At 41.9% G+C, this 144179-nt stretch overlaps 1 protein-coding gene across 1 annotated transcript; it reads right to left on the bottom strand.

Annotated features, from left to right (window-relative positions):
* Positions 1 to 23244: 23244 nt before the first annotated feature.
* On the bottom strand, positions 23245 to 101983 carry GRIN2C (glutamate ionotropic receptor NMDA type subunit 2C). Its single transcript, XM_087709989.1, has 12 exons — positions 101573 to 101983; positions 92822 to 93417; positions 87973 to 88087; positions 76704 to 76915; positions 63408 to 63576; positions 61030 to 61183; positions 43698 to 43823; positions 40125 to 40354; positions 37920 to 38080; positions 35802 to 35989; positions 30303 to 30535; positions 23245 to 25481 (listed from the first exon to the last, which is right to left on the bottom strand). Exons 1-12 carry the CDS (start codon positions 101978 to 101980, stop codon positions 23937 to 23939), a joined length of 4137 nt encoding a protein of 1378 aa, XP_087566115.1. The 5' UTR covers positions 101981 to 101983; the 3' UTR covers positions 23245 to 23936.
* Positions 101984 to 144179: the final 42196 nt, after the last annotated feature.

Below are 144179 nucleotides of genomic sequence, written 5' to 3'. Positions count from 1 at the left end.
TCATCACATTTTACCCAATCCATGACATCTCATGGTGAGTGACATCAAGTTGGCCACACTCACCCAGTCACATGACCACCAAGCCACACCCACAAAACAGCCCACACCCACATAATAGGTAGTAAAAAAATTTGAAACCCACCCCTGGTGTATTGTGGTTGAAGCTGAGGTATTAATTGACAGGTCGGACATTGTAGCAAATAATTTTATGTACTACGCTTAGGTTGGATCGAAGACGGTGAAGTTCTAAATTGTCTAAACCCAAAATTTCAAGTTTGGTGGCATAAGGCATTCTGTTGCGAGCAGAGGAGTAGAGGACCTTTCTCGTGAAATATCTCTGGACTCATGATAGATGAAACAATGGAATACCAAAGCCTGTGAATGGGGTCCAAACTTTAGGTTTGAAAAAAAAACAGTATATGTACACGTCTGTCTCTTATCAGATGCTTTGCCTCTTGTTAGCTCCCGCTTGGCAGCATTTGAATAGAAGCGACATAGCTATCCCACAAGAAGCTCACTATATTGAAACGAGATGCTAATAAGATTAGAGATGGGGAGATGGTCACAGGAAAGTGAGCAGTAACCCCCCCATGGAGAAGAGGCTCTTTTCATCAAGGAATTTACAGTGGCAATTAGCTGTCTTTGCATTTTGATGCTTCCTCTTTCAAGTGAGCCAAATTGGTGGCTGCTTCGACAAGCTGTTTGCTTCCAGCCTCTCATCTCTTTAATTTCATTGTGACAAATGCCTCCGGCCTGATTCCATGTTTAAGCTACTGCTTTCTCCTCCCCAACCCCCTCCACCCTCCTCTTTCTGACTGGGCCATTTATAATAATCGAGATTATCACACATTCTCCCACCACCTTCCCCAGCTGCAGGGATGGACGTCCCAGCCCTGAGAACAGTTGGCAATCTGTTGGCTGGACCGAGAAACTCTCCCTCTCCCCATCTCCATTTCACCCACATGCTTAAAGTGAAGATTGACTCTATCCTGTCTCTCCAAATATACTAACGAGGAGGCTACTTGTCTTGTGTCTTTGCAGGGCTCTCTAAGGAAAATAAGCTGGCTGTGGAGCCCAGCAGCAGCACAGTGGGTCATTAGCCTAGTTCAAAAGAACATTTATAAAACCTTTCTGGTTCGGTAACATAAGCCTTATCAAAATTACATATATTGTAGAAGGTTTTCTCTATATTCTGGCTGTTTCTAGCTGGGACTGAAAGGACATGAGCAAACTTCAGTGGATTTTTAAAAAAATCATTTTTAAAAAATCCATTATATTAAACACAAGACGAATGGCTCACGTCCCTACAACCACAACAACCCTATAACCAACAATCGACAACCACAGCACCCCAACATCCCAACAATCAACAACCACAACACCCCAACATCCAAGACTAGGCATGCACGCCTCCCCCAGGATCATCCAGGTTCACTGCTACAGACCTTAAATGAAAACTATCCTAGCTCTATAGGCAAAAGGGGAAATGCACATCCTAGGTCAGTGATGGCGAACCTTTTTTGCCTTGGGTGCCAAAAACACACGCATGTGTGCTATTGCCTGCACTCACGTGCCCACCCCCATAATTTAATGCTGTCCCTGTGCCGTGCCCCCTGCGCATGTGTGTGTGATCCCCCCCTCTGTCCCACGCATGCACGCATGGCTTTCTTGGAGCTTGGGGAGGGTGAAAATGGCCTCCACTGCCCCCTGGAGGCCAGAAACGGCCCATTTTCCAACTTCCAGTGGGCTTGGTAGATTTGCTTTTTGCCCTCCCTAGGCTCCAGAGGCTCTCTAGGAGTCTGGGGAGGACAAAAAACTTCCAGGTTGCCCGTTGTACTGTTTTTCTCCCTCCAGATGCTTCAGGAGGCTTCCCTAAAGCCTCCAGAGGGCGAAAAATGGCTGAAAATCAAGGCCAAAAATCAGCTGGCTAGCACATGCATGCGTGCATGTGTGCAGGAGCTGATAGGGCAACGCCTCGTGTGCCTTCAGAAATGGCTCTGCGTGCCATAGGTTCACCATTACAGCTCTAGGTGTTTGTCTGTGCTAATTTTGTCAACCTTTTGTTTGTTGCTTATCTGAGTTTCTGTCTTGACCCAGACTTTCTGAATGGATTGCCAAATCAGCATTTCTAAAAGCTGGCCTCCTCAGTTTCTGCTTGGGGCAGGGAAATTGGGGCTGGTTTCTGCCTCACTTAAGATTTTTTTCCCCCATTTCTCCTTTATGGAAATATTATATCCTGCCTTGGTTAGTATCCCCTGAAATATTTCATTCTTCTGGCTTTCTACAACTGGATAACTGCAACAAGGAACATTAAGCTCCCCAAACCAGAATATCTTGTGCAATAAAAATAAAAAGCAAGAGCGGGTTTTGATATAGTAGCTATCAGACAAGTGTAGTTGGATAGTGATGATGGTAATAACTGCCATAATAACTAACCTGAGCAAACATGGTGATGATGATGATGATGACGACAACGACATCCAGCCAATTGAGTCTGACTCTTGTTGATTCTATGGGCCAAGTCTCTCCACATCTTCTCATCTTGTACTACTTATGTTTTTTATGTTTTGGCATAGCTTTGATGGTGTCCAGCCACCATGTTCTTTGGAGGCCTGTGTTCCCTTTACTGCTAGCCCTTTCGAACACAATTGCTTTCTCTAGTGAACTCTCCTGCAAGACATGGCCAAAGTAAGTGAGAGGGAGTTTCGTGATTTTGCCCTCTAGTGACATGTCTGATGTGAGCAAACAACAGCAAGTTGCAACTGGTTTTATTATAGGGTTGCAATTCAAACAGAGGCAGGTAGAACTTTTGTTTGAACGGTTCCACACAAAGTTCAAGAGGAATTCTGGGAAGGGAAGGTCTGCCTGGTAATCAGGGCACAGCCAACCTGACACTTCAGTATCTAGATCTGGAATCAGCAGTAAGAGGCAGATCTAGAAGGTGGAGGGCCCAAAGCATAAAAATAGAAAGAAGCAACAGCAGAGAACAGCTTGAGACTTTCTAGAAGAGATTGGACTGCCATTTTTCAGAAATGGTGTAGGGTCTCCTGCTTGACCTATAACGCCCCTTCCAACTCTGTTAATCTGTTAGAAACCAGAGTGGTCTGTCTCCCTAGTATTCAGACACCAGAGACTTCTATAAGCTATTCTGATTTATAAACCTAGAGTCTCAGAGCAAAGAGTAAGGATACAGGCATGCAGATCTGATGGCGCAAGGTTGTTTTCAACAAAGAGCAAGACTTGGTAGCCACTTCAAAGTAACCTCCGCTGTGGGCACAACTCAGGTAGGCAGGATAGCCTTTGTTATGTCCTTCAAAATTGGGAATGTGTCTTGGAGCTGGATGTCATGTTTGAACCTGGCCCCTTGAGATCTGAGTCTACCCCTCCCCTGCTCTGCCAACAGTCTCTCTGATCTACCTCAGGTGATTGATTGCTTGTCAGTTCCCAAGCTGACAACATGTCAGATTAGGCCCTTCAGCCTTTGACTTGGATGAAACAGAAGAGAACATAACTGTGATAATCAAGAAAAGGAATAGGAGCATCACCAGTCTATCGTCACCTGTGTCTGCATTCCGAACATGCAGAAAAGTGTACCCTTTTTAGGCATTTTATCCAGAACTGTCTGCTCAGATTTGCTGAGATGTGAGCTGTGGTTTTCTGAATAATTAATCTACTCATTTGAAGGGATGATAGCAAGTTCCAAGTGGTAGGATAGCATGATAGCATTCCTAAAGGCAAATTATATTAAGTTATGGATTCTTCAATGTATTTCAAGGTCCAGGAGAATTGTGCCAAAAGGTGGGAAATAGGCAGACTGTTGATGTCTAAGAGAGATGACCTCAGGGGTGAAATTCAACAGGTTCTGGAGAACTGGTAGCGGAAATTTTGAGTAGTTCAGAGAACTGGCAAATGGCACCACTGGCTGACCCCACCCCATCTATTCTCTGCCTCCCGAGTCCCAGCTGATCAGGAGGGAATGGGGGATTTTGCAGTAACCTTCCCCTAGAGTGGGCAGGGGATGGAGATTATGCAGTATCCTTCCCCTGGCACGCTCGCCAAGCCACGCCCACAGAACCAGTAGTAAAAAAAAATGAATTTCACCACTGGATGAGCTCCTGAGCATGGGGGCTTTATGTGGAAGAGACAAAGTCTGTGGGAAAAGAGAGTCTCATTACGGGCATGGTCTGGGCTACCATCATAGCTTGATAATAACCAATGTTATTAAAGTGAAAGCTGAATGAAAAAGCCTAAGCTTTCACTGTATTGCCTGGTATCTAAGCCAATGGACACATTTTCATAATCCAGTTTTTTAGCACTTTACTTATTTAAAGCAACTTACACTGGTCCTTTGCAAACTGGCTTTAATTTCTTCTTGCAGAATGTTTCTGGGGGAGAAAGAATCAAGTTTCAACTCAACATAATTTTGACTTGCCTGAATCAGGTAATCAAGCCTCACTCTAGGCTGCAGCTTATGGATTAGGTTCCTTTCTTGGGGCTGTATTTATTAATTGCTGATTTGCAGCATTGTCCAACCCTGAGCACAACCACTCTTTTGGAGGTTGAACTAGCAAAATGCTTGAGGAAATGGGAGTTTTCACATCTGAGTTCAGAAGCAGAATCAATGTTTTTTTTTAAACCGTACAATGATATATCACACTTAGACTTATATACCACTACGCAGTGCTTTACAGCCCTCTCTCTAAGTGGTTTACAGAGTCAGCAACATTTCTCCCCACAATCTAGGTCCTCATTTTACCCACCTTGGAAGGATGGCAGGCTGAGTCAACCTTGCGCCAGTCAGAATCAAAGTCCTGGCTGTGGGCAGAGTCACCCTGCAAACTGCATTCTAACCACTGGACCATCAGGGCGCTTATTTAAGTATGTATATATGCTGTGTAGCAACAGGATCATCAAGAAGGTGGCTCAGTGGCTAAGATGCTGAGCTTGTTGATCAGAAAGGTCGGCAGTTCGGCGGTTCAAATCCCTAGCGTAATGGAGTGAGTTCCCGTTACTTGTCCAGCTTCTGCCAACCTAGCAGTTCGAAAGCATGTAAAAATGCAAGTAGAAAAATAGGGACCATTTTTGGTGGGAAGGTAACAGCATTCCGTGCGCCTTTGGCACTTAGTCATGCCGGCCACATGACCACAGAAACATCTTTGGACAGCACTGGCTCTTTGGCTTTGAAACAGAGATAAGCATCACCCCCTAAAGTCAGGAACGACTAGCACATATGTGCAAGGGGAACCTTTACCTTTACCTATGCTGTGTAGTTTGTGTGTGTGTGCATGCATATGTATATGCATTATGGATAAAATGAAATTAATCTCTGTTATTAATTAATGGGTCCTTAATCTGACAAATCAATAATCCTGCCAATTATCTCTTGCACATGTTCTGGTGCAGGAGATAAGTCTGATATCCAGTCTATCTTGGGGTTACATCACTAAGAGTGCAGGTTGGCCAATCGTTCTACATCTCTATCACTGACTTTTGCACACATGTGAACTTTCCTTTTTCAAATAGCTCCACAACACCTTTCACTTAGGTCTACCTACAATCAGGTATTATCTCTATTTAAAATACTCCAGAGAAGGGGATAAATCTGCCTAGTTTTGCAGTGCTGGAAAATAGATGGAGATGTCAAGCTCTCAACTTGCCTGCTTAGGATAAGGTCTTTGATGGAAGATGCCATAGGAGACCTTTCAGTCAAGCAAGTACTTTATTTGAAGTATCCAGTTGGGTTTCTTGTAATCAACAGAATATAAGCAAGAGATTAAATGTTTTACAGTCCCAAAGGAAGACGGTCCTGTGCTTTCAGCGGGCATCTGTGAACTAAATCTGGAATAAGGGCTCTGCCTTTAATTTGATGGTGTCTACCATCAACCCTGACTGCTCTTTAGAAGGCCAGATCCTGAAGGTGAAATTCAAATATTTTGGCTACCCAATGAGAAGGAAGGACTCACTGGAGAAGAGCCTAGTGCTGGGAAAGATTGAGGGCAAAAGAAAAAGGGGATGACAGAGAATGAGGTGGCTAGATGGAGTCACCAAAGCAGTAGGTGTGAGCTTAAATGGACTTCAGAGGATGGTAGAGGACAGGAAGGCCTGGAGGAATGTTGTCCATGGGGTCGTGATGGGTCAGAAGTGACTTCGCGACTAATGGCAATAACAACCATCCTCGATGCCACCTCTTTGTGGAGGCTCGGTCTTCCTGGCCTCGAAAATAATAACTACCTATGACTTTTTTAAATCAGAAAGAGGGCATCCTTTATTATTCATCTCTTTCATGAACCAAAATCCCTTTTGCTCTACCTTTTCCACGATGTTCTGAAAGGTAGCTTTCAACTGATTAAAACAAAAATTGTGGTGATTAACAAAGAATGCTTAATGTCATCAGGCAGGCTATAAAGCAAAATATCACCCTGATAGCACCCATGCCCTTTCAGCTGAACAGGGTAAAGGGGAAACGGAAGGTAGAGGAGAGGGCGATGTATTTGTAGAGACTGTCCTAATCATAAGTGAAAGGACTTCCATTTTTTTCACCTAATATTGACCCAGAGAAGAGTCAATAAATTTATTTCAGCCTTGTACAGAGAACATCTTGCTGGGTCCATGGCCATTTTAGCCCTGTATTTTTTTAAAAAAGTACATCAAACAAAATGTCCTTTATATGCTGTTCCTAACATCTTGGAATATTTGAGATCTTCATCTAAATATAAAAACAATGTGGAACATGCAGTTGAGGGAGGAGAGCAGTAAAAAATTGCAGGAAGTTTTCATTCCACCACCTGCCCTGCTGTGAGGATAGCCAAATATTTTCTTTCCCCTATCCCTAAAGCCACTCATGTATCATGGATAATTCCCCATAGAAACAACCTGGACAAATACACTATACCTGTGTTTCTCAAACTTGGCACCTTTAAAGTATGCAGACTTCAATGTCCAGAATTCCCCAGCCAGCCCGGTTTGAAAAACATCAGACCAGATCCTAGAAATGGGGTGATATGATAGTAGGGTTCAAATATTTGAGAGGGCTGCCACAAAAAAGAGGGGGGTTAACCTATTTTCCAAAGCACCTGAGGGCAGGACAAGAAGCAATGGGTGGAAACTAATCAAGGAGAGATGCAACTTAGAACTAAAGAGAAACTTCCTGACAGTAAGAACAATTAATCAGTGGGACAAATTGCCTCCAGAGGTTGTAAATGCTCCAACACTGGAGGTTTTAACAAATGTTTGGACAAGCCATTTGTCCAGAATGGTATAGGGCAGGGGTGCCAAATTCGCATTCTCACGATGGCGTCATGTGACATATTGGGACTCCCTCCCCCTTTGCTAAACTGGGCAGCACATGACGCATTAGGCCCACAGGCCTCGAGTTTGACACCCCTGGTATATGGTCGCCTGCTTGTGCAGGGGATTGGACTAGAAGACCTCCAAGGTCCCTTCTAACTTTGTTGTTCTGTTATTTCTCTTATTCTATAGAAAGGATTAGAAATGTCTTTTGATGAAATTCCAGTTTCATCGCAAATAAAACGAAACCTCTGGAAATTAACATATGCAATATTTATTGTATGCAACCAATCTCTTTTCTTCTCTTTTTTTGCTGTTGCTCCAATATGCAGTTATATAATAAATCAACCCAAACTGAACTTTGAGGATGCAGCTCTATTTCATGGTTCACTGCTTGGATAACACGATGGCTTTTTGGCAACCATCTAGGCAAGCAGCGAGAATTACTTACCTGGACCATCTCTTGCAGTAGGCTCCATTTTTGCCTTCCTGGCCTAGATGTTCTGGAGTTCTACAGATTTTAAGGCAGGATGAAAGTCATTTTTTGTTTTCTATATGGATTTCAGGGGATTTGACACTTTGTGTGTACGTATTTTGATTTGATAGAGTCCGAGGGGGCGAAGGGGGTAATTCCCCTCCCTTTTTTTGGATAATGATTTTCTCTTTCTCTGACAGGATGATGGATTAGAGCATGAACCAAAAATAAAGTAGACATTTAGAAGTGCTTTCTCCAGCAGATTAGATGTTATTTTAAATTTTCCACTATGTTGCAATAGTGAAACACATGTTTAGGGGAAACTATTGCAGCATTCTGAATTGTGAAGCATGCATTTTTTCAAAGAAGTATTTGAAGGTATTTGAGTGAAACTTTGAGTTTCCTACACATTTTCATCCAGTTCTTACCAATGGTAAACTTATATTTGCCTATTATCACTACAGGAAAAATCTTTAGCTATCTTCCTCTTCTGCATAATAGAGACATTTCCCTCCTTAACTTCTTGACTAAACATTTGAATTGAATTGAATTGAATTGAATTGAATTGACCATGGTATCCATCGACCATGGTATCCTTCTGCGAAGACTGCGGGAGGTGGGAGTGGGAGGCACCGTGTTACGGTGGTTCTCCTCCTACCTCTCGGACAGGTCGCAGTCGGTGTTAGTGGGAGGGCAGAGATCGTCCCCAAGGCCCCTGAAATATGGGGTGCCGCAGGGTTCGGTCTTATCCCCCCTACTATTTAACATTTACATGAAACCGCTGGGAGAGATCATCCGTAGGCACGGGATTAGATACCATCAATACGCGGACGATACTCAATTGTATCTGTCCGCCCCGTGCCAAATCAATGAAGCGGTTGACGTAATGGACCGGGGGCTTGAAGCCGTCATGGACTGGATGAGGATTAACAAGCTTGTGCTCAACCCAGAAAAGACCGAGTGGCTGTTGTGTTTTCCTCCCAAAAATTTGGCCATTAATCCAACACTCAGGCTGGGGGGTCTCCAAGTTTGCTAAACATGTCTTTCTTGCATAAGATAAAGAGCAAATATAGAAATGGGTTCTCTTAGAAATGCAAAAAGTAAGGTACCATTAGATGACAGATATTAGATATTTAAGCATTTTCTTATTGAATCAAGTGGTCAACTGGATTTCTGCAGCTCAGATCTAATTGCCCTTTCAAAGTTGGAAAAACCATACCCTGCAGGGACCCAAAAATTGGATCTGCCAATCCAAATCCTGGTGAGCAGCAGTTAGACTTGGCATTTATCTCAGGGCCGTCAATTCCAGTGACTACAAAAGGCTACATAAGGCTACATGGTGGCAAAGCAGAGGAGCCTCAAAAAAACTGAAACAGCAAACTGAGTTAAATGTTTCAACAGAAGAGATCATTTGTCACTCAGGGTTGAATTGTAGGGTCCTCCGTGTTCTCTGAGCTTGGTTTTTCTTCTTCTTGCAGCCATTTCATTAAACAAGGACCTAGATTGTTGGGGGCAATATGCTCACTCTGTAAACCACTCAGAGAGTGCTGTAAGCACTGTGAAGTGGTATGTACCCCGTTTCCCTGAAAACAAGACCTCTCTGGATAATAAGCCCAATCAGGCTTTTGAGCGCATGTGTTAAAATAAGCCCTCCCCAAAAATATTGCAACACAGCAGCAGCAATGAGGTGACCACGCTCACCGCCTCCTGTACCTCAAAAATAATAAGACCTCCCTGAAAATATTGCAACACAGCAGCAGCCCTGAGGTGACCACACTCGCCGCCTCCTGCACCTCAAAAATAATAAGACCTCCCTGAAAATATTGCAACACAGCAGCAGCCCTGAGGTGACCACACTCGCCGCCTCCTGCACCTCAAAAATAATAAGACCTTCCTGAAAATAAGGCCAAGCACTTATTTGGGGGGGGGGTCAAAAGAAAATAAGACCCTGTCTTATTTTCAGGGAAACACTGTAAGTCTAAACACTATTGCTATTACTCAACAAGATAATATCATCAATGCTAGAAGGAAAAAGGGTTTGCTCTCTGTTTATCTACAAGTGACTCACTCTGTCAGTTCTTGGTGGTTCCTTGAATAGGCTGTTTTTTACGAGTTGGTAGTTCCTTGATTTGGTATTATTTTCTGCTTTGTATTAATCTCTGTTTATCTGGGCGTTGATTGCTGATCAGGAGATGTTGTGGTTGTTTATTGATTATTTCTTTTGATTGACACACGGATGCTGTTTATGTGCCTGTTGATGATTTGTTCAAATGCCAGGCTCCCAGGAATCCTAGTCTTTTTGGACTTGGCTTGGTCTAGGATGCTCACTGTCTCCCAATTGAAACCACGGTTAAGTCTGTCCATGTGTTATGTAAGTAAGGAGTTTTCATCATGTCCTCTGACTGCTAGTTGATGGTCATGGATGCACTCTGCTACTCTTCTGCCTGTTGAGCTGAGTATTTTGAATAGCTAAACTGTTTAATGAAGCCAATCAGCTACACTTGGATGGATATGGTTCAGTTGCCAGGGCAGAAATCTCTCCCCTTAATGCTCAGGTTAATTTGTTTATTTGAGATCTCTAATAGCTTGCTCTTCATTATTTTGTCAATTGGAAAGAACTATCATTGTTTGAACTTGGACTGCACTGGCTTAGGTTTTATTATGAGTTCATCTCCATGGCTGTATTAAGGTGAATTCCTCCAGTACTTGAGTTAAAAGAAAAATAGGACGGCATAATTGCCACAGTTCTAATAGCTGAGATCTGCCTCAGTAGTCTCAAACGTGTTGTTTCTCAAAAGGGCAATTTGACTTTGCTTTTTTTCTTTGAAAATATTTCACTTCTTATCGAAATTCAAATTCTTATTCTCATCTGCTAAAGGCTTATGCTTTTCTTAAGAATAATTCAAAGTGGGCAGAGACCCCTAGAGAGAGGCTGAACAAGGGTAGGAGATCGTCATTTGGGAGGTCATCCAGATTTAAAAAAATGGAAACCTGACACCCCCACACACCATTCTGAAGGATGACCATATAAGTAATGAACTTTTTGCTTCAGAAAATAATTGTTTCTGTAATGATAGACAGAAGTCAAACTAGATCTTGCATTACATTCTTGGTATTTGTGTGTGTGTGTTTTACTACTTAAGCTTTGCATATCTTCTTGTTTCTCTGCACAGATTACGATATTGAATATGTGCTTCTACTTGCATTCCATCCTCCAGGCTAGGCAGGAAGAAATTTTATTTATAATGTTCTAATATGCTATTCATATAAAATTGCAACATCTCACATCATTTAATCAAGTATAAACGTTCATTGTTATATCAGCATCATATGGAGATATCCCTGGAAGCAGGGGTGGATTCCGGCAGTCACTAATGCCAGTTTGCTTGTGGGCATGCCATGTGTGTGTGTGTGTGCTTCGCACGCATGTGCAGTGCAATAAAAATTATTCTTCGCATGCACAGAAGCAAAAAACAAGATGGTGGTGTCTATGGCGCCGCCCAGAGAATTAGTTCGGGGCGTTGCAGGCCTGGGTCGCTGCTGGTTCCAGCAAACCAGGCTGCCAAACCCAGTTCGGCTGAACTGGTCTGAACTGGTAGGAACCCACCACTGCCTGGAACACTAAATATAGTTTTATGATTTATTTTGAAGCAAAATTAGTGACATGTGTCTTTTTTTTTAATTTTTTAGTATGTTCAGTTTTGTTTATCTGCCAGGAAAGGCTGAAATTAACTACATGTCTAAGAGGTTGCATTATTTCGCTTTTCCCAGGGGTGGGCGGCTGCATGGTCGCGTGGGTTCAGGTAAACACTTAGCTGTGATTGCTGGCTGGGCTCACCCATCTGCCCTTGTGCTATGCTTTCCAAATATAACTTACTTTCTGGCTCGTTCCCCCTGCCCACAATACCTAGCTGAGTTCCAGGCTGTCCCTGCTACTCACCGGAACTGCCTGAGTTGATTGGCGGCGTGTCTGAAGCTCCGTTTCAGTCCCAAAGGGGCATGTGCGAGCTCACAACTAACAAGCCCGTTGTGAATGTAAGTGCAGCCCACCTCTGACTTTCCCTATATCAGTGATGGCGAAACTTTTAGGCACCAAGTGCTGATCATCACACGTGCATGCATGCCAGAAACCCAGAAGAAGAACAGGCGATGCCACGCGTGCCAGCCAACATGGCTCTGTGTGCCACTTTGGGCACGCGTGCCATAGGTTCGCCATCATGACCCTATATCTTTCCTTATTCTTACCTTATAATTTACAGTATAAGTGCAGGAAAGGCAGCACAGATTGAGAGAATTTCCACTCCCCCCTTAAATTGGATTAGGGGGATGAACACCAGGTAAGGGGTCTGCAGGAAAACAGATGGTACCAATAAAAGCCACTCAGTTTTGGTCCCGTGGTTCTGAGAAAGGAAGTCTTTCAATCTGCAGTATGGGCTTAGCGAAAAGATCACAACTCTCGGAGAAGAATTGCCTTGTTTCTCACTGAGAGTTTAAATATCACTTAAAGTGGATTTTTTTTACAACTGAGGACCCCGGGTGATTTGTTTTCAAAAGGTGTATCATGCAGATTGCCTTTTGTCTCCAAATTACCTTTAGGTTGTTAGAAATGATTGCTTTATTTCTGACATTTACACTATATTGAATTGGAGCACTGTGATCTTTGGAAAAAAGGAAAAAACATTTCAATAAAAAACATCGACATTATTACTCAGATCTCTGTCATTTTTATGTCGTAATACTAAAGATTTTTTATTACAATGGTGACATTTTGTTGTATGCTGAATGTTATCAATTTGATTTCTTTTTATTGCTTAATGCATATCATCTGCCAGAATGTCAAAATCATTGACTGATGAAGCCTCCTTGGTCTGGTCAGTGAATGAGGTGGTTATAGGAGAGTTATTTCAATAGTGAGATGGGTGACATATAAATGTATTTATAATACATGTCTAAAGTTCATGACAAATTAGTGTAGAGCAATGTTTCTCAACCTCAGCAGTTTGAAGATGTATGGACTTCAACTCCAGCTGCACATAGTTGAAATCCACACATCAACAAACTGCTAAAGATGAGAAACATTGGTGTAGAGCAGGGGTCAGCAACCTGCGGCTCTGGAGCCACATGTGGCTCTTTCATCCCTCTGCTGCGGCTCCCTTTGCCGGCTCCACAATTAATAGGGCTTTCCATTAGGACAAGTAGAAGAAAAAGGACAGTGCACTAGGACGAGACTGTATGGTGAGGGAACTGGACTTCTGTTCGGCAGAGGAAAAAGGACGCTGCGCTAGAAGGAGACTCTATGGTGGGGGCGTCGGGCAGGGAGAGAGAAGACAATAGGACTTTCTGTCAGCAAAGGAAAAAGGACGCACTAGGAGGAGACTCTATGGTGGGGGAACTGGACTTCTGTCGGTTCCAGAATTGAATGGGGGGCTTCCAGTTAAGGTTGCCATGGTGTAGAGGAAAACGATGGTGATGGTTAAGAGGATTCTAGGTTGCTTTCCTTTGGACACCAACCACAATATTTTCCACAGAGAGTGAACAAATAACCCCCAAACATTACAACACAATAACATCCAGTTTTGCTGGACCTAGTGAGAGTTGAATAACTGGAAGCACAACAGGTTGTTCCTCCTCTGAACAGTACCGATTCTTTGCCAGAGCTTTTGCATTTAAAGTAAATGCTAAAGGTTGCATTGATGAAACCTTGACCTGTTCTACAGAACAGAACCATGAAGTCAGATTATTAAATCTGCAGAAGGTAGACAACAGTTTGAAAAATAAAAGTGAAGATTCGAAAATATCTAAGCAGGCTTGACCAACGACCTGAAGCAGACAAGATGAAATATATCCTCTGGGAAGAAAAAGAAATTATACAGGATGGGGGAGACCTGGTTTGGGGGTAGTGTATCTGAAAACAAACTACTGTAGGTGCTTCTAATACATCATGAATTAAACATATGGCAGCAGGGGCCAAAGAGGCATGTGCCATATAGAGTTGTATTAATATAGTCCAGATCACAAAAAGTAACTAATCCAACTCCCTCTAGCTTGGTCAGACTCTGTTAGGAAGATTGTATTGTGCTCAGTTCTGGGCACTGCAGTCTAAAAAACAAAATTACAAATTGGAAGAAACTAACTCACGTGAGATTGTTAAAAAAAGGGAACTGGGTCTATTTAGTTGCAGAACAGAAGATTGAGGGGAGATGCAAGAGTACTGTAGTCTTCAGGTATCTAAAAGAGTGCATTGTTGAGGAAGATTTGTTCTTTCTCACCCCAAGGGGTCAGGACCAGAACTGCAGTGTTCAAATGATAGAAAAGTAGATTTAGATTAGGCATTGTAGGAAGTTAGCACCCACCCCTCTCCTAGGAAAATGAGATATTTTAGGAAATATTAAAAGGGCAGAATATTTCCCCTAAAAGGGGAGGCTGAAACTCAGCCCCCCCCCTTGTCAATTGGTCCTTTAAGGCCTGGGTCGGTCTATTCTACATAACAAATAAACAAAGATCTACCTCCTTCAGGCAGAGCCATAATAGAAATCCCAAAGCCCTTTCATTACATCATCACCCAACAAGAGTCAACCAAGCCTGGGACTCAGGACAGCCTACAGAGTTGCCCCTGTATGGCCTCATGGGAGTCTGACAACCAATCAGAACACAAGCTCAAATTCAAAGCCCAACAGAGGGTATAAATCTCTCTCTCACTCACCCATGTGCTTTTTTGCTCAGGATCTTAAAGCATGTGATCCTGTTCATCATTAAACCATCTTTCCAAACAGCCATTATGTTTCTATTGTCTTTCTCCCCACTTGGAACTGAACCCAGATGGATATTTCTTCCAACAGCATATTTTTGCATCATAAGTGCTATGAACCAATTGAATTAGATGTCTTGCGAAGTGATCTATTCCTCCTTCAGCAGCGGTCTTCCAGCAGAGGTTGGATCACCTTTTCTCCAAAATGGTTTAGCAGATCTAGCATCGGACTTGATAACCTCTGAGATCCCTCCCAACTCTGATTCCAGGCAAAATCAAATTGCTTAATAAAACATACACCATGCACACATTTTACACTCTGCGAATATACATATGCACATGTGGAATTCTAGTAAGCTGCTGTGAAGAACAGATTGCCACCTCATATTTTGTAATATGCAATGTTTCACTGATCAGTTATACATTTCATAAATAAGTAGTAAATCAGGCTCCAGTAGCAATTGCTCCCTTGTAAAGGGATAGGTGAGAGCCTGTCTGGTGTATTGACTAAGGCAGTGATGGCAAATCTTTTTTGGCTGCCGTGCCAAAAGCAGGGGAAGCACAGGGGGGGGGTGTGAGCCAGCGTGCCACACCCATAATGCTATATGCGTGAGTCCTCCTAGTGCACATGCATGCATGCAATTAGTGAAACACCCCCCCCCACTTTTACCATGGTTTTTTCGCCTTCCCCTGGGGAGGGCAAAAACAGCCTCCTCCGCCCTGCCCCCCTGGACGCCCTCCAGAGGCCTCAGGAACTTCCCTGAAGGCTCCGGAGGTCAAAAATTGGCCCTACAAGCACATCGGAGGTGATTTCTGGTTTGCCTTAAGGCCAATTTTCAACCATCGGTGCCTTCAGGGGCCTTCAGGAGGCTTCCCTGAAGGCTCCAGAGGGTGAAAAACGGCCCTACGAGAAAACTGGAAGTGACTTTGTCCATAGGGCCATTTTTCACCCTTTGGAGCCTTCAGGGAAGCCTCCTGAAGGCTGCAGAGGGCGAAAAATGGTCCTACGAGTAAACCGGAAGTCCGTTCCTGAACTTCCGGTTTGCCCGTAGGGTCAGTTTTTTGCACTTTTGAGGCTTCAGCCTCTGGAGGGCAAAAAACGGCCTCAAAAGAAGGCGTGCACTGGCCAGCTGACAGGGCAATGCATCGCGTGCCCTGACAAATGGCTCCGCATGCCACCTGTGGCACGCGTGCCATAGGTTCACCATCACGGGACTAAGGCATCAGGCTAAAAACTGGGAGATGGTGAGTTCTAGTTCCATCTTGGGCACAAAGCCAGCTGGGTGGCCATGGGCCAGTCACTTTCTCTCAGCTCTAGAAAGAGTGAAATGGCAAACCACTTTTTGAGAAACTTACTATAGGGATCTGTCCAGGATTTGTGTTGAGAATCAGACTGAGTTAAACAGACATGCACAAAGAAATGCATTTTGGGGGATGGAAAGTGTGTTGGAGCAGGTTTTTCCCATTTTCTCTGCTCAAATTAGGTTAATAACAGTACTGCTCCCGCCATCAAGTGTTTTGTGTATAGACTAAGCATCCATGCTTGCTATTAGTGAGAAGCTCTAAGACATGGTCACAGCATCTCCTCCTACAGGGGAGAACACCTCCCCCAAGTTCTCACTGCTGAGATAGGGTGTCAACATGATTAATCTGGGGGCAAAATCATTGCACACAACACCAGAACAGGAAACTAGACCACTGGGAGGCCAAGTGTTCTCTGCCCATCCTTCAAACCTCCCCAGACTGGTTCCATATCCTTGTGATGATCATCTGAATGCCAGATTCCAGTAGCCCAATTTTAGGAGGAGGGTGAAAAGTGGGCAATTGAGCTGCTGGGGTACCCTGCTTCCACTTTGCTCCTGTTCTTCAAAGCACTTTTTAAAAAAGACTGGGAAAATTGGCGCTGCTCTTTTGGATGATGTCATTGTGTCACCAGATGGGACAGAAACAGCAATTGTGGCCACGTTGCTCACTGTCTAGGAAGTCATCCTTCTGAATGTGAAAAAGTTAGCCTGAAACCAAGCCAGCATGCAAAACACCTAATGCTGAGCTTTAAGTGGATTTGCCTTAAAAAGTTTCAAAGGCAATGGAACAAAGGACTATGCATTGTTATATTTGCTTTCTTGTTTTTGTTTTTAAGACAACTGGATGACTCATTTGCAAATGTTACTCTAAAGCAGAGTCAGACAATTATATTTAGTTAGGAAACAACACTTTTGTGATTTGTGAAGGCTTCCAAAGATAACCTGGAGAAAGGTGGGGGGGAGCGTTCCTGACACAAAGATAGCACATAGCAGTAGAACTTAGACTTATATACAGCTTCATAGTGCTTTACAGTCCCCTCTAAGCGGTTTACAGAGTCAGCGTATTGCCCCCAACAATCTGGGTCCTCATTTTACCCACCTCGGTGGGATGGAAGGCTGAGTCAACCTTGAGCCGGTCAGGATTGAACTCCTGGCAGTGGGCAGAGTTAGCCTGCAATAGTGCATTCCAACCACTGTGCCACCACAGCTCACCATGTTGTGGGAAAGGAGAGAGAGAGAGAGAGAGAGAGAAAGAGGAAGGGAGAGAGAGAGGGGGGGGTATGCATTTTCCTTATCACATCTATTTCTGTTCTCCCTTTTTGTGAAATAAAAACAGCCCCTTTTGCTGACAAATTTAACTTCAAGATGGGCTGTGCACTGCCCATCTGCAAAGGCAGACAAGAGTCAGTTGCCAACAACAACTGGAGAGCCACCAATGTCTATGCTAACCCCAGTGGTGGGTTCCGGACCCCTTCGCAACCAGTACGCTGTGCACAGGGCCGGGTGTCCTAGTCGAGCAAGTGCGCTGCGCACACATGTGCATACCACTGCCCTGCGACACGTAGCTGCTCGGTGGAGGTCACGCAGGCACTGCACACTGTGCACATGTGTGCAATTGCCCATTGCGTTACAAACAGCTATGGAACGCCGGTGGGCAGGTGGGCCAAATGAGCCACCGTACCGGTACGGTGGCCGCTTCTCCCGGCTACTACCTGTACGGCCATACAGGGCCGTACCACCCGGAACCCACCACTGGCTAACCCACTATAAAAAGAAAATTTGGCATAGGACAAATGATTCTCCCCCACCGGCAGGGAAAGCAGGAACTCTCAGGCCCCTTTTCAGTCCAGTTGTGCTGCTCAGTTGCTTTGTCTCAGGTATTTTGCAGGCTGCACTCCCGGCCCCCACTGATTCCATCTGGAAAAAGGGCAGCTCCATCACTGAAGTCAAATGAGCCCCTAGCTAGCAAGTGACATTAGTGAAAAATTAGCAAGGAGGTGATCTTTCCTTGAGACATTTTTGATCCTGCTGGGATTATAATGAGGCAAAGTGAGTGAAACACAAAAAAACAAGCTTTGTGGAACAAAAATATCAAAGGTCCTTCCCCACTCCCCTACCTCTAGCAACATACTGAAGTTAAATTAAATAGATTTCTTTTCTTTCTGATTTCTGTTGAAAGCCTGAACGTTCATGCTGTCAGGTTTGCTCTGAATATGTTCAACCAGGCAGGGCGAAGCTGAGGTAAAATATATTTCAGGAGCAGCACTAGCAACAGCTAGTTTAGTCAGCAGTTAAGCCATCAGCCAAGAAACCAGGAAACTCTGCCTACAGCCTTAGGCACAAAGCCGGCTGGGTAACCTTGGGGCCAGTCACTTTTTCTCAGCTCTAGGAAAGAGGCAACGGCAAACCTTTTTTGAACAATCTTGCCAAGAAAACTGCAGGGACTAGTCCAGGCAAGCACCACTTTCTCTCATTCTCTACATTTAGTAATAAATCAGGCTTCAGTAACAATCACTCCCTTGTAAAGGGATAGGGGAGAGCCAGTTTGATGTACTGGCTAAGGCATGGTGTGTAATGATGGCTCTTTTATTACTTGTGGACTTCAACTCCCAGAATTCCTGAGCCAGCCATGCTGGCACAGGAATTCTGGGAATTGAAGTCCACAAGTTATAAAGGGGCCATCGTTCCCCACCTCTGGGCTAAGGCATCAGGTTAGACACTGGGAGATGGTGAGATCTAGTCTCACCTCAGGCATAAAACCAGCTTGGTGATCATGGGCCAGTCACTTTCTCTCAGCCCTAGGAAGGAGGCAATGGCAAAGCACTTCTGAAAAACTTTGCCAAGAAAACTTCAGGGACTAGTTAAGCTAGTCACCAAGATTTGTAAAACTGACTCGAAGGTGCATATAGACACACATCAAATTATCCTCTTCAGAATTTTTTTTAATGTAAATATTCTTTTCTAAAGCAGCACAAATGATGTATAGTACCCAGCTGCATATCCCATGCCTTATAAAACTCTGTCCCTATTGCATATTCTTTTATATTTTATTCTATTATGAGCCAAGGTGGCGCAGTGGTTAGGGTGCAGTACTGCAGGCCACTTCAGCTGACTGTTATCTGCAGTTCAGCGGTTCAAATCTCACCAGCTCAAGGTTGACTCAGCCTTCCATCCTTCTGATGTGGCTGAAATGAGGACCCAGACTGTGGGGGCGATATGCTGACTTTGTAAAGAGAGGGCTGAAAGCCCTATGAAGCGGTATATAAGTCTAACTGCTATTGCTATTGCTATTTATTATTTGATCCTAATAAATGTATTGCCCTCAGTGGGGATGGTGGAGAAGTGTCAGTACAGATGGTGTTAAAGTGTCTTGAAAGGAAAACAAAAAAGTCAACATTGCAGATCCCAGTGTAATTTTCACAGTTTATGAAGTATGAAGGGTAAACAGTTTTTTCTTCATTTGTTAGAGATATTTCCCAGAATATTAGTAGAGAGGACTGAAGACTGATTATGCATGAAGGACATAGATTATTTCCTATGTCCCCAAAATCTACCCACAAACATACATACCAAATCCTGTGCTCTAGCCATGGCCATAAGCTCCCAGGGGTTTGCAAGCAAAATATTTGCAATTGAGAAACAGGATTAACCTGGGGGGGGGGGGGGAGAGAAAGAAATCTAGCAACTTCAATTTTGAAGACTCAGCACAATTCTTTGCTGTTGTTGTATTGCTCCAAATAGAATATTATTTTAATGTAATGTTTTACTGGATGGCTTTATGGTCAACAATGCTTACATAAGAGAAGGCAAACTAAAACATGAGTGTTGAGTTAGTTACTGCCCCTTTCCTAATTTTTTATTAAGATTTTTTCAGCGGAGGTTATTTTCACAATGGTGAGAAGGGAAAATGAAAATGGAATGCATTGATCCTTCTTGTAGATGACGTGGGGCAGGACTTCGAAGGGAAGAGGATAAAAGATTCTGGTCCTGCCAGACCTCTTGACAATTTTCACTACCATTAATTGAAATATTCTTCTAGATTGCCTGCAAGGTTAGGAGTGGGCAGCAGTGAGCTGTAAGCTCTTCCTTCTAGAGCAGGTGGGGCATTTGGCCCCTCTTATTATGTAATGTCTAACCAAAGTTTCTAGGGGAGGTCTCCTACTGCCATAGGAGAGGGATCTTTAACATGCTGATGACAATCCAGTTGCATACTTACACCTTGAACCAAATAAGCAATGCTAAGGCCTGATCTGGTGCCTATAAACTGTTGTGACTCAGCAGATGTCTGCTGTGAGTCTTTTCGGGATACAAGATTCATTATGCAGCTGGGTCTGGTTAGAGGCAAGTTTGGAGATAAAAGGACGGATGCTGCCACACCCTAGTCGCAGGAGTCAACGTTCCTTGGTTCGTTCAACATTGATGGATCATCAGTCATGGTTTATGTAAGATACACTTGGATAAGTGCTTTGTTTTCTGTAACCCTGATTCGTAGAGACTTTGGGAGAAGTGCATTGCTTGTAAGAGTTTTGTTTTGTATTCTGTTATCTAATCTGAGACTTTATTTATGTTATTTTTGGACTCACAGCCAGTTTGAGCTGAGAACTGATAAAGAGAGTCCTTTTAAGTTTGTCTGCCTGCCATCTGTTAACAAGCGGAGAAGGGGGGACAGAACAGATTGACTCCTGCCTGACAAGCCTTCATTTCAGTAATTATGGAACAATTAATGGCTGAAAATAAACAAATGGCACAACAAATCGCAATGTTGTCGGATCAAATTACACAGTTGCAGAGAGCTGTAAGACACCCCATTCCAGCCAAGGCGGAAGTGCCCAGTAGCCATGCCAGATAAATATGATGGGAGTCTGGCTATGTTTGCCGCGTTTCTGGGACAATGCCAGCTGTTCCTGAGTTTGAGAGCGGAGGACTTTCCCACTGACCGGACGAAGGTGGGATTCTTTATCAGTTTGCTCTCAGGAACAGCTGCCCGGTGGGCCACACCCTTGCTCAGTCAGTCTAGTCCCTTGTTGGATGACTTCCAAGGTTTCTGTCAACATTTTCGGATGATGTTTGAGGATCCCATCAAGGAGGAAACAGCAACTAGGCGACTGAAGGCATTAAGGCAGGGTCGTGGATCTTTTGCAGGAGTACGTAAGCGAATTCCGGCTGCTGAGTCAGGACTCAGCATGGAATGAACCAGCGCTTATGGACACGTTCCAGAATGGATTGTCTGAGGCCTTGCAGGATGAACTGGCGAGGGTGGACAGGCCACCGACGTTCGACACATTGGTCCACCTGTGCCTCCGGATAGACTCCTGGCTGCAGAGGCGAAGGCCTCGCCGTGTATTCCAGGAGACCACCAGCATGCCGGTTCAGCAAGGGACTGCAGTGGACTGGGAGGAGCCCATGGAGTTGGGTGCTGTCAGACCTCGAGTGTATTCTGTTATCTAGTCTGAGACTTCATTTATGTTATTTTTGGGCTCGCAGCCAGTTTGAGCCGAGAACTGATAAAGAGAGTCCTTTTAAGTTTGTCTGCCTGCCGTCTGTTAACAAGCGGAGAAGGGGGGACAGAACAATAAACTGTTAAAAATTGGAAGGGGAAAGAAACAGCTTGGGCTTATCCCAGCAAAATGGAATGGCTGTTGAATTAAAGTCTTCTGATTCCAGAAAAGGAAAATCCAACTGACTCTAGAACAAAGCAGTACTCCCAGAGGTGGGTTGCTCCTGGTTCGGTCCGGTTCAGCCAAACCAATAGTGGAATTCATGCCTGGGTTGCAGAACCAGCAGTGACCCAGGCCTGCCATGTCCTTGAATTGGTATCCTCGCCGCCGCTAGGCCGCTGCCATTTCGGTTTTTAGTGATTATATGTGTGCAGTTCACAGTAAATTGTTCTGCACATGCGTGAAGAACAATTTACATTGAACAGCACACATGCACGCATTGCAAACTGGTAGTAAAACCAGCAGTGACCCACCCCTGAGTACTTCCCTTGTGGAGAGCAAGTTTACAACTTGGAGCTTTTCCTGTGCGCAAGACTGCTGCTTTAATAACAGTGGAAGTCATGGCAGAAGAGTCCTTTTCCAGCTTCAGTTGGTACATTAGTTGTGGCCTTTCATGGAAGAAGAGCTTTTACTGAGGTAATTCATGCTCTTGTCACTTCATGACAAGACGAATGTAATTCGCTCTAGATGGGGCTGCCCTTGAGGGCCAATTGGGAGCTACAGCCAATTCAAAATCCAGTTGCACAGAGTAACAAGTGAAGCCTGCTTTAGCCCTGTAACAGTTGGTAACACCACTATTGCAGAACTGCTGTTGGTTGCCAGACAGCTTCTAAGTGAAATTTAAGGTGCTAAATATCTATGGAGATTCTCAGTCATCCAAGTCACGATTGTCTCAAAGGTGTTTTTCAAAAGGCAGTTGGGCTTGGTTTTTCAAACAAAGGAAAAACGAAATCCAGTTGCATTTTGGAAAAACACCTTTGGGACAATTTAAGGTGCGGATTATCTTCAGCAAAGCCCTATTTGGTTTCAGACTGGTTATTTGCATATGCTCATCTAATAAGAGCCAGCAGAATGTGCATTGGATGGGTGCCTCCTCCTGCATAGTTTGAGCAAGCAGGAACCTGGGGCAAGCCTCTCATGGCCCCCTCCTCTGGAAAACAGCTTACCTACAGGGGCAAGGATCTAAGGGATACAAGTCTTCCCATCTCTAAACAAAAGATAGTAGCAAAAAAAACACATTTCTTTTTGCAATTCTGTCCGCAGACAATGTGAGTGAAATAGCTTCCAATTGTTGGTTTGCTTGTTTTTCTCTAGGCTCAACTGTCTATCATCAGCATCCCATTAGTTCTGGAGTTCTTGTTGGCTGCCTTAGTTTTTTTTTTCATTCCCAAACCTTTGTCTTTTAATTTACAGCTATAAATTTCAGCATGCTTCTAGAATTCTCTAAATATATAGAAAACTTGAATGTCGGGGATCTCCTTTTATTTGCAAACCGATAAGCCAGTCTGTATTTGCTGTTAACATAAATAGTTTTTAAAGACAGTCAACAGGGCCAGTGAAGGCTTCTCTAGTGATCCCTTTTAAACATGGGAGCCTTCATTAGGCTGCTTCAAATACTGGGAAGCTACAGAGCTGCTGCTCCTAATGCCTTCTTGATATATAAGAATATTTCTGCTTGAATTTGAATTTTTGGTCATGCTCTGGGAGTAAGAAAGACTGCTGAATGAATCTGGAATGTTAGTCTGCATAATGAGACAATAACATTCTCACAAATACTTTCCTGTATTTGCTCAGCAGTTCAAATTTGATGTGGCAATAGCAGCTATTGTTTTAAATATGACTTGTGCATGATTCTGTAGTTTTAAAAAGGCAAGAAAGCCTTTATACTGTTTCAGGGATCGTGTAAAAGACAAGATTTGCCAATGCAGCCAAAAGCTACATGAGAAAAAGAAAGGGGAAGTTAATACATTTTAACATGTGGCATTTGACTTGAGACTCTTTATGAAGACTCAGAGGATAATGTAAAACACTAAAAATATAGCATTTGCCCGTTAATCATTTATATAGTTCCATTTATATCAGTGCATAGGGGTAAACAAGATAGTCCTAATTTTTATTAGGATGCTGTCGGCTGTTTCCAGCGGTGTCACGGACAGCATGCTCTGAAAAATAGCTGGCACTGCGATGTAGATGTTTGACACTGGAATCGATGCGTCTTAAGCTATCCACACAGAGGCTGCATGCTGTGAATTGCCACCAGGAGCCTTTTGCATGAAATGAGTGCTCCAGTGCTCAGCAATGGAAGACTTTGGAATGCAGTCTTTAAAGTGCCTTCGGCTGGGCTTTGAGTGTTGTTGCTTTGATCTTAATTCCAGCAGGAGATAAAAGAGAAAGGTCACTTGTTCTTGTGTGTACAGAGGAGACCGTGACTTTTGCTTGGTACCGGTATAATAGGGAGAAGGAGATCGATAGTTCAGGATGGTTTGTTATTTGCCCATACAAGTCTATTTCTAGAGTGCCCCCACAGAAGTGGTTTCTTGTGCATGGGAATGATAAGTTACGCACCAAGTGCAGGAACTCTTAGCGTCATCCTCTCCCCACCCCACCCCCGCCTTTTTCCACGATCAGACTTCAGATTCTAGGCTAGATATGCGCCTCCATGATCTTGTTGTGCAAGGGCTGTGCATCCTCAGGGTTGTCGATGTGTTTCTCCTCTCGGTGTTGCCCATCTGAATAAACGTTGGATAAACCCTGCTCTGATTTCTGCAGTCTCTCTGTGTGCTATCAAAGTACATGGCCCTCTGCTTGTCCTCGTGGACCAAGAAATCCCTGCTGCACGAGGGCCAGGATGCCTGACTGAAACAGTGCTGGGAGGCACAGGATTGTTCACATAGGTGAGGAGAGCCTGGACGAAAGCTTCTCCAATAAATAGGTAAATTAGGGTACGAGTTCACATAGGCGTATTGCTTCTGCACTACAGCTGAAGAAGCCCTGTGTATGCCTGAGATGTTCTGTAGACAGGCCTCTCGATAGGATGGGAGCCGCATAGATTGCGAATGTAGCAGCTGTTTCTCCTTCCAACTTATACCATTGGCCTGCATACATTTCCTATTGCATGCATTGCTTGGCCTAAGGGCATCAGGAGAATGGTGGTGGACTCCATGATGGATCCCAGGCAGCAGTTTTGCTTTGGGGATCAAGCTAGCTTCGGGAAAGAAGTCCAGGACATCCCTGGAACTGGAAGACTTTGGTGGATGCCTCCAGATGCCTAGAGAATGGAACTGTTCATGCTGTTCCAAGGTTGATCTTGAAAGGCTAGCTGTATATGTCTCCTTTTCTCTCCCCAGCTCTAGTGGGTCGTATTCTTTATGTGCAAAGGGTCTACAAGTTCTGTTGTCCTTTGGGAAGGAATTATATATACAGGGATGAGGCAAATAGTGAACTTCCAAATTCTTCTTCTTGTCAGAAGAGAAACCTAGCCTTGACTCCTGGGTTGCACTGCTATGCTCCCCTTCTTTATACAGGTGATCATTCTGGTGGATTTTTTTCCCCCCATGGCCTCTGGACACGGGGAGCTTATGATTGTGCGGAGAAAGTTCCTGAAGAGCCCTGATTGGGGAATGAGGAGCATCACTAAGAGGACTTCCAATGTGTTTTCTGAGGTTAGCCTGAGATGTGGTTAGCAAATACTGTGGAGAGTGGTACACAGCAAAACCTGGAATAATCTTATCTTCAGAGCAGTTGCCTTGTAATTTCAGTGGATGGAGTATCGGTGAGTGCTCAATTGTCTCTCCGCAGCTTTCACTGGCTGGTCCCACAGTTTGCTGAGGTGCCAGAAGCAAGGGTGGAAGGTTCCTCCCAAGCTTCTCAGCTGTTGTAGTGTTGGAGGAATGAGCTGGCCTGTTTGATCCACTGGTGTTTTGAATCACAAATTGGGGAGTCCTTAAGGAGAAAGTTGTTTGGAAGTTTTCACTCCTACTAGACCAGTTCTCTATAGTGCGTGTAGCATTTTCCAGTGAGTTCCCAACACTGGCTGTTGATACCATATTCTTGGCTGCCTGCAGCATCTTAAGCACATTGGCTTGAGCAGAGTTAGCAGTGACATCTGGTTTGTAAACACGAACAGGACTCTCCAGGTTCTGGACTCCATTAAAACAGCTGTAAATACCCTGGGAATACAAGATGAAACAAGAAAAGAATGACAAATTGTCTTGAGAAGGAATGACCCATGATGATACTAAACTAGCCTTTTTTCCCACACAGAGAACTCATAAATATTGAATAATTTCCTTTATCTGAGCAAAACTAAATGCTAAACCCATATAAACCTGTACATCAGATTCTTCATCTTTGAAATAGGAAAATTCAGAGAAAGCATTTTCTACTAAAATTAGTTAGGGAAGATTGAACAGAACTTTTTTTTTAAAAAAATCCTTTCTATTGTTGGCCTTATGTGGAAAATCTTGATTCCACAATGAAGATCCAACAGCTCACTAAATAGTGATTGGAAAGAACTGTTCCCTCTTCTACAATGAGCTGCTCATTCAGGCAGATGTTGTAGCATAATGAAGCTATCTTCTCTTTATCTCTCAGTATGGAATCTTGTGTTCAAGTTGTTAGCTTCATAACCGTCTTCATTCTGTATTTTAAAGTGTTTGCTGCTTAATTAAGTTTTGTAAAATATTCCTTGAGGACCCTAATAATGATTGTTAAGAGATGCAATGAATCTAGTGGCTGGTTAAGAAATTTCATGTAACTAGAATTCAGAAAATGGTTCTCAGATACATGACTTTAATTTGGGCATTTAAAGCTTTTAACAACAAAAGGAAATGAATGTTTTAATAGGTTAAAAACTCAAGATATATAAATAGTTATTTTCTGTTTGGCTTCTATTTATGCATGACTTGAAACATCAGTGTTTTATTATGTTTTTATTACTTAGCTAAGGTGTTGATAATGGAAAAGACAAAAGGACTTGAAAATGTATACGCCATATAAATGTAATAGAACTCAACAGGCAAATAAATTCTTGTTCAATAAGCATGATTTTTTTTCTTTCTTAGTAATTGTGGAAACTGTTTTCTAATTAATTTATTTTCAAATACATTTCACACAAATTAATATTAGTGGCACCTTTCTAATTTGTTTTTAGAAATTTTGACAGCAGACCCCACCTCATAAGTCTATACCAGGGATGTTTGTTGGGACAGGATTATTAGTAAGGCTGAAAACTCTCCAAAAGCAGTTTAGAATAAGTTTTTGGGGATTTCCCCAAATATCAGAATCCTCTACTGCTCTGCTTGGGGCAAGTTTGAAAACCAATGTAACCATAGTTGAGATATTGGGTGGGAAGTATCTTAAAATATGACAAGTTTTAAACAGTGAAAATTCTTGAGTCTTATATGCACAGGAGTAATTCTCATAGTCATCTTCCAGATTTTATTGCATCGTATGAACTGGCAATCATTTTAGTTTGTATAAACATTGTATTGCCTGAAACACTCATAATTTGCAGCTCTTCACTTCTTGTTGTGAGTGGAGACAGCCAAAGTATCTTCCTACCTACTAGAATTACTGAATTGTTTGGAATCAGACTACTATTATTCACACAATTTCATGAGAACCCTTACTAAGCATTTAAGCTGTCACAAGTTTAATAAGATTTAAAATACCCAGAGACAGCAGGAGGCCTTATGTGGAGTAGGGGGACGACGACAAATGATTGAATAACAAATAAGATTGCCCCTTATGCATCAGTTAGCTGAAGCTGAGTTTAATTGATTTATGGCAGCACTTTGATTAGACCGACTTAAAGCTGCAAACTTGACAAAGGAACTGAGAGAAAAGTAAATTTCTATTATTATTTATTATCACATTATTATTTACTGTATTAAATTTATTTGCTACTCAACTTGCCACATATTTATCCCAGAATTCCCAGCCAGTTCTGCTCCAAAGGATTTTTTTTTTTTTGGCTTTGATCACAATTTCCAATCCAAACAGACCATTGAAAATGTAGCCCATCAATTGTACTTTAAGCCCTTAGTCCATAAACTGACATTCAAGTATCACCTCCTTTGTTCTGGATCTCTCTGGAGACCCAAAGATCCGAAAACAGGGGAGATTTTGCATCTAGAGAAAAAAAAATCTCCTATCTCTTGCACACAATGATTTGAGAGTATTTTAACCAAAATATGGGAAGTAAAAATTAATTTCCATTTAAAAAGAGAAACAGTGTGTCATGTGTGCTCCTATTGACAAAATTGCTTTTTGAGGAAATATCTTGGCAACTCGGAGCCTAGAGCATCTGAACACATTGATGATGCCACTAATGTTTTGCTAGATGTCCTGTTGTGTAGAGCCATTTTTTAATTCTGTTTTTTTATCCTCATACTTGTCCTATTTTCATTTAAAAGAAAAAGGTATTTTAAACAAAGATAGTATCTAGAAATGGGTAGATAATTACTAAAGTTATACATCAATGTTCAGTATGACTTTAGTAAAATATACTAAGCAGATTATACCAAGTTTTTTTTATGATACAAAATTATAATTTATACAAGTATAAATTGGGAACCTAATGCAAAACTATTACTATATTATTACAAATGTTGAAAAGAAGAAAATGAAAAGCACCCTAAAATATAGATAGTTAATATGTAGAGTCAATTTTAGCATAGGATTTACAGTCTGTAAGGTGATGTTACCCCTAAAATCAAGAAAACAGCATCCAGTGAAGTGATGAGGCTGTTGAAATGGGAATTGGTGCCCTTGGAGGAATTGATCACTTCCAGCTTAATCTGTCTCTCAGGGCAGGTTTACACTTCATGCTGAGGAATATTTTAGTCATGGTTTACCAGATGAACCACAGTTGGTGGAGTTCACCCAGAGTGTTGGACTATAAGTCATGTTTCATAAATCACAGCAGCTGAATCCATATATTACTGCATAGTGCAGTATGTGGAACTCAGCCTCAGAATAGTTGTTGTGGAGAAAAGAGCACACTAACGAGTAGGTGGAACACAAATCTAATGAATGAATTAATACTTTAAATTGTTCTTTTTTTTAACAAACATTTATGCAAAAGAATAGCCCTAAAAATAAAGGGTATTTCCTGGGGGAACGGAAGAAGGATTTTGATAATGATTAGTATCAGTAACGTGCAGTCAGGGGAGGCAGGGCCTCACCACTGTCATCATGAAAAGAAAAGAAAATTTAAAAGGAAAAAGGCTGAGGTAGTTGCTGCCAGAGTCACAGTGGATGACTCTGCTTAGTGCTTAACTGTTTAAAAAAAGCCTCTAAAAAAGTGGCCTCTACAGGAGACGAGAGAACCACGTGCCTCATTTAGTCTATCTTTATGATCACTCGAGCAGAGTTAAGCAAGGGTTAAAAGCCAAAAAAATTCCTTATGTAGATGAGGCACATGGTTCTCTCGCCACCTCCTGTAGAGGGCACTTTTTTAGAGGCTTTTTTTAAACAGTTAAGCAGAGTCATCCATTGACTTCAGCAGCTCTTGCCTTTTTCTTTTTACATTATTACATTTTCATCATGGCAGACAAGAGCAGAGTTGAAATCCTCTGTGACACAGCTGGAAAAGGTATGTGGGTCGGAGGGAGGGGGGAGGAATTCAAAATTAATGTAATTTGTAAGTAATTGTATTATTGTAAGTAATTGTGTGTGTGTGTGTGTGTGTGTTTTACCCGCCTCTGCTGGCGCACGGGCTGGCACTTTATTTTTTATGTCGGACATAGCGGCTGGCAGGGCTTTTGCACATAGCAGCAGGGCGGCTTTTGCCTCTAGCGCCGGGGTGGCAGGGCGGCTTTGGTTCTATCCAGCATTGATTCTTTGAAGCTTTCCATAGGTCCTCTCTGCTTTTAAAGTCTTCTAACCAACTTTGTTCACTGTCTACTTTATCTTTTATTTTTTCCAGAAATTGGCCATGCAGTGCTTTGTTCTGCCAACTCTCCATTCTTGATTTTATCATATCTTTTCTGTATTCTTGTTTCGTCTGTTGGGCCTTCAGTAGATTTTTGTTCTTTACTTCGATTAATAGATGTTCTTGACTTTCTTTTAAATAATAATAATAATAATAATAATAATAATAATAATAATAATTTTATTTTTTAGATTATTATCATCATCATCATCATCATCATCAGAGTCAGCCACATGTTCAGTCTGGGTTTGGCATTTTTGTCTACCTATCGAGTCCTTACCAAGGACCTGGGATAGGCAAATCTGGATGTTTGATGGTGTTACAGATATCATCGCAGGATGGAAGCAATTCAAAGTAAAACCACGTTCTGCAATTGATTGATGGCAAATTTGTCAATGCCTGTGGTGTTCAAGTGGTGCTCCAGTTGTTTTGGGACTCCACCCAAGATGCCTATTACTATTGGTACTACCCTCGCTTGCCTTTGCTATAGTTGTTCTATTTCTATTTGTAGGCCTTTGTATTTTGTTATCTTCTCCAGTTCTTTCTCTTCTATTCTGCTGTCTCCAGGCACATCCAATATCCAGACTTTTTTTGTCTTTCTTATGGACAACTGTTAAGTCTGGGGTGTTATGCGTCAGGTGCCTGTCTGTCTGGATTCTGAAGTCCCAGAGCAATTTAACTTCTTCATTTTCAATGACTTCCTCTATTTTATGGTCCCACCAGTTCTTGCTTGCAGGCAAATGATATTTCTTGCAGATCTTCCAATGCACCATTGTTGCTACTTTGTCATGCCGCTGCTTGTAGTCGGTGTGTGCAATCTTCTTGCAGCAGCTTATCAGGAGGTTCACTGTTTCTTCAGCTTCTTTGCATAGGTGACATAATATTATAATAATATAATAATTATATTATTATCTATAATTTATTTTTATTATTATTGTTGTTGTTATTGTTGTTGATTTTACTCTTCTACCTCAGAAGAGATGGCATCTGGGGAACACAAAAATGCAATAAAAACAATAAATAAATAAACTGCCTGTGCAGGAAGATTACTTACCCTGCTTATCGCTAGAAGGAAATCAAGTTTGTGGGACTTTGGCACGGAGTGCCGCAACTTCCAAAATACCAAGTGTTCCCAAGCAAAGACAAACAGGCTCAGTCCCATTGCCACCAGCAGCATATAAAAGACCCCTGCCATGTTATCAATGTCTAGCTTACTGCTCATCACTTCATTCTTTTCATTTTGGCAAATACCAGACAACCACACAGTTTCCAGTTTTTGAGTTTCACCTGCAAAACGACACACAAACAGACAAAGGGTAGAAGAGGAAATACTTTTAGCTAAAGAATCCATCTGACAATAAACAACATCCCCTTTGCGGGCCAACACTTAACATTTATGGGGGGGGTGGAATGATGTTTGGGGTGCATGAATTTCGCAGAAAAGAGAAAAAAAAGTATTGTCTTGTTTTGAAAAGGTTTTTTGCTGTTTTTTTTTTTAATGTCTGAGCCAAGTGACCATTTTAACATGGCCAGATCTGAGGTTGGAAAAAAACACCCCATGATAGTAGCTTCTTCTCCTACAGTGCATCGTATTTGCTTGTTTTTGTTTTTGCTACTTCTGCATTTATGTGGCTGAACTAATGATGTAGGCAAAACACAATTATGATTTCAAGTTTTAACTTCCAAGCAGTGCAAATGTTCAAGGGAACCAGAGTGTAGCTATCATCTTCCTTCGCTCCCATGGAGTTCACAACTGTGAGCACATGGCAGGTGCAGCCTTTTAGATCAGTGGAATAGCACGAGTGGGTAGTGACCAGCTCATTATCCTGACCGCCAGTTTCTCACTTAAATCAGGCAATTAACAGCAATATACATGAAGCTCTGCCTCGAAGTCAAATCTCTGTATCCGAACCAGATATTGAAAACATACCAAATGAAGTGTACACTCAATTAAGTTGACAGACAATTATAATTGAGCTAAGAGGGATCTCTATAAGCTTCCAAGGCAGACTTTTTTCTGGAGCACATTGCCTTATTAAAACCTTCAATCTGCTAACAAATAAAGCTGTACTTTAAACCAGAAATGTCTTTAAAACCTGAAATTCTGAAGTACATAACTGAAAATATGAAAGTCACCCGTGCGCATGCATTGTCTATTTGTTAAATCTATCTCTCCCTTTACATTAGTTTAATGTCTCTTTCACAGGAATGGCATCCAGACAAGCAGGAGTCAGTGGTGTTTTTTTTTTTTAATAGACCACTGCTGATAACTAGGATATGCCCACTCAGTGCTCACATTTGCCAGATCAGAGAAACTGGAAGGTTAGATCTAAAGCTCTACCTAGTTCAGCATTGTGTTTGCACCAGCGGTGGGTTCCTGCCAGTTCGGACCGGTTTGGCCAAACTGGTAGTGGTTTGGTGGCCTGGGTCGCTGGAACCGGCAGCGACCCAGGCCTGCCACACCCCTGAACTGGTTTTCTGGGCAGTGCTGTAGGTGCTGCCATCTTGTTTTTTTGCTTCTGTACAGAACAATTTTTATTGTACTGCGCACGAGTGAACCGGAAGTAGTGACTGCCAGAACCCACCCCTGGTTTGCACAGTGGGCAAGTGAGAACCCTAGAAAGAAGAAATCCAATAGGACTTCCATTCGGCTTCCAAGGAGTTAGAATAGAATACCAGAGTTGGAAGGGAACTTGGAGGTCTTCTAGTCCAACCTCCTGCCTAGACAGGAAACTCTATACCATTTCAGACAAATGGTTATCCAACATCTTCTTAAAAACTTCCAGTGTTGGAGCAGTCATAACTTCTGGAGGCAAGTTGTTCCACTGATTAATTGTTCTAACTATCAGGAAATTTCTCTTTTGTTCTAGATTACTTTTCTCCTCGATTAGTTTCCATCCTTTGCTTCTTGTCCCTTCAGGTGCTTTGGACAATAGCCTGATTCCCTCTTCTTTGTGGCAGCCCCTAAGATATCTGAACACTGCTATCATGTCTCCCCTAATTTTTCCTTTCATTAAACTAGACATACCCAGTTCCTGCAACTGTTCCTCATACATTTTCGCCTCCAGTCCCCTAATCATCTTTGTTGCTCTTCTCTGCACTCTTTCCAGAGTCTCCACATCTTTTTTACATCGTGGCGACCAAAACTGAATGCAGTATTCCAAGTGTGGCCTTACCAAAGCATTGTAAAGTGGTATTAACACTTCACATGATCTTGATTTATGATCAAGATACTGTACCTTCTGCTTCCTTATAAATTGTCCTTGACCTATGACCACAAATGAGCCCAAAATTTCTGTTGCTAAGTGAGGCAGTTGTTAAGTGAATTTTACCCTAATTTTACAACCTTTCTTGCCATAATTAAGTGAATCACTGCAGTTATTATGTTAGTAACAGGTTGTTAAGGATACCTGATTTTCCCCTTGACTTTCTTGTCAGAAGGTCACAAAAGATGATCATATGCCTCCGGGATGCTGTAATGGTCATAAATGCATTCTAATTGCCAAGCATCCAAATTTTGATCTTGTGACCATGAAGCTGCTGCAATGGTTGTAAGTGTGAAAAATTGTCATAAGCAGTGGTGGGATTCAGCCAGTTCGCACCCCTTCAGGAGAGCCGGTGGTTAACTTTCTGAGCAGTTTGGTGAACTGATTGTTGGAAGAACTCATTAGGGTGGAGAACCGGTTGTTAAATTATTTGAATCCCACCACTGGTCATAAATCACTTTTGTCCATAGTGTTGTTAACTTCAAATAGTCACAAAATAAACTGTTGTAAGTCGAGGATTACATATTCATATATGAATATGAATACTTTATTACTTAGACCAGTTATGGCTAACTTTTTGTTGTTGTGTGCCGAAAGTGCGCACATGCACATGTGTGCGACAGCGGCCCCTCACCCATTATACATCCCCCTGCGATTGCACAAATGACCCCCCCCAATGCTCTTTCCACACACCGTTTTGGGCCTAGTACGCCACCCTGCAGCGTCCTGGGAGCAAAAATGGGCTGTGGGGGGTGCACCTCCCTGCACGCACCCCACCTCCTGTGCATGTATGTGCGACCCTCTGCACATGTCTCCTGCATGCCCTCCACACATGTGTAGCAAAGACCCAAAAATCAGCTGTCTGGCGGGAGGTGCAGGTGCATGCTCAGTGGAGCTGAGCTGGGGTGGCGGCTTGCGTGCCCACAGAGATGGCTCTGCCTGCCACCTGTAGCACGCGTGTCATAGGTTCGCTATCATGGACTTAGACAATAAATAAGAGCTAAATAATAATGCTTTGGAGAAAGACACATTCTGTGTGTGTGCCGGGACATATCAAAGGTACCCCAAGTTTGTTTTGTAACTTATTGTATTTCCTGTAAGTGGCATAAATATTTATTTTGCTTTCCTCTTCTCTTCTCCTTCTACATGTGGTTAATAAAAGCTCCCAAATTTCCCCAGTTCTAATGCATATTAAGCACATGCTTGCATGCTTACTTATAGTATATCAGACACTTATTAAAGCTGCTGAAGTAGCGGAAAATTTAATTCCTGCGGAAGTGAAGAGAGAGAGAAAGGCCTTTTCAGGGAACTGAAAAGGGTAGAGGGGACCAGTTTTCCAAAAGCTTTTCAACATTTTCTTCAATGACTAAGGAATTCATCATCAACATTCAGCACCAGAATTTTGGTGTCTAGGACAACATTCAACCCATATATTAGGAAATAAGAGGAAATAAGAACTAATGATGCCTTTCATAACCATTGTGTTGCTGTAATAGAAAAAAAAATAGCTGAAGTAAATCCTTTCCATTTTAATGAATTTCAATCTGCTGAAGTTGTGGAGCTACTTTTATTTCCATGTTATAATTACATTTTAATTTATATGTAACAGAATAAGAGAGTTGGAAGGGACCTTGGAGGTCTTCTAGTCCAACCCCCTGCTCAGGCAAGAAATACTATACTAGTGGTCCACAGAAAAATTATTTGCATCTTTTATATTACACTAAATACTATTTATCTTTTTTTAAAAAATTGTATCAGTGGTCCGTGGGATTTAAAATTATGAATTTAATGGTCCCTGAGGTCCAAAAGGTTGGTGACCCCTGTCCTATACCATTTCAGACAAATGGTTATCCAATATTTTCTTAAAAACTTTCAATGTTGGAGCATTTACAACTTCTGGAGGCAAGTTGTTCCACTGATTAATTGTTCCAACTGTCAGGAAATTTCTCCTTAGTTCTGGGTTGCTTCTCTCCTTGATTAATTTCCACCTATTGCTTCTTGTCTTGGCCTTCAGGTGCTTTGGACAATAGTCTGACTCTTCTTTGTTGCAACCCCTGAGATATTGGAATCATGTCACCCCTAGTCCTTCTTTTCATCAGACTATGCGAACAGTACATTTGCAAATAACCATCGAGAAAGTGGGAGTAGCCATTTGTCTTCTGGTGAAAAGATCTGCCCTCTTCCCAACTTGCAGATGCTGCTTTATCCTGCTTTGTTTCTACCAAAGGAAATAGGAAATGCAGATGTAAAGTTGAAAAATCATTGAGTTGAAGGACTGACTTACATGCTACAGGCATGTCTGACTATCTCCCATTTTTATTCAATATCCATACTTTTATATGACACAACGATATAGATAAATATTTAAATTCTGCAGATAATTTTGTATTACAGGTAGACCTTGACTTACAACAGTCCATTTAGTGACTGTTCAAAATTACAACGGCACCGGAAAAAGTGAATTATGACTGTTTTTCACATTTATGACTGTTGAAGCATCCCCCGCCCCCCCCATGGTCACATGATCAAAATTCAGACGCTTGGGAGCTGACTGACATTTATGATGGTTGCAGTGTTCCAGGGTCATGTGATCCCCTTTTGTGACCTTCTGACAAGCAAGATTTACTTAACAACTTTGTTACTAATTTAATAACTGCACTGATTCACTTAACAACTTTGACAAGAAAGGTTGTAAAATGGGGCAAAATTCATTTAGCAAATGTCTCACTTAGCAACAAAAATTTGGGGCTCAATTGAGGACTACCTCTATAGACCCCCCCAAAAAAATAGAATTTATCATATATGAAGAATGATGGATTTATCAAGCATGAGATGTAACAAAAAAAGTTTATTATTAGATGTTGGAAAGTTGCGGCCTCAAGGTTACCATCTTGAACCTGTGATACGAGCTCACTTTTTATCTATAAACGGGCTAGTGTAATGGAAAACAAATCATCAGTATTATTCCCTGTGATCAAGGTTTAATGATTGTTTCAAAAATGGACTGCATGTTCCCTACCTTAATCATTGTTTCAAAAATGGACTGCATATTCCCTACAGAATATGTAATATAATCTCTTTTTGTTGTTTTCTTTTTCCTTTGGTTCTTATGTTTGGGGTTTTTGTTGTTGTTGTGTTTTTGTTTTATGCCTCTATATTATAATTAAGAAAAAGCTCTACTCTGAACTTGGCAAATCATTGTGACCCTGGAAGAAAACAAATAGAAAAAACAGTAATTTCTCCTAAATATTAGCTAGCAATATTAGCTAACAGAGGAAACAACCCACCATCTCCCAGGAATTGCAGGAGAGCTAAATCAATTGTTCTCTTCCACTTGGAGTCCTTCTGGAGGGCAATGCCATAGCCAGTGGTGGCAAAGACTTTCCCACTGCCAATGGTTACCAGCTTGCAACCCTCATCCTTGCCAGCCATGTAATTGAGCACTGCGGCATCATAGATAAAAGCATCCAGCTTTCTGGAATCAAGCAGACAGAAAAAAAGCAGATTAGAGAACAATTGCTATGAAACACAATAGGAGGAAACTAGGGACTCCATCCAAGTTAGGAAAGGCTGTATTAGACAATAGGAATGTCCCCCTTTTTAAAATGACTCTGAAGAAGTGCTTTGAGCTTTGTACCAGTGTAGCATGTCTCTGTTATTTAAGGGAATCAGATCTGTTTTCAGGCTTCTCAGACAAGTCAAGATTGCAAGGCAAACTCAATGCTTCTCCAGGCTTACTTGAAAGCCAGGTAAAAATCAGAATGTGTTCATGAATACTTGTCTTTGTGTGAGGTTTTAAGCCATATTCCATGTTCCAAATCATTTTCAAAGCATGCACAATCCTGCCTCAGGTACTGCTCAGAGGTGGTATTCAGCAGGTTCTGACCAGTTCTGGTGGTGGAAATTTTGAGTAGTTTAGAGAACCGGTAAATAACGCCTCTGACTGGCCCCGTCCCCATCTATTCTCTGCCTCCCAAGTCCCAACTGATCAGGAGAGAATGGGGATTTTGCAGTAACCTTCCCCTGGAGTGGGGTGGGAATGGGGATTTTACAGAATCCTTCCCCTGCCATGCCTACCAAGCTACACCGACCAAGCCATGCCATGCCCACAGAACCGGTAGTAAAAAAAAATTGAATCTCATCACTGGTACTGCTGGGGTTGAACTCATTAGAGAATGCCAATGCTGCAATTTCAGCTGGACTATAGACTACAGGGCCATTCTTCACATAGAAAGAATGACCCATAGGCCAGGTGAGTACATGAACCTGATCCAGACATCTTTCATCCCATTAGCATTTTCATCAAATATTCTATCTGTCGGGCTTCCCACCAAAGTAAATTGTAAATTAATTGTTGCTTGGTTGATTATTATTTAAACCTATTCAGGGTACTACCAAAACCCTAATCAAAGAACTGCCAAGGAGAACACCCCAGCCCCACACATACTGATAGGCAAGCTCCTGTACATAAATAGGGAGCAAACTCCACACTCACAATGGAACGGGACAATTCGATTTGGCCAACTGCCATGGCCAACTCATCACACCAATTCGCCGTGGCTAACTTGCCACAGCCAACTATGTAAAATAATTTATAAATGAATTTAATTTTTGTAATTCACATTTCATTTTGTCCCTCTTTTGGCATACTTTCTTTCATGATTCTATTCCACTATTTCTTTGATATTAGTATAAAACTTGTCCCATGGTGAGTTGGCCACGGGGAGTTGTTCCACAGTGAGTTGTCTGTGGCGAGTTGGCCACAGTAAGTTGGCTGTGGTGAATTGGCCATGGTGAGTTATTATAGACCCCAGTCACTAACATTAATTATGTTTCCTAGCAATTAATGAAATGTCTGCAAGCAAGACAACCCAGCTCAGAGAGCACTAAGGATTCAACAGTTCAACCCTAAGCTACATATATGCTCTTCTATTGGAGACATCAAATTGTCTCTTCACAGGTTCACCTTTTCAGATGGAGAAGGGAACAAGTAAGGTTGTCATATGAGAGTAGGCAAAAATGCTATCAGTAGGCTGAAGACTGGTAGACGTTCCATTATAGTTAATGCCATAAACATTAGCAATATATAGAAAGCTTGGGCATCAAGGAGGTTTTAACACATGAGGAGGCTACCATAGACTGCCCCTTCTAATATGGTGTTATATTCAACACATGCGCCTACTATTTGAAAGTAATTGTAGATACAACCCGCTCAAATTGGAATGCCTATGTAAATTTTTTCTCACCGAAAAAAAGTAATTACTACAACTTGCAAGGACTAAGTCCTAGAAATCAATGTTGGTACTACTTCAAAAGGAGTAGAGATCTTGTCCTATTCAGATCTGGTTAGAAATAATGTCATTAATTCACACGGAAATCTTGAGGATGAAGAAATGGAAAGCTACCCCATTTTCAGGCTGACGAGGGCATCTTCCACCGAGCGCTGGTTGTATTTTACCATGTGGGAATGCATGTCGTGGTAATTGCTCCGGATATTTCTCTCTGTACTACCATTGGGAACTGTTCCAAATCGGAACGGAGGGTACTGCTCTTGAGGTTTTTGGAACTGAAAACGAAAATCAAAAGAAAATAGTTGGTGTATTTTATTCAGCACTAGAGTCTAACCCAGAAAGAGCTGTGTGCATACTTGTGTACCTTCCATTTTACAGGTTGAAAAAGGAGGTTATGTACACATTTATTTTATTTTAGCTGATAACTTTGATTGCCACAATGTTCCAGTTACATTTTACAGTCATGATAGGAAATGAAGAAAGAAAAACTGCTATCTTCAGTCACATCAAAGTCAAATATAAGAGCACAAAATGGTTTCCCAGAAAATTGCTTGTTGTAATATAGATACAGAGACCATTATTTTTGGTAACTTTTGCTGTTAGCCAAAAATGAGTTTTCACATGGCTGTTCTCCAAAGACTGGTTTCCTTTGATAACAAATACTTATGTAAATTCAGGCTCTGACAATTATCATACCCATGAAAGACAACTGAGCGGTCTCCATTTTGACTATTTTTCATTTTTCTTTATGTGAAGTTATTTGGAAAATTTATAGGGCCATCGATCTGAAATAAATAACTCTGAGTGACTAACAAATAAACATTAAAATGGTGTTCATAAAAAAACTGATACAAAACTATATAGAGTGCAATACTAAAATATTAAATAATAATAAAATAATATAAACATAGTATTATAATCAAGGGAATTCACATATTATTAGTAATTCATACACTGTCATATTGATTGGGCTTTAGTGTCTTGGCTCTAATACCTGAGGAAGCCAGATCATCCTATCCTTTCAGAGCAGGATCTGGTTACCTGTATGTTCAGGAGTAAGGCCGTCCCAGGGGGCACGCTCTGAAGTAGAGAAAGCATGTCTCCTGGGTCCCATAAGAGAGGATTTTGTCAGGCGCAAAAGACCACATGGAACAGTCAATTTAAATGATGTATTGCTAAAAGCCTATGCACATGAATCTTCTCAACAAACGGTCAGCATCTGCTTAGAGTTTGATAAGGATCAACAAAAGTCAAGGGGGGTTGGACTTTGTTTGTGGCTATGTAGTGATTCTAGGCTGATTCCTCTTTTCACCTCTTCAGCTGACTCTGCCATTCCTTCTCCTATAGGCAGGGGTGGATCTCCTGCACCATGGTGAGGGGGGGCGTTTTTGCCCTCCCTAGGCTCTGGAGGCTTTCCTCGAGCCTCCGGGAAGGTGAAAATGGCCTTTCCATGCTCCAGAGGCCCCCTGGAGGCCTGAAACGGGCCCATTTCCAGCCTTCCTGAAGTTCCTGTAGGCTCATTTTTCACCCTTCCCGAGCCTCCGCACTGCACTTACCTGCATCCAAAACAGGCTGTGTGGGGTTTCTCTGAACTGCACAGAATCTTAGCTAGAGGTTCTCCTGAACCCCTGCGAACCGCCAGCAGCCCATCCCTACCTATAAGTATCCAGAGCCTGCCTGCCCTGCTGCCCTGCTGGACCTAGTTGAAACTAGGAGAAAAGTTATTCCAAAAATAACCTGGCTCTGTGACATGCAGGGCTTTAATGGTAAGAACATGCACCTGGAGTTGAATCTGGAAATCTATTTGGAACCAGCGTGCTCCTTGTCGTATTGATGCATTTATCGATTTATTTATTTATCACTTTCAAAGAGCAACTCTGAGTGGTGTACAAATAAAATATTAAAATATAAAAACAATTTAACTGTAAATCCAATGTTAATTAAAAGAAGGAGGAGGGTCTTCAGGGCTGCTCACCAGCCCCATGGCTGCATGATCCTCTGAGAGCCCCCAAGGAAGACAGCAGAGCCATTATCACTGTTGTGCCTCACACTGCCCTAGACTTCTATTTAAAATGGGGACAAACCAAATCCAACCTTCACTGATGAGTAACAGCATCTTAAACCATGTCTTAAACAACAAACCTCAAAGCCATACTTGGAGCTCATCAGCTCCCAGCAGCATGGCTGATAACAAGGGATTCTAGGACAAATGGGAGGCATTAAGTTGCTACTGTTGATCTTTCTGGTAACTTACGCCAAGGTCATTAATATTGGTTGCCACCCTCACATCATATTAATAAAATCATAACTATTGCTCACCTTTCTATCACTCAGTCCAGAGACGGTATCAATATATTGCTCCTGGATCATGAATGCTGCCAAGTTTGCAGTGTAGCTTGCTAAGAAGATGACCGCAAAGAAAGCCCAGATGAGGACCATAATTTTACTGGTGGTGCCTTTGGGATTTTCAATGGGAACAGAATTGTTGAAAACCAGAGCCCAGAGTAGCCAGATGGACTTGCCGATAGTGAAGGATGGCCCACCGGACTCTAGAAGGAGGAACATAAATAATGAATCTTTCTTGAAATAAGAAACAGGCCTCTTAGCAATAAAATAAACTTGCAAGGAATGGTTCTCATCATCAGTATTATGAGTGCCATCTGAGGGATGCAACCCTGAAGACTTTTCATTCATTGATACAAAATTTTGTAAAAATGAGCATTTTTAGTAGAGTATTTTGGAATTTGGATTGCTTTGCTTACTCTCTTAACACTTTTGGAGATAAAGCTGGCTCTTTAGAACGAAAGCTAAATGTTTGGTTTATCTCTGCTAGCTGATGGGAAATAACTAGAAATATTCAAAGGCTGCAAAAGGAAAGGCAAGCTAGGGAACAGGCACTGAACATTAGAATCAAGAGGATCAATTTGGCTGTGATATGAGAAAAAAAAATCCTAGCTACTTGGGATAGATAAATGCGCTTATCAGTCTTGCAGGTTACAAGCTGACCGTTCTGGATAAAATAAGAGAAAAAGGAGGCAAAGCACAGAGTCAGTCAGGAAAGGTTGAATCAGAAAAGGTGAGATCGACTGTCGGGACACAAATGTTCTGACCCAGCCTTAGCAGAAGCAAGAAACAGACTCTTCGACCCACACAAAAACCCCTTTTTATTTACCTCTTGTGAATTAATTGAATCCACCCACTGAAAAGTCCAGGCAATAGTCCTTCAAAGAGTTAACTGCAGTAAGAGATCTTATCAGTTCCTTGCGATAATTGCAAAGCCATGAGTTCCCAGCCAAAAGGCTGCAAATTAAATTCTGGCAAGCAGTCTTTGTGACACGAAATACAAGGAGCAAGATCTTCAGAAATACGAAATGTTGTCTCCTATGACAACCACTCTACAATTGTAGAGAGGTCAGAATTTTAGGAGATAGTGCAGTTAATCATATAGGGGTGAGAAAAGCCGTTTCCTGACATTTCCAGTTCTATACATCCATTCGAACATTGTTCTTCTTGGCATTTGGATTTGATTGGTCTGTATAGCTTGCCAAACAGACCCTTGGATGGCTCTTTTCATTAATAATAATAATAATCCACCCAGTCGTAACAGATTTGGTCTCTTGAAATCTACTGTGTTCAGTGTTTAATATAGTGTAAAAAATATATTTTAAGCTTTTGAACAACCTTTAGATTTGTCACCCAAGATTTGCTAGACTTCCAATCTATAATGCAAGTTAATGCTTCCTTATCTGTTACCCATGTGCATATCAGATAACAGTAACAGAATTGGACGGGACCTTGGAAGTCAACTAGTCCAACTCCCTGCTCTTGCCAGAGACCTATACTGTTTCTGATAGGTGGCTATCCAGTCTCTTCTTAAAAGCCTCCAATATTGGGGCATTCACAATTTCTGAGGGCAAGCCATTCCACTGGTTAATTGTTTTCACTCTTAGGAATTTCTCCTTAGTTCTAGGTAGCTTCTCTCCTTGATTAGTTTCCATCCCTTCTTTCTTGTCTGGCCTACCGGTACTTTGGTAAATGAGTTGGCCCCTTTTCGTTGTGGCAGCCCTTCACATATTGGAGTATTAGAGATCAATGGCAATTGCCAAGTTTTCAGTTATGACTGTACAAATCTGGGAGCAATTACAAATACATTAATGTCATACACTGCTTCATTGCTGCTTTGTCACTGGATGAAAAATTATCCTATTAACCGGGCATGTGCAGCCTTCCAGAATTAATATTGGCAGATACGCTACACTTGCTGGTGCTTCCTTCAAAACATTATGCCTTTTTCTGGGCTTACATGGCAGTTGCACAATCTCAGAGAAATAGATGTCCGAGGTGCAGAGGGGGACCCTGGGAGGAACAGAAATGTATGACTAATGTAATAACAGCAGCTAGAATTGTATTTGCACAAAACTGGAAAGCAGAAAAAAATCCCTTCAGAAGGAGAGATAATAAAGAAAATTTTAGATGGTGCAGAAATGAATAGGTTAACATTGAGAATAAACGATAGGGAGGAATCAGTGTACTTCAAGATGTGGGGACGATTTTATGATTGGCTAGAAAAGGAATATGAATAAAAGAACATAGATCAAATAATTGGACAGGACAAAGAAAAAGAGAAAGAGAAACTAAGAGGACACACTACCAAATGAAGGAGGGAGAAGAGGGGGGAAACAGAAAGGTATTGATACACAAATATACATTTAAAGGATGATGTATGTGTAAGTATTAAAATGAAAATAAATTGTGGAAGAGGGAATTTAAGATTGTTATATAAATACAGAACCATTCCGAAAATACACCAGATTGAAGAGGAAAATATGTAAACACAACAACGGAAAGAGGGAATGGAGAGAGGAGTAGAGGGAAAGATAGGAAAGAGAGGAGAAAGGAGAGGGAAAAAAAGGAGAGGAAGAAATGGAGGGGAAGTAAGAGTAGGAGAGAAGGGAAGAACGTGAAGAAGAGGGGAGGAATGGGGGAGAGGCAGGGGAAGTAGAGAAGGGAAAGGAGAAGAGAAAGGAAGAAAGTATAGAAGAGGAGAAGAAGGGAGGAAAGGAAGGAAGAAGAAGTAATAGGGTTGTTGTAAAATAAGATGGGTGTATGGGATGGTAGAAAAACAATCTCTGTATTGTTAATTGTAGGGGAGAAAAATTGTTATAAATGTTAAAAGATAACACACATTATTAATAACAGTTATGAGATTGTATATTTGTGAATGTATATATGAGAAATAAAAACAAAAAACTTTTTTTCAAAAAAAGAAAAGGAATGTATGACTCTTCATTGGCAAGGACTGCAATGGGTTCCATGCAAAATACAGAAAGTATTTATAAGCTAATTGGAGACATTATCTTTTGCAGTGGCAGAAGTACAGTGGCACTGTATTAAACCACAAGCATAACAGAAAACCTTATGCATGTGGTTTAATACAGTGCATCTCAACCTTCTCTTCACCATGAACCCCTTTAAATACCTTTTGTAGCCAAGGACCATGGCCATGGACTCCCCCCTCCCCCAAGACTTAACTCAAGATTTAAATCATAATATTTCTTCAAGCCTTCGCAGACCCTCTGCGATGACATCCTGGGGTGCCCGGACTGAGGTTGAGAATCAGTAGTTTAATAGATTACAATAAGATAGCATGTTCTATATTTTTTTTCTACTCCTTGCTTACTTCAAACCTTTCTGTTCATTCTGGGATGTCATTCTTCTTAGGGTACTTGGAAAAGACCAATTGGCATGTACCTTTGGACTTTATTAGTCTATTTCATTGAAATACCTGGCAGGAAACTGCTTAATAAAAGGATAATCCCACTTTTTGTCCTTTCCTCCCTCACCACCCAAGTAAAACAACTCATTCAGTGAGCCATTTGGAAACGTACTTACTTTTGCCACTGGTTAAATTCTGGTTGTAGCCAACAGGACTGAAATATTCAAACACGAAGACTGTGATAGCAACAACCGTGAGACACATCACAAACATCATCACCCACACAGCTGGACTGTAAGGCTCTAGAAGATGAGAGGAAGCGAATCAACTCAGGATAACAGGATTGATTAGGAGAAATCATTTGTGTATGCACTCTTATTGCAAGCTTTACATTCTTCCTATTGGAAGGCTAACCCAGAGAACATGAACTAAGACATATGCAATGTCTACTGAGATAAAAAAAAATATTTGCCATCACATCTTTTATAACTTTACATCATCATGGACAACGAGATCTATAACATGGAAGGAATACAAAAATGTTGCAATTTATTGTCCCAAGCAGTTTGACATGCCCTACCACACACTCTATTTCATTGCATCCCCATTTTCTATTCTCCCTCATAAGCCCTTGCTGTCTATGTTGAAGGACCAGCATGCTAAATTCTCATTTGGGATTGTCTTTACACACTACCAAATTGTGTGTGTGTGTGTGTGTTTCCATATCTGCTGTTGTCTCCCTCTTGTGCATAGCTAAAAGGGCTTAGTTCCTCATCTCTTCTTATTTTTGAATACTGGCAATAAAAAAATTGAAAACAGCTCCAAAACATTGTTGGTGACAAGAATCAATAGAGATTGGACCTATGAACCTGAACCGAGACAGACAGACAATCAGACAGATAGCTATAGATAAATAGATGATAGAATGAATGGATAGATATAGAAAATAGACAGACAGACAGACAGACAGACAGATGATAGATAGATGATTGATATAGATAGATAGATAGATAGATAGATAGATAGATAGATAGATAGATAGATAGATAGATAGATAGATAGATACATACATACATACATACATACATACATACATACATACATACAGTAGATGGATGGATGGATGGATGGATGGATGGATGGATGGATGGATGGATGGATGGATGGATGGATGGATGGATGGATGGATGGACGGATGGACAGATGGACGGATGGACGGATGGATGCACAGATCAGTAGATGGATGAGTGGATGGAATGAATATAAAGAATTTTAATTTGATATGAGAGTCCAACAGTAAGCAGGACTTGCATATAGTACTAGAACAGAGAAGTGCCTTTTTAATTCATGACTTGTTGCTTCTCCAGGAGCAAACTGAAAGTATGTATGTTGGCAGAAGCAATAATCAAGCCCAGACTATATACTTATTATTGAGAATGGACTGATGTAAACAGGAGGGAACAAACTTTCCCTTAAATTCCCAAGTAGCCCTAGCACACACAAGGAGTCGTGCAATTTATAGAGAGGGAGAATTCTTTACTCAATGGGTTGGGAGTCAATTCCAAACATTCCCCATCCAACTAGGCACACGTGGAATCCAATGAATCTAGGGTATAATTTTGGGATAGACCGAGCTAGAAGACTCTGGTAGATGTAATTTCATTCACTTAGATATTGCAAGTACAGCTGCCATAGTTTGCTGTGATACTTGCTCTCCTGATGACCCAAGAGAGTCTAGAAAATATCTGTAGAATTCCCAGCTTCTCTTGCTTCCCCCAACTTTCTTTTCTCTTCTCCCTATGCTGTCAGGAAGCTGTCACTCACAATCAGAAGGATGTCAGTATGATGCTTGATATGCAGGTCCTGATTTCACAGAAGGCTCCCATTTCAAAAACAAACATTTGCATGCTTTTTTCTCTCTTCTGCAGTCACATGTTCCACATTGATTCATTGTTGAGATGTGGTAGTCTAGATAAATCGCTCATCTCAAAGTCAGAAGAGGCATGCCCCTGAAGACACCAGTGGAAGTTAAATCCCAGAGGAAGCTAACACTGAATCTAACCTGACCCCTTTTCAGTTGAAACTCAAGGCAGGGGATCCAGACTACAAGAGACTCAAGTAAAAGAAAGTGACACAGGGAGGGGAGTACTTACATTAGCTGCAATCTGAACAAATCACACATATATCAAACTCATATCTGGAATGATTTTATGCACCCGCTGAGGAGAGATCTTTGCTACACTCCCGCTATATATAGCATTTTCTAAAAAAAATAAAACCTAAATTGAGAACAATAGGAGAAACATTCACTCACTAAAAGGTTACTCTGCAGAAAATCACGGAAAATGTATGCAAGGAATGAGGGAAGAGAGGCCTATGGCACAATACTGTCACTAGCATTTAGCAGTCAAGGAACTAAGGGTGAAACATTTTCATAAGCATTTAGAAAAATCAAAGTCAAATTAAAAAAGGACAGAAATGAAAGAGGCTCTTTGGTATTGTCATTTTGGTATTCTCCTGCAAAGAACCCAAAGATAAAGGGGAAAATAAATATTGCTTTAGAGATGTGTACAAAAGGATAGTATAGAAAAAAATGCGGCCCTGCTGGTTGGGGATGATGGGAGTGCAACCAACAGACCAGAATGTTCTCCTCAAACAGCCACAAGCTAGACTACCACACAGTAGCAATGAAATCAAATCCTCCTTAATTATAACCTCCAAGTGATAGAGGATGTGTAGGATAAAACATATAGCATAACATATAACATATGTAACAATGCAACATATAGCACATACAGCATAAAAAAGTAAAGGTAAAGGTTCCCCTTGCACATATATGCTAGTCGTTCCCGACTCTAGGGAGTGGTGCTCATCTCTGGTTCAAAGCCAAAGAGTCAGCGCTGTCTGAAGACATCTCCGTAGTCATGTGGCCGGCATGACTATACGCCGAAGGCGCATGGAATGCTGTTACCTTCCCACCAAAGGTAGTCCCTATTTTTCTACTTGCATGTTTACATGGTTTTGAACTGCTAGGTTGGCAGAAGCTGGGACAAGTAACGGGAGCTCACTCCATTAAGCGGCACTAGGGATTCAAACCACTGAATTGCCAACCTTTCTGATCGCGAGACTCAACGTCTTAGCCACTGAGCCACCATGTCCCTTGTATAAAATATAAATTTAATAATAAATATATATAAATAATAAACATATAGCATATGTTACTTTAATACGGCTAAGTAGTAACAGTTCACCCTGATATACTGTTCATTGAGGTAAGAAGAGACCCTAATAACCATTCATAGAAAATATATCTATTTCATTGCTAGCCACAGATGTGGAAATCTGAGACTGGCATAAAAAGTTCCATTATGAAAGTGGATGTTTTCCTCTTATCCCAATTCAAAGCTCCCTAATATAAAATTCACCTCTCAAGGAAGCTTCGAATGATATAGTCAGAAATTTACTTGGCTTTAGTCATCATTGTAAGATGACCCCTCCTGTCCAATCAATGGGCCATGGGTCTTCATAGACATTTAATTGGGGCTGTGACAGTCCAGTCTTCTCATTTCTGCAGCCTATTTTTTTCTTTTTTGTTTGGGTGTCTGTCTGTCTGTGTGTTTATGTATGTATGTGTGGAGGTTGAACATGGGGATATTGATTTCATGAAAGCAGTATTTTCTATGGGATCAATATTCCCACTGGTAAACATGAATAAAACAATACTTCAAAACAGCTCGTCCAGTCACTCAGACTTGTTTTTTTTCTCATGGAAGAGTTTGTTTGATTTATATTGAACCTATATTTCTTTGATGGGATTATCAATATCGCAGCAGATCAATGATTTCACAAATTTATTTTTCTTATAATTAAGCTTATACGCTGCCCATCTTGCTTAAAGGCACCTCAGGGTTTACTAGATTACTGCAGATAGGGGTGCAATCCATGGCTGTTTTCAGACTCTTTCCACTTCTCTGGGCAATGACCAAGGTTCCGGATGTGCTACCTAACAGGTAAGGATTGAAGAGGAGCCAGAGGAGATGGATGGGGCAGAGGTAAAGCGATGATGATTAGCCTTGCAGTTTTCAAGGGGCAGAGAGAAAGCCAACTCTGCCCATCAGGGCCATACAGGCTGGGACTCCCATCTTGTGTTTGTGATGAGTAGACAGTTGTGAGAGACTGCATCATTAATGTCAGAACACCCACATGGGCATGATCAATATAGGGAAACAATCACAGAATTACAAAAGCATATGGGATGAGGAAAAACAGAGAGAGGGGGAGAGAGAGGGAGAGAGACCAGTCCGTTTTCAGATGTTGGCAGCAATAGAGAGACACCGAGAGCTCCGGCATTAAAGGCAGACTGAATAATGGGATTAATTCAGTCTCCCCAAATACCGTCACTGAGGGCCATTTGTCAGCTTGTCCTTTCCTGTCATAAAGGACATAAACTTTATCTGATGGCATCAGATGCATTTCATTAGCATACAGAGAGGCAGATGAAAGGGAAGGAAGGAGGTTTCATAATAACAAGAAGGAGTCCTCCATTTCTGTTGAGTTTAGGTCTCTCAGAAAGGACCCGAGGGAAGGAAAAATTAAATGGACACAGATTGCTCTCTAATAGTATATCTATTCAATGGCATACATTTAAATACTCTTAGTTGCGTTTAACTGGGGACACGCTCTGCTACACACAGAAAGACACTGTCCCAAAGGCTGTCCCACAACCTGGCGCTTCACAAAGTTGCCACATGAGGGGGAGGTGAGGTATGGAAAAGATTTAACAGGGGACAAGTGGGCATATTAACTGGAATATTAAAATATGTTTTAACCGCAAGTAAGTGCACAGTCACACAGCTGGAATATTTAAAAACTTGCTGGGACACTAATGGAATTCTGCACAAGGGTACCTTGTATAGCAGCAACACCCTTGGTAAATGAATTGCAATATTTAATCCTGTTTAAGACGGACCAAAAAAAATCTTTCCACTGGTAAGAGAAAAATCTTCTGCACCTGGCTCAGGGATGTTCCCTAGGCAGCTGATGCTCATCCATTTCATTTTTTTTTTCATTTTATTTGACATTTATAGGCCGCCCTTTTCCCTGAGGGGACTCAGGGCGGCTTACAATTTGTAGGAAGGGAGTGCAAGACAAAACACAAAAAGAAAATGTGAAATATAATAAAATAAAACAATAAAACACAACATTCATTCAGCATTCGGGTGGGGCGAAATTAGGGGCTTATCCCCAGGCCTGACGGGATAGCCAGATCTTAAGGGCTGTGCGGAAGGTCTGGACGGTGGTGAGGGTACGAATCTCCACGGGGAGATCGTTCCAAAACGTCGGAGCTGCTACTGAGAAGGCTCTCCTCCGCGTAGTCGCCAGTCGGCACTGACTGGCGGATGGAATTCAGAGGAGGCCTACTCTATGCGATCTGATGGGACGGAGGGAGGTAATCGGCAGAAGGCAGTCTCTCAAATAGTCAGATCCACTACCATGGAGGGCTTTATGAATGGTAAGTAGCACCTTGAAGCGCACCCGGAGATCAAGAGGTAGTGCAGCTCACGGAGGATTGGTGTTATGTGGGCAAACCGTGGTGCGCCCACGATCACTCGCGCGGCCGCATTCTGGACTAGCTGAAGTCGCCGGATGCTCTTCAAGGGCAGCCCCATGTAGAGCACATTGCAGTATTCCAGCCTAGAGATCACAAGGGCTCGAGTGACTGTTGTGAGGGCCTCCCGATTCAGGTAGGGCCGCAACTGGCGTACCAGGCGAACCTGGGCAAATGCCCCCCTGGTCACAGCTGACAAATGATGGTCAAAAGTCAGCTGTGGGTCCAGGAGGACTCCCAAGTTGCGGACCCTATCTGAGGGGTGTAAATTTTGACCCCCCAGCCTGAGTGATGGAACGCTGGCCAAATTGTTGGGAGGGAAACACAACAGCCACTCGGTCTTATCTGGGTTGAGTACCAGTTTGTTAGCTCTCATCCAGTTCCTAACGGCCTCAAGACCCCGGTTCATCACATCCACCGCTTCATTGAGTTGGCACGGGGCGGACAAATACAACTGTGTGTCGTCCGCGTATTGATGGTATTTTATCCCGTGCCTCCGAATGATCTCGCCCAGCGGTTTCATGTATATGTTAAATAGTAGGGGGGATAAGACCGAACCCTGCGGCACCCCATAAGTAAGGGGCCTCGGGGACGATCTCTGCCCCCCCACCAACACCGACTGCGACCAAGGGGCCCCCTGCTCTTCCTCTATTATCAGTAGTAAAAGTACTATTTTGAATGCTACTGACTTTTTGAAAACATGTTACATTTCTTTTGCACAAAATAGGGCATCACAAAATTTGGAATGATTAAAAACCTGTGAAGGCATAGCGTACCTTAATCTGGAACATGCAAATCAAGCCCATTTGTACGATCTCTCTTTTACAAAAAGCAAATGCCCCAAGCATCCCTAATTATTCATTCAGTAGGTGACATGCTACCTATTAATCCCATTGAAATTATATGTTCTAAACAAAAATATTCCCCAGGGAGCCTACAATTTTCTTCCTAGAAATACCAGTTGCTGGTGTTCATTGAACTTGTATTTGAGTGGGAATTGGTTTGATGAAATCTCTACTCATCTAGGAATTAGCTGATAACACATTGTCAAGAAATACTGTCATTATGTGAAGATTCATTGTGGAGAATAATAGAGTCCACTCAATTGTCAAGCAACCTTCTTTTGACATTCTAGGCCAATGAATCACTTGTCAGTTCAAAAGGCAAACACGGCTGTACATTTTAAGGATAGCATTTCAATTCTTTCAGGAAAATGACAGCATTGTGAGATGAAATTCACTTGTCCAGGAACACAATGAGATGCTAACTTGTACTTGAGTGTGATATGTTTTAAGCTACAGCTGATGAAAGGTGAGATACAATCATGAGGAGCTGCCCATTCATCACATGAATTACTATAGTCTTTTGGTCATCTGATAGTTATTCTTTCTCAGCACAGTCTACCTCAAAGGGTTGCTGTTGCAGAGATAAGGAACAGGGGGAAGGAGTGCTGCCAGCCTTTCTGAATTCCTGAAAGAAAGGCAATGAGTGAATGGGTGAGTGGAAAGAGAGAGAGAAAGGAGGGAGAGAGAGAGAGAGAAGAAAGGAATGAAAGGAGGAAGGAGAAAGAGAGAGAATGAGAGAAAGAAAGAAAGAAAAAGAAGGAAGGGAGGGAGGAAGGAAGGAAGGAAGGAAGGAAGGAAGAAAGAAAGAAAGAAAGAAAGAAAGAAAGAAAGAAGAAAAAAACAGAACAGGGCAGTGAAAGATAAGGCAGGAAATCATCACCATTGCTTTGACTCTGATTGCAAGCTCACTAGATAGTTTTCTAAAAATAAGATAGCAATGCTAGAGAAGCCAAGCTCTGTTTCAGTACAGTTTCATATTTTCCATTTCCTCAAAACATCAGAAGTTTTTGAAATAGTTCTGTTTCACTTAGAGAGGCTAACAGTTTATTTTTCTGTATTATTCGCTTATTTCTTTTTTTTAAAAAAAAGCAAACAAAGGCAATCTGCACTCCTGCCAAGCAGCAAACCCACAACTTGGTGCAAATTTTGAGAGAAAGGCCATGATGCTACTCTTTCTTTCTCATGTTCCCATACTTAATGGTTCCCTTTGGGACAGACATAACTTATTGTTTTTGTAGCATGTGACAACCCAAGGTTGTTCTCTTGGATTTTTCTTGAATCTCTTTTGTCCTTTGCCTCTCACATACAAAAGCATAACACATACACACACACACACACACACACACACACACACACACACATCTCAAAAGGATAAAGATCCATACAGCAATGTTCTGTTGCAGTTTATAACTTATCAGTTGCTGGCTGCTGTAACTGAGTTTTCTCTTCGAAGGCGAATGCTGTTACTTCTTAAGGAAGATGTCAGCCTCTGCTTTGCTGCTGCTTCGGCTGCCATTGAAACGGGGAGGGGGGGCATGGTAATTGGGAGGGGAATCATGATGTGCTGGAGGAAGATTCTAGACGCTGACCTGACCATCTTACTGCGCATGTGGAGGAAGGGAGTTTCCCGCCAAGGTTAACTGTCCGGCATTCCATCCTGGTGATGTGTTTTGAAGTTATCTCCCACCTGACAGTTGGGTGCATTATAATTGGACTATGGACTGGGGTGCCAAGGGGAGGGGATTGAATTATACATGATATTCTTTGCTTTCGTGCCTAATTAACCAGATTCAGCTTAGCCTTGCTACTGTTCATTTATAATTAGTACTGTTCTATAGTACGCATCTCTTAAGTCCAACTTAGTGAAAATATGGTCCTTCCCCAGTTGTGCCAGCATGTCCTTCATCAGTGGCAATGGGTACAGGTTCTGAGCTGAGATGCAGTTCAGGTTTTTGAAGCTCACACACAATCTCAGGGAGCCATCTTTCTTTTCCCTGAACAATACTGGCGCTGCTACCTTGCATCTTGCCGGTTCAATGAAACCCCTTTCCAAGTTTTTATCAATGAATTTCCTCATTTCTTCCATCTCTTTAGGGGACATTGAATATATTTGGGGTGTTGGAAGCTTTACTCCAGGTAAAATATCAATGTTGCAATCTGTGGGTCTGTGAGGGGGTAACTTATCAGAAGATTTCTCACTAAAAACATCCTTGAGGTCCCAATATTCCTTTGGAATTTTTTCCTCCCCCTCAATTCTCTCCTGCCCCCTGGCTGCCAGTGTGGGGGTAGTAGTATAGAGGCTGGGGTTTCACCTTTCCCCTCAGGGGGTATGGTTGTTTGTATCCGTAACCAACCCTCTCTCCAGTTAATGTGTGGGTTCCATCTACGGAGCCAGGGGAGTCCCAAGATAAGGGGTCGGTCCATCCCAGGGGCCACAATAAAAGTTATTAATTCCTGGTGGGTACCCTCCGCATCTTGATGGGTTCAGTGGAAAAATGAGCAGGACCGCCTCCCGCAATAGAACCATCAATTTGGCAAAAAGCAATAGGAACTTTTAAAGTCTTTAATTTTAAGCCCAATTTCTCCACCACCTCAGGGCTTACCATGCAACGGGAACACCCAGAGTCTAATAGAGCTAAAAGTTTCTCTGTTGCGCCAGAAGTGGGCACTCTAAGCTCAATTGGGATAAGCATAGGACCAGATCGGGAGCTTACCCAGCGCTGAGAATTCTCATCATCAGATTCGTCAGACGAGCTGGGACTTCCGTCTCCCTCCTCCTCTGGCTCGAAGCGTCGAGAAACATTCTCAGCAGCGAAAGCAGCCTCTCTCCTCTTGCTTGGAGTCTTCTCCAGTTTCCCCTCTCTCCGGGGGGGTGGGGGAGCAGGTTGAGTCAGTTTGACGCGGCAATTCATAGCACGATGCCCCTCCTTCCCACAGCGGAAACAAGCGAAAGGCTTTGCTTTGCCCGCAAAATTTCCCCTGCCTTCACTCCTTGGGGGGGGGGTTAGGAGGTGCTGGGGGGATTTCTCAACTTCTCCCTCATGCAACGCAATCTGACTAAATCCAATTCCACGTCTGCTGCGTTTTCACACCAAGTTTCTAAACGATGGGGAATTCGTCTGTTTATGCATTGCTGGTAAACATCTTTATCCAAGCTATCAGCAAATTGATCCAGCAAGGCCTCTTCTGACCCCCCCCCTCATATAAGCTGACAATTCCTGAAATTCTTGCACATAGTCAGGCACAGTTTTCTTTCCCTGTTTAAGGGCCGTAAATTTCAGGCGGCCGCAACGCTCAGTCAAAGGGTTGTCGAACCTCCTTCTCATGGCTGCCATAAATTCATCAAAATACCTCAGGAGAGGGGAATTGCATTTGTGTAGGCCGACCATCCATTCGGCTGCTTTCTTCTCTAAAGCCATTAACACCATTCTCACTTTAGTTTCATCTGTCTCTAAATCAGGTCCATATATTTCCATATAATTCCAGACCTGAATAATAAACAACCGAGGCCTCTGGAGTCTCCATCATATTTTACGCTTAAGGGTGGGACCTTAGCCATCCGGTGTCGCCTGCCACCCCCTGCTCTTAGAATGTCTCTAGCCGCAGGGGGGGGAGGCTGGTTCTCGGTTTTCTTGTGCACTTCCCCCTTTGGCCCCTCTAGTTTCTCTTAAGCCATGCATTGAGTACCTTTTCTCCAGCTCCTCTGTTGGCTCCCTTTCCACTGCTCTCTCTCGAATTCGACGTTCACTCCATGCCTCTTCGAGGAGCCTCATGGCGTGGGAGATTTTGTAGTCTTCTTCACCAGTGCCACTCCAGTCAGCCGCTGGTTTTTTCTTTGGTCTCCTTCTCGTGACTCCAGCTTGTAATTCCTCAGGTTCCTCTTTCTGTCCCACACCCCAAGTCCATCTGGGACAGACGGCAGGTTTTTCCACTCTCAGTTCGGCCAGTCTTTCTGTTAGAGATGGTCCCGCCACTGCCCCCACTTCTTCCTCCTGGTCGATTTCATGCAAAGACATTTTCTTTTCTTCTTTTGAGGGCACCCCCCTCGGAAGTTGTTCGCTCCGGGATGGGTGTGATTGAGATTCAGCTTATTGTCAGATGCGACTTCATTTAATAATCAGGAAAGAAACCACTCAACTCCATTTATTTGAAATCAAGTGTACTTTTACTAATTATAAACGAACAGTAGCAAGGCTAAGCTGAATCTGGTTAATTAGGCGTGAAAGCAAAGAATATCATGTATAATTCAATCCCCTCCCCTTGACACCCCAGTCCATAGTCCAATTATAATGCACCCCACTGTCAGGTGGGAGATAACTTCAAAACACATCATCAGGATGGAATGCCGGACAGTTAACCTTGGCGGGAAACTCCCTTCCTCCACATGCACAGTAAGATGGTCAGGTCAGCGTCTAGAATCTTCCTCCAGCACATCATGATTCCCCTCCCAAATACCATGCCCCCCCCCCCGTTTCAATGGCAGCCGAAGCAGCAGCAAAGGCTGACAGAAGTCTTTGTCCAATGCAGCCCAACTGACCTTGAGACATTAAGAAGAGTCAAGTCGAGAAGAAAGATTATCAGAAAAACTGTACATGGGATCGGACAGTTGAAAAAACATCCCAGAAGGCAGCAATAGGGAACACCTATATGGATGCAGCCAAATCTGATTTGAAGGAGATTTGATTTTATTACGTGTCTTAAGAGCTCTAGGAAGGAAGGAAGCTGTTTTCTGTGGCTTTCCATTCAGTAGAATCATATTACTGTTCTTTTCTTCCACTCTCTGAGATATTCCTAAAATAGGTCTAAACATTTCCGAAGTGACTGACATAATTGTGAAATGGCATTTTATGTCACTTATTTATATGCACATGGTGCACGTGCGCAGAACTCTAAGATCTTGGTGGATTCACAGCTTGCCTCTCTCACTAATCAATCTCTGCTAAAGATTAAATTCCCTCTGACCATTTTTGCCTGCGTCTTTTTGACTTTGCCAATGTTGCAGCTACTTCTGACATTGTGGATATTCTCTTCCGATAAGAGAGGATATCTGTGGCTCAGGGGGGAGCTGTGTGGTCCTTGCTGCTTTCTGAGCTTGGTTGTTGGCTTGCACATATTCTCCTGTGCACTGATGATGCTCCTATGCACTGCCAATGCTACCTACCCAGGAGATGAAACATCTGCAAGCAAACAACCAAGCTCAAAGAGCACCAAGGACTCCCTAGGAAGTCCTTGTTTCTGCAACACCCAATAAACCAGAGAGCCTGTCCAGTTCAGAAGCTGGAACGTTGATCGGGAAGCTGTTGGATGAGGTCAAGGTCATAGGGCCTGGGGATAAACCACAGAAGGGGGCTTTGAGGTAAATAAAACACAGCATTTCATTCACTGTATTGCTAAATCATGGTGAACGTTAACTGTGGCTAGTTAATGTTAACAATAATTGTTTCTTGACACAACTAAAGCTAAAGGTTTCCCCATCGAGTCGTTTCCAACTCTAGAGGGTGGTACCCATCTCCGTTTCCCAGTCAATGGAGTTGCTGATGTTTCCATGGGCATGACTACATGCCAAGGTGCATGGAATGCTGTTAATTTCTCACCAAAATGGTACTTATTTATCTACTTGCATTCATACACTTTCAAATTTCTAGGGCCATCATGGTGAACCTATGGCATGTGTCCTGAAGTGGCACACATGTCACCAGGCACGGATGGCATCGCCCATTCTTATTCCGGTATCATACACACAATGATCAGCTTGCCTTCGTACGTGCGGCAGTGCCGAAAACTGGAAGAGCTGGTCTTCTGTTTTCCAGCGTGGGCATGCACACCGCCCAGCTGATCGTCACACGCACGGGAGCGCTCCCTTTTTGGCACTTGGTGCTGAAAAGTTTTGCCATCACTGTTCTAGATTGTCAACAGCTGGACAAGAACAGGAGTTCACCCCATCCTGTGGTACTAGGGTCTCAAACTACCAACCTTCCAGTCAAGAGCCCAGCATCTTAACCATGACACAGCTATATTCCATCTGTTACCCAGACCTTCTATAAGGAAAGTGCTGTGTCTTTTGAAATCTCTAACAACTCCCCTATTCACAACTTTCCAATGAGATGTTATATCAGGAAGTGGTCAAAACAAAGAGCTTCCATAAATCGAGCCATTCTGGACTATTAACCATCAGTCTCTGAAAAAGAAAAGGATTCCTTCTTTACATTTATCTGATAAAAGTCACTGACACTTTCATATGTTCTAGTTAACATATAACAAGTACATTATTTCAGAAAGAGAGAGAGAGAGAGAGAGAGAGAGAGAGAGAGAGAGAGAGAGAGAGAGAGAGAGAGAGAGAGAGAGAACCCAAAACAAAAGAAACACTGAAGCAAAAATATATTGATATACAATACTGTAAATTGAGGCTATTAAGTAGCATTGGATGATCAACACTAAACAAAGATCTTGCCAGAGGGAACGCTAACAAGCATGAGAAAAACAAATCTTGCTTTTACTTTTTTCTGTCAAATGAACTTTCTCCCATCTAGTTGATATGACATCCTAGTTTAAAATTTGCCCTAGTTTTCATTTCATGCCTTTTCCAAACTACTCTGAAGAATCCAGATATATATATATATATATATATATATATATATATATATATATATATATATATATATATATATATATATATATATATATATATATATATATATATATATATATATATATATATATATATATATATGAGAACTGATATGAGCTCAGCCACACAAATACAGTGGAGCAATGATCAGTCAGAATGAATAATCAGAGCAATAAATTTTTATCTTTTCTCCAAGAAGCATTAAATAATTCATAAAATCACTGATGAAAATGACTGAATCTTAGCTTTGTAAAATCTTTTTGCAAATTAGGATGAAGGCAGGAAACGTAAAATATGTACCTTGCTAAAATTTACATATCAAGGTGCCAGAAAAATAACAGATGATGAGAGAGATTAGGCCTGTGAAGCCAGATGCACAAAATAAGTTGGCTTAACACCTAACCTCCTTCAGTTTCATGCATACTTCAACAATTATGAAAACAGCCTTCAGTGCCTAAAGTAGAATCCTTTTTAAGAAACTCAATAACCACTTAGTTATACTATAAACAAGGCCAACTAGAATACAGGCTAACCTAGGTCCTCATATATAGAAATTTGATCAAAGACATGGAAGGTGGCCCTGGTTCCACCTTGAAAGAATCCAAGAATTCTTACTACTTAACATAATCCTTCTACAAAAAAAATGTGCTCATTTTCAAGCACTGGAAGAGAAAACCAACAGGATAATATTAACCCCACCTCTTCTGGCTGGAAGGCGAACCTCAACTTTTATTATTATTATTTTTAATTTAGCTATCCAAGAGAGGCCAACCCCTCTGTATCAGTCTTTAATTGTCTCCTGAAGAAGAATGGATTAGTCATGGTTCTATTTTAGATGGAAGAATCCAAAAATGGGAGGGAAAGAATCAGCAAGGAAGAGAATAACCATAAGGTGAAGAAGTGAAGATATACTTTTAGAAACAAAGAAGACACCAAACACCTTGGCAGAGAAAGATCTATATCTTGTCCTTTCCCTTTCCTGCCTCCCCTACACACACACACACACACACACACACACACACACACACACACACTTTTTCTTGTAGCACTGGCAAGACTTCAGAGAGAGATGACAGCAACCAAAGACTTGATGTCATCAGTCCATTTTTGTTCCAGACCATCTCATTGATTCCTGTTCCAGAAACAAAAACCTGCTGATTCCAGCGGTGACTGAAAGAGCCAAGGTGGCGCAGTGGTTAGGGTGCAGTACTGCAGGCCACTTCAGCTGACTGTTATCTGCAGTTCAGCGGTTCTAATCTCACCAGCTCAAGGTTGACTCAGCCTTCCATCCTTCCGAGGTGGCTGAAATGAGGACCCATACTGTGGGGGCGATATGCTGACTCCGCTTAGAGAGGGCTAAAAGCCCTATGAAGCGGTATATAAGTCTAACTGCTATTGCTATTGCTATTGTTCTGGTGACTAGGAGTCAGAAAGTCTGACAAGAGAGATGCTATTTAGACAGCTAAATAGAGAGCAGCTGACCACAGGCTGGGGAAGCCATCTTCAGTGCTGTTCAGTCCAAGGCCAATAGTCCCGGTTAGAAATGCCAGTTAATTACCTGAAATTGAGGGCAGTTTTGTTTGGCACAGTTGGACCTGGAGTCTCTGATGAAGGGAAGAAATATTCAGATAAAAAGAAGATCACAGCAAAGGCCTAAATTGTGACACAATGAAGGAGGAGGATATGAACAGATGCAGACACGTATTCTCCTTTGGCAGAATGCAACAAGATGTTTTTCAAGGAGTAAGGATAGGACACCCAGAGATATTCCAGAAAATATTGAGAGACAGAAAGTCTGCTTAGCTAACCTATTCGCAACAGTGACAGTAATGGTCATCGGATAGCTTAGTTGTCTATTCTTCTGTTTCTGGAACTGGAGAGGGAATGGATACACCAATGCCAGTATTCTCTACACTTTTTCTTCCAAATACCAACACTGCCCAATATACCACAAACGATGATGTTTCTCAGGATGCCAGTAAGCTTGTTTATCCCATTCTGTTCCAGGAAGCCATTGTTTTCAGCAATAATGAAAATTAAAATGACCAAAAACCAAAATGAAAACCACACTTTTATAGCACCTGCCAGTGCAGATATGCTGAGCCAATAACTAATTCCTCATCCAGATCCACGCATGCCTAGAGATTGTTCAAGGCATTTGTTGAATACCCGCCAACTAAAGTAAACAGTAGAGATCACCTTGTTTCCAAACATTCCTTCACAACTCACTAGAAGAGTTGATGGGCATTCAAGCTATGTTCTAGGAGAAGGAACTTTGTGACAATGATAATGGAATTATGGACATTATAGGTTTCTTATCAACCAAACTGGACAAGAAAATGGCAGCAAATACCTTGTGAGGCAGGGCATCATTTTGGCTCTGCCTTTCACCAGTATGGTCTTGTTCTATTAACTGATTTTTCCATATTTGCAATCATCAGCTCAAATTTTAATTTGTGACTCTTGCCCAATTCTCTAATGCAAAGGATTGGATGTCATGCATTTCAAGAATGTTCAGAACATCTTCTATGTGGCAGGCTTCAGACAGACTATATTTTTGGGTGTAATTATTATTAGCAACATTACAAAACACTTTTTAAAAAAAATATCTGACACTGTGTTCATTTCATTGACACTGTCCTTCTCATTCTCAGTTAAAGCCATTTACTGGTATCTTCACATAATCCAATGTTTAACTATGCTGCATTGCCTGTCATGCTCCTCGCTGTATGATACTTGGTTACATGCAAGAAGAAGTGCCTTTATATGCAAGCTATTTATAAGCAGAGGAGAATGGGACAAGAAAATCCTGTTGGTGATGTTACCTAGTCTGGTAACAAAAAGTTCAGAAAATAAATTGAAACAAGCTTGGAAAGCACACCACTGCCAAAATCTAAAACCTGAACTACAAGTATTTTCTATTATTTCAAAGTGTCTTCATATCCAATTACCTTTGTTTTTTTCCCAATGACCACAATTAAAATATCCAAATTTTATTAGGTACGCAACATTTGATATTCATTATGTGAATCCCCAATCTCCAGATAATCTATATTAATGCTTTAAGAAGCAAGTAATGAAAAGTGGCTTAGAAGTAATAACAGCAATATGATGGCAAAAAACAGAATATTGTTGTATTATTTAAACTTTAATGCCCAAAGTGTGACATATGCAAAAACAGTGTTTTAGAAAATATTTCTATTCCCAAAATCGCTATTTTCATGCTGAAAATTTAAACTAGGGAATATTAAACATCTACCCATATGTTAATATTGCAAGTCAAAACTCTTCATCTCATATAAATTTACATTAGTACATCTTTTCCTTCCTTTTTTATTGCAGGTATGAGCAGTATTCCTTAAGCAATCAAAGCATAAGTTATGCATGCCCCCCAAATACTTAGAAATAACTGTGTAAAAATGATTTAACCAAAACTTAAAACAATTCAATAGGGACTGAGCTTGCTCAATATAGGAAAGGGGACAGAGGACATATCAATGTATATTTACTTTCTTACTTGCTTGAGATTATAGGCAGCTCCTATCCTGAGACTTTGAGTAGTTAACAATTTCCCAACAAAATAATATTAAATTACAAACTTGAGATTGAAAATTAACATTAAACAACAGTCAAATAAAAGCCAAGAACTGGCATTCTCATTCATCCTTAGGAGCAACTCAATTATCTATGGCATCCTCAAATGCTTTACAAAAGAGCCAGGTCTCTGAAATACAACAGGGATGGGACTTTATAGCACTTAGCATTTAGACACCACAGTGCTTTAGAGCCCTCTCTAAGCAGTTTACAGAGTCAGCATATTTCCCCCAACAGTCTGGCTCTTCATTTTACCAACCTTGGAAGGATGGGAGGCTGAGTTAACCTTGAGCCAGTGAGAATTGAATTGCCAAACTGCTGAGAGCAGTGAGCAGAAGTGGCCTGCAGTACTGCATTCTAACCACTGAGCCACCTCATCCTAGATGAACTGTTCCAGAGAAAGGGAAAACCAAGGTATCACTGATATTCTCAGGGTGCCCCTCTATTAATTCTCACTGGATAGGCAGAAAACAATTGGAATAAGCAGCCTCATAAGATACTCAGATCCAAAACTATAAGGTTTAAAGCTAATATTTATCTTTGAATTGCACCCAGAAGTCAACTGATAATCAATAAACTCCTGCCACAGAGGAGACACATGGGTAACAGGGAGAGAGCCCATCAGTACATGAGCTGCCACATTTTGAACCAGCTGTAGGTTCCAAGAGGTCTTTAAGTGCAGTCCATGTAGAAGAAATTACAATAGTCAAGAAATGAGATGAAAAGGACAATGAAAGTGACCTTCTATAACCAACTAACGCAGAAGCATTCCATATTCTGTTACAAATGTCACTTTTTTTTAGTGTTTATAGCATAAGTTTGTTTGCTCTTACCTAGAAAAGCAGAAGGCGAGACAGTCCCGTTGCTTCTGGCTACCATGACACTAATGCCCGTCTCCACAAAAGGTACAGAAAAATCAATAATTTGTGAGCGTTCCTCATTGATCGTGAGGGACCCAATGGCCATATCTGCTCGCTTGTAATATACCTGGGAGATTGAGGAACAGACAGGGGGGGGGGGAGCATAAATAATAATGTCCTTCAACAGAACCAGCTCCAAATGGATCTTATACTGTACTGATAAATGTGTGCTTTCTTTTATTTTAATCGTAGCAAATTAAAGGGAGAAAAGGTAAATATGAGCTGAATTTCAATTGTGACTCTTGGTGAGTCTGTGAATACATCCATACGGTTTCTTGGAAACAGTATGTATGTACATGGTTTGGTTGTCTTTGAGCCAAAGTTGTGCTTCAAGATGAGCAGCCACACAATTATGTTAAATAAACAAATGGTTTCCTGTTGTCTTCTTCCACAACTTCTTTTTAAAACTTCCCAATCTAGCCCACAGTCCTGTTATTTTCTCTGGAGGTCTCCCAATTCAAATTTTAACCAGGCCCAACCCTTCCAAGCTCAGACAAGATGAGGTGGGTGCTGCCCCCTGTTGAGGATGAACCTTTGTGTCTACGCTGACTTGCTTCGGGATAAGAGGCACAGAACTCTGTCGGATTTATTTTCAGGGGGGGGGGAAAGATTGTACCCTCAAAGAGACTTCTTTGCATGGCAACCCTAAAGAGAGAATAATACTACCATTACTTCAGATCAAGTGTTCATGTACTTAAGAAGAGTACTTAATTGAAAATGTAGTTGATTGAAAATGTCTGTATCTGGATGAGTCCAACCCTTAAAATTGTGTTCACCATCAAGAAACAATTCCCCACCATATATCGGCATCCCAACTCCATTTTCCCTTCTGCATGTCAGGAATGCCATTGATGTCTTTTCAATAGAGACACAAGCAAAAAATAGATCTGCCAGAAATAGTGTGATGCTTGACTCTTTCACAACTCTGTCCATTTTCTCTTATAGATGGTTCTTGAAATGCTTCTGAATAGACATCCAGTTCAGAAGGATTAAGATTTCCTTCTGGGACTAACACAAAACAGGAGGAGAACCGCAAAGTGCAACATCTCTTTTTTTTCCTGTTTCTTTTCAGGCAGTACAGAGAAATCTGTCCCCTGCCATTCACTTAGGTGAGAAATCCTAAACCATGCTGCCAGATTAGAAGTCCGTCTAAATATCCCAATCAGCACCAAGAGGTAGGGCTCTTGACACTCAAGCAGCCCATTATCCTATTCAAAGGATGGCCTAATTGCAGAGCAGCAGAGATGAAGACAGACTCTTAAGTTGCATGTAATGGAAGGTATGCCTTTTACACATGCTTATCGAAAGACAAGAGACTTCACTCCCCGGTTAGCATATCTCAATGCCAACCTGACTATAAGATTCTAGCTCCATTTCACATTCCACAAATTTCCCCAGGAAAGAGAATAACTCCCTATTTGTAAAGCCATCTTCTTAAGGCTGCCATGTCTGAAGGCTGAAGCCCACAGACAAAGTTGAGGACTACTGAATGGTGGGTCTTCTTTCTTGTTGAGGGATGCAAGAATGATGTATGTGCAGTGAAGTAATAATAATTCATTGGCTTTGGTTTAAGCTAAGTCAGCTTTTATGTACGTGCTACAGTTTAGAAGGATTGCATAACTTTAGAAGTCTCTAAATTTATGCAATCCTTCTCAGTCATCCAGGTCATAGTTGTCCCAAAGGTGCTTTCTCAGGAGGTAACTTAGAAGTTGATGAAGTTTTTTGGATGAGAAGTGAAACATCTTCAAAATAAAAAACAAGGAAATCCAATTGCCTCCTAAAAAAGCGCCTTTGGGACAACCACGACCTGGATGATTGAGAATCTCTACAGACTTCTAGCTATACAATTTGGGATGAACACCCTTGGAATGGTGTGGGAGTAGGAATGGATTTCCAGAGGAAAAAATTGCAGACTACAGAAACCAGGAGTACTACAGAGGTGACCCCGAGGACACAGAAAAACCCCCAAGAGCTTCAATGACCCTCTAAAAGGATGCAGATTACCAGCTGTCTGCAAGGAATATAAATCCTTCCATTCCCCACTATCCTGTCAGAGCTGAAGAAGCTTCTTGTATAAGAAGCGAAATGTCTTCAAAAGAAAAAACAAAGAAGTCCAGTTGCCTCCTGAAAAAAAACATCTTTGGGATAACTTTAGAAGAGAAACAAAGTTGCATGTCTGCTTTTATTTTCTCCACATGGGAGAATTTCTGACAAATACCAGTGTACTAAACCAGTAGGTGTACATGGTTAAAATCCAAACAATGAGGCTTTTAGGTTACCTAATTCCTTACCTCACCAATCATGCCATTCCAGAAACCATCCACTATTTTACCATGTTTCCCATTTGTCACCAGGTAGAGATCGTAGGAGAACTTCACAGTCTTGGCTAGTTTCTTTAGGATGTCAATGCAAAAACCTTTGCAGCAGAGTTTGGTATATGGGTCCATAGGTTCACTCCCACTGAAAAAGGATGAGAAGGCACTCAACAATCACACCGAACCCCTGTGTCTTCCAAGCAAATTATGCTAGGGCTATGTACAATTGTTCAAATCAAAGCCTTGAGATATCCTGAACCTAAATCACTATGCCATGACATGTTTCCCTAGAGTGACCTTATAGTCACTAGCCCAATTCCTCTAGTCCAAAATAAAAATAACTAAACCATTACTAGAATGTGGCAGTCCTGTATCCTTATTGCTATCTACAATCCTGTTGTCTTTAGAAAAACACAGTCATAAATAATCAGCTTGTCAGCTTAGCATGGCACTGAATAATGGGCATGCCATCACAGGATATGACACATTGTAAATGAGCTGTGTAACTTCATCAGTGGCTAGAATGGCTAATGTTCCACATTTGTTATTTTCTGGAGCATCTCCTTGGTGTGAGGGCCATTACAGAAGGCAGGGATGCCTACACACAAATGCTCAGACACACTCCAGCTGTCAACATGTACTTTTTCTATTATTACTCTCTAATCCAGGGATGGATAGTCGTGTGTGTGTGTGTGTGTGTGTGTGTGTGTGTGTGTGTGTTTGTGTGTGTGTGTGTGTGTGTGTGTGTATAGATAGATAGGTAGATAGGTAGACAGACAGACAGACAGACAGACAGACAGAGGATGGATGAATAAAAATACCAAATCCAATCTGAACATCTGGCTAGCTGTGCAATGCACCATAATATATTTTTAAGAATGTTGACATAAGTAAAAGCAAACATAAAGAAAACAAATGAAGAAAAAAGAGAAAGAAATAAAGAGAAAGAAGAAAAATAAGTGCAAAAGCAAAGCAGAATAAGAAAGAAAAATAGTTAAAGAAACAAGAAAAAATATGCTACTTCTGAACTTCTTTTCAACAGTTATATACTCATTATTCCTTCTCCCTCTTGATATTACAAAAATCTCTTCAATCAACTCTGATATCTTTACAATCAATTCCTCCATTGTAAGAATTTCAGTGTTCCTTCAAAGCTCACTTTCATTAAATGAAACATAAAAACAAAAATCCTAAGGAGTGAAGTGGCAAATAATGAATCATAAGAGCAAGGACGTATTACAAATTCAGAAGCAGGATGCTTCTGAGAATTTTAGGTTGGTTCCAGAATCGAGCTTGCTAGTCCTTTTACACCATAATCCATTTTTTTGCTTTTCCTATGCAACCAAATTTAGGGTGAGAAAATATGTTAATTTTGCAAAGTACACCACAATAAACTTAAGGAGATGACATGCTACCTGTCAGAACCTCTCCATTAGATAATTAGGAAAGAAGACCACGGGACTCCATGGGTAGAAATCAAGTTTACTTTTACTAATTATAAATGATTAAAGGCATAGCGAAGCGAAGACTGATTATTTAGGCGCGAAAGCGATTGATATATAAAATGACCCATTCCCCACCCCTTGGCATCACAGATACAGTCCAATCATAATTCTCCCAAGTGTCAGGTGTGAGATAACTTCAAAAGGCATCACGAAGATGGAATGTCGGTGCCGTTAGTCCTGGCGGGAATCTCCTACGCATGCGTAGTCCGACAGGCAGCTGAGCTCCAGAACCTTCCTCCAGCACAATTAGTAACCCCTCCCAAATACCATGCCCTCCCTCCCCGTTTCATGGCAGCTGAAGCAACAGCAAAGCAGAGGCTGACATCTGGCCGTCCTCTGGAAAAAGGCGTTCAGGCCTGGAAAACGACAAAACACAAACAAACAGACGAACAACAAAAACAGAAGAGAAAAAGAGGCGGGGAGAGAAAGTCAAGGCTAGTCAGGATAAGCAGAATAAAACTGTTGAAGCAGTCGGGGAGCACGGACATGGGACTTGTCCACCCACTTGGCATGAGATGGAGGAAAATGCTTCCAAGCCACTAGGTACTGTATTCGATTCCGCCGCCGTCAAGAGTCCAATATTTCTCGAACCTCAAAATGTTGTTCACCATCAATCAACAGGGGAGCAGGCGGTGGGTCCACAGGTGGACGTAAAGATGAGAAACGAAGTGGTTTAATGAGGTTAACGTGGAAAACTGGATAAACACGGCTGAGATGCTTGGGTAGCTGCAAACGAACCGAAACAGGATTGACGACTTTGATGATGGGAAATGGGCCCACGTACTTAGGCCCCAACTCCTTAGACTTTTGTGTAGTTTGCAGGAACTTCGTGGATAAATAAACCTGGTCACCCACTTTGTACTGATAAGGTTGCGCACGCTTCTTATCAGCCTGTTTCTTATGAGCGCGATGCGCAGCATCCAAAGTACTAAGTGCCAAAGGCCAAATATGGCTTAATTGCTCACTCCACTCAGAGACGGAAGAAACTTGTGGTTGCTCAAGGGAAACTTCAGGAATAGGAACAAAGTCCTGACCATACACAACACGAAAAGGAGTGAATCCAGTGCTGCTATGGACAGAATTATTATAAGCCACTTCAGCGTACGGCAACAAGTCCACCCAATCATCTTGCTGATAATTGATGAAACAACGTAAATATTGTTCCAGCACAGAATTAGTCCTCTCGCAAGCCCCATTAGTCTGAGGGTGGTGGGTGGAGCTTAGGCCCTGGGCGGAGCCAATGCGCTTAAGAAACTCCTTCCAGAAAGCAGAAGTGAATTGGACCCCTCTATCGGAAACGATGGGATCAGGCACCCCATGCAAACGGTAAACGTGAGAAATGAAGAGCTTAGCAAGTGCCTTTGCAGAAGGAATCTTGTGGCACGGAATAAAATGAACTTGTTTGGAAAATAAGTCAGTAACCACCCATATGACGGTGTGCCCCTGGCTCTCGGGAAGTTCGACAATAAAGTCCATAGAAATTTCCTTCCAAGCGGCGACAGGGTGGGCTACAGATTGGAGCAGACCTTGTGGCTTCCCTGGTGGTCGTTTAGCGGCTGCACAGACTGGACAACTGGCAACATAAAGTTCAATGTCTTTTTTCAAAGAGGGCCACCAAAACTGCTTCACCAAATGCAGCGTCTTCACAAATCCAAAGTGACCCGCCATCTTGGAATCGTGAGCCCGTTGGAGAACAATGAGTTGAAGAGAGGCAGGGACATAAAGTTTTGCCCCAATCCACGGCAAATCGTCCCTCATTGTGCATTCACCTTGATGCTGCTGGAACCAGTCATCCTGGGAAAGGACCTGTTTGAGGTCAGAAAGGAAATCTTGAGGCACGTCTACTTTCGAGCGCGCCTGCTGCCGAGTGACCACCGGAGCAGCCAGGCTGGATGCGGGAATCACGGGTTGAACAATACTCAGCTTAGAGCAGTTGTACTGAGGGAGTCTGGACAAAGCATCAGCCATGAAATTCTTCCCTCCCAGGATGTACTTGAGTGTGAAATTAAAACGATTGAAATGCTGAGCCCAACGCATCTGCTTAGGGGAGAGTCGCCTGGGAGTCCTCAAAGCTTCTAAGTTCTTATGGTCAGTCCATACCTCAAACGGGTGTTTAGCGCCCTCCAGAAAATGGCGCCACGTGGCTAAAGCCCATCGTACAGCAAATGCTTCCTTCTCCCAGATTGCCCAACGCCTTTCTGTGTCTGTGAGCTTCGGGAGGTGTATGCGCACGGTTGTAAATTACCTTGGTCGTTGATCTGAAGCAAGATGGCCCCAACCGCCACGTCGCTGGCATCAGCTTGAACAACAAAAGGCTTGTCCATGTCTGGATGCTTCAGAACCGGTTCCGCTGCAAAGAGTCGTTTCAGCTTCTCAAAAGCAGCCTGACACTCCATGGTCCAATCCAGCGGCTTGCTAGGCTTAGGTTTAGGGCCACCTTTGGACTTCAATAAATTAGTGATGGGAAGCGCAATTTTGGCAAAAGAAGGAATGAACTGACGATAGAAATTAGCAAAACCCAAAAATTTCTGCAATTGTTTACGTGTCCGGGGCGCCTCCCACTCAGTGACTGCCTTTACTTTAGCAGGGTCCATTTCAATACCAGCGGGGGAGATGCGATACCCAAGGTAGTCAATCTTCTCCTGGTGAAATTCACACTTGGACAACTTGGCATAAAGTTCAGCGGCCCGGAGCTTTTTCAGGACAGTGCGGACTAATGTGATGTGTTCGTCATAAGTTTGAGTGTAAATAAGGATATCGTCTAAATATACAATAATGCCCTTGTAAAGGTGGTCATGCAAAATCTCATTAATTAATTGCATGAAGACTGCAGGCGCCCCCTGCAGGCCAAAAGGCATCACGCGGAACTGGAAACAACCGAGGGGGCAGTTGAAAGCCGTCTTCCACTCATCCCCCTCCTTTATGCGGACCCCATAGTATGCTTCTCTGAGGTCCAATTTAGTGAAAATGCGGCCCTTTCCCAATTGGGCCAGCATGTCCTTCATCAACGGTAACGGGTATAGGTTTTGAACTGAGATACAGTTCAGGTTTTTGAAATTAACACATAATCTCAGGGAGCCATCTTTCTTCTCTCTGAACAACACGGATGCAGCTACCTTGGGTTGTGCTGGCTCAATGAAACCCCTTTCCAAGTTTTTAGCAATGAATTTTCTCATTTCCTCCATTTCCCTAGGAGACATTGAATATATTTGGGGCTTTGGAAGCTTTACCCCTGGCAAAATATCGATGGAGCAATCATCGGTGGGGTGGAAGCTTATCTGAAGATTTTTCACTAAAAACTCCTTTCAGGTCCCAATACTCTTTTGGAATCTTCTCTTCCCCTTCAATTCTCTCCTGGCCCCTGGCGGCCAATGCGGGGATGGAGCCAGCAGGCTCTGGGGTATCGCCCTCCCCGTTTGGAGCTGTGCTGGTGCGAATGCGCAGCCACCCCTCCCTCCAATTAATACGAGGGTTCCATTTACGAAGCCAGGGGAGTCCCAAAATAAGGGGTCTGTCCATTCCAGGAGACACAATAAAAGAGATCAATTCTACGTGGGTGCCCATTTTCATCTCTAGAGGTTCAGTGTAGAAATGGGCTGGGCCACCCCCTGCAATGGATCCATCTATTTGGCAAAACACAATAGGGGTTTTCAAAGTTCTTAATTTCAGGCCCAGTTTTTCAACCATTGCGGGATTAATCATACATCTCGAACAGCCCAAATCAAGGAGGGCAGGAAGCTGTTCTGTCTCCCCATCGGGTGGTACTCTTAATTCTATTGGGATCAACATGGGGCCTTTATTTGAACTCACCCAACGAGGCGAGGCGTCGTCATCGGAGTCATCAGAGGAGCTGGGGGTGACGTCTGCTTTTTCCTCCACCTCCTGTCTGAAGCGCTGGGGGGTGTTATCAGCAGCGAAAGCAGCCTCTTTCTTCTTCCCTGGGCCCTTGCTCATCTTCCCTTCCCTCTTGGCAGGGGGCGGGGCGGTTGCAGGAATTTTAACGCGGCAATCTGTGGCGCGGTGGCCCCCCCTCCCGCAACGGAAGCATGTGAGCGGCTTGGCCTTGCCGGTGGAACTTCCCTTTCCTTCACCCCTGATGCGGAACGGGGCCTTTTGAGCTGCGGGGGTGTGTGTGATCTCCCTGCTTTCTCCTCTCTCGCACGTTGAAGTCTAATCAAATCGAGCTCAACGTCTGCTGCATTTTCATACCAAGCTGTGACTCGCTTGGGAAGGTGTCTGTTAACGCATTGTTGGTAAATGTCCTCATTTAATCCTAATGCAAACTGATCCAGAAGGGCATCTTGAGACCAGCCTCTCATATAACAAGAAAGCTGTTGAAACTCCTGAATATATTCAGCCACCGGTCTATCTCCCTGTTTGAGGGCCATAAATTTCATCTTTCCCCGTTTCTCAATTAGTGGGTCATCAAAGCGTCTTTTGAACGCAGTCATAAAGGCATCAAAATTCCTCAGGAGGGGGGAATTGCTTTGCTTTGTAAGCTGACCATCCATTCGGCCGCCTCTTCCTCCAAAGTAAGTAAGACCATTCGCACTTTCATCTCATCTGTTTCTAAATCGGGCCCATAAATTTCCATATAGTTCCAAATTTGTATAACAAAGAGACCCAGTTTCTTGGAATTCCCGTCATATTTTACAGGCAAGGGAGGGACTTTTGCCATTCTGCGTCTTCTGCCCCCCCCCTCTACTCTGGCAGCAGCCCTGGCTGGGTGGGGGGGAAGCTGTTTCTGGGTTTGTTTGCTCCCATCCTCCCTCGGCCTCTTCACCCTCCCTAAATTTTTGCATAGAGTACCTTTGTTCAAACTCTTCCGTTTGTTCTCTTTCCCGGGGCTTCCGTTCGGTCAAGGTTTCTTCCCAGTCGGCTGGTTTTCCCCTTTGTTTTCTCCTAGTAACTCCAGCATCCCAACTTTCGCTATCTTCTTTTTGCCCCACACTTAGGGACCATCGAGGGGGAACCGCAGGGTCCACTATTCCTAGGCCAGCCATCCTCCCAGGTAATGATGGGTCTGCAGTTTCCCTTTCAGTCTCTTCTTCATCACCCGCTCGCAAAGACATTTTCCTCGTTCCTTCTTGTAGGTACACCCCCCACGGAAGGTTGAAATCTCCTGGTGGGGTGTGAGTGAGTCTTCGCTTACTGTCAGAACCTCTCCATTAGATAATTAGGAAAGAAGACCACGAGACTCCATGGGTAGAAATCAAGTGTACTTTTACTAATTATAAATGATTAAAGGCATAGCGAAGCGAAGGCTGATTATTTAGGCGCGAAAGCGATTGATATATAGAATAACCCATTCCCCACCCCTTGGCATCACAGATACAGTCCAATCATAATTCTCCCAAGTGTCAGGTGTGAGATAACTTCAAAAGGCATCACGAAGATGGAATGTCGGTGCCGTTAGTCCTGGCGGGAATCTCCTACGCATGCGTAGTCCGACAGGCAGCTGAGCTCCAGAACCTTCCTCCAGCACAATTAGTAACCCCTCCCAAATACCATGCCCTCCCTCCCTGTTTCATGGCAGCCGAAGCAACAGCAAAGCAGAGGCTGACACTACCTTTATCATCAAGACGGTTGTTAATATGTGACAGCTTATGGACCCAAGAGGAGAGGAAAGAACATAAGGAGGCCCTTGATGGATCAGGCCATTGAACCCAGATCCTATGTCACCTAGTGGGCGCACATCAGAAGTATACAAGATTTTTATCATAGGACTGGGGGGTGGGGAATCATATGATATTTAGCGCACTATCCAGCAACAGGAGAAGATATCGTAAGAAAGAGGTTGGAGCTCCTGCCGTTGGAGGAAAATTTACCAGGTAAATCTCCTTAAAAAGAGGAAGCACTCACAACTTCCTCCTTACAAGGAGGCTTGGAATACTGTTTGTATTTGTAATACTGTTGTATGGATTGGCTTCGAATTTGCTTCCTGATTGGGGAAAGGAGGCCTCCCCTTCCCATTCTCATATTTATTTTTGCTATTGAAAATTGACCATTTTGCAGACTTTTAAGGGAGGTGTGGTAAACTGAAGGCATCTTTATGAAAACACAACTAATGAGCACAGTAAAGACCAAGGAACTGGTAAGTAGACTGATTCCTTGGAACCTCTCCAGATGAGGAGAGGATGAGAGATCACCCACCATTGCTCCAGATGGCTGTTTTTCATGAGGAGACTGCAAGACAGCAGTTTCCCACAGGTTTGAGTACATGGGATGAAGAGATTATAAATGGAATAAGGGTCCAGATAAATTTGGAAAATTGTGTTTTACTATAAGATTCTGAAATTTACTATACAAGATAAATAGCTTCTTGTAGGAAACAGACATATTTTAGCTATAATGGTTATGGTTAAATCATAACAAAGAGAAATTACTTTATGATTTTAGAAACTGGACACTAGAGGAGACTAAAGATTCCAAGCGGAAGGGAAAAAAATGATAAGCCTGTTCATGATGTCAATTAAAACTGGGACTTACAGAATGACACAAAACATTATAGCCAGAGGTGGTATTCAGCCGGTTTGGACCAGTTCACACGAACCAGTAGTGGAAACCCCCCACTACCACCCACCCGCCCAGGCTCTATGCTGTTCTATTTAGGTATGTTTTCAAAGCACGTGCATGTGTGTAAACCCCATGCGTGATCAAAGTGCATGTGCGGAAAGCCAAGCACATGCGTGGACACACACGCTCACATTTGCGAATCGGTAGGGAAAGTAAGTGAATACCACCCCTGATTATAGCATCAGAAATATTAATATTAATCTTAGAAGAATGAAGCCAGGAACTTCTATTAGATTTCAGTTTTAATTTATTAGGGGAGGAATGTAACTTTCTCCATTGAGCAGGAACATTGATGACACAATCTTGATTAGAGAATTGCAGAGGTCAGCAACAGGCAAATGATTAAAAAGCTTAGTCTCTGGGTCCCAACATGTAGGAATGCAGATTGATTGCTAGTGCCAACTACTTACCTCCTTCAACCAGCCATAATCTGCAAACCAGGCTATCCACTACAGTTGCAAGAAAAAGTATGTGAACCATTTGGGATTATGTGGAGTTTTGAATGAATTGGTCATAAAATGTGCTCTGAACTTCATCTAAGTCACAACAATAGAAAAACACAGTCTGCTGAAAATAATATTACACAAACATTAGATGTTGCCATGGTTTAATTGCACATAACATGTAAACATTCACAGTGCAGGGAGGAAAAAGTATGTGAACCCTTGGACTTAATAACTGGTTGACCCTCCTTTGGCAGCAATAACCTCAACCAAACATTTCTTGTAGTTGCAGATCAGATCTGCACAACGATCTGGAGTAATTGTGGACCACTCCTCTTCACAAAACTGTTTCAGTGTAGCAATATTCTTGGGATGTCTGGTGTGAATCGCTCTCTTAAGGTCATGCCACAGCATTTCAATTGGGTTGAGGTCAGGATTCTGACTGGGCCACTCCACAGGGCGTATTCTGTGCTGTTGAAGCCATTTTTGTGTTGACTTACTTGTATGCTTTGGGTCATTGTCCTGTTGCATCACCCATCCCCTGCGGAGCTTCAGTTGGCAGACAGATGGTCGTACGTTTTCCTGCAAAATGTCTTGATAAACTCTGGAATTCATTTCCCCATCAATGACAACAATCTGTCCAGGCCCTGAGGCAGCAAAGCAACCCCAAATCATGATGCTCCCTCCGCCATGTTTTACAGTGGGGATGAGGTTTGATGTTGGTGTGCTGTGCCTTTTTTTCTCCACACATAGTATTGTGTGTTTTTCCCAAACAACTCAATTTTGGTTTCATCTGTTCACAGTATATTTTGCCAGTAGTGCTGTGGAACATCCAGGTGCTCTTTTGCAAACTTCAAACGTGCTGCAATATTTTTTTTGGGACAGCAATGGCTTCCTCCGTGGTGTCCTCCCATGTACTCCATTCTTGTTTAATGTTTTCCTTATTGTAGATGTGTGAACAAAAATGTTAGCATGTGCCAGAGATTTCTATAGGTCTTTAGCTGACACTCTAGGATTCTTCTTTACCTCATGAAGCATTCTGCACTGTGCTCTTGCAGTCATTTTTACAGGACGACCACACCTAGGGAGAGTAGCAAGAGTGCTAAACTTTCTCCATTTGTAGACAGTCTGTCTTACCGTGGACACATGGACATCAAGGCTTTTGGAGATACTTTTGTAACCCTTTCCAGCTTCATGCAAGTCAACAATTCTTGATCGTAGGTCTTCTGAGAGCTCTTTTCTGCAAGGCATGGTTCACATCAGACAGTGCTTCTTGAAACCAGTAAACCCACAACAGGTGTGTGTTTTTAAAGGGCAGAACAGCTGTCAGCAACACATCCAATATCATCACACTGATTGGAATCAAGGTTGGCTCACTCCTGGCTCCAATTAGCTCTTGGAGACGTCATTAGGCTAGGGGCTCACATACTTTTTCCTCCCTGCACTGTGAATGTTTACATGTTATGTGCAATTAAACCATGGCAACATCTAATGTTTGTGTAGTATTATTTTCAGCAGACTGTGTTTGTCTATTGTTGTGACTTAGATGAAGTTCAGAGCACATTTTATGACCAATTCATTCAAAACTCCACATAATCCCAAGGGGTTCACATACTTTTTCTTGCAACTGTATATGCTTCCAGCCAAGATTCATGACTGATTATTCACCACTCAGCCTGAAGCAGAAACATGAACCTATTCCTGGTTCCATTCAACACTGACCAAGGAAATCCTCTTTCAAATTCTTTGATATTTTACATCACAGTTTTGCAATCCTGAGAATCTGAATTCAACTGCAGAATTCTGATAGCACACCAAAAAATAGCATGGCTTCTTGTGATTTCAAAAAATAGTGGTTAAAATAGGACAAATGCACTTTAAATTGCAAACTATTACTCCCAGTCCTTTCTCTTAAACGTGGGAACAAAAAGAGTAATCTGTTATTCCCCCACATACATAATATAGCGCTACTTGTTTTGCATCACCACTCTATCTTGACTTGACTTCAGTCACGGAAATTACCCATGTTTCAGAGGAAACAGCATTTTCTGCTCATCTAAGACTATCAATGTTTTATTTTCAAACATCATTACAAAATTACTGCTACTTTTATTAATATGGCACAGGGATTCTTAGCCTGGGGTCTACAGACACTTGGGGAATCCATGAATAAATTTCACAGGGTCCATGAACTGGGATGGGGGGAAAAAACCCTTCATTTCCATAACCTATAATTGAAATTTAGCTTTCCATTTAACAATGAATATATGCAATAAAATGGCCTCTAGATTTCAAAACTGTTGGTTAACTTCAATCTCATTATCTAAAACCAATATGCCCTTAAAAAGTACACCCGATATATGTGCTTGAGTGAAGTACTCTCAAAGGAGGCCATGGTATCGGGTGTAAAATATGTTGAACTTGAAGCCAATAAATGACAATAGTCTTAACATATAGATATAACAGTGCAAGTTTTTTGTTTATTTTATATTTCCTTCTTACTTGCAACTTTAATAGCAATAGCAATAGAAGTTAGACTTATATACCGCTTCATAGGGCTTTCAGCCCTCTCTAAGCGGTTTACAGAGTCAGCATATTGCCCCCAACAACAATCCGGGTCCTCATTTTACCCACCTCGGAAGGATGGAAGGCTGAGTCAACCCTAAGCAGGCGAGATTTGAACAGACGAACTGCAGAACTGCAGTCAGCTGAAGTAGCCTGCAGTGCTGCATTTAAGCACTGCGCCACCTCAGCTCAACTTTAAAGGCTCTAGGTCAGTGGGTCTCAACCTTCCTAATGCCATGACCCTTTAATACAGTTCCTCATGTTGTGGTGACCCCCAACCATAAAAATATTTTATGCTTTCCATATTTTTTCAAAAATATGTATTTTCCAATGGTCTTAGGTGACCCCTGTGAAAGTCGATCAACTCCCAAAGGGGTCCCGACCCACAGGTTGAGAACCACTGCCCTAGGTCATGCCAAAATGTCGGGGGAGGGGGGAAGAGTAGGAACAGTTTGCAGCTAACTAGCATTTTGACTATGGCACACAGTCTGTTAAATGTCTCAAAATTGAGATCTCATTTTCTGATAATCATTTTCATCAATCAAAACAACTTTTACTTCTAGTATCACCTTAGGAAGCACACAAATGGCATTCCAAACAAATGGCAACTATTCTTCCATCCATGACCTAATATCCATCATGTTTGTGTTCATTTTATGTAAATTTAGTTAACAGCACGAGATCAATTAAAATATAGCAATTCCATTCATGTATCCTGTTCTTTATATGCCTCCATTAGGATTCATATTGTTTCAGACAGAGGTACAGAATAGGCACTTAAGGAATATATTTTAGCATATTACTAGTGCCACTCATTCTTTGACCCTGCTGGCTGGGAGGGATGAAACCTACAATCCGACACATCTGATGGGCAGCATGTTAGGAAAGGTTGTACAGTAGGTTCTTCTGGGCAATGGGGTTTAATTGAAAGCCACCCCAATACTACTGACTTGAATGCCAGCTTTGATCCCTCCCCCCATGCTTTAGAGGGGTTGCCTATCCTGAATTCATCCTCTAATTTGGAAAGTTTTCAAGCTTGCAGCAGCTACTATTCAAGCTTCCTCATTATTCCTTCTTTCATGGAAAATCCAGCAGTGAAGAATTGGCATGTTGCAAGCACACCTTCTAAAGAAAGGACACCCTCTCACCCAAGTTGGATAAACATTTCCATCTTACTAGTATTCCAACAAGTAGATAGAAGTAGCAGCAATACTGGACAGACAGATGCATAAGTGACACACAGGTTCTGCTACTGAGGGAGACACTTGGCTGATAACCTTTAGTTTCAGTTAAATCTAAAGGGTTAAATCTAAATTATTAAAGCTGCTTCAACATTTATCTGATTCCCTTGGTGAATCATGGAAAGTGGATATCGGAGCTCCAAATTTCGCTATCATAATCATAAAGTTAATAGATTGTGCCTCCCTGTCTATGACAGATAAAGGTAAAAGTTTTCCTTGCACATATGTGCTAGTTGTTCCCGACTCTAGGGGGCGGTGCTCATCTCTGTTTCAAAGCCGAAGAGCCAGCACTGTCCGAAGATGTCTCAGTGGTCATGTGGCCGGCATGACTAAACACCGAAAAACCATCAAAGTGGTCCCTATTTTTCTAATTGCATTTTTACATGCTTTCCAACTGCTAGTTTGGCAGAAGCTAGGACAAATAACAGGAGCTCACTCCATTATGCAGCACTAGAGATTCAAACCGCCAAACTGCCGACCTTTCTGATCGACAAGCTCAGCATCTTAGCCACTGAGCCACCACATCCCTTCATCTTAGCCACTGAGCCACCATGTCCCACTAAGATACCATGTAGGATTACATCTCCCATAATTCCTAAACAACACAATAAAAAAACTGAGGGATGTTGTGGTCTGGAATTGTGGAGCAAGTTGTCAATCCTATCTGAAGGACACCAGAGTGGGGAATTTTTTTTTAATGAAACAGAAGGCAAGTTAAAACAAAAACAAAAACAAACGAATGATGGTGAACAGTGAAGTAAGCAATTCGTTTAGGAATGAAATTAATGTAACTGGTTTTACATGAGAAAACACGTTGGGGTTTCTGGGAAAAGATATACATTGGAAGCCACCCCCCTCCTCCTCCCTTTAGCAAGCCAACCCCCGTTGGCTCCAATACTGCTTCCTCCTGTTCTGTCTTTTGACTTCTTTCCTCTCGTTTACCTTACGGAGGAGTTGGTCTGTTTCCGGCAAGGAACTGTATTTCGGACACATACTCCAGTGGAAGGATCTGTGTTCTCCACAATGACAAATGGTCTTTCTTCAAGGGTAGCCACTGTGAGGTGGCGATTATCTGACATGGGCTGCAGGAAGGATCCATAGCGTGGCCACACTGGATATTCCATGCGGATAATTCCCTTTTCCCATTTCCCCACCTGTGCAGTAGGAAAGGAGTGGAGGGGATGTCGTTTAAACCATGTAAATAGAGTGCTTTTGGATTTTTATACACCATTGTCAATAGGTTATTTAAACAAGGCTCCTTGAGAATCATTAGCATCATCATTGTCGAACAACATCAGAGGAGAAAGAGACCATAGGGAAGAAAAACCAACTCTCTTTCTTACTTTATAGCTTAAAGCAAACCAGCAGAAATATATACATATACATATACATATACATATACATATACATATACATATACATATACATATACATATACATATACATATACATATACATATACATATACATATACATATACATATACATATACATATACATATACATATACATATACATATACATATACATATACATATACATATACATATACATATACATATACATACATACATATATATATATATGTTATATTTTATGCTGTGACTTTAAATATATATATATATATATTTAAAGTCACAGCATATATATATATATATATATATATATATATATATATATATATATATATATATATATATATATATATATATATATATATATATATATATATATATATATATATATATATATATATATATATATATATATATCTCTCAGGACAGATTCTGGAGCTCTGGGACTGGATACTGTTGACAGTCTTTGCTCTGCCCAGAAAAATATCTATAGCCTTTGGGTAATCATAATCTAGAACAATTTGCCAAACAGTTTGACAGTAATCACTGAATAATGAGTGATCTGAGACTATTAAGGTTCCATCTGTTTTATATGGATACAGCAGTTACACATTTTATTTCTGTTATCCTCATGGATGGTGATCATTTCTGCACTCGTGCTGCAAATGGCATTAAGCTACAGCACTTCGCAAATAGATATTACTATATTAGCTTTAAACTGTGCTGGATTTTTAAATGACCCCATGGAAATAGTCTAGGTAATTATATTTATTTACAAAGATTGGAAATGAATGGGATGTAACTCCTAGCAGAAAAAAATGGATTTAAAATGGAGTAATGGGTACAGAATTGTTGTTGTTGTTGTTGCGGGAATATTTGAGCAACTCCAATAAGTAATTATAAAATGGACAACCTTGCCATTAAGCCTGTTCTCATTAGGCCTTCTGCTCTCCATTTGCTATGTCACTTGTATTCTTTTTACTTAGACACTGCAGCCAGCCACTGAGGAATGCACCACCCTAGAAAACTTGAGGGCTACTGTATTATTTTCATTACTGAAATACAGGCATGTGCAGTCAGGGGAGGCAGGGGAGGCAGAGCCTCACCACTGTCATCATGAAAAGAAAAAAAAAATGCAAAAGGAAAAAGGCTGAGGTAGTTGCTGCCAGAGTCACCATGGATGTCTCTGCTTAACTATTTAAAAAAGCCTCTAAAAAAGCGCTCTTTACAGGAGGAGGCAGGAGAATGACGTGCCTCATCTAGTCTGACTTTAGGCGTTTTATGATCACTCGAGCAAAGTTAATCAAGAGTTAAAAGCCTAAAAATTCCTGACGTAGATGAGGCACGTCATTCTCCTCCATCCTCTTGTAGAGGGCACTTTTTAGAGGCTTTTTTAAACATTTAAGCGGAGTCATCCATGGTGACTCTGGCAGCAACTAGCTCAGCCTGACCTCAGCTCTTGCCTTTTTTCCTTTTACATTTTTTTTCTTTTCATGATGACAGTCAAGAGCAGAGTTGAAATCCTCTCTGAAACAGCTGGAAAAGGTATGTGTGGGTCCGAGGGAGGGGAAGGAATTCAAACTTCATCCTCAAGTGTAGATCCCTCCGCAAGTGTAGTTTGATTGCAAGCAGAGCCATGTTGCCTTTTCAAACACACACACACACACACACAGCTGGATGAAACTATATAAGTCGAACTTCACTGATTACAAGTTTGAAAAGGCAACGTGGCTCCGCCTGCAATCAAAGGCTCGGATCGGCTCCCCTCCGGCTTTTCTGCCTCTTCTCTCACACCAGCCTGCAAGCAGGAGGTGAGTGGGTGGGTGGGCTTTATTGCATTTCAGGCATTTCCCACCCAGACAGCAGGCTGCATTTGCTATTGGTGGAGGTGTTTGGGGAAGGCAGCAGGGGAATGAGGGGTGGGGGTATGGCAGAGGAGCTGCTTTCAAGCCATTGGAAAATATATCCAATCCAACTTCTGTGTTTGTGTTTGTTTGAGAGAGAGTGAGTGAGAGAGGGAAGGGGGTAGGAGAGATAGTCCAATCCAACTTCTCTGTGTGCATGTGTCTGTTTGAGAGAGGGGGGAGGGAGGGAGAGAGGGAGGAAGGAAGGGGGAGAGGGAGAAGAAAAAGAATGAAGGAAACTTTTTTGCAAAGGAGAAAAACAAATACTGTCGCTTTAAATCGGAACTGAGCATGCCTGGCTGTGGAATTCTAGGAGTTGAAGTCCACAAGTCTAAAAAATTTGAAACCCACCACTGTGTCAGTGCCTCACCAGCCATAAACCTCACCGCACATCACTGCTGAAATAACAATTGTTCAAGAAAAAAATATAATTGCATAGGTTAAAATAAAGGGACATAGTGGTGACATAGTGGTTCTAATGCAATATTGCAGGCTACTTCTGCTGACTGCTAGCTGCCAGCAGTTCAGCAGTACAATTCTTAACAACTCAAGGTTGACTTAGTCTTCCATCCTTCCAAGGTCGGTAAAATGAGGACCCAGATAGTTGGGGGCAATAGGCTGACTTTGTAAACTGCTTATTTTATTATATTGTATTTAAATATGTAGGTGTATGTATATTTTATGATATAATTGAGTGCATGGATCTTATGTACACACATATGTACATAAAACAAAAATGACAATTAAAAAAAACTGGTTGCGTTATCATGGCTCAAGAAAACAAGAAACACTTAGGAACATTTTGTTTGTGATTCCCAGAGGCTCAACAAACTTAGCTTAAGTATAGAATGAGCATATGCCCCCTGTTCTAACTTTTTAAAAAAAAATCTACTGCAAAAAGAAAAAAGAAAACTGGACATAATGTGTTAAACATTGCAAAAATCAAAAGGCTTTCATTTAATAGTTATACAACATTACATTAGATATAGGTATTTCCCCACTTGGAGAAAATAGCATGATGGAAATAAGATCTTTTAATGTAAGGTGACCAGACGTCCCGCTTTTGGCGGGACACACCCGCCTTCCAACGCATTTTCCCGCGTCCCGCCCGCCTTTTTAAAAGGCACGCTTTTTTTGGCGCTCGCAGCTCCCGCCCATCAGCTGCTAGCTTGCTGGGCTGGCTCATCGTTTTGTTCTCTATCCTACCGATGAGCCAGCCCAGCAAGCTAGCAGCTGATGGGCGGGAGCTGCGAGCGCCAAAAAAAGTGTGCTTTTACCTACCTACAAATTTAAGCCAGCCCAGCCTGCCCGCTCACTGATTGGATTGGCCTGGACTCCAGCCAATCAGTGAGCTGGCTGGGATTGGAAATTTTCAGCACGTCTGCGCGAGTCTCCATTTCCTTTCACCAAAAGACGAAAGAGGTTGCAGCTGCGCTGACTGGTGAGTATTAAGAGCCGCGAGCGGATGGTGTGAGATCGCCGCCCGGTAGCCGCCAGAAGCCGCTCCCGGCCGCGGGCCCCTGCCCTGACGCGTCCAGCGTGTCAGCAAGCGGGTTGCCCGCCCGCCTAGCTGCGTTGCCCACATGCACGTGGATTCAAGAAATCCGGCTGGATACTTTGAATCCCCGTGCGTGTGGGCAATGCAGTTTGCGGGGGAGGGGAGCTTCGCTTGAGATGACCATGCTATGCCCTCCATAGCCTGGTCCTCCCAAGCAGAGCCTGCCTAGCTGCCTTGCGCACACACGCGGGGATTCAAGAAATCCGGCTGGATACTTTGAATCCCCGTGCGTGTGGGCAATGCAGTTTGCGGGGGAGGGGAGCTTCGCTTGAGATGACCATGCTATGCCCTCCATAGCCTGGTCCTCCCAAGCAGAGCCTGCCTAGCTGCCTTGCGCACACACGCGGGGATTCAAGAAATCCGCTGGATACTTTGAATCCCCGCGCGTGTGGGCAATGCAGTTTGCGGGGGAGGGGAGCTTCGCTTGAGATGACCATGCTATGCCCTCCATAGCCTGGTCCTCCCAAGCAGAGCCTGCCTAGCTGCCTTGCGCACACAGGCGGGGGATTCAAGAAATCCGGCTGGATACTTTGAATCCCCGCGCGTGTGGGCAATGCAGTTTGCGGGGGAGGGGAGCTTCGCTTGAGATGACCATGCTATGCCCTCCATAGCCTGGTCCTCCCAAGCAGAGCCTGCCTAGCTGCCTTGCGCACACACGCGGGGGATTCAAGAAATCCGCTGGATACTTTGAATCCCCGCGCGTGTGGGCAATGCAGTTTGCGGGGGAGGGGAGCTTCGCTTGAGATGACCATGCTATGCCCTCCATAGCCTGGTCCTCCCAAGCAGAGCCTGCCTAGCTGCCTTGCGCACACACGCGGGGGATTCAAGAAATCCGGCTGGATACTTTGAATCCCCGCGCGTGTGGGCAATGCAGTTTGCGGGGGAGGGGAGCTTCGCTTGAGATGACCATGCTATGCCCTCCATAGCCTGGTCCTCCCAAGCAGAGCCTGCCTAGCTGCCTTGCGCACACACGCGGGGATTCAAGAAATCCGGCTGGATACTAGTCTCCGTGGAGAGCTTGGCAGGCAGCTGGCTGGACTTCTAAGAGGTGGGGGGGAGGAGCGGCAGCTCCTTGAAATGGAAAAAGGCTTGCTTCCTCCCCCTCCCCCAAATGAGACCGGGCTCCCAGCAGCGATTTGCCATTTGAGAGAGAGAGAGAGAGAGGAAGGGGGAGAACACGAGTGTGTGTATCCCTCCTTCCTTCAGCCCAACACTCTAGCCCGGCTTGGCTCCCGCTTCGTCTGTCCTGCCTCTTCGCTTCTCTGTTTGATTGTTGAAAGTGGGAGCCAAACCGGGTCATTCCTTCCAAGAGGCAAGTTTCCCATTGATTGAATGGCTCGCTGCCCTAGACCCTCTGCAGTCCCTCTCGTCTGGCCAGAATGCCAGCAAGAGTGTTGGGCTGAAGGAAGGAGGGATACACACACTCATGTTCTCCCCCTCCCTCCCTCCCTCCCTCCTTCCCCAGCCAGTCCCATGCCTTCTCCCAACCCCCGCCCCGTTCTCTTAGCTGCCCCATTCTCTTAGCTACGTTCTGCCTTGTGATTGCTGTCTCCAGGCTCTCCTCTCCTATTATCGTGGAAGGTATCTCATTTGGGGGAGGGGGGGGCAGGCCTTTCTCCATTCAACAGATCCAATATACAGAGTTTTATTTTTTGGCCCTAAAAATATTGTCACTGAGGATGAGAGAAATTTCTTCATCATTGCTATTGGCCTCAAGTAGCAAATAATTAAACATGGTTTTTAGTGTACTTAGTTAGTGATCTGCTTTTTAACATTACATGGTATCAGTTTCAAGAATGCATGCAATCCTGAAAATTTGTAACAAACTTGTTGAAGGGCCTATGAAATATTTTCTAGTTTAGTGTAGAATAAGTATTCTTAATAAAAGAAAAAGTCATTTTTATTTAATCAATTGCATTCCTGTTTATAATGGCATTAATTAACTAAACTGGAAATAAATCTATGTTTTGCTAGAGTTTTAAAATTAAAAAACCTTACATTTTGTTGCTATTATTTTAATCAGAGTTTTGCCAAGTGAAATTATATAATGGTTCCTCATGTCTCTGTAATTTTCTAAATCTCATCCAGAAGTACCACAGAATCTGGCATTTTCAGCAGAATGATGCTGATGCTAATAAAACATCCTGATTTTTGGTGAAAGGATGGAAAGAGGAAGGAAGGAGGAAGAGAGATCTAAAGTGCAGAAAGACAGAAGGCAGATAGGCAACAGGAAGGAAGGAAGGAGAAAGAATGGAAAGGAAGGAAGGCTAGAAGGAAGAAAGAGGGAGGGAGGGAGGGAAGGAAGGTGAAAGAAGGAAGGAAGGAAGGGTACGTCCACTTGTAGGCCTGGGACTGAATGCAGGAGGAGTCTCTCCATAGGATCAGCTGCTCCTCTGATCATGGTCTATGAAAATGTTACTGCCTGCCTGATGCAAATTTAGACAGATGGTGCTTTGGGCTGCCCCTCAAATCCCCCCTTTACTCCTCCCCCTGTAGAATTCAGCCCCCTGAGTTTTGCCTTTGAGGGGCATGTGTGGTTATGGCGGATGGCAGAGTCAGCTGGAGGTTGAGAGGGGATTGGGGCTTTTGTCCGCCTGTGGAGTTCTCCCCATGGACAGGATGGGATGTTGGCATGAAAGGGATCCGGGCACAATCTCACCTGTTCCAAGTAAAGTTGCCTTTTGCAATTGGCTACCGGTAATCCTCGACTTACGACCAGGATTGATCCCCCAATTTCTGTTGCTAAGGGAGACGTTTGTTAAATGATTTTTGCCTCATTTTGCGAACTTTTATTGCCACGTTAAGTGAATCATGGTGGTTGTTAAGTCAGGAACATGGCTGTTTAGTGACCAAAATTACAATGGCATTGAAAAAAGTGACTGATGACCATTTTTCACACTTAGCGACCATTTTCACACTTAGCGACCGTTGTGGCATCCTCATGGTTACGCGATCAAAATGTTGATGTTTGGCAACAGATTCGTATTTCTGATGATAGTTTGAAATGGTGACAGTATAAATTATTGCTGGTGTAATACTTAACAATGGTTTTTAAGGATTTCTTTTATTTATAGAATACCTTTTTTATTATTTTGGGGGGATTTTTACTTTTAAATTGTTTATAAAATGTATTTACTACAAGAAATGTTCCTTTTTGCAAATGTGATCTTTGCAAATCTTTGTGATGCAATATGTTCAGACCAGGTTTATGTGTCTCAAAGTGGCTGCTATTCTATGGGCAGGCCAGGTTGGTGCAAGGCAGCTTTGCCAGATTTGGTGTGTTTCACCCTCATTGAATTTTATATCGTATAAAGAATGGAAGGAGGAAGGAAGAGAAAAAAGGAGGAAGGGAGTGAGTGAGGAAAGAAGAGGATGGAAGGAGGGAGGAAGGAAGGAAGAGAGGGAAAGAGCAGAAGACAGATAAGGTGAAGGTAGATAAGCAAGAGGAATGAAGGAAGAAGTGAGGAGTCTCGAGGAGGGGGAAAACATTTAGTGACCAAAGTTACAATGGCATTGAAAAAAGTGACTGATGACCATTTTTCACACTTAGCGACCATTTTCACACTTAGCGACCGTTGTGGCATCCTCATGGTTACGCGATCAAAATGTTGATGTTTGGCAACAGATTCGTATTTCTGATGATAGTTTGAAATGGTGACAGTATAAATTATTGCTGGTGTAATACTTAACAATGGTTTTTAAGGATTTCTTTTATTTATAGAATACCTTTTTTATTATTTTGGGGGGATTTTTACTTTTAAATTGTTTATAAAATGTATTTACTACAAGAAATGTTCCTTTTTGCAAATGTGATCTTTGCAAATCTTTGTGATGCAATATGTTCAGACCAGGTTTATGTGTCTCAAAGTGGCTGCTATTCTATGGGCAGGCCAGGTTGGTGCAAGGCAGCTTTGCCAGATTTGGTGTGTTTCACCCTCATTGAATTTTATATCGTATAAAGAATGGAAGGAGGAAGGAAGAGAAAAAAGGAGGAAGGGAGTGAGTGAGGAAAGAAGAGGATGGAAGGAGGGAGGAAGGAAGGAAGAGAGGGAAAGAGCAGAAGACAGATAAGGTGAAGGTAGATAAGCAAGAGGAATGAAGGAAGAAGTGAGGAGTCTCGAGGAGGGGGAAAACATTTAGTGACCAAAGTTACAATGGCATTGAAAAAAGTGACTGATGACCATTTTTCACACTTAGCGACCGTTGCGACCATTTTTCACACTTAGCGACCGTTGCAACCATTTTTCACACTTAGCGACCGTTGCAGCATCCTCATGATCACGTGATCAAAATTTTGTTTGGCAACAGATTCGTATTTATGCTGGTTTCAGTGTCCTGGGGTGACCTTTTGACAAAAAAAATTTTTTTAATCAAGCCCCCCCCCCCCCCCCCCCCCGGTCAAGGGTGTCCCTCTTTTCCAATCTGAAAATCTGGTCACCTTATTTTAATGCACATTCTGCATACGACAGCAAAGGCCTTTGAAACAAAGCCCTCAAAACATGTTACTCTTGCAGATAAACCTCCCCAAAAGCTTAAAATTCATGAAACATTTTTTTTAAAAAAAGTTTAAATTAAATCTTACATTTTTCCATTATATTTCAAGCCACATTCTATTTATTTATAATGGTTCTGAAATTTACAAATTTCAGATTTGAGACCTCTAAACAATTTTTTCAAATTTGGTTTTACTCTTATTCTCAGTGGAACTCAATAGAATATTATGCTATAAGGAAGAAGAGTTAATATAAAGTGGAGAATTGGGGTGGGGGATTTTTGTTTATGATCTGGTATGTCTCCTAAGCCTTTCATCCATGGAGTATTGGAAGCAGCTAAAAGAACAGTTTACCCTAAAGTTGCAAATGCAGATAAATTTTAAATGTTTGAGTAGAATTGTATTCTTTATTCCTAACAGAAAACTCAGTAGTAAATTGCTATGACATATGGAAAACACTTGAACAGAGAAAGTCATATCATAAAGGAAATGTGATAATGGAAAGCAATTATACAAATACCTCATTTAATTAACACCAGTATCTTTCTACTAATAGTGTTCATCTCTTTCAGATTATTTTTGTAATTATCCAAATATAACATAAAACCCAATCAGATATACTTAGATAATATGCAAAGAGCAAAAATTGGAGAAATACTTAGATAATATACGCAACTTGTTTTCCTTTGTGACTTTTTTGCCAGTTGCAATATAGCGAATTATATTGCAGATGCTAAGATGTCCATTTGTGCATATGGAGAGCAGGAGAGTAACCTCATCAATATTCTCTCATTAAGAGAAATGTGTAAATGCAGGAATAGATTTTAGCAAAATTGATGGTGCAATCTAAATGCCCAGCTAGCTAAAATCATTCTAACATTCCTCCAGTTTTCTGGAATATTCTAGGCAAATGGGATGAGAGCTTCAGAGCTAACAGATATGGAACATTCCTCAAAATTAAAAAACCTGGTCAGAACAAATGAAATGAACTGCAACAACATATTTAATGTGGGCTCAGGACATATTATTTGAGATGGAGCAGCAAACAAAACATCACATTATTTTATATACTGTGTTCCCCCAAAATAAGACAGGGTCTTATTTTCTTCTGACCCCCAAAATAAGCACTTGGCCTTATTTCCAGGGAGGTCTTATTATTTTTGAGGTGCAGGAGGTGGCGAGCGTTGTCACCTCATGGCTGATGCAGGGTGGCAGTATTTTCAGAGAGGGTTTATTTTCAGGGGAGGGCTTATTTTAGCACATGCGCTCAAAAGTCCGATTGGGCTTATTATCCAGGGAGGTCTTATTTTGGGGGAAATAGGGTAAAACTAGTCCCTTTTGTTGCTTAAGGTGGCCTTGTTTTAAAATGTGATCATTTGGGCTGGTTTGTGAGGAAGAAAATAAATGGACAGTTGCATGTTATACTCTTACAACATAACATGCAGTCTTTCTCACATGAAAGATTATTCATAAAGTAAACACAAGTAAAAATTCTTTGCCGCTTGAGATAGAACTTAATTCAATTACTATTGTCTCTTCAGGATAAATGAATACCAATGACCTATGGTGGCTTCCTCACTTAGCTTAATGGTACAAGCAATCCTGTGAAGCATAGGCTACATCAAACATGGACATGGTATGTGATATAACAATGCAAATTAACATGCAGAGCTTTGGAGCCAAATATCTTAATAAATTTCTCTCGTTGAGCTGTTTTTCTTCTGAAGAGCCCTGATCATACTATCCAGAAAAAAGGACAATTTGGGAAGCACTTATCTTTTGGATTGACATGGATATTAATGATGTTGTGGTTGATTCTTAATAAAAATTTATCCTTTTTGGGGGGGAAAGACAGTAATTTATTGGCAAGCTTTCTAATATGCCTACATGTTCTTTAAAACTTAATCTCTGGTACATAAGCAGTTTAAGCCAATCTGCTTTCACAACATTTGTTGAGGTTTATTTTTTAATTCAATTTTTAATGACTGGAAAGAAACAACAAAGTCATCTTGCACAACGAGCATTCATCCAACTGAGTTATGTGCCTTATGGCATGTGATGGATCAAGCCTCCATTGCAAATTAAATAAATTAGTTGCGAACATACAAAATAAACGAATCTAAAAATTCATTTCATGGTGCTTCAATTTGTTTATCAAATGAAATTGTTTATTTTAATGACAGAGTAAAAAAAAAAAAAAAGCCTGCACTGCGGAAGTAAGAAGGACAATAAGAGGTGACTTTTGGGCACAGTCAATTGCCAATTCTTGTTCAGAATTCTCAGACCTGCCAGCCTTCTGTTGCAAAAGCCAGAAAGAAATTGGGCTGTTTTAATGAATTCCAGAGAGGTGCCTATGCCTGACCTAGGTATAAAAGCAGTTCTTACAAATCATATGTCAGTTGTGCATGGCCCTACCATTCATAACAAAGATAAGATTTTAAAATACAATCTAAGAGTTTTGGAGTCAGTCTTTCCCATTTGGCATTTTCCACAATGTTGGTTTTGTGGTCTTGCTGGCTGGGAATTCAGATAGACACAGTCTCTCTGTATCTGAGGGAGAGGTAGCAGTATCTTAATCTAAAGAACTCCCAGGTACGTAGATACCCTCCACTGTTTCCAGTCACACGTAAATTCAATGGGAAATAAAAGTAGACAAATGATATGAAGCCAGATTTGCTTCATCTGCTTATGAATCACAATTAGGTTTGCATTAGATTCAAAGCAGTTATTGTCAAAGCCTGCATAGGCTAATAGATATTAGTGGATGTTGCGATGTAAGCTTAAAACTGGAGGTAAATTATAGACAAACCCATTTGTAGAACAAGCAAACTATAGTTCTAAAAGACTATGCACTTAAGACAAGATGATGGGTGGGGAGGGAGGGGCAGAGGAAGGGCCTTACCATCTCCCAGAGTCGATGCCGGTTCAACGAAATCACTACCATGGTGGGCCTCACCAAGTAACCACCTTTGTTGAAGGAGAGATCTCTGTTTTCCCATGTCACATTGAGTAAATGCCTATGGAGAATGAGGAAAGCCATCAAATTTTGGTATAACACTTTCATTTCTTTTGAAAGCAAATGCTTCCAAATTGGCCTGGTTTTATCTTGTACAAGATGGCAAATGGACACTTTATAACAGTGGTTCCCAACGTGGCCCCCATGCCCCACAGTGGACTTCTCCAAGACTTTGTAATTGTTACAGATGGCATTGTCTTTTTGTGGTCTACATTTTAAGCATACCTAAGACAGACCTGTTTTTTTTAATGCATTCAATGCAGCTCTTAATTCTAGATGATGAACCAATTTAAAAATAAAGATAAAATTAAAGTAAAATAGACTCAGAGTGCTGCGATTATATTCTGAGTTCAGTTTTTTTTTTTTAAAAAAGGAGCATCAGTGTAGTCTAGCAGAAAATGGAAAGCTGCTTTGCTTCAGGACTTGGCTGGCTGCTCACTCTTACTGTCACTGCTTCTTGGAGGTGAAGTTTCTTGGCGCAACTGATCTCCAACACAGAGGAGTGTTGGGTGGGACGGCAGTGACAACACCTTGGTTTGACCTCTCCACATACTTCATCCTGGTATTTCTCTCTTCCTTCACTCCCTTGCTGGTACAGGTAGTTCTTGACTTATGACCACATTTGAACCCAACATTTCTGTTGCTAAGGTGATCCCGGGATGCTGTAACCATCATAAATATTAAATAGTTGCCAAGCATCTCAATTTTGATCAGGTGCCCATGGGGATGTTTAAATGGTTGTAAGTATGAAAAATGGTCGTAAGTCACTTTTTTCAGTGCTGTTGTAACTTTGAAGGGGCACTAAATGAACTGTTGTAAATCATGGACTAACTGTAATTATAATCCCTCTTATTTTAAAGGGAAGAGAGAGGAACCAAGATCCTCTTATATAGGGGTGTCAAACTCAAGGTCCACGGGCCACATCTGGCCCTTGGGGCCACCCTGGAAACAGCAAAGGACCAACCTGCGGTGCTTCTGCCAGCAAAAATGGAGCTCGTGAGGACTGAACATGGCCCTCCCGAGCTCTGTTTTTTTCTGGCAGAGGGTTGCAGGAGACCATCACAGCCAAAAATGGAGATAGGAAGCCCGTTTTCGCTGGCAGAGCGCTCCAGCCCCTGACATGAGTGAAGTCTAGCTAGCCATGCCCACCCTGGCCACACCTACCTGAGGTCAAACACAATCCTTGTGTGGCCCTCAATGAAATTGAGTCTAACACCCTTGCTATAGCTTAGTGGTATGATGTCAAATGTGTCCTTGTTCCTACAGAACCAAGTGCTCTGAATTTCAGGAATAAAAGACTTGGGCCATCCTTTAAGACTAAAAAGTTATCATGGCAGATACACTTCATTAACCCACTCGATCATGACTGAGAACGTCATTCATTACGAAACTCCAGAAATTATAGAATTTGAGACGTTCTTGAAAACTTTTTAAAATTAATGGTTATAAAGTTTGAACTCCTTCAGAGCCTATCTGTTTAAATCAGAATTCAGAAACAAGAATTTGTTCCTACGGGAGAAGGCGGGGCTTAGCAGTGTGAAGACAGACTTTCAGGCTGCTCCTGAATGTCCATCTAAACCGGAGCATCTGGACCGTTCTTTTTGGACCCAAGCTGTCCCGAAGAGACAGTGAAAGGTAGGGGGAGACCCAGTGGTCCCAGAGACGTTCGCAAAGTCTCTGGGGACCCAGGAAAAACCCTCTTTGCTAGTGACTTCCGGATTAGCCACAAGGCTATTGAAACTGCTGACAGCCCTAAAGAAAGATAAAGTGTTTCCAGCTGGTAAGAACATTTTATTGTTTAAAGAAGAAATGGACTGCCTAAAAATTCAAACTAATTTAAATTAAAGAATAGAAGAATCTAGTGGCGATTTTGATCTTTTTAATGGTTTTGGACAGTGGTTATCTTACTCTTTAAATGTTATTCACATGGATTGATTCTAAGTAAAACCTTTTCAAATGGATAGAGTACTCCAACATCTCTTCTGATTCTATGCAAGCGGGCTGTAAACTAATTCACTACAATTTGACTGTTTACATCTTGACACTTTTATTGCTTGGTTGTTTTGGTTTAAGATCTGATAAGATTGTACAGCTTTCAGTCTGCTTTTACTTGCAAATACTTCAGAGCTCTTAAGAAAAAATACAACTGCATATAAACATGGCGTCTATTCAAGCGTCTCTTCAAGTGATACTCTCAGCTCTGAAGACGCTGTCTGATACAGAGGACAGAATTCAGAGAAAATTGGATTATTTGGTGTTTTCGGCAACAAAGTATGAGGAAAAAACTGAGGATGTTTTCCAAATACAAAATAAGAATGAAAACAGAGATAAAGAATTTGAGCTTTTTGATATTCGTGACAATTGGTTTACTTCTGAGGGAGGAAAGAATGGAATATTTGAAGAGGAGTTAAATGGAGAGAAAATTTACTTCAAAAGACAGGGTGCAGGAGGAGAAGAAAATATCAAAGAATTTATGGTTTATGAAATACTATTTGCAAAACATTTGATACCACTGCTGAGAATTAAAGACAAGCTGATAAAGGAAACAAAAAGAGGACGTCAACATTATATGAGAGATACCACAGACAAGAAGGTGCAAAGATTTCTTCGTATGGACTTGTTCATAAAGATGTTTGGAGAATTGGACCCACAGATGGCAGCAGATATAAGATTGTTCTGTTATTGGAGAGATACAGGTTGATAGATGGAAGAGTATAATTCAAAATTAGCTAAACTTAGTTAAATCCATTGGTAATAGGTATAGTTAAATAAAAATTGATAATGATAGTAATGTATACAATGTTGAGTTGATATGATAAGTAATAATTGGATATGAGAGGGAAAGGTTAGAAATATCTTTGTACTATATATAAAGATTATTAATAACAATAATAATTATTATAAAAACTATATACAGTTAAATTATAACTAATAGGGGGAAAATGCTATGATATAGGATAAAATTAAATAAAGAAAGGATAATGATAATAAATTATATACATAGAGGATTAGAAATCTTTGCTATTAAATATTATGGATGTTTAGCTAAAACAGGATATGAGGACTTAATGTTAATGGAGGATTTTATAAATAAGTAAATGAAATGCCAGCATGTGGTTATGGATTGAATCTTGGTATATTTAAGAATGAAGGATGTTTAAATAACTGTAGTCAAATAAAAGTGGAGGTATGATGATGTTAATATAGTAAATATTTGAGTTAAGACATTTGAATTAATATGAATTATATTTGATGACGGTGGAAGAGATGCACAAAAGCTTTTTGTAACCAGCTGATATACTTTTTTACAACATATGTTTGTTGTTTTTTTGTGTTTTTTTATTGTTGTGTGTATCAAATATATAAATATATATACAATAGAGAGATACAAAGTGTGTCTGTGGGGGAAAATATAGTTAGGATAGATTAGCAAAGGTAAGGGAATAAGAAATGATACTAAATTATGTCTGGGTTGGCGGAAGTACCATCCCAAGGAAACATAAACTGAGATTTAAAATAGACACACCAACAACAATAGAAAAAGAAAGGGAGAGAGGAGGAGAGAATGAAAGGAAGACGGGGGAAAGAAGAAAGAGGTAAGGAGAGGAGGATGGAAAGGAGAGAAAGAGGAGGAGAGAGGGTAGAAAGGGGAAGAGGAAGAGCAGGAGTAGGAGAAAGGTACGGGAAGAAGGAAGGGGAAGGAGAGGAGGAAGGAGGAAAGTAGAGAAGGGAGGGAGGGAGGGAGGGAGAAATGAAAGGGAAAGGAAAGGAAGATGATAGGGAGAGAAAAGGAAAGAGAGAGGGTAGGAAGGGAAAGAGGAAGAGCAGGAACAAAGGAGAGGTAAGGGAAGAAGGAAGGGGAAGGAGAGGAGGAAGGAAGAAAGTAGAGAAGGGAGAGAGAGTGAAAAGAAAGAGGTAAGGAGAGGAGGATGGAAAGGAGAGAAAAAGGAGGAGAGAGGGTAGGAAGAGGAGGAGCAGGAGTAGGAGAAAGGTACAGGAAGAAGGAAGGGAAAGGAGAGGAGGAAAGAAGAAAGTAGAGAAGGGAGGGAGGGAGAAGAGAAAGGGAAAATAAGGTGGTGTTACAACAGGAGGAAGGGATGGTAAACAAAGCAACCCAAACTGTATATTATAACCTATTAAATGAAATAATAAATGCATAAGAATGATAAATATTAAAACACTTGTAACCAAACGACATGCTGTATGTGATGATGGGTTTTTTTGTGTTTTTTTGTTTTGTTTTGTTTTATTGTTGTGTGTATGTGTTGTCTATGTAATAAAAATAAAAAAATTAAAAAAAAAAAGAATTTGTTCCTAGGCTGTTGAGGATCAGGATAAGTGTGCATAACTTCTCTGATTGCTCCTAAAACCATTAAGCTTCTTTTTGCCATGGCTGCAATCTTCTCCACTGACTTCACTCTTCCATTGAATAAACATTCATCTTCATCATTTCTGAAATTCTCACTGTACATATATTCAGTCTGAAGAATTCTTATCATAAAACATACAAATATCTGGCTCTGAGAAATCCGGAGGAGAGTCATGTGTTAATTTTTAAAGCTACATTTATTCAATTATAGAAATCTAAGGAGCCTTATTAGGATTACTGCTAAACTGCCTCTCACATAGCTGAAAATGCCCATTATTTCAGGATGAAACATTGCTGTCCAGTCAAATTCTGATTTCTAATACACATCCACAAGCATCGGTTTAAATCAAGGTTACCTCTACTGACCTATAGAAAGTGTTTGTTGGTGCGCTGGAAGGGCTTTTGCTATTGCAGTCTCTGCCCACGATGGGGAGGTAGCCATGGGCCTTGAAATAGCTCTCGGCTCCAATAGCAATGATAGCCACTCCGTCCCGAACCTTTTGTCTCAGGTTCATTTTCCAGCTTTCAGTGGTCACACTGATGAGGCCAATAGGAAACGAGGTAGGTGGCACATCCATATTCCCCACTGTTAGACTAGGCACAATCCAGACGTAGCCAGGGCCGATTAAACCGGCCTGCTCAACCACCTGGAAGAGGAACTCTGCTTCATCTCGTGAACAATAGACGATCATGACTTGAGCGTCTATCTGGCGGAGCAGCTTCTGCAGTTTGGAGATGCTCGTCTCCTGGGACATCTCAAAGGTCAAGACGTCCTGGATCTCCCAGCCAAAATAGCTGGTGTCTGTGAAGGACCGAATTACATCCAGGAAGATGCTATATCCCGGATAGAGGCTGGTGATAACAGCGAAGGAGCTCCAGTCATATTCCTCCAAGACTTTGAAGATCACTTGTATCTGTTGTTCAATTGAGACACCCAACTGTAGAAAGGCAGAGCCAGGCTCCTAGAAAAGAGAGAGAGAGAGAGAGAGAGAGAGAGAGAGAGAGAGAGAGAGAGAAAGGATGAATGAAGAGGATAAGCAAACAATGTACATGTCTTGATATCTTAATTAAGCCTCCCCCAGCTTGGTGCTCTACTTCAGTTTCCATATTTTTTTCAATCAGCATGGCCTCTATGCAGATGAATGTGACCTATCTGGAAAATTGGGGAAAGCCCCATTCCTATCTATATTATCTCAGAATAGTGGCCTTGATGAACAATGGGTTATATCAGGACATCTGCTTTCATATGAGTCATTCCCAAGGAAAAACAGAAAGCATTATCACCACTACAATCTCTAAATCTATTGTGAACTTAAATTACAGTAATCATTTCTTAACCAACATCTACTAGGTCTGCTTCAGCAACCCTGTATCGAGTATTCTGACTCATTGTGGCTTTTTAAATTTCTAATTCCCACTCTTTATGTTTGACTGCATTTCACACTATTTCCTCCTAATATAGATGTAGACATAATGCACATACACAGGAGACCCCTGTAGAGAAAACAATAATTTTCCTGAACTCTAAACTACTGAATAAGCTACCACACAGCAATGGAATATACCATAGACTTTAAAACAAAACATGAACCTTCACTTTTTCTTCCCAAACTTAAGATTTTTAGATATTTTTTTTTTAGATTTTATTTAGCATTTATAGGCCGCCCTTTTCCCTGAGGGGACTCAGGGCGGCTTACAATAGTAAGGGAAGGGGAGTGAAAGACAAAATACAGAAAAAAAAAGTGAGATAACTAAAAGGTACTAAAACACAACATTCACTCAGCATTCGGGAGGGGCAAGAAAATTTATCCCCAGGCCTGACGGGCTAGCCAGATCTTGAGGGCTGTGCGGAAGGCCTGGACTGTGGTCAGGGTACGAATCTCCACGGGGAGATTGTTCCATAGCGTCGGAGCAGCAACTGAGAAGGCTCTCCTCCGGGTGGTCGCCAGTCGGCACTGACTGGCGGATGGAATACGGAGGAGGCCTGCTCTATGCGATCTGATGGGACGCAGGGAGGTTATTGGCAGGAGGCGGTCTCTCAGATAGTCAGATCCACTACCATGGAGCGCTTTATGGGTGGTAAGTAAGACCTTGAATTGCACCCGGAGATCTACAGGCAGCCAGCGCAGCTCGCGGAGGATAGGTGTTATGTGGGCGAACCGAGGTGCGCCCACAATCACTCGCGCGGCCGCGTTCTGTACTAGCTGAAGTCTCCGGGTGCTCTTCAAGGGCAGCCCCATGTAGAGCACATTGCAGTATTCCAGCTTAGAGATCACAAGGGCTCGAGTGACTGTCGTGAGAGCCTCCCGATTCAGGTAGGGCCGCAACTGGCGCACCAGGCGAACCTGGGCAAATGCCCCCCTGGTCACAGCTGATAGATGGTGATCAAAACTCAGCTGTGGATCCAGGAGGACTCCCAAGTTGCGGACCCTATCTGAGGGGTATAAGTTTTGTCCCCCCAGCCTGATTGATGGTACGGTGGTCAAATTATTGGGAGGAAAACACCACAGCCACTCGGTCTTGTCTGGGTTGAGCACCAGTTTGTTTGCTCTCATCCAGTCTTTAACAGCTTCCAGACCCTGGTTCATCACGTCCACCGCTTCATGTTCAGTGTAACATTTTGTACAAAGATCATTTATCACATTTTAATAGTTGTCTAAACAAATTGGCTAAGATAGTGTATTAATCTTTATCCTTAATATATTGTTCTTCATAGTAAACTCTAGTGTCTTAAAATACACATATACAATACTAATTAAGCCCTTTCTTAATATATGTGCATTTATTTTTTAATCATTTAGAGTATGCTTTTGTTGCTTGCAAAATTCAAATGGAAGTTTCACATAACTTTTCAGAGCAACTTACTGTAATCTCCAAATAAATTGTGTTGTTTTTCTTTAAAAGAAGAGAGAGATCTAAAACAATCCCAGCAAAGTGAATCATTAGAAAGCAAAGATTTAATATGAAATAAATTGGCAGAGAAGGTGGGAGACAAGCTGTCTCAGAAAATAAAACTGCAAGCTTACAGTTAACAAGCTATTTAAGCCTTTTTAAATACAGTTTCTGTACTTTTATGTATCCTAATATGACAGTATTTAAATTGGCTTTGTCTCTAACTGTCTTTTCACTTAAAGCCAGAATTTTTTGTGAGCTTGTTCTCTTTAAAGGAGAAATTATTCCTCTTGTCATGTTAAGTTTCAGTCTTTTCTTCATACTAGGATAGTGGGACTGCTTTGTGCCTCCTAAATTTGGATTTGCTTACTGTTGAGAGTTGAGATGTGAGGTGCTGCATTTTATATATGTTAATTAATGTTTTTAGACTCTGTTTGGACTTTTTGCTGACACCTAGATTGGAGAGAACATTACTTATTGGATTTGCCTATAGTTAAGAGATGAGTTATGGGAAGAAGAACTTTGTATCTGTTAATTAAGAGGTGGTGAAGAGATTGGAAAATTGTTTAGACCTGTCAAGATGAGGGTGTGAAGTTGCTTTCTTAGGATTTTTCTTTCTTGTTTTCTTTCTTCTTTGCTTTTTTGCACCTTTTCCTATTTTTTTTATTTTTATTTTGTATTATCTTTTACTATTGCAATTAAAACCTTTAATATTTTATTTAAAAAAGGAACCTGAGACAGCAGAAGAAATAAATTGTTCTTGCAGAAGAAAAGGACATTTCTTCAGAACAGGAAAGTGTCATTGTTCTGTAATTCCCAAATTAATTTAGCAATGAAGGTAATGAATATGAACAAAACATATTGTTGCAATCAAATGCAAGCCAGCTAAGACCTTAAAGAAGATTATTTCTTTAAAAATAAGCACGCCAACAAAATTAAATCATTGGTTTAGAATAGCAGCCATCTTCCTTAGGGAAGACATATAGGTCAGCAGTATTGTATAAGCTTTGCATGACAAAAGGACCAGATGCACTCTTTACCATCTCTACAGAGATGCGCTCATCAAAATCCCACCTGTCTGCTGTCAAGCGGTGCAGATATTCTTGAGCTTCCTGGAGCCTTAATTAAACTTGAGCCAAAGAACCTCCGTATAAGCTTCAGCTCTCAGTATAATGCAAGTTACTTAGGTAGATAGCGATAGATAGACATAGTACCTAAATGAGATCTATTTATGCATCTACCTAAATGGAATATCTAGGAGTCATAGGGAACATTCAACTTGACTATTTATGAAATGTATACATTCTAGTGAAATTTAAGCATAGGCACCTAAATGCAATCCACTTAGTTTGGTTACTAAATTAACCAGGGGTGGGTTCCTGTACTGGTTGACTGTAAATTGTTCTGTGTATGCACAGAACCATGCCAGCAACAGCAGAAGAAACCGGGGAACCGGTTCAGGGGTATGACCAGCCTGGGTCACTGCTGGTTCTGCGACCCAGGCTACATTACCACTACCGGTTCAGATGAAGTGGGCTGAACCGGGAGCAACCCACCTCTGGAATTAACCCATTATCTGGGTTAATCAGGGGTTACCACAAAAAAGAGGGAGTCAAGCTATTCTCCAAAGTACCTGAGTGCAGAACAAGAAAGGATGGAAACTAATCAAGGAGAGAAGCAACCCAGAACTAAGGATAAATTTCCTGACAGTGAGAAGAATTAACCAGTAGAACGGCTTGCCTCCAGAAGTTGTATATGCTGCAACACTGGAAGTTTTTAAGAAGAGATTGGACAACCATTTGTCTGAAATGGTAGAGGGTTTCCTGCCTGAACAGGGGGCTGGACTAGAAGACCTCCAAGGTCCTTTCCAACTCTTCTATTCTATTCTGTTCTGTTCTGTTCTATTCTAAATACATTGGAGCAACTAACTCGGGGTTATCCACATTAACCATTCACACATAGAGATAAATACATGAAAACAGTGAAACCCAGCAAAGATGTGTAACTGATTTAGTGGAACCTGTTGTGTGAATACAACCAATTCATCACAACATTGGTCATGTTCAAACAAATGACATCATTATTATCACAATACTTGAATGAAATGATAATGGAAAAACAAATCTGAAATAGCATTCCCCCCCCCAAAAAAAACCCCCAACAAAGCTTAATTATACAAACAGACAGGTAGACAAAAGCAGCTAATTTTATAGAAATATTGAATGATATTACATCATACAATATATAAGAAATTCTAGGGATTCTTTTTGTAAGAAGAGAAGACTACATTCCAGTTTAACTGTGATGATTGTGTCAAAGTTGAACTTAGTGTCAAGTTAAGTCTGAATCCCCCCCCCAAATGGAGTAGATGCCCAATATTTTAAGGTCCAACTTGAATTTAATATTGTCTTCTAAGCAGTTTACAGAGTCAGCATATTGCCCCCACAGTCTGGGTTCTCATTTCATCCACCTTGGAAGGATGGAAGGCTGAGTCAACCTTGAGCCGGTGAGATTACAACCGCTGAACTGCAGATAGCAGTCAGCTGAAGTGGCCTGCAGTACTGCACCCTAACCACTGCGCCACCTCGGCTCTTCATTTGATGATGACTTATTCTTTCTTTCCCCAAAACGACTAGCCACAGAAATATATTCATGACTACGTAACACAGCACACTTTCTTAACCCAATTCAGAAACCATCAACAACAGGTAGCGAGTTTCTGCAAAACTTGTTTTTAAGGTGAGATTTGAGGAGAAAGATCACCAAAAAGGAAATTTTGTAACTATCTGCAAAACAGACAAAGATCCACTGAGTTAATGAACATGGACACCTGCTAAGAAACTGGTGACTTTCTGTAGTGTCAATTAATTCAGCCTGACGATACTCATGCTGGCTAATTACTAATGGTTAATCAAATACTAACCTATCTGAACCGAAGCCTAATAATGTATCTGGAAGATAACAAATTAAATAAGGTTGATACGTTCTCTGCTTCCATGCAGCAGACTTGCTCTTTAGAATAGTGGACAGTATACCTAATCTTTCTGCCATTGACTGCCACAAACACATCATCTCCAGCAAAGCTGAGCTGCTATGGATAAATTGCTTCCAGGTAGAAATTTCCTTTCAACCAAAAGTTTTTTTTTGACTGGAGAGCAAGAGCTTGTCATTAGTCACCTTTGCACAGTCCTATATATTACTTTATGGGCCACTTTCTGATACGAGAATGATTATTAACAGGGATCTGGCCAAGCCAGAGGAACAGGCTGAAGAATAGTCTCATTATTTCTAATCATGTCTGAATGGGCTCTTCTGTCTATAGATAACACAACGATCCAGGATCAGTCTTAGACAAATAAAACCACATTGTGTTGGCTGCTAACAAGGCACAGAAACATACCCTATTTTCCTGTGAGAAGTTGACAGTAACCACCACTGACACTTGTGACAGGTGAGCAAGCTAAAAATAATTACCCAAGTGCACAGCCCATCTGTAAAAAAAAATCCAGTGTGTCCTACAGTAGTCTCTGCAATGTAGTTGCATGTGCCATAAATTAGTGATTTAAGACACAAGTGCTGCTTTTCTAGAACAAAACATGGGACAGGATTTTATGCTTGCCAACATGAGCTGCATCCCAATTGTACAGGTTTATTGATCCAGAAATCAATAAACAGATGTTACACATTGACAAGATTTTTTGACTGTACTTTCCTCCATTCCTGAAAATTAATATATTCCAGTTTTATGCCTGTTTCAGCAACATAAAGGGCTATCAAAAGGCCTGTCATAATTGTGCAAGATTTATAAGTTTCTATTTTCTTGCTATAATAGTTTTAGCAGCATTCAATGAACCCTGGTTGATCTGCCTGACAAAAATATTATACGTATATATTGTAAGAATTCTGAATAATCTGGTAAAATAGTGGTCAAAATACTGTGCCTTCTTTCTTAGTTTCCATAATTCTACATTATAGTTTTGTTTCCATAAAGAAATATAGATTTACAGACATTCATCAAAATAGTAGCCTTAAAACCTTAATAATTCATCACTCATAACATTACAAACTTGATAAACTCCATAAAAAGAATACAACTTTTTCCATAAAAAAATAGTGTTACAATAAAAGGGAGGGAGGGAAGGAATGAAGGAAAGCACACATAAAGGCTATGGCTTGTCTCAGCTTACACATGGAGTGAAGTGATATTTAAAGGATAGATTTCACCTTTTTATTCTGAGAATAAAAAGTTACATTTTAAATATTTTATATAAATTATAATACAGATTATGTTTAGAATTCCCATATCACCCACCCCTACAAAGACATGCACAGTTAAATAATCATTCCACTTTCACTATCTGAACTGCAACCTCCCAAAAGAAACCCAAACTCTTTAGATAGATTGCTGGATGTGAGGCCTGGGAAGCAGGAGGGCAGCTGTGGTGTGTGGTGTGTATCAGAGGTGACGGTAGATTAGGAATCATTCAGCTACCTGGTGAATTAATGTTACTATACAGATACTTAACAGACCCCAAGCAGTCATGTTGGACTGTAGCAATCCTGTCTGATATGATACACAACAGCAACTGTAATTGAACTGTTCTCTCTGGGTTGCTCATCCAAGGACTAGATTACTTGTGTTTAATGAGTCATTGATCAACTTGATGGTTGAAGGACTTCTATCGTATTGCCTTTTAATTGGTTTGTTATTTTCTATACATTTTTCTTCAAGAACATTACTATTAAAAAAAAGTATGTGGAGCCACTCTGCTGGTAATATTGTTGGTAATATTATTACCAACACTTCTAGATATTATAAAAAAGAAGAAAAGAAAAACATTCTTCTTCTTATAGACATGCCAAAATCAGAGGGCAAGGTGTTCCCACATCTATTTAAAAAATTATCAATGGGAAGTATAAATCCTTTGCAGTGATGGCTTCCCATTTCAGTCTTTCAGTCAACATGGTGTTCATCTGGACTTATTAGACCAGTGGTAGTCAACCTGGTCCCTACCGCCCACTAGTGGGCGTTCCAGCTTTCATGGTGGGCGGTAGGGGTTTTATCCGATACTGAAGCACTTTCCTTTTTAAAAATTTAATTGACTTAAAAAAAAATTCATAGCATTATTTAAAAACATTTTCCTTAGGTTTTCATAAAATCACCATTACTGTGGAACCGGTGGGCAGTTAGAAAATTTCACTACTAACAGAGATACAAAAGTGGGCAGTGGGTATAAAAAGGTTGACTACCCCTGTATTAGACAGTAGCTCACAGCCGGCAAGGTGAAGGGGATTTCTAATCCTACAAATCTGGAGGCATCCAATTGGAAGAGACTGTTGCTTAATCCCTCAGAAATATACCTCCCTAATTCACATCAGGGCCTCCACATTTCTCCTTATTGATCTTTGCAAACCTGCCCTTCAGGTAAAATTCCAAGGTCTTGCTCTTTTCATCCTGGTAGAAGGATGGGAGATACACACACACACAATTCCTTTCCATTTTAAATTCTTACTCATTTCACTGTGGTTATAGGCACAAGTGCTAGTTCATTAAAAAGAAAGCTGGCATTCTTAAAAAAAAGACCATTTGAATGAGAAGAGGAACTGTTCTACCTGCAAGGAGTAGCTCTATGTAGAAATGAGTTCTAAATAATTGAGCAAAGAGCATAGTCACATCAGTGAGTAAATGTATAATATACTGCATGAAGCACCACCAAGGCAGCCAGTATTCAAGAGAGCATTCCCAAAATAACATCCTTTTTGGTCTCCTTGCACTAGCTTGCAGAAATGTCTTCCTAGCCAAATCTACTTAAGTCTTGCATGATATGTCCCTGGAGCTTGCATGGCTGTCTTCCCTTGTCCTTGCTTAATCTTAATTGTTGTCAGCTTTCCTTGTCAAGCTTTGTCTTCCTGCCCAGCTAACTAACTAGTGAATCTCCCAATTTGCACTGGCACTTGCCAGTGTTAATTGTCCAGTGTGACCCAAGTCTAGATTAAACAAAATTCAATATGGTTTTAAAAAGCCAGACTCTTAGTGAACAACAATTGCTCTTTGTTTACTGCAATAGAATTATACCACTATTTAAAAGTTAAGAGAATTTATATCCTGGATGGTCTTGTAGAAAACTGTGACAATAGACAAATAAATGAATATAGATGAAGTATCTGAGAACAATCTACAGGCCCATTCCAGCTTCATTTCCCAGAATAACAATGAAATTTCACCTTAGGTGTAAGGACTACGGCAGATCCTCCACTGATACTAACGATAGGTACATAGGTCTGGGATGAGATGAAATCAAGGATCTGTGCCACAGCTTCTGTACCAATGTTGTCCTCAAAGACAATTCCATGGATTTTTGTGCTGGAGAGCATGTCACAGACTTGAGTCAAGAGTGTGCTGGGATTAGTGTCATTGACCACCACGGTGACTGGATGGACCTCTAGAGGCATGTCCAGGAAGGTCTGGTATGTTAGTCGGCTCCGGATATGGAGAGAGTATGAAGAGCTGCTGAAAACCACAGCCACGTTTACCACAGGTTCCCTGGAGCTTGGCACCGATGTATCCATTAGGGCAGCTGAACAGCCCAGCACCATAGACAGCACCAGGGTGTTTGCCAATGTTCTATCCATGGCCATTAAGGAGCCCCTGAAAGTCAGAACAAAGATAAATTATGGAAAGCATCCAAGGGAGGAATGAGTGGAAAGTACAGAAGATGTGCTTTAACAGTTGGATCTTGGGGAGCTATTTTACACAGTGTATTTCAAGAAACCTGACTATGCCTCTTAGCATACAGGACCCAGAGGGTCAACCACAGCTCTAGAATGAGCACATTTATTTATTTATATTCTGCTTTTATTACTACGTACCAATATTCCTTCCTCCTCCTATTGTCTCAACAACAACCACCTTGTGAGGTAGATTGGGCTGAGAGTGAGTGACTGGTCCAGAGTCATCCACTTGGCTTTCATGCCTAAAACAGGTCATGTTGAGAAGCACCCAGGCTGACAGGGAGTAGGGAGCAAGCTTAGAGTTAGCCTGGAGTCACTGCATAATCACATAATCATTAAACTCTGTATGTGATAGGACTAGCTCAAACATTGAATGTGATAGGACTAGAACTCATGTTCTCCCAGTTTCTAATCTGGTGCCTTATACACCAGATCAAACTATAATATATGATTTTGCAAAATGTTTCTTGTTGGACACTTACAGTTTTGTCTGTAGACTTAAATAGGCATCTAAGAATATGTAATGGATGAAGCAGTCCAGAGTTCTAGAAAAATAAATTCTATCAAATACTAGTAAGCAATAATGGTATGGGGGGATTGCTTGCTTCTGAGATTGATACCCCATCATGTCTCCATTCTCAAAGGATCTTCCACGAGGATGTCTCCTCACTTTATCCTACAATAACAATTCTGTGAAGTCCATTGGAGTGAGAGAGTGCCTGGTCCAAAGTTACACAAAACATTTTCATGGATGAAGTGAACCTTGGTTCCCAATCCTAGCCCAGCATTTGAACCATCTAGCATTTCAACCCTACCGACTCCCATTCTCTCGTAATCCAAGACCTCTTTGCCTCATCCATCCTTGATCTATAATTAAGCATGTGATTTGTTCATCAAGTTTCTCTCCCCTGTTTCTATTTTCCTTATTGTCTTTTATTCATCCTTATTAAGGCTTTTCCTTTGTTTTATGAATTGAACCACTGCAATGCGTCCTACATGGAAATACACTTGAAGAGTATCCAGAAGCTTCAGCTGGTACAGAATGCTGCAGCATGGGCCCTTCTAGAACAGCACAGATTATACCTCCACTCCATGAACTGCATTGGTTGCCAGTTTGCTTTCATGTCTAATTTAAATGTTGATTTTGACTTGTAAGGCCCTTTGTGGCATGGGACCAGGATACCAGAGAGAGACTGCCTTTCCCCAGTAATATAAGCCTGTCCCAAGAGATTTGACAGAAAAGACATGCTATGGGTACCATCAGCTAGAAACCTTCATTTGGTGGGTCCCAGGAGATATGTCTTCTCTGCCATGGCATCCCAAAAATTAGATTAGGTCCATCCCTTTTGACAGTTCAAGGCTCTCAAGACCTGGTTGTGTTATGGCTCCATTGCTCTATTTATAATAAAGTGCTGGGAAGGGTTGGGAGACATTAAGCCATTCCATTGGGAGGGGGGGGGGGGTCACCATCTCTACTGTTTGTGGGAGAGGCTGATATGGTGAGGGCCAAATTATGTTCGGGGGACATGGGTTTCCTGTTTAAGAGCGATCGTGCATTCTGACCCTCATCACCCTTCTCACACCCCTGGGTGCTCGGGATTACAGGACCCTGGTCTCGGCTGGTGCCGCTTAATGCCTGTCCGTGGTACATAAGGCTCCCCTCATTTACAACCTCATACAAGAAGGTAGAGCGGACCTGGCGTGCATTACGGAGACCTGGTTGGGCCATGAGGGGGATGTTCCCCTTAGTGAATTATGCCCACCAGGCTTACAAGCGTTTCACCAGCCGAGAGCCCAGGGCAGGGGTGGTGGAGTGGCGGTGGTTATTATAAAATAATATATAATATATAATATATTTATTATAAAACCACCGTTTTATGGTGGTTCTCCTCCTACCTGTCGGATCGGTCACAGCTTGTGTTGACTGGAGGGCAGGGATCGACCCCGAGGTGCATCACTTGTGGGGTGCCCCAGGGGTCGGTTCTCTCACCCCTCCTGTTCAACATATATATGAAATCACTGGGTGAGATCATCCGTGGTTTTGGGGTACGGTATCATCAATATGCTGATGATACCCAACTTTTCATCTCTACCCCAAACCACCCAAACGATGCCCTTGATGTGATGTCCCGATGCCTGGAGGCTGTGCGGATCTGGATGGGGAGGAACAGGCTCAGGCTCAATCCCTCCAAGACTGAGTGGCTGTGGTTTCCATCATCCCGATTTGTGTATCTTGTTCAATCTTTGATGATAGGGGGAGAAATTTTAGCCCCCTCAGAGAGGGCCCGCAATCTGGGAGTCCTCCTGGATACGCGGCTTAGTTTGGAAGAACACCTGATGGCCGTGACCAGGGGGGCCTTTTACCAGGTTTGCCTGGTACGTCAGTTGCGCCCCTTCCTGGATGTGGATGCTCTGTGCACAGTCACTCATGCCCTCATCCTTTCTCGCCTGGACTACTGTAACGCTCTCTACATGGGGCTGCCCTTGAAGAGCACCCAGAGGCTTCAACTGGTCCAGAATGCGGCTGCGCGGGTTATCATGGGAGCACCTAGGTGCTCCCATGTTACACCCCTTTTAGGCGGCCTGCACTGGTTGCCGGTTGTCTTCCGGGTGCGATTCAAGGTACTAATTATGACCTTTAAAGCGCTCCATGGCTTAGGCTGGAACGAGCTCCCTGTTGAGATCCGGATCCTTACTACCCTCCCGGCCTTCCACAAAGCCACCAAGTCCTGGCTGTTCCAGCAGGCTAGGGGAGCTGAGAAGCATCTACCTCCATAGAAATTGTGAATGTTGGTTTTGTTTTTAATATGTTGTCTTTGTCTTGTTCCCCTCTCTCCCTTGTCTTTTGTGAGCCGCCCGGAGTCCTCCGGGAGTGGGCGGCATACAAGGCAAATAAATAATAATAATAATAATAATAATAATAAAAATAATAATAAAAATAATAATAATAATAACTCCGCCGTTGCCGGTCCCAAGCCCGGATGAGAAAGGAGGAAGGTTGGGATCAGGTTGGCATCTGGTCCCGTAAAAAAAAACCCGCCAACCCATACAATATGGTGAAAAAAACAAATAAGAATTTCATACCGCATCGGTCGTCGCGCGGGTTAACAAGGGCCGCGGCGGATGTTGGGGTCCCTGGACATCCGTCGACAAGTGGGCTACAAGTAGACCAGCCATCAAAACGACAAAAATATAGTGCAGATGAAAACCGTGCCATAATGGCCTGTTACTACAACTCAGAGCCAGGAAAAAGAGGCTATTTAAAGCGAATGTATGAATTATGGAAACAACAATATCCAGATTCAAATGTTAGTGAACAACGACTAGCAGATCAAAGGCGATTTATTATACGGAATAAAGTGTTTAGTGAAGTTGAACAGGAGGAAATTCAGGCAAATTGCAAAACCCAAAAAACAATATCACAAGCGGAAATAACTGATATTCAAGACACAACTAAAGACAGTATAGTAGAACTCCCAGAAGAAGCTCTCGGGGAGGAAATAACATCACCACCACTAGAACCAGTTATCACTGAACCAACTGATGAACTAACTCAAAAACAAAAAGAATTGAAGGATAAGATCATGGAACATTTTCTGCTTAATGAGGAAAGGCAACGTTTACCATCACTAAAAACCGTGCCTAAGAAAATTTTGGCCCCTATCATGAAAATGGTTAATGCAGTGTTTTCAACAATTGAACCGGGATCCATCTTGGAAACAAACCAGTTAATGTATAGCGCAGCTGTAATAGTCACTAATGAACTAGGCATTAAAATTAAAGTACCTAGTCACACAACAGAAAAAGCATCAAAGCCAAAGTGGAAAATCCGTTTAGAACAAAAAATCAAAAAATTAAGAGCAGATGCTAGTAACTTAAAGAACATGCATGAGCAACGGCTTAAAAACAACAAAATCATAGATCGGCTAATCAGAAGATATAGATTGGATACAAGAAACATCAATGAAGCTGTAGAGATTGTAAAACAGCAGATAACAGCAACAGCTAGAAAAATTGAAAGATATGAGACACGAATCATCCAATATAAACAAAATCAGCAATTTCGATCAGACCAACGGCGTTTTTATCAAAGTCTTAATGTGAATGGTGACACCAAAAGTGAAAAACCAGAAAAACAGGCCACAGTTGAATTCTGGAAAGAATTGTGGGAAAATGCAAAGGACTACAACAAGGAAGCAAAGTGGATACATGACTTTGAGAAAAGCATTGGCAACAAACAAATGCAAGTATTAGAAATAACAACTGAGATGGTCAAAAATCGAGTAAAAAAGGTAAAGAATTGGACATCACCTGGAAAGGACCAATTACATGGTTTCTGGCTCAAATATCTGACCAGTTTACATGCAATATTGGCCAAGCAACTGAATGAAATTTTACAAAAGGGCCAAATTGATGAATGGTTGACAACTGGAAAAACATACTTGATTCAGAAAGATGCAACTAAAGGAACAACACCTGAAAACTACAGACCAATAACATGCTTACCAACAACCTTCAAATTACTCACAGGCATTATTGCAGATAACATGATGGATTATTTGGAAACAAACAACATCTTGCCAGTAGAGCAAAAAGGCAACAAAAGAAGGAGCAGGGGCACAAAAGATCAGCTTCTAATTGATAAAATGATATTAGAAAATTGTAAGAACAGAAAAACGAACTTGAATATGGTCTGGATTGATTACAAAAAGGCATTTGACTCACTGCCACATAGTTGGATCATAAAATGCTTAGAAACAACTGGCATTAGCAAAAATATTACATCCTTTACTGAAAAGGCGATGAAACAATGGAGAACTGAGTTGGCAGTAGGGAATGAGATCTACGGAATGGTTAATATCAAGCGAGGAATTTTCCAGGGTGATTCACTTTCACCTCTTCTCTTCATCATTGCAATGATCCCACTATCAGTAATTTAAAAAAAATGAAATTAGGCTACCAAATAGCCAAAGAAGCTGAAAAAATTTCGCATTTACTATATATGGATGATTTGAAACTCTATGGAAAGTCAGAAATAGAAATCCAATCATTGACAAACACAGTCCGAGTATTCAGCACTGATATTTCAATGCAGTTTGGCATGGAAAAATGCGCCACTGTATCCATAAAAAGGGGCAAAATCACTGCATGTGAGGGAATTGAAATGCCCAATGGCCAATTAATTAAATGCAAAGAAAATGAAGCCTACAAATACTTAGGCATTCTGCAGTTGGATAACATCAAACATGGAGAAGTAAAAACTACTGTCCGGCGAGAGTACACCAACAGAGTTAGGAAAATTTTGAAATCTAAATTGAATGGCGGAAATACAATCAAGGCCATAAATACCTGGGCAATACCAGTTATAAGATACACAGCTGGTATAGTTAACTGGACACAAGCTGATTTGGACCTTTTGGACCGAAAAACCAGGAAACTAATGACAATGCACTACAGTTTACATCCACGTGGTGATACTGATAGACTATATCTGCCCCGAAAATCAGGTGGCAGAGGATTATTACAAGTGAAGCAAACAGTTGAAGAAGAAAAACATGCACTGGCTGATTATTTAAAAGAAAGTCAAGAACATCTATTAATCGAAGTAAAGAACAAAAATCTACTGAAGGCCCAACAAACGAAACAAGAATATAGAAAAGAAGTGATAAAATCAAGAATGGAGAGTTGGCAGAACAAAGCACTGCATGGCCAATTTCTGGAAAAAATAAAAGATAAAGTGGACAGTGAACAAACTTGGTTATGGTTAACAACAGGTACATTAAAGAAAGAAACAGAGTCACTAATCCTGTCTGCGCAAGAACAAGCTATCCGCACAAATGCCATTAAGGCCAAAATCGAAAAATCCTCTGATGATGCCAAATGCAGACTTTGCAAAGAAGCTGATGAAACTGTTGATCACATCCTCAGCTGCTGTAAAAAAATTGCGCAGACTGATTATAAATTGCGGCACAATTCAGTAGCACAAATGATCCACTGGAATCTGTGCAAAAATTATAATATTAAAACAGCAAAAAACTGGTGGGAACATCAGCCTGAAAAAGTCATCGAAAATCAGATGGTCAAGATCTTGTGGGATTTCCGTATACAAACAGACAAAATACTGGCGCATAATACACCAGACATCACACTGGTTGAGAAAAATAAGGTCACAATCATAGACATCGCAATACCAGGTGATAGCAGGGTCGCCGAGAAGGAACATGAAAAAATCGCAAAATACCAGGACTTAAAAGTTGAAGTTCAACGACTATGGCACAAACCAGCAGTGGTAATTCCAGTGGTAATTGGCACATTGGGTGCTATTCCAAAAGCACTGGAATTACATTTAAAACAGTTAAAAATTGACAAAATCACCATCAGTCAAATACAAAAAGCCGCACTGCTTGGATCTGCACGCATATTACGAAAATACGTTACGACGTCCTAGGCCCCTGGGTGGGGCCCGACTAGTAACCAATGCCAAATCCGGCAAAACAACTGGCCGCTGTGATACAATTGTTTATAATAATAATAATAATAATAATAATAATAATGCCATTAAGGCCAAAATCGAAAAATCCTCTGATGATGCCAAATGCAGACTTTGCAAAGAAGCTGATGAAACTGTTGATCACATCCTCAGCTGCTGTAAAAAAATCGTGCAGACTGATTATAAATTGCGGCACAATTCAGTAGCACAAATGATCCATTGGAATTTGTGCAAAAATTATAATATCAAAACAGCAAAAAACTGGTGGGAACATCAGCCTGAAAAAGTCACCGAAAATCAGATGGTCAAGATCTTGTGGGATTTCCGTATACAAACCGACAAAATACTGGCGCATAATACACCAGACATCACACTGGTTGAGAAAAATAAGGTCACAATCATAGACATCGCAATACCAGGTGATAGCAGGGTCGCCGAGAAGGAACATGAAAAAATCGCGAAATACCAGGATTTAAAAATCGAAATTCAACGACTATGGCACAAACCAGCAGTGGTAATTCCAGTGGTAATTGGCACACTGGGTGCTATTCCAAAAGCACTGGAATTACATTTAAAACAGTTAAAAATTGACAAAATCACCATCAGTCAAATGCAAAAAGCCGCACTGCTTGGATCTGCACGCATATTACGAAAATACGTTACGACGTCCTAGGCCCCTGGGTGGGGCCCGACTAGTAACCAATGCCAAATCCGGCGAAACAACTGGCCGCTGTGATACAATTGTGTAATAATAATAATAATAATAATAGGCACAGGGTACCTGCGATACCACCTACTGCCACCGGTAGCCTCCCACTGTCCAGTGCGATCCCACAGAGTTGGCCTCCTCAGGATGCCGTTGGCCAGACAGTGTCGGCTAGCAACCCCCAGGGGGAGAGACTTCTCTGTGGGAGCACCTTCCCTCTGGAATGAGCTGCCCCCGGAGCTTTGTATAATCCCCAACCTCTGGTCCTTCCGACACGCCCTAAAAAGTTGGCTCTTCCAGAAAGCCGGCCTGGCCTGAACAAAATAAAATAAATTATTGATCATTGTTAATTTTAATTTTTTTTTTTAATGTTATTGTCAATTCTAGTTGGGTTTGTTTGGGATATTCTATTTAATTTTTTAAAACTTTGGTATTATGTGTTTCTTTTAATGTTGTACGCCGCCCTGAGTCCTTGGGAGAAGGGCGGCATATAAATCTAATACACCTAAACCTAAACCTAACCTAATAAATAAAATAAGAGAGAAGGGCTCTTGATATTCTGTATTCCATCATTCTGTTTTACATCCATCTCTTATACAACATATTACATCTATTGCCCCCTCAATTCTCCCTCCATCTTCATATTTTACTGCATCAAATATTTGCTTTTTGTATTCTGGGAATTATTTTTGTCTATTGAAGAAGCTATCACTTTCTCACTCTACTTTGAACTTCAGATCCAGTTCTAGTTTGTAATTTTTTAAAGTTTATTTTATTGTTGGAAGGTGTCAAGAGATGTAATTTTGGAGTCCTTGGTGCCCTCTGAGCTTGGTGATTTTCTTGCAGACATTTTGTTACCAAACTAGGTAGCATTATCAGTAGTGATGATGTTACCTAATTTGGTAATCAAAGTCTGTAAGAAAACCATCAAGCTCAAAGAGCACCAAGGACCCTCAATTAGTTCAATCCTGAACTAATATATTTTTTCCTAAGGATGTATTTCTTGTTCCTAGTGTTTTCTGTTATGCCTCTCTTGAATAGCATCACAACAGCCCACAACTTTGCAAACCAGAAAAGGCCCAGCCATGAGAGGAAGTTTGTTATGTGGTGAAGTACAGAGAAGGCAAACTATATAGTCTGTCAGACACAGAATCAAAATTGTTAAAGACACAAATACTTTAATGTATTATTAAGCACCACATTCCCACATCCTCCCAGAAGAATATCATAAAATTCTATTATTCTACTTCATAAACATCTTTTCTTTGGGGCAGGGAAAATAATCCATCAAGTCCAATGAGAAAGGGGGGAAATGCAGAATAAATGCTCATCACAACATTCTTTTCTATTGACTGAAAGCTTTCTTGGGAAGGTCAGAAGTGAGCCTGGTGTCTGTCATGGGTAAAGCTATTGCATCTCTCTATCCCTTTCCATCCCTCCTGCATTTCTTTCTTTCTGTCTGCCTTTTTTCCTGCTAGATTACACCTGATGTTGTTGTTAGTTGTGAAGTCGTGTCCCCATGGACAACGTTACTCCAGGCCTTCCTGTCCTCTCCCATCCTCTGGAGTCCATTCAAGCTCATTCCTACTGCTTCGGTGGCTCCATCCAGCCACCTCATTCTCTGTCGTCCCCTTCTTCTTTTGCCTTCAGTCTTTCCCAGCATTAGGCTCTTCACCAGTGAGTTAGACCTGATTAGACCTGATACTATTTTTCTAAGCTGATAAAATTGGGAGTGCCGAGTGGGGCTGCTGGGGGGGGGAGGTTTCTATATTGTCTGAGGTCTATTTATGCAAGAGGAACATTGAGTCTCCCGGTTGAATAGAGCTAGCTGTATTTTCTTTTTGAATAAAACCTCACATTGTTATTCAGATGACCTGTGAAAGGATCCCCACTGAGCAACACATGAACAGCTTTTCTTTTCAAAAAAACTGTGCATATTTATATGGTTAAATAGAGAACGGCTTATAATGGAAGACTTCTCCCTTGATAATCTTTTACTTCATTATCCCCACATTAAAAAGAGCAAAAATTAGGCTGACTAATCTGCTCTCTTTCCTCCATTTAGACTGCTTTGCTACCCTATTCTCTCTTTCTCTCAGAGACATGCACATAGACAAAAACAAAAAGATACAGTGACACAACTCCAGCAATTCAAAAATGGGGAAGGAAAGGAGTCACAGTGTTGAAAGACTGGGTTCGGCTCCAAGTGGGGGAAAAGACACTGGAGACATGGAGGCTGCTTGGAAAGATGGTTTAATGGTGGACAGGACCACATGGCTTGAGTCCTGAACAGAAAAGGTGATCACATGCTTCAACGTTGATGGAGAAGAAGAGAAGGGCAGAGGGAGGGGCTTGCTAGGCTTTTTATAATCTGTTCAGTCCCACCTCTCTGTTTCCTGTTCCTGTGTAAGAAATGTATTCTGATTGGTTGTCAGACTCCCATGGGGCCATGCAGGGGCAACTCTCTAGGCTGTGTTTTGAATCCAGGTATGGATGAATTCTCAGATGCCATGTGATGAGTGGGTAAAGGCTAATCATGCCTTAATCCCATCACCCTGGAGCTGAAGGGGAGAACTCTTTATTATGTAAAGGGACTGCCTTGGGCATCTTAATGGCCCATTGACAAAGGGGGGGATGGGCAGGAAGCTGCAGGAAGCTACTCTGTCTTTAAAACAAGTTTCTCCCTTTTCACATCCAGGGAAATGTAATATTCTGTCTTTTTAATATTTCCTAGGATATTTCATTTTTCTGGGAGAGGGCTGGATGATAACTTTCCACAACAGAAAGCTGGGTACAACTAAGATACCAAGGAAAAAAATTCAAAACCCGCTGCATTAGTGAACATCTGCATTTATTTTCCAAAATGTGTTTTATTCAATTACTTTCACAAAAGTTTGTGCAGCTGAACACAAAAATGCATAGCTTTTCCCTCCTTTTTCCTAATTTTGAATCCTTTCCCTTCTCAAATTCCCTCTATTGCCACTTAGTGGCCATTCTCGATGCTTCCTCATTGTATAATTTCCTATAGATTCCCAATCCCTTTGAACTAATGTACCCAGCCTTACTTCATGTTTTATTCCTTTGTATTCTGCCCGAGAACTATTATGCTGTTCATTTTTATTCCCTATTCTTATCCTGACTACTGTGATGCTTCTACAGCCATGAAGCCTTTCTCTCTCTCGCTCACCTCATCCGGTACAAAATAAGGATAAATTGGCTGATGCTTTGTACGCTGAACAAAGTGTACATATTTAAGGTAAAAGACAATAATTCCTTATTCATGTCAACAATAATACTTCTGAAAGGAAGCATTGTCACCAGGTAAACATACAGGGCACTGGAGTATTACCCTCTTTCTGTGTAGTTAGGAAGAGTAGTGCATTTTAGTTCATATCCGTGGGAACATTGATATCCAATGCAGCCCCTTTTGCTGAATTATGTTTTTTTTTAAGCAGATATACAAATATAAGAGCGCAATGTATGAGAACAATGGTCTAGAGCAGTGTTTCTCATCCTTGGCAACTTTAAAATGTGTGGACTTCAACTTCCAGCATTTGAAAGGCTGGCACAAAGAAGAGGAGGGTCAACCTATTTTCCAAAGCACCAGAAGACAAGATAAGAAACAAGGGATGGAAACTAATCAAAGAGAGAAGCAACCTGTAATTAAGGAGAAATTTCCTAACAGTGAAAACAATTAATAGCAATAGTAGTTAGACTTATATACCGCTTCATAGGGCTTTTGCCCTCTCTAAGCGGTTTACAGAGTCAGCATATTGCCCCCACAGTCTGGGTCCTCATTTCACCCACCTCAGAAGGATGGAAGGCTGAGTCAACCTTGAGCCGGTGAGATTTGAACCGCTGAACTGCAGCTGAAGTGGCCTGCAGTACTGCACCCTAACCACTGCGCCACCTTGGTTCTTCTTAAGAGTGGAACTGTTTGCCTTCAGACGTTGTAGGTGCTTTATCCCTAGAAGTTTTTAAGAAGAGACTGGACAGTCTTGTCTGATTTAGTATAGGGTCTACTGCTTGAGCAGGGGGCTGGACTAGAAGATCTCCAAGATCCCTTCCAGCTCTGTTCTGACTCTGATTCTGATTCTGAACTCCTAGAATTCCCCATCCAGTGTACTGGCTGCAGAATTCTGGAAGAAAGTCCACATATCTTAATCTTGCCAAGGTTGAGAACTCTGTTCTAGAGGATCAGATCATTATAACTTGAGGGTCGATAACTAAACTTAAACTGCAATATCGAGAAAATTTCCATACTTCCCTCCACATGGGAGCAGTTCTACATTATTATCTGATGAATTCACTAATCATAAGTAATGGCTTTAAATGAATTTATATTTTATTTATTTAAATTTATTTACTTTATTTCTAGTACTGATATGGGTCCCAACCAACATCACGTGACATGGCTAAGTGTTGTACAATGGAAATAAACAATATTGAATTAAACAAAATAAATTAAAATTAGATTTTCTCTTTAAGGGAAGTAACACTGTTGTGACCAACAACTCATTCCTCCTTTACATTTACTCCCCTCCCTCTACGCTTGTTCAATACCACCACCACCCCAGAATAAATGAAAACTAAAAGCAAACCAGAAATATTTAAAATTTTATGACCAATCTCTCCCTCCCCACCCTCTCTTGTCACTAGGGGTTGGGATTAAGGACTGTCAAAATTTATTTATTTAAGAAAATTAATATGACCACCCAACACACGCTCAGTCACTCCAGGTAGCTTACAAGGATAAAAAAACAGTATAAAAAACAATATAAAAAGCAATAACCCCAATCTCTTTATGGAAATTTATGAAGAAGGAAAATCTTAGAGGGCTACAGCAGGTCGGATATGCAGAAAGCCCTGGAACACAACTAGGATATTTTGAGAGAAAGGCAAGGAGAACAAAATTGGAGCACATCTGTTCTTGGTTACAGGTTAAAAAGATTTGAAGGCAACTTATAGGGTTTGTCAGCAGCACTGTGCAAGGAATGTGACACTCATGAAGCAAAAAAAATGATATTTATGTTGTTACTTACCAAGCACATCTAAACTATATTAAAGTAACCTCAATATCTTTACAATCCCCAAGGCATGTTACATCTTTTGAGCACCCGTTTGGAAATCGAACGTTGAAAAATTTGACGCACCCTAAAAGTAGTGGGGAAAAAACCCACAAAGACATTGTATGTGCCAAGAGGAAGAGGAAGATGACTTTGGGCCAATCCTTTGTAATTTTCATTTATAATCCTTGTATTCCCTTATTATCCCATTGTGCAACCATTTCTTACTCCATTAAATCCATCAGGGCTGATGCCTTCTGGATTATCCCAGATTTAATATTTAATATGTTGTTGTCCGTATGATCAGAAGAAAATCTGGGAAAAGATACTGGATTGGACTTAACATCTGCATGATGACTGAATAACCTCTTAATGTGTATCAGGTAGACAGAGGCCTGGAATGGGTGAAGAGATACAGGGGGAGGAGTTGGGCTGCACTTGCTTTCAATGTACCTTATTCTCATTTCATTGGACATAGATCTGAGTCCTGATTGGATTTGGCCCTCCTGTTATTTCCATCTGCCATCCACATTAGGCTACCTGGAAAAATTTCAGCAGCCTCTAATACAAATATTTAGAGCAATATTTGTATTAGATTGTACAGTTTAAATTTTGCAGAGTACCCATATTTGCTGGCAAGATACATAGTACATTTACATGTTTTCTGCAAATAGAAATGAAATGACTGAATCACCCAATTTAAATATTCTAAACCACCGTAAAGTCCATGCAAATACCTTTTCCTCCTAAGGAAAACAGTGAAGAGTGAATAGCTTGCAGGTGCTTTAACAGAGGTGAGTGCATAAAAGTGATTGTCCATCCATTGTAACATTTCTGAAAGTATGTTTTAGAATACCCATGAAACATAATAGAATTGCCACAAAGTTATTAAACTTCTGGTCATTTACAATATTAAAACTTTCACTTGGAGCTAAGCACAAATGCTTTATGGGGTTTCCTACAATTGGCTTGAATGAAAGAAATAAGATAATCCTGTTAGGAAAGGAAAATGTTTTTCACAAATAAGCAGCAAAATCTAACATACATTCATTCATTCATACATACATATATACATACATATTGAATGAGATAAACATGCTGCTTTGATTTATTTCAAAGAATCCACTAAAGATCTCTTTATGTGTTTTTTTCTCATCTGTTCCTGATCACGAGTGGTGTTCCTTTGTAAACCAATTAATCTGAACAGTATTAGATAAGATGTCAATGCATTAATTTTGCATCATCTTTTCCAAGATGATTTGCATTGCTTTCTTCCTCCCAGAAACACAAAGAGATGTTAGTCTTATAAAAGTTATGTGATTTAGGTTAGGCTACCGAGAGTGATTGTCTTCCTGGCCAATTGAAATATGAGTCTGGCCCATGACCTTTGTCACAATACCATTCATCATCATGCTGACCTCTTCTGGGGTCCAGGACAACTCAGTGCAGCCAACTCAGCGCGGCCACCTCGCAACAGTCAATGCGCTGCAGCCAACTTGCCATGGCCAACTCGCTGTAGGACAAGAGTCACACTAATAATGAAGAAATGGTGGAACAGAATCATATTTTTTAAAAAATGCAAAAGAAGAGGCAAAATGAAATGTGAATGATAGAAAGTAAAATAATAATAATATTAAAATAATTATTTCAAATGCTTAAATGGAATTGTTGAGTTGTCCCGCAGCAAGTTGTCCTGTGATGAGTTGGCCATGGTGAGTTGGCTGCATCAAGTTATCCCATTCCGGGCCCTCAGTCCCAAGCTACAATGGTCATCTCAGTGCAACAGCCTTTATTTTTTTTTTATCTGGACTTTCTGGTTTTTAACCTAAGAATTGAGAATTCCCCCAGTCTTCCTATTTCACAGCCTATGAAACTGTTTTCACATCTTCTGAACCTAGAGATGTATAATCTGGTGAAATTGGATGGACTGCAATAGTATTTGCTAGAGAAAAATGAGAAAATGCAAGGCAATTGCTGAAATGAAAAGTACTAAATGGATGTTGGGAGTAATCAAGATGGATCAGGAAGAAAGTTGAGAAATGAGCCATTGTTTCTTTCAATTTGCACCTATCTGTAAAGCTTGAAGAAATCTAGGTTAACAGCAGAATTCAAACGTGACAGGAAAGAACAGTGCGATCAGAGGAAGAAATTCATTGGAAAAGTGTATCTTGCTAAAAGTTCAAAGGAAAAAGAAAAAAAAGCAATTTTGAATTCTGTATATGGATAACTCAAATCCCATTAACCCAAACAATCATATCCATCATCAAATGTGATAAAATTTAGGCAAATTGATTTTAGTCAAGGGTAAGGTGACCAGATTTTCAGATTGGTAAAGAGGGACACCTTTGACCGGGTTTGGGTGGTGGTTGATTAAAAATTTTATACGGAGCAACAAAAATTTTCATACACCACAAAAATAGTATTGTAATATTTTTTTATTTCAACATAACTACAATTTACAAATATAAATTGTAACTGCTGCCAAACATAAAAATTTTGATCACGTGACCATGAGGATGCTGCAATGGTCGCTAAGTGTGAAAATGGTCGCTAAGTGTGAAAAATGGTCATCAGTCACTTTATTCAATGCCATTGTAACTTTGGTCACTATACCACCTTTCTTGCCACAGTTCTTAAGTGAATAACTGCAGCTGATAAGTTAGTAACATAAGTGAATCTGGTTTCCCCATTTGACTTTGTCAAAAGGTGATTATATGACCCCAGAACACTGAAACCATCATAAATACGAATCTGTTGCCAAACATCAAAATTTTGATCATGTGACCATGAGGATGCTGCAATGGTCGCTAAGTGTGAAAATGGTAGCTAAGTGTGAAAAATGGTCATCAGTCACTTTTTTCAATGCCATTGTAACTTTGGCCACTAAGCCCATTATACCACCTTTCTTGCCACAATTCTTAAGTGAATAACTGCAGCTGGTATTTTGTATTTTGGATATAATGTTTTTTTAAATAGCCTGACAATTTAAAAAAAGAATCCACACAGAATAAATTGAATTAAACATTTCAAACTATTCTTTCTATGCACAATATATTTCAAAGTATTGTGCATAGAATTTTTAAACATGGTTTCACTTCAATTTATTTTGGATAGAATCTTTTTTTAAATAGTCTAAGACAATTTAAAAAAAGAATCCACACAGAATTTTAAAAAATCCTATGCACAATAAATAAAATATTATTTTAAAATACATTAAAAAAAAAACCAGCTCACTTACCAGCAGGCTTGCACTACAAGTCAACCCAGAATGATGTAGATGTTAATACAAAGAACTGAGCAAATTGAAACAGTGAAAATAGTCAGGGAAATATTTTTCAAAGAAACTTTGCCACCATTTTGGAGCAGACCTCCAACCTCCATGCCCCTCCCCTCCTGAAAATCCAGGAAGTAACACTCACGACCTCTCTAGCCACGTGTTTCCTGGAGCTCTATGGTACTTGGTCATTTTTTCTTATAAAATGAAGTAAAAGGGGCACGGGGGGTCCGTTTTGTTGCTTTAACGTTTTAATATCTTCAATGAAAGTACTGAGACAGAGAGCGAGAGGGATTAGACAGGGTGTCTTTTGCTTTGCCCCGGTTAGGATTTCTTAAGCAAGTGGATTTCTTAATCCACTGGGCTTTCAACATGAAGCCAGAAAATTGAGACTTTTTAAAAATGGCCCGGGACACGGGACAAATTGTTATAAAGCGTGATTGTCCCGCTGAAATCGGGACGTCTGGTCACCTTAGTCAAGGGGGAGGGGGTAATAGCATCAGGTTTGGCATCTTTTCTAAAGCCATCATTTGAAAAAGAGCAGATATATCTCAAACTTTTCTTCTACAGGGAATAGGGACTCTGACAGGGGTGAAATTCAACTGGATGGAACCAACTCAGGCGAACAGTAGGGACGATTGGAATCAACTTGCCAAACTGATAACAACCACCCCTGGTTGGCCCTGCCCACCCGGTCGGCCACTTGGTTGCTGCTCAGCTCTTCCGGCCGCTTGCTCACTCGCCTCAGCTACCCAATCCAAATGTTTCTCCCTCCATTCACAGCAGTGCTGCTGCAGCCTGTCCATTTAAGGTAGTCCCCGGGAGAGAGGGGGCTGGGGGGACAATAACGGGAGCAGCAGCTCCACTGTGAATGGAAAGAGAAAAGTTCGGATTCTCTCTGCCACAGCATTCACTATGAGCCCTTCTCATTCTCATATATACATTTTTTCCTACCAGGTTCTGTGGGTGTGGCTTGGGGGGGTCATGTGGCTTAGTGGGCGTAGCCATGAGTGACATCAAGTTGGTGACGCCCACTCAGTCACAGGACACCCCCATCAAGCCATGCCCACAGAACCGGTAGGGAAAAATTTTTGAATGTCACCTCTGGACTCTTGAGTTTTTATTTTAAAGTTAAGATGCTCCACAACCCAACAAAACACTGGCAGATAAATGTGACTTGAAACAGTGTGACATATTTTTCACTTGATTGAAGTATTCTGCTTCAGATAACACATTCACCTATACTTCCTTCCTTCCTTCCTTCCTTCCTTCCTTCCTTCCTTCCTTCCTTCCTTTCGTGCCTGCCTGCCTGCCTTCCGTCTCACTTACATTCACACCTGATTCTCAATTTTTGAGTGCTAAATTAAAATTCCTTCCTTTTTATATCATAGATGATTGAGAAAGAGATGACCGATAGATATGCATGTATGCATTTATATTTCCCTCTCATATCTGCTCTTCCTGCCTCCCCACTTCTCCTTTGCTTCCAAGGAGTTCAATGCCCTTGTGCAATTTTACATCCTTTGAAGGGAAGCTATGGAGGACTACTGTTTTTGCTCTTCCCATACCCTTCCTCCTCCATCTCCCATGGTGTCAGCTGCCATGGCACAGCCTGTCTTCCATTCGGTTGTGTATGTCTGAGTAGATGTATTTCACAGCCTGATAGGTACCTTCTACTCCATCAACTGAAAGATTAAGCAGCAGCAATAATAAAAAATTTAAGGCACTTTAAGGGAAAGAAATTAGGTTTAATGACTTTGGAGAATGCAGCACTTAAAGCTGCCAATCACGGGTATGCAAAATATAAACAAGTTTGGAAAAGGATTCTTCAGCTAGCCTGGGGACCTGATCCTAAGCAAGTCACACGGAGGCACTGCAATTGGGAGTTGTGATTGTTATGGGGAAACATAGTATTACAGTGGTGTTTCCTACATCCAATGCACCAGCATGTTTGCATGTGCATGTCTGTGTACATCCACATACTCATGAATCTGGAAATCTTACAGGCATGTAAATGTAAAAAGACATCCTTAAATCAATTTGACCTCTGGAAATGCATCTATGCAATTTCACTGGCAGCAACACAGGAGTGATTTTATTTTGCTATAGTCCGGGTTGTTATTTTTTACTTCCCAGTCGGATAGCTGTAGAAATTCCATGTGGTCCTGAGCATCAACCTGCTTTTCTACCCTTGCGTTACACACTTGCAGCAGAAAACAACACCATTAAACTTCAGTGTTTCCCATAGCAATCAGATAGATCTGTCCTAAGTGTGCACTGAATAACCTAAGGGCTGGCCAATTCCTTAAGCAAAGGAAGTCCTTTCCCTGAAGTGATGAATTCATAAGAAGGGCAGGCTGCAACCCAAATGATTCACTTTGCACCCAGATCCTTAGTGTGTTGTATTGCAGGCAAGATGACCATAGACCCATGAATGGCAAACCTATGGCACGTGTGCCAGAAGTGGCACACAGAGCCATCTCTCCAGGCACACCAGCCATTGCCTTTCCAGGTTCCAGGTGCTGGAGTGCTGGAAACTGGAAGAGCAATTTCCTGGTGCGCATGTGTGCATCGGGAAGCTTCCAATTTCGGGCATGCCAGCTGGTCTTCACATGCCTATGTGCACCAGAAACCAGAAGATCAGGTGGCTGGCATGCATGTTCATGCTGGTAACCGGAAGCATGCGCACGCCGGGGAACTGCTCTTTCTGGTACTCCTGCGTGTGCATACCGGGGAGCTGCTCTTTCGGTCTCTGGAGCTCCCCACCCACATGTGCTCCTGTTTCAGCACTCAGTGCTGAAAAGGTTTGCCAACACAGCCATAGACATTGCCTGTGCTGCTATGGCTTGGGCTGTCTTCCTGACGGTCTCACCCACAAGTGCCTTACTTGCTTTGATGCCTGCACTCAGGTCAAGACAGTAGAAGCTGGCAGTGGTGTGATGTGGAGTAGTGGCCTTCCCACCTTAGCTGGCTGGTCCTTTCAGACTTCACCGATTTAGCCACAAGGGTACATGTCCTCTATCTCAACCCACAGGTGAAGAGCTTTCATTCATCAAAGGATGACTAAAAAAACAACCCTGTAAATAATCACTTAGGGGATGTATTTTTCCTTTCCTCCCTCTCCCAATAGGTCCTGAGGAACATAAAATTTATGAATCTGTATCAAAACTGATCAATCCTCATATCTCTTTTTTCATAGAATCTATGCCCACTGTAAGCAATATCACTCTTCTACTGAAAGCTATACACACACTTTTCCTAATCAATATGAGTTGTTACCTTCTTTATATGATTGGTCTTCAAATAACAATTTTGGGTCAGGTCTTAATCTAAGGTGGGTTGCAGCAGCAACAGTAATGTCACAAAAGTGCACGCTGGAAAATTAAGAGGAGATCAGTGGACCTTCAAAGGTTTAAAAAATGTAGATTTACTGAATTATAGTGGCCTGGTTTTCACACAATACAAAATCAATGCCTGGATTCACATAGCATTCTAACTGCTCTAGCAAATAGCTAATTAAGCAGGAGGAAGAATGCAAGCAGAGAGAAACATCAAAGTTAGGAGTGTATTATTTTTGAGACTACATCTTGTGTGAAAAAGAAATGAAGTTGTATTTAGGAAACAATATGGTGATAGGAAAGCCTCCCCAGATTATTTAAATGTTTCAACCTCTAAGCTAAGATGACCAGACATCCCGCTTTTGGCGGGACAGTCCTGCTTTTTAAAAATTTGTCCCGCATCCCGCATTTCAAAAAAGTCCCGATTTTTCGGTCAGCCGCACACGTGGCAAGAAAATACTGCGCAGCAGTTTGCAATTGCCGTGCAGTGATTTCTACTGTCACAGGCTCCAGGAGCTGGGGAGGTCCTTTGCAGGTGGCTAGAACTGGCCGCCCACAAAGGATCTCCCCGGACTTGTTTTGATCAGCGCGGGGTGACTGACGGTAGTTTGCGCCGGCCATGCCCGTCCGTGGCAGCAGCGCCTCCCTCTCCGCTCAGAGCACCTGAGCTGGGCACCATGTTACCCCTGCCGCTGCCTCCTCCTCCTCCTTTGTGCTTTTGAGAAGCCATGGGGCTTTTGAGAAGCCATGGGGCCTTTTTTTTCCTGCTCCTACCGCCTCCACTGCCTTCCTACTGGCTCCCACAGCCTCATGGCTCCTCAAAAGCATGGCGGAGGAGGAGGCGGCAGTGGCAGGGGTAATGTGGTGCCCACCTCAGGTGCTCCGATGAAGGGGGAGGTGGCGCCGTCGCTGCCACGGGCGGGGGCGCCAGCGGGAGCTTTGGTGGCTTCACCTCAGCTGCAGTGGCAAATGTGGTGGTTCTGTTGGAGGTAGCAGCAGCAGGGGTAATGCAGTGCCCAGCTCAGGTGCTCCGATGAAGGGGGAGGTGGCGCCGCCGCTGCCACGGGCGGGGGCGCCAGCGGGAGCTTTGGTGGCTTCACCTCAGCTGCAGTGGCAAATGTGGTGGTTCTGTTGGAGGCAGCAGAAGCAGGGGTAATGCAGTGCCCAGCTCAGGTGCTCCGATGAAGGGGGAGGTGGCGCCGCCGCTGCCACAGGCAGGGGTGCCAGCGGGAGCTTTGGCAGCTTCACCTCAGCCGCAGCGGCAAATGTGGTGGTTCTGTTGGAGGAGGCGGCATATAGACTACATTTTTAATCAAGACCCCCTGGTCAATGATGTCCTACTTTACCAATGTTAAAATCTGGTCACTTTACTCTAAGAGCACAATATTTTTCATTATGGAGGAAAAAAAACCAATCACTCTTTAAATTGTATAAGTCAGAGTTGGAACAGAAATGGGAGCATGTGCAGAAGAGAAAAAGGAAGTAAAGGCAGCCTCAAGAATATCTTCAAAGCAATAGGAAGCACAAATCTTTTAGACAACAAAAGGGCTAAAATTACAGAATCGCTATGCTAATTATCCCTACATTTATTGTTCCTAATAATCAATAGGCTTATAGATAGAAATAACCTGTGCCAAACTTGAATTTCAACAATAGATGAGCCGAACCAATAGGTGATTTACATTTTATTCTGAAATGTCTTGACAACATTTGAATCAAACCTGCTTCCAGGTAACACATACACATCTCCATGCCAAAAATGTGACAAAGTCTCTCACCAAATACCTTTGAATAGAAATGTGCATAAAATTGAAAAAATATTTTATTTTAAACCTACGTATAACAAAACCCGCAGGATTCCAGTATTTCTGTATCATCCATGATTCTTCAGAACTACAGCTTGAAAATGTCTATGGAGATTCTCAGTCATCCAGGTCCTGGTTGCCCCAAAGATGCTTTTTCAAGAGGCAATTGGACTTCCTTAGTTTTCCTTTGAAGATGTTTCACTTCTCATCCAAGAAGCTTCTTTAGCTTGAGCCAGTTTGAGCCAGAAAGTCCAGTTGCTTCTTCAAAAGGCACCTTTGGTACAGCTTGAAAAGCTATGGTGGTTTCAGGATTCATATGACATGAAATCTAGATAGGGCTTTAGGACAAGGCTCCCTCCCACAGTTCTCAGCATGGCACATTCCGCTGGCCTGCCCATCATTGGTCTTCCAGGCAATTTCTCTCCCTCCCTCCAGTCTTTACCATGCCCGAAGTTCACCGAAGCACCAGCCCATACAGATAGTTCTTGACTTACAACCACAATTGAGCCCAAAATTTATGTTGCTAATTGAGACAGTTCTTAAGTGAATTTCCCCCTATTTTATGACTTTTCTTGCCAGTTATTAAGTGAATTCCTGCAGCTGTTAAATTACTAACACCGTTGTTAAGTGAATCTGGATTCCCCATTGACTTTGCCTATCAGAAGATCGCAAAAGGGGATCATGTCGTCCTGGGACACTTTAACCGTCATAAATATGAACCAGTTGTCAAGCATCCAAATTACATGACCATGGGGATGCTGCAATGGTTGTAAGTGTGAAAAATGGTCATAAGTCACTTTTTCAGTGATGTTGTAACTTCAAACAGTCATTAAATGTACTGTTGTAAGTCAGGACAAGCTGTAGGGGATGCCAAACTTTTCTCCTTCCTTGCATCGCTAGTATGAGCATCTCATCATAGTATATGTCATTGGTCTGTTGCCAATCTTTTCAGCACTTCCCCTCCTTCCTTTCTGTAGGAGGCTGTCTGCACTGCTAATGTCCCACTACAAAATATCCTTGTTCTTGATCTTCCCAGAACCTTTCCCCACTGCTTTCCTATCACCATTCCCACCAATATCTTAGGGCAGCACCCCCTCCATCCCAGTGTTTTTTTTAATCCCTTCCTTCTTGTGGCCACTGCCACACTGTCCCAGCGGAGCAGTTTCCATCAGTTCACTGGGAGCTGTGGTGGCACATTGGTTGGAATGCAGTACTGCAGGCCAGTTCTGCTGACTGCTAACTTCCTGCAATTCAGCAGTTTGATTCTCACCGGTTCAAGGTTGACTCAGCCTTCCATCCAGAGTTGGGTTGCTCCCGGTTCAGCCCAGTTCGGCCAAACCAGTAGTGGAATTCAGGCCTGGGTCACAGAACTGGCAGGGACCCAGGCCTGCCATGCCCCTGAACCAGTTCCCTCATCATTGCTGGGCTGCCACTATTTTGGTTTTTAGTGACTGTGCATGCGCAGTTCACTGTAAATTGTTCTGCGCATGCGCAAAGAACAATTTACATTGAACAGTGCACACGGGTTGTGCACGGGTTGTGAACTGGTAGTAAACCCGGCAGCAACCCACCTCTGCTTCCATCCTTCCGAGGTGGGTAAAATGAGGACCCAGATTGTTGGGGGCAATATGCTGACTCTATAAACTGCTTAGAGAGGGCTGTAAAGAACTGTGAAGCGGTATATAAGTCTAAGTGCTAGCGCTAAGTACTAGTGCTATCTTCCAAGCGTTCTCTTCCTACAACCACCACCAGTGGTGTTGTCAAAGGTGCTTCTTTTCTTCTTCAAAAGGCAACTGGACTGGTTTTTTTTCCTTGAGAAAGAAAAAAAATTTTTTGCTTCTCATTCAAGAAGCTTCATCAGTTCTGATACGGTGGTGGTGGTGGATGGATAGGTTCTGATAGGAACGGGGGTGGGGTGGGGGGAATGGAAAGATTGTATTTCTTTGCAGTTATCTAGTTATTAGTATTCCCTGAGAGCTGTTGAGGCCACTTGGGGGTTTACCTGTGCTCTCAGAGTCATCTGCATTAGAGTGCAATTGGTTGTGGAATCTTCTTGGAATTGCTGCCTGTATTGTAAACTGGAGATACTGTAGGTAGTGTCTTATTCCTCCCCCTCCCAATTGAGGGAGGGGTGTTCAATTCTAACACAAATGGATTCTTTTACCCATCTTTCAAACCAATGGTCCTCTCTATCCAAAATGTGGACTTTGCTGTCTTCAAAAGAGAGCCCCTTGTCTTTCAACTGCAGATGGACCACATCTGGATGTCTGAGATTCTCCAGAGACACCACTGCTGATGTTCCAGCATGGGATATCCTTTCTGCCTAAGATCTTCCTCAGCATGAGAATCTGTAATAGCACCTGCAGATGCTGTAACTATACCACAAGTCCCACCAAATCCGATCAGTAGGGCTAAAGATGAGGAATGACAACATCTGTAGCTCAGAAATATCTGGAGGTCACAGGTTCTCTATCCCTGGCTTAAGAACAGAACTGTAAACTTATTAAATGTCATACCAGATTAGCTGTAGTTCAAATAACGAATTACTGCACAATGTAGTTTGCTTGGCCTGGAATTAGCTATGGTCTAAGCATCATTCTTCAGGTTTTTGATTACAATTAAACCCATGACGCAGGTGGTGCAGTGGTTAAAATGCAGCACTGCAGACTACTTCAGCTGACTCCAACTGCAGCTCAGCAGTTCAAATCTCACTGGCTCAAGGTTGACTCAGCCTTCCATTCTTCCAAGGTGGGTAAAATGAGGACCCAGATTGTTGGGGACAATATCTGCTGACTCTGTAAACCACTTAGAGAGAGCTATAAAGCATCATGAAGTGGTATATAAGTCGAAGTGCTATTGCTATGACTAAAATACACGATGGTTGGCATAATTAATAAATCCTCTCAATGGTTAATTTAGAAGACAAAATGTACAATTCTTCCTATAAACCGAACCAACCAAAACTGTCCTATTGGACTTGCAGCAGAACTTCAAGGTCTGAGGCAGGGCAGCTTATTGTGATCCTTGCAATTAGAGAGGCCAGAAAGGAAATTTGGAACACTCTGCATGCAAAGCATGTCCTCTATTACATACTAAGTAGTAATGTAACCCATTACTCATGTTAAATTTATTAGTTTCCATTTGATTGTACGCCTTATGAAAAATGGCTTATGCCAATTAAATATACGGACAAACTCTCTTTATAATAAAATTTTACTTATATTAATGAAGCCTCAAAATATAAACAGCTGCTGAAAAAGACAAATGAGTGGCAAGCCAAGCAGATCCTTCTTCTCTTAACAGCTTAGCCGCACTGCCTGGTTGCTCTTTTACCAGAATCGGTCAGAAACATTTTTGGAAGGCCGGAACAGATGATATTGCTTTACACAAATTGCAGATATACCTCTCAGATGTGTTTCAGTGCCATTAAAGTACAATTTTATCCCTTATGTTGCCTTGAAATTTGTGTCTAATTGGGATGTTGTATGTTTTACTTCATTGCAGTCTAACCCTGCAGTTTATTGGCTACTTAACAGAAGCAGCAATACCCTTTCAATTGAATCAATACTATAGTTTCCGTGTTCTCTCATATTTCAGCTATTTCAAAACTTTCAGAACTGTTCACAGCTTCTAGAGTTACCTTTATCAGTAATGCTATAATAGCACAAGGCTTGTATGCATTGTTTTGTAAAATAGAAGGTTGCTGTTTGGAAACCTGGTAGATTTTTTTCAAAATAGTGTCTTTCTCGCCCTGAGTGACCCACTTTCCCCTGGGCTTTTATTTTATTAAAATCAGTTCTGAATCATTTCACCATTTCACCAGTCTCTTAGGGGGAAAGGATTTCATCCCCTCTTAGTTTCACCTCAAGAGAAATAATGAAATGATTCACTATAAGATATTTTTAAAAAGTAATAAAGTCCAAGAGGTACCTCAGGAATGTGAAAAAAACGGTAATAAATATTAAGTTAGGTTTCAAACCAACAACTTTTTCTTTGCAAGGCAAGTGTTGTAACCACTGTATTATTGTAATTTAACTGATAAGAGTAAATCCAGATTATAGACCAGCTGAGTGGTAAGAAAGGATTTTTTAAAATGATAATCTAATTGTTGCACGTGCTTCTTGATGTTTTAATGTAGCATAAGTTCAATTTATAGTACTTTCAATACATACATTTTGTGTATATGTATCTACCTATTTATCTATTTATTTATCACACACACACACACACTCCAATAAAGCTTGCCCATAGAAAGGAAAACTATTGGTGGTAGGATGACACAGGAGCAGGACAATTGTCTCTTGGGAGAATGTGGTAGCTATTATGAAGTGTCTTAGCCTAGACAGAATTTTCTTAGAGTCAGGTAGCAAAGCAGAGCACAAGAGCTCCCAGCCTCAATACTGCTGTTATTTTCTTTCTTCTAAGTTTGCATTTTCTTTTTTTTTTAAATCAACATTTTTCTATTCCATTTATGATGAAATTTACACTTTTGGTTGGTTCTATATATTTAAAAAAAATAAAATAAACAAATTCTTAATCATGCCTGCAATATACCCTAAATTATAATTGAATGAATGAACTAAATATTTAATCCAAGGTCAATGGCACTGACATAGAATTCAATGTTCAGTCTATTAATTCAGTTGACATTAGTCCATCAAAGTCGATCAGGCTTATTTCGGATGAGAGCACTCATAACATAAACAGTTGTTTCTTTTTTAGAAGTCAGACACAGAAAGCAGGGAACTTATTAGGTCCCACTCCCATCCCAAAGCATTCATTACCCACCCCATGAAGGAGGACTGTCAGACTGCCTCCACTCTCTTCAATGCTTCAGATATTTTAGACTTTATTAAGAGTCCTGCTTAGCTCAGAGGATTCTCTAGTTCATTTATGTAATAGTTATTTCTCCGCTTGTGCATTTCTTCACAGACATCTCATTAACTTAGTTGAGCATGAGCACTCATATTAGTATCCTGCCATAGTAGAGTCCTATTAGCCACCACAATTAGTGTGGTAGTCGTAGTCTCCAAAATTGGCCTAATCCTTTACAAAACTGTCCATGCTATGTTTAGTAAAAAGGAATGGGAAAGCCATCAAGAGTTCTTTGCCCAGAGCCCTCTCTACTCTGAAAGAGTTGGTAATGCTCAGAAATAGATGCAGGCACAGAGGAAGTGTTTACAGGGGACAAAATCTAAACTTCCTTTCTCTCCCATTTTGTCAGGTGCAAAAGACCAAGTTCACATGTGAAATTTCAATTAAATCAATTTATTGTTAAAGCCTATGCACAGGAATCTTCTCAACTAATGGCAGGCACTTGCTTAAGGATATGAGTCAATGGAACACAATGGGGGGGTTGGACTCGGTTCTCTTGCAAATAGGTAAGGATTCTAGGCTACTCCCCCTTTTCACTCCACCCTCAGATCCTGCCATCCCTTGTCCTACATATATGCTATTCAAGTTATGAAGTTTATAGCAAGCTTCTGTTGTGAGTTATGAGTGAAAAGGGTGAATTACGAAATTCTTGGTAATTAGCACATGGTCCAATTCGATATAATAAGACATTATGTTGGATGCTCCATAGAAATATCCTTAAAAGAGGCACAAGAGAACCTTCCGGTGGTGCATCAGATTCATTTGCCTTTCTCTTTGCCACCTTTACTGCTCAAGCAAGGCAGTCAGCTCTCATTACCTTAGCCATCCTTGGCTAATGAGAGTCAATTTACCTGATGTTATTATGCTTTTTTGCATCCAGTCCAGAGAACAGGAGTTAACAACTGTCACTTGCTACCTGTCCCCATGGAAAAGCAATGGTACAGCTCAGTGAAGAAAACCCAGAAATCACTGTACTTTATAGCAATAATACCTTCTGAAGAAAGGTAATAGTCATATGCAGTCAGCAAAAGATGCTTAATGAGAATTGAACCATGGAGAGGTGAAAAATGAATGCAGTAGACCAACCCTAATGGAGAAAGACAGTAAAGATTCTCTGCATATTATTAGGAATTTGATCATTTATTGTTATTGTTGTTATTTTCCCCATCCACAACATTCTGATATCAGGGAAGGCATTGGTAAAAATAACCCTTGAGATTAAATAGTTAATTGAGTCAACCTTGACTTCTAGTAATAGCATGGATGAATACTTGCCACCACAATCTGGATCAGGTGATAGCTTGTAGCTCCTCCAAGGACAATCTTATGACTTCTTTGATCCCATCTATCCAACTTAAGGCTTGTCCGCCTTTCTACTTTGTTGAATCTTGCCAAGGTTATTATCTGTCCATGTCACATGCTCTAAGTATATGTTTCTGCTTGCTAATAATTGCCTCAAGGGAGCAGTATGCCTTTAATTTGATTCAGGACTAACCAATTTTTCTTGGAGTTAATGATATTCTTATTAATTATTTCCTAATCAATAATTCAAATGCTTTTCTCTCTCTCTCTCTTTCTTTTTCTTTCTTTCTCTCTCTCTTTCTTCCTTTTCCCTTCCCTTTCTTTCTCTGCAGCTCTCACAGCTATACATTACCATTGGAAAGTGCACTGAAGTAATTATTCTGATCTTTGAAATATCATTTTTCCTTTCTGGCTTTACCTACCATAAGTTGGTCCTTGTGTTCCTCCCTAGGTTTAATCCTTCACAAGGTCCATCTTTATTTTTGAACCCCAGACACCAAAACTATCTATCATCTGTATCTATCCATATCTTCACTGTCAGATGTAAGTTTGTGAAGCATATTGGTCATGTTACTTTGTCTTAATAACTGACATTTACCCAGATTATTCATTTTTCATTTTTTACTTTCCTTACTTTCAGTTTACAAAATAGTGTCACCTGAGTTTTTCAGTGATTCAGCTTCCAATACCAACTCCAGCTATCACATATCTTTCAATCCTGCCAATTTTATAATATACTCAAGATATACATCAAATAGCTATAGAAAAAAAATGTGCCGTTGTCTTACCCCGTTCCCTATTCTGAATCAGTTTCTCCAAATTCAGGTTCTTACATTAGCTTCTTGCTTATTGTAAAGATTCCTCAGAATTATCAGATCTTCTCCATTCATGTTAGCTATCTGATTTGAAAATAGCTTGTTCATTTGACATTTCTCCCTGTATGAAAGACTCTGATTTTGGAGAGATAGTAGATATGAAAGAGGGAACCATAGTTACATATACTGGGTTCTTTTTACTCCCTTCCTCCCTCAACTATCCTGATATTCAGATGTGCATTGATTTGGATTGAATTTGGAAGCCAAGTTTCCCCCGTCCTATTTATTTATTTAGTACACTTATATGCCACACATCTCATCTAGAGGTAGCTCAAGGTGGCTTAGAATTAATATAAGTAACCTTAAAACAAGAGAGATGGAGGTAGGAAGGTGGGAGAGAGAGGAGGGGAGAGGGGGGAGGGAGGGGAAGGGGGAGAGGAAAAGGGAGAGAGAGATTTATTCCTGATTTGCAAGATTTCTCCCACACATTCTGTGGACATGTATCTGCATGTATTGGACCACAGCAGTTTATCCCTCTTATGATTGAAGGAAAGGAGGAATTGGTTCAGTTCATCATAAGGTTGAGATGAGGTCAGTGTAGTAGATTGCAGAGATGAGGAGGGATGAAAAGGTGTGAACTACTTGCACCTGCTTTCTGCCCCTTTCAACTGCTCTTGAACTAAAGATGGTGATTAGGCCCTATTCCCTTCCAGATTTCTTTAACCCCAATGGAATAGACATTAAGGCCACAAAAATAAAGCATAGTGGTGGACTGTAGATGGACCTAGAAACTACAAATATGCATAAACACAAATCTACATAAACACACACTAATCACAATCTCCATCTAGCCAAATTGCTAGGAGAAAGAATCTCTTTCAAGTTTGCAGTAAATTTCAAGTATTTTTAGTTCTGCCATCAATATTTTATAAAGAATATAGCATCAACTACCAAAGAGCTGTAGAGAGAGAGAAAAAAAAAACCAAGAGACTCTTACATCTATGATTTGCCTGTCTTAATTTCTCTTCAAGGCCATTTAACTATATTGAAGGCTGCATCTGTCCCAACTGCTACTACTTTCTTCATGCAACAGAGTTTGATATTTTACTTATGCACCAGAATTCGTACTTCATGCTTCAGCCAGTGTGGCACCCCCAACTAGCTCAAAGTCAGGTTAGGTCTGCTGTATGGAGCCATTCATGGCAATCTGCAATGACCCTTTCCCTTCCCCAGGTCCCTTGGGTGCAACAAGGCTTGCCAGCCCAAAACATTTGGAGAGTTAACCATGGCTTCATGAAAAGGATGGTGGGGGTGGGAAGATTCCAAAGCACACGTCTAAACAAGCCACCAAGTTTCCTTGTTTTCTTTTTAATGCCCTTGGTTTTTGGAATCCAAAGGATCCAGGAGTTTTGTTGTTCCCCACCTGGCACAGAGCCAAGTACTAAGCTAACCAAAGAAGCCATGAGATAGCAAAATTCAAGAGTTGTCAGGCTGATCAGGAATACCCAAAATGGAAAAATACTGTGTGACTTTATTCTATTCTTTGAGGGTGAAGACAAGAATCACAGGGTAGATTCTAAATTTAGAAACATCAGTTATTTAAAATAACAAAAAGAAAAAGGTGAATCTTGCACCACTTCCGCATCCCTGCATCCCTCAAAATTGTCAGGCTCTCTTTAGTAGTAGTCAGTCAGATGTTTAACTAGATTCTGCATTTTTATCCATGAATTCACATATTGACTCCTTCCCAAGGACCTGGAACAGGCTGATGTTGTTTGGATAGTATTGAAAGTATCATCGTAAGATGTTCTAAGTAAAGCTGCCTTTTGCAATTGACTGATGGTGAATTTTGTCAATGCTGATGATGTTCAATTGGTGATCCAGATATTTTGGGAATGTACCCAAAGCACCTTTTAATATTAGTACTACCTTTGCTTTCTTTTGCCACAGTCACTCTACTTCTTTTAGTAGGTCTTTATATTTTGTTATTTTCTCCAGTTTTTTCTTTTCTATTCTGTAGTCTTCATGTATTGTAACATCCAATTATTATTGCTATTGGTATTTGTTATTTTGGTCAATCAGAAGTATCATACTAAAATGTAAAAAAAAATGGTTGGTTTAATGCATTTGAACCACTAAGATGTCGTGCATATTTACTGAATGGCTTTGCTTTAAGGAAAATCATTCAAGCTTACTGAAGCTTGTCCCTTTGGCATTGGCTCTAACTGAGGAACAATGCAATTTCTAATCCATGGACAGATAATTATTTTTTAAATTCAAACTTCTGAGCTTTAAACCCAGATTACAGAAGAAAAAACAAGCAAATCTCATTTTGCAGTCCTTGGGATAAAGTGGAACCACATTAGACTTTCCCTGCAGTACCACCTTTAAACTGATTTCCTATTTCCACACAGAAAAAAATAGATCTGCTTTCTAACAGGGCATGTCACATTGTCACAACTTATGCAGAACACCAAAGTATCACCACACCACACTAGAGCATAATATGGTTGTGATGTTCTCAGGAATGGACTCGCCCTAGGCTCCTCCTATCTTAATGTAGGCTGTTCCAGTTGAAACCCTCCAGGTGAAGGCAATGGAAATTGCAGCCAGGTCACCTGGGGCTGGATTTGCCATACAAATGTCAGAAACAGAGTCTTGAATATGGAAATTAGTTTCTATGGAGCACAAAACGGGAGCCAATTGGTGCTGTTCACACAGAGGAGTAGTCATGGACAGGATAGAGTTCATCAATCTGAGCCAAACTATATACTCAGGTTCATGGGATATTTATCTTTCTTAGCAAAACTGGAGAAGGGACATGGTGGCTCAGTGGCTAAGATGCTGAGCTTGTTGATCAGAAAGGTCGGCAGTTTGGTGGTTCAAATCTCTAGCACCGTGTAACCGAGTGAACTCCCATTACTTGCCATAGCTTCTGCCTACCTAGTAATTCGAAAGCATGTAAAAATGCAGTAGAAAAATAGGGATCATCTTTGGTGGGAAGGTAACAGCATTCTGTATGCCTTCGCCTTTAGTCATGCTGGCCACATGACCACAGAGACATCTTCGGACAGCGCTGGCTCTTTGGCTTTGAAATGGAGATGGGTACTTAGCTTTAGCATAACTGGGATCTCTCTCCCAATGAATCTGCTGAGATCATCAACCAATCTGATTTCCCCCTTTTATCGAAAAATAAACAAACAAATACTAAGTGGACAGATAATGTTATGGGTGAAGAGAAGGACCAATCTGTGCAAACAATGTAAGAAAGTTCATCTCAGTTTGTACTTGTGATTTTAAAAAATATCTGAAAGTAAACTTCATAAATAATAAAGAAAAGAAATATACTCCAGCCTAATGTTTCACTTGTTCCTTTTTCCTGAAGCATCACTGCTTAGTGTGGAAACCCAGATCAGGTTCCTCTTAGACCATTGCACAAACACAAGTTCTTCCAAAAAAGGATTGAGGGGATTCCGAAGAAGAGCTCAATGAAGCAATCTTCCCTCTTGGAAACAACAGGACCATCTTGCTGCATGAAGCAGCTTTGAAGAGTCAAACCTTTGAAGCAAAGCACCGAGACTTCTGGCCTGATACTACTAACCAAGTTTGCTAGTTGAAAATATCCCATTAGGGCAGGTAAAAGGGAAGCAGAGCACTCACCACTCTGACTGACATCTTCAAACAAATTGATGTAGAAAGAAAAATCTATCTCTGCCTGTATACTGTGTATTTTAGAGGGTTACAATGGCTAAATTGTTGCTACACGCTCTGAATGCAGTAGTAATAAGAAATGTCAAAACTACTCAGTTGAATGTCAGAGTCAATGAAGATATTTCCCAGCTCATAGACATACAATGATCTAAACAGATACAAGTCTACTCTGAACTGGTACATATGAATTGTGCTATATTCAAACAAGCAAGAGAAAGGAGGAGGCAATCACCTCAAGGTAGTGGATGATGATGTCCACTCTAGAGCTGTGCAAATCAGCAATGAGATTATTTGCCTAGGGGACTGAAAAGGGTGTGGCTGAAATCAAGTTTGTGATTCAAGAAGCGAAGACAAATTGTCCTGATGCATGCTATTTCAAGATTCAGTTTTTAAAAATCATCCATAGGCAATGATGGACAAACACTGAAACACTTGCAGCTGCTTCGTTTTTGAAAGAATAAAATGAAATAACAGAAAATGTAACCCCTTTAGAGGACATTAAATCTGCCTTCATTAGATGGATATACTTTCAAAGGTTTCACTATTACTATTACTACTACTACTACTACTACTACTAACACACACACACACACACGGTATGGAATATAGAGTAGGTATAGAATAGGTGATACCTGGCTCAATAGCAGTAACTGTGAGAGGGATCTTGGAGTTGTAGTGGACAATCATTTAAATATGAGCCAGCAGTGGGCTGCAGCTGCCAAAAAAGTCAACCCAATCCTAGGTTGCAGAAAAATAGAATCAAGATCACATGATGTGTTAGTACCACTTTATAATGCCTTGGTAAGGCCACATTTGGAATACTTCATCCAGTTTCAGTCATCATGATATAAAAAAGATGTTGAAATTACAGAAATAATGCAGAGAAGAGCAAGAAAGATGATTAGGGGACTGAAGGCTAAAACATATAAAGAATGGTTGCTGGAATTGGGTATGTCTAGTAGTTCAGCGAAAAAAAGGTCTAGGGGAGACAAGATAGCAGAATTCCAATATCTCAGAGGCTGGCACAAAAAAGAGGGAGTCAAACTATTCTCCAAAGCACCAGAGGGCAAAACAAGAAACAATGGGTGGAAATTAATCAAGGAGAGAAGCAACTTAGAACCAAGGAGAAATTTCCTGACAGTTAGAACAATTAATCAGTGGAACAACTTGCTTCCAGAAGTTGTGAATATTCCAATACTAGAGGTTTTTTTTAAAAAAAGATTCGACAACAATTTATCTGAAATGGTATAGGGGGGTGGACTAGAAGACCTCCAAAGTCCATTTCAACTCTATTATTCAGTGTGTGAATACACACACACACACACACACACACAAACAGAGAGAGAGAGAGAGAGAGAGAGAGAGAGAGAGAGAGAGAGAGAGAGAGAGAGAGAGAGAGAGAGAGAGCATGCCTTTTTATAATAAAGGTGGTAGGTTTGTAAAAAGCACAGCACAGCAGTTTCTCCACCCAAGAGCCTGTACTGTAGACAAGATGTGCTAAACTACGGCAGAAAGTATTCTATTCTATTCACCCTCCTTAAGAAGCCATCTCTGGACCCAGCCATTCTTAACAATTATCGGCCGGTCTCCAACCTCCCTTTTTTAGGGAAGGTTGTTGAGAAGGTGGTGGCCCTGCAACTCCGACGGACCTTGGATGAAGCAGATTATCTAGATCCCTTTCAGTCTGGATTCAGGCCTGGATACTCCACCGAAACCGCTTTGGTCGCGCTGATCGATGATCTCTGGCGGGCCAGGGATGGAGGACACTCCTCTATCCTTGTGCTCCTTGACCTCCAAGCGGCCTTCGATACCATCGACCATGGTATCCTTCTGCGACGGCTGGAGGAGGTGGGACTGGGAGGCACCGTCTTGCGGTGGTTCTCCTCTTACCTCTCCGACAGGTCGCAGTCGGTGTTGGTTGGGGGACAAAGGTCGACCCCTAGGCCCATTAAATATGGGGTGCCACAGGGCTCAGTCTTGTCCCCCCTCCTATTTAACATCTACATGAAGCCACTGGCCGAGATCATTCGCCAGCACGGGATCAAATACTACCAATATGCGGACGATACCCAGTTGTATCTGTCCGCCCTGTGTCAACTCAGTGTAGCTGTCAGCTTCTGCCTTGCTGTTGCTTCAGCTGCCATGAAACGGGAAGGGGGGGGCTGGTATTTGGGAGGGGTTAATTGATGTGCTGGAGGAATGTTCTAGGATGTACCAGACGTTGGGATTGCGCATGCGTGTGTGTTTCCCGCCTGCATCAACGGCCTCGACATTCCAACTTCGGCCTGTCTTTTTGAAGTTATCTCACACCTGACACTTGAAGGACTTATGATTGGACTGGAGCTATGATCCTAAGGGGGGGGGAATGGGCTATTCTATATATCAATTGCTTTCGCGCCTAATTAAGCAGACTTTGCTTCGCTACTGCTCGCTTACCATTTATAATTAGTAAAAGTACTTTTGATTTCCAATCCATGGAGTCTCTTAGTCTTCTTTCCTAATTATGTAATGGAGCGGTTGCTGACAAGAAGCAAAGTCTGAAAAAAAAAAAAAAACCTTTCCAGGAGATTTACGTCTACCGAGAAGGGAGATAATGTCTTCTCCGATCAGAGAGGAGGAGGGGGCCGTTGGAGGTGCGGATTCCAGTGGAGTAGGACCTCCCGACCTTTCTCTACACGAGCCCAGCCCGGCCGACCTCTCCTTACACGAAGATTTATTTCAACTGCAAATTTCCAGCCAGCCTGAACCTCCCCCCCCACCCCGATGGTCAACTTCGGTGGGACAAAGAGAGACAGAGACAAGCTGGAATGCTGGAATCACCCAAAGACCACCCCGACAACCATCCCTGGAGCCGGGTGCCGTGAGAAAACCCCAGATGAGTGAATTCCCTGACTATTGGAACCAAAGGTATTTTGGGGAAAGAAGGGGAGGCGATGAAGGAGACTGGAAAAGCTGGCAGCACCAGGGGCCCATGAGAAAACCCCAACGGAGTGAATTACCTGATTATTGGGGTCAAACATTCTTAGGGGAAAGAAGGGGGGAGGAGGAAAAGGACTGGAGAAATTGGCAACGTTACCCACGCCCGCCATCTCCCCCTCCCCCTCGGCCTGCTTCACCCCCTGCGGCTAGAGGTTTTGCTGACCAAGGAGGGCCTCCCCCCCGAAGACATCGGATGGCTAAAATCCCTCCCTTGCCTGTGCGTTACAATGGTGATTCTGCTAGCCTGGCCTCTTTTCTTATGCAAGTGTTTAATTACATGGAGATTTATGGCCGAGACTTTGAAACTGACATCATGAGGGTCAGAATGGTTCTTTTGTCATTAGATGGTGAAGCTGCTAAATGGTCAACTGCTTTGCATATGTCTGGATCTCCCCTCTTGGGGAATTTCAACCGCTTCATGGAGGCTTTCCGCCGACGTTTTGATGACCCCTTAACTGAGAAGCGGAGCAAATTGAAGTTTTTAACCTTTGAACAAGACGATAGACCTGTCGCCCAATACATCCAGGAATTTCAGTGTCTTTCACAATACATGAGAGGTTGGGGGGAGGACGCCCTACTGGACAGATTTGCTGAAGGATTAAATGAAGACATTTATCAGCAATGTGTCAATCGTAACCTGCCTAGACGTTTAATCACATGGTTTGAGCATGCAGCGGACGCTGAACTCGACTTAACCCGTCTTCGTTATGCTAAAGAGGAAAGAAGGAAGCGGAAAGAGAGGGCTGCCAAGTCCCTCCCCCCTCCAGCCACTCAATCGCTCTTCAAACGACGAGGTGAAGCAAGGGGGCCCCCTTCCGGCCTCTCCAGGCCTTTAACATGCTTTCGTTGTGGCAAATTAGGGCACACCGCCCCCGAATGTCGTGCTAAATTACCCCTCTCTGCTCAACTCCCTCCCAAACGTGAGGAAAAGCCTGGAAGGGGCCCTGAGAAGAAGAAGAAGGAAACGGCTTTCGCTGTGGAATCCAACCCCCCTCCTTTTGCCCAGCCATTAGAGGGAGACGCGGACGCTAACTCCTCTTCTTCGGAGGACTCCGATGACGACACATCGCCTCACTGGGTGAGTGCAAACAAGGGGCCCCTGCTAATCCCTATTGAGTTAAAAGTTCCTTCTGAGGGGAAACCTGCCGCCCTCATGGCCTTACTTGATTCAGGCTGTTCCCGATCCATGATCAACCCAGCCATGGTGGAAAAATTAGGCCTCAAATTGCGCACTTTGAAAACCCCAATTGTGTTTTGCCAAATAGATGGATCCATTGCGGGGGGGGGGGGGCGCCCATTTTTTTACGGAGCCTTTGGAAATGACAATGGGTACCCATACTGAATTAATCTCCTTTGTGGTCGCACCTGGCATGGACAGGCCACTCATTTTGGGCATCCCATGGCTCCGGAAGTGGAACCCTCACATAAATTGGCGGACAGGCCGCTTACGCGTTCGCTCGAAGGTGCCTCCAGTGGGGGAGGGCTCTCCGGACCAACCTATCACTGACGTTCCTGAAGTGGCCGCTAGTGGGCAGGAGAGGATTGCAGGAGAGGAGAAAATTCCGAAAGAATATTTGGATCTTAAGGAGGTCTTCAGCGAAAAATCTTCGGACATTCTGCCCCCCCACAGGCCTACTGATTGCTCCATAGACATTTTACCCGGGGTTAAACTCCCTAAACCCCAGATTTACTCCATGTCGCCCAGGGAAATGGAGGAGATGCGTTCTTTCATTGACAAAAATTTGAAACGTGGTTTCATTGAACCGGCTCGACCCAAGGTGGCTGCCCCTGTACTGTTTCGTGAAAAAAAAGATGGCTCTCTTCGTTTATGCTGTAACTTTAAAAATCTTAACGCTGTATCAGCTCAGAACCTCTACCCACTCCCATTGATGAAAGACTTGTTGGCACAGCTAGGGAAGGGCCGCATCTTTACTAAATTGGACCTCCGAGAAGCTTACTATAGAGTACGCATTAAGGAAGGGGATGAATGGAAGACTGCTTTCAACTGCCCTCTTGGCTGCTTCCAGTTCCGGGTTATGCCTTTTGGCCTACAGGGGGCTCCTGCTGTTTTCATGCAACTTATTAATGAGATCTTGCACGATCATCTGTACAAGGGCGTTATCGTGTACCTGGACGATATCCTCATTTATACTCGCAGTTATGACCACCACGTCAATCTGGTGCGCACTGTTTTGAAAAAACTCCGTGCTGCTGACCTTTATGCAAAATTGTCTAAGTGTGAGTTTCACCAAACTAAAATTGACTATCTGGGCTATCGCATCTCCCCTGATGGCATTGAAATGGACCCTGAAAAGGTGAAGGCGGTCACTGAATGGGACGCACCCAAAACTCGTAAACAATTGCAAAAAATTTTGGGTTTCGCTAATTTCTACCGTCAATTCATTCCCTCTTTTGCTAAGATTGCTCTCCCTATTACTAATTTGCTCAAGACGAAAGGCGACCCGAAGCCTAAACCTAATAAGCCTTTGGACTGGAACATGGAATGCCAGGCGGCATTCGAGAAACTTAAACGCCTTTTTGCCGCTGAGCCAGTTCTTAAGCATCCTGATCTCGACCGGCCTTTCGTCGTCCAGGCTGATGCCAGTGATGTCGCCGTCGGAGCCATTCTGCTGCAAGCCAACGACCAAGGTAACTTGCAGCCTTGCGCATACACCTCCCGAAAACTCACTGACACGGAGAGGCGTTGGGCGGTTTGGGAGAAGGAGGCTTTCGCGGTCCGTTGGGCTCTCGCTACTTGGCGCCATTTCCTGGAGGGCGCTAAACACCCATTTGAGGTTTGGACTGACCACAAGAACTTGGAGGCGTTACGAACGCCTCGTCGTCTCTCCCCCAAACAAATGCGATGGGCCCAATATTTCAACCGTTTCAATTTCACTCTAAAGTATATCCCGGGCGGGAAGAACTTCATGGCGGATGCTTTGTCCAGATTACCTCAATACAATTGCTCTAAACTGAGTATCGTCCAACCGCTCCTGGCAGCTCCGGTACTCACACGTCAACAGACCCAAGCTCAGAGGGAAGTGCCTCAAGATCTACTTTCTGACCTAAAAAAAGCTCTTCCTCACGACGACTGGTTTCTGAACCATCAGGACGAGTGCACCATGAGGGACGATCTACCGTGGATTGGTGCTAAATTATACATCCCCGCCTCCCTACGGCTTGTCGTCCTTCGTCGCGCTCATGACTCCAGATTGGCGGGTCATTTTGGGTTCGTAAAAACTTTGCATCTCGTGAAGAGACAATTCTGGTGGCCCTCTTTAAAAAAGGACATTGAACTTTATGTGGCCAGTTGCCCAGTTTGCGCTGCCGCCAAAAAACCGCCGGGGAAACCGCAGGGACTCCTCCAGTCCGTCGCTCGCCCGGTTGCCCCTTGGAAGGAGATTTCTATGGACTTTATTGTTGAGCTTCCCGAAAGCCAGGGGCACACTGTTATCTGGGTAGTCACTGATTTGTTTTCCAAGCAAGTTCATTTCGTGCCTTGTCGCAAAATTCCTTCCGCCAAGGCATTAGCTAAACTGTTCATTTCACACATCTACCGTTTGCATGGGGTGCCCGACCATATTATCTCCGATCGTGGGGTCCAATTCACATCTAATTTTTGGAAGGAATTTCTCAAGCGCATTGGGTCCGCCCAGGGCCTTAGCTCCGCCTACCATCCTCAGACTAATGGCGGCTGTGAACGTACAAATTCCGTCCTTGAGCAATATTTACGTTGTTTCATCAATTATCAACAAGACGATTGGGTCGACTTGTTACCACATGCTGAGGTGGCCTACAACAACTCGGTTCACTCCAGCACGGGGTTCACCCCTTTTCGGGTCGTTTACGGCCAAGATTTTGTTCCTATTCCCGAATTGCCTAGTGAGCAACCACAAGTTCCTTCGGTTGCGGACTGGAGTGAGCGTCTCAGTCGCATTTGGCCTCTGACTCTTTCCACTTTGGACGCTGCCCATAAGGCCCATAAGAAGCAAGCCGATAAAAAACGCACTCAGCCCTATGAATACCGCCCTGGGGATTTAGTGTATTTGTCCACAAAATTCTTGCACACTTCGCAGAAGTCAAAGAAATTAGGACCCAAATATGTTGGCCCTTTCCCTATTGTGAAAGTCATCAATCCGGTTTCTGTTCGTTTACAATTGCCCAAACACCTCAACCGGATCCACCTGGTGTTCCACATCAACCTCATCAAGCCTGTTCGGGTTTCCCACTTACGCCCCCCAGATGAACCTCCTCCTGCTCCGTTGCTGATTGATGGGGAACATCATTTTGAAGTTCGTGACATTCTTGATTCCCGCAGGCACCGTAATCGCATCCAATACCTGGTGGTTTGGAAGCACTTTCCCCCCTCCCACACGGAATGGGTTGATAAATCCCACGTTCGTGCTCCCCGCCTGCTACAGAAATTTTATGCTGCTTATCCCGACAAGCCTTGATTTTTCTTCCCCTCCCTCTTCTTTTTGTGTTTTGTCATTTGTCTATTTTGTTTGTTTTTTTTCTTCCAGGCCTGACAGCCTTTTTCCGGGGGACGGCCGGATGTCAGCTTCTGCCTTGCTGTTGCTTCAGCTGCCATGAAACGGGAAGGGGGGGGCTGGTATTTGGGAGGGGTTAATTGATGTGCTGGAGGAATGTTCTAGGATGTACCAGACGTTGGGATTGCGCATGCGTGTGTGTTTCCCGCCTGCATCAACGGCCTCGACATTCCAACTTCGGCCTGTCTTTTTGAAGTTATCTCACACCTGACACTTGAAGGACTTATGATTGGACTGGAGCTATGATCCTAAGGGGGGGGAATGGGCTATTCTATATATCAATTGCTTTCGCACCTAATTAAGCAGACTTTGCTTCGCTACTGCTCGCTTACCATTTATAATTAGTAAAAGTACTTTTGATTTCCAATCCATGGAGTCTCTTAGTCTTCTTTCCTAATTATGTAATGGAGCGGTTGCTGACAGTAGCGGTGGAAGTGATGTGCCAGTGCCTGGAAGCTGTCAGGGTCTGGATGGGGGTGAACAAACTCGCACTCAATCCTGACAAGACGAGGAGGATAAGGAGGAGTGGAATGTAGAGAGAGGAGAAGGAAAAAGGAAGGGGAAGTAGAGTAGGAAAGGATGATGGAGAGAAGAAAGGAGGTAGGAGAGAGGTAGAAGAAAGTGGTGTATGGAGAGCAGAAGAGCTAATAATGGGTTTTTATCTTTTTGGGCGTTGATGACAAGAGGAACTGATGTAATTACTACTTAATACAATAGGATATTGACTATGTAATAGTATACATGTTATTATATGTCATGAAAATGGAAAATAAAAAAGTATATCTCAAAAAAAAAAATCCTGACAAGACCGAGTGGCTATGGATGTTGCCTCCCAAGGACAGTTTGATTAGTCCATCCTTATGCCTGGGGGGGTGAAATTATACACCCCTCAGAGAGGGCCTGCAACTTGGGAGTCCTCCTGGACCCACAGCTGACATTAGAACATCACCTGTCGGCTGTGACCAGGGGGGGCTTTGCCCAGGTTCACCTGGTGCACCAGTTGCGGCCCTATCTGGAGCGGGAGGCACTTCACACGGTCACTCACGCCCTTGTTACCTCGAGGCTTGACTACTGCAAGGCGCTCTACATGGGGCTGCCCCTGAAAAGTGTTCGGAGACTACAACTAGTCCAGAATGCAGCCGCGCGAGCGATATTGGGTGTACCAAGGTACACCCACATCACACCTATCCTCCATGAGCTGCACTGGCTTCCCATTGGTCTCCGGGCGCAATTCAAGGTGCTGGTTATCACCTTTAAAGCCCTACATGGCCTAGGACCCAGGTATCTGTGAGACCGTCTTCTGCTACATACTTCCCAATGACCGATAAGATCGCACAGGGAGGGCCTTCTCCGGGTGCCGTCAGCCAGACAATGTCAGCTGGCAACTACCAGGGGGAGGGCCTTCTCTGTAGCCGCTCCGACCCTCTGGAATAAACTGCCCCCAGAGATCCGGACCCTACCCACTCTCATGGCCTTCCATAAGGCTCTTAAGACCTGGCTATTCCGGCAGGCCCCGGGCTGTTGAACTCACGATTGAGTTCCAGCCCCGATTAGACTGGGTGTATGTTGTGGTCTTTTTAATCTATGTTTCTGTGTTTTTAACTTCTATTTTTAAATGTATTGTTATAAGCCGCCCGGAGTCCTTCGGGATTTAAATAAATTTATTAAACATCAACATCAACATTTCCCCCTAGAAATGAAAACTTTGAAAAACTGTTTAAAAATTAAGGCCTTACTTTTTTTACTTGCTTTTCTCAGATGGCAGGCTGGGCATGTCTTGGAAAAATGCCCACTGGCTGTGTTGCTGCTGAGCACTAAATTTTGTTGGGTGCCAGAAGATACGGGTGAGCTTGGGCCCTTCTGGACAAAATGTCCCTCATCATCATAAGCTTTAAGCCTGATGGGCACTTTGACAAAGCTTGACTTCTCCTGTCTAGCACTTGGTTGTTGGTGTTTTATGCACACTATTATTTACATTAGGCTTTAATGTAGGGTGAAAGAACCAAAGACTAACAATGCTAAAAATATCAAAAGGAAGCAAGGGGAAAGAGAGAGAGAAAGGAAATCACAAAACCAAATTAAATTGCATAAGTAAAAAATCATTCAGCCCAATTTTTAAACAGGCAATTAAACCTTAACTATACAAATAATATGTATTGATCAATCTTTGCACTAGACAGCCAGTCAATTCATAAATGTACAGAGAATTTATATCATCAATCCCAGATTGTAGTCCATGGGTTGTACTTTCTTGCTGTCCCTCAAGCTTTGCATATCCATCATTCTTGATAGAATTAAACATTCCACAAAGCTGATCTATTATTCAAAAGTGGATTCATTTTATCGAACCGCATTGATCTTTCTAATACCATATGAACAACCTAAGGAGGTAGGACTCCGTTCTGTCCAGGTTATGGAGTGTGAGGTATACTCTACATTATGTAGCAAAAGCAGCAAACACATATAATACCTATTCCACAGCTGGCCAAGCCACAAATAAAATGGCATTCACAGATCTACTACCATTTTCTTATTCTTAAAAGTAGTAAATATTTGTGCATGGTTTGTACAAATTTGTGAATGGTTTGTAACCACTCTAAAATCATCACATAAAGCCATTTGGTCTTCAAAATGCTTTGCAGAACTGAAAAGTGTTTAAGGCATCATAGAACATACCTTCTTCAGTTTACAAACCTACTTTCATTGGAATCAAAGTACCCTTTCAAAGTTCTGCACACCCTGATCTAGTTCAGATTTCACTACCCTGTTTTCCCGAAAATAAGACCTCTGAAGATATAAAGCCAAATCAGGCTTTTGACCGCATGCACTAAAATAAGCCCTCTCCCAAAACTAAGCCCTCCCTGAAAATATTGCAACACAGCAGCAGCCATGAGGTGACCACACTCGCTGCCTCCTGCATCTCAAAAATAATAAGACCTTCCTGAAAATAAGGACAAGTGTTTATTTTGGAGGTCAAAAAAAAATAAGACCCTGCCTTATTTTTGGGAAAAACATGGCAGTTTGTCTTTCAGAGTATATAACTTGCCCTGCCTGCTGCCTTGCATCCACTTTTCTGGAGGATGTATAATCCATCCTCCAACACAGGCTGCATGGTCTTTTGGAAGAGGAGCAAAAGATGAGCAAATGATGTTATTAAGCATTCAGCGAGATGATGAAGTGCAAAAACAT

Source organism: Thamnophis sirtalis, unplaced genomic scaffold (assembly GCF_051295495.1).
Source record: "Thamnophis sirtalis isolate CommonGarterSnake01/CBP01778 unplaced genomic scaffold, rThaSir2_p1.2 scaffold_3, whole genome shotgun sequence".
Lineage (NCBI taxonomy): Eukaryota > Metazoa > Chordata > Lepidosauria > Squamata > Natricidae > Thamnophis > Thamnophis sirtalis.
Note: the sequence above shows the minus strand (reverse complement) of the source record. Positions and strands in the feature narration are given on the sequence as shown.

Bases quoted from the DNA above. Each gene is read 5' to 3' on its own strand.
- GRIN2C (XM_087709989.1), bottom strand. From the start codon at position 101,980: ATGGATAGAACATTGGCAAACACCCTGGTGCTGTCTATGGTGCTGGGC. The intron at 43,824-61,029 runs GTAAGAGCAAAC...CTCATCTTCTAG, and splicing joins CTCGCCTTCTGCTTTTCTAG to AGCCTTACAGTCCAGCTGTG. The intron at 38,081-40,124 runs GTGAGCAATAGT...TTTCGTTTTCAG, and splicing joins CTGGACTGAGTGATAGAAAG to TTCCAAAAACCTCAAGAGCA.